The 138,153-nt window shown below is 37.6% G+C and overlaps 8 protein-coding genes across 21 annotated transcripts in view; 4 read left to right on the top strand and 4 right to left on the bottom strand.

Annotated features, from left to right (window-relative positions):
- Nucleotides 1–1,652, top strand: part of LOC139139297 (uncharacterized) — a 4,568-nt gene extending 2,916 nt beyond the window's left edge. The window contains exons 4-5 of the mRNA XM_070708172.1: nucleotides 412–507; nucleotides 1,144–1,652. Coding sequence (XP_070564273.1) covers nucleotides 412–507; nucleotides 1,144–1,432 — 385 coding nt within the window. The 3' untranslated portion in view covers nucleotides 1,433–1,652. The remainder of the gene's footprint in view (nucleotides 1–411; nucleotides 508–1,143) is intronic.
- LOC139139300 (uncharacterized) overlaps nucleotides 1–36,672 on the bottom strand; it is a 63,501-nt gene extending 26,829 nt beyond the window's left edge. The window contains exons 1-3 of one of the 2 annotated variants that reach the window (XM_070708175.1): nucleotides 34,712–36,672; nucleotides 23,612–23,751; nucleotides 12,115–12,558 (exon numbers count right to left, since the gene is read on the bottom strand). In XM_070708175.1, the coding sequence (XP_070564276.1) occupies nucleotides 12,115–12,558; nucleotides 23,612–23,681 (514 nt within the window). In that variant the 5' untranslated portion in view covers nucleotides 23,682–23,751; nucleotides 34,712–36,672. The remainder of the gene's footprint in view (nucleotides 1–12,114; nucleotides 12,559–23,611; nucleotides 23,752–34,711) is intronic. The other variant, XM_070708176.1, reaches the window with a different exon arrangement.
- LOC139139296 (P2X purinoceptor 7-like) lies at nucleotides 2,292–5,791 on the bottom strand. The gene is made up of 3 exons (XM_070708171.1): nucleotides 5,499–5,791; nucleotides 3,836–3,970; nucleotides 2,292–3,422 (listed from the first exon to the last, which is right to left on the bottom strand). Exons 1-3 carry the CDS (start codon nucleotides 5,703–5,705, stop codon nucleotides 2,916–2,918), a joined length of 849 nt encoding a protein of 282 aa, XP_070564272.1. The 5' UTR covers nucleotides 5,706–5,791; the 3' UTR covers nucleotides 2,292–2,915.
- A 915-nt stretch (nucleotides 36,673–37,587) lies between the features above and the next one.
- On the bottom strand, nucleotides 37,588–44,362 carry LOC139139295 (uncharacterized). Of its 2 annotated transcripts, none has more exons than XM_070708168.1 (5): nucleotides 43,894–44,362; nucleotides 42,640–42,718; nucleotides 41,486–41,953; nucleotides 40,191–40,535; nucleotides 37,588–38,958 (listed from the first exon to the last, which is right to left on the bottom strand). In XM_070708168.1, exons 1-5 carry the CDS (start codon nucleotides 43,933–43,935, stop codon nucleotides 38,684–38,686), a joined length of 1,209 nt encoding a protein of 402 aa, XP_070564269.1. In that variant the 5' UTR covers nucleotides 43,936–44,362; the 3' UTR covers nucleotides 37,588–38,683. The 2 variants fall into 2 exon arrangements, with proteins under 2 accessions (XP_070564269.1, XP_070564271.1); XM_070708170.1 differs by having other exon boundaries at nucleotides 43,994–44,316.
- A 4,805-nt stretch (nucleotides 44,363–49,167) lies between these two features.
- On the top strand, nucleotides 49,168–55,972 carry LOC139139299 (alpha-ketoglutarate-dependent taurine dioxygenase-like). Its single transcript, XM_070708174.1, has 4 exons — nucleotides 49,168–49,711; nucleotides 52,456–52,595; nucleotides 53,383–53,538; nucleotides 54,094–55,972. Exons 1-4 carry the CDS (start codon nucleotides 49,228–49,230, stop codon nucleotides 54,271–54,273), a joined length of 960 nt encoding a protein of 319 aa, XP_070564275.1. The 5' UTR covers nucleotides 49,168–49,227; the 3' UTR covers nucleotides 54,274–55,972.
- A 481-nt stretch (nucleotides 55,973–56,453) lies between these two features.
- On the top strand, nucleotides 56,454–92,484 carry LOC139139298 (uncharacterized). Its single transcript, XM_070708173.1, has 20 exons — nucleotides 56,454–56,702; nucleotides 58,127–58,348; nucleotides 59,117–59,220; nucleotides 60,004–60,129; nucleotides 60,596–60,730; nucleotides 61,999–62,128; nucleotides 62,373–62,488; nucleotides 63,085–63,271; nucleotides 64,925–65,011; nucleotides 65,459–65,610; nucleotides 66,661–66,846; nucleotides 70,998–71,235; nucleotides 71,810–71,991; nucleotides 72,803–72,889; nucleotides 73,569–73,790; nucleotides 75,821–75,939; nucleotides 81,481–81,618; nucleotides 82,056–82,161; nucleotides 85,711–85,830; nucleotides 91,537–92,484. Exons 1-19 carry the CDS (start codon nucleotides 56,576–56,578, stop codon nucleotides 85,828–85,830), a joined length of 2,784 nt encoding a protein of 927 aa, XP_070564274.1. The 5' UTR covers nucleotides 56,454–56,575; the 3' UTR covers nucleotides 91,537–92,484.
- A 9,241-nt stretch (nucleotides 92,485–101,725) lies between these two features.
- On the top strand, nucleotides 101,726–104,727 carry LOC139139294 (Krueppel-like factor 6). The gene is made up of 2 exons (XM_070708167.1): nucleotides 101,726–102,269; nucleotides 102,958–104,727. Exons 1-2 carry the CDS (start codon nucleotides 102,198–102,200, stop codon nucleotides 103,915–103,917), a joined length of 1,032 nt encoding a protein of 343 aa, XP_070564268.1. The 5' UTR covers nucleotides 101,726–102,197; the 3' UTR covers nucleotides 103,918–104,727.
- A 2,997-nt stretch (nucleotides 104,728–107,724) lies between these two features.
- LOC139139292 (uncharacterized) lies at nucleotides 107,725–131,784 on the bottom strand. 12 transcript variants are annotated; one of them, XM_070708158.1, is made up of 13 exons: nucleotides 131,245–131,430; nucleotides 125,163–125,239; nucleotides 123,533–123,574; nucleotides 117,817–119,078; nucleotides 115,400–115,465; nucleotides 113,381–113,461; nucleotides 112,734–112,784; nucleotides 112,169–112,237; nucleotides 111,437–111,583; nucleotides 110,284–110,444; nucleotides 109,564–109,668; nucleotides 108,462–108,572; nucleotides 107,725–108,324 (listed from the first exon to the last, which is right to left on the bottom strand). In XM_070708158.1, exons 1-13 carry the CDS (start codon nucleotides 131,256–131,258, stop codon nucleotides 108,300–108,302), a joined length of 2,211 nt encoding a protein of 736 aa, XP_070564259.1. In that variant the 5' UTR covers nucleotides 131,259–131,430; the 3' UTR covers nucleotides 107,725–108,299. The 12 variants fall into 12 exon arrangements, with proteins under 12 accessions (XP_070564259.1, XP_070564256.1, XP_070564260.1 ...); XM_070708155.1 differs by lacking the exon at nucleotides 131,245–131,430 and adding an exon at nucleotides 126,681–127,033; XM_070708159.1 differs by lacking the exons at nucleotides 109,564–109,668; nucleotides 131,245–131,430 and adding an exon at nucleotides 126,681–127,033.
- Nucleotides 131,785–138,153: the final 6,369 nt, after the last annotated feature.

Genomic DNA, 138,153 nt, shown 5'->3' with positions numbered 1-138,153 from the left:
AGTTTATCCAAGCATTTGATTGACGGTCGGTTCAAATCACTAACAGTCATTGATTCCCCACCACAAACGCTGGAATTTCCTAAAACATTGTCTTCCAGTCGCGTTAGACTTTGAATATAACCACAGAGTTCGATCGGCAGCAACTTCGCGCTGACCACTTGGCAGTCTGTTTTTGTTTTTGTGGCCAGGGAAACCTAAAAAGTGGCATTTTCTGGAGCGTGTGCCTGCGTATTGCCTGTTCGGTGTCCACTTACACAATGAACACCGCCATAGCTTCGCACCCTTTTAAAGGGAGGCTCCGCCTTTAAACATATTACAGTCATTCTGGTTAACATAATAGAAAGTGACAGCATTTCTATACCCTGGTATATTGCAAGTACAACTGATTTTTTGGTTATATTTCCTCTCTAGATATGTTGGCTACAAAGCTAGAATACTCCTAGCAGCTATTGACTTTAATCAACATGCAAGCAGAGAACAAGTCACTGGGGATGATGGAAAACCAAGGTACATGTGTACTGCATACATAGCCGCAATTCTCACAAACATCTTGTGACAATTTTCTAATGAACACTTCAACTAATGTTATGCATCTCAAATAACATTCACTGTAATAGTTGGGCAAGTGTTATTTTTATTCTCCAACATAGTTCGTACCCATTTCACATAGATGTGTTTATAAAGTTTAGCTGTTTCTGAAAAAAATTGAATGTACAATCTAGTCATTGTATTAGTTGTCTCTCAAACCAGCGAATATTGCTATTACAACATATACTTTGTGTTTCTTTATTCTGGTTTTTTTTTTTCTATTTGAAAATATCTTTTTAGCTGCAAAAATCTTCAACTGAAGTTAGGAACTGTCTAAGATTGTCTCATAACTTCAAGAAACGAAATTCCCTGCTTTAGATCACCCCCCCCCCTCTCACCCTTAACGAAAGTTCGAAAGTGCAAAATGCTGATGTCTGCCTTCGAGTACAAAGTAGCATTTTGCCATTGCTGCTAGAGAACTTGTGATCACAAAACGAAAGTGCTAAAATGATGTTCACTAATTGAATTGAGGTCAGCCCCTCTCCCTAAATGAACAAATTTCACTTTTTGAACTGATGGAACAATCTGAGACAGTATAGATTTCTTCTTTATTAGGTTCATTGCCAGATATTCAAAACTGAGCAAACAGTATTATCCAGCTGCTGTTTTGAAGCCAAAGGAGTACACATACATCACAGATTTGCAGAAGAGTGTCTTCCAAATGCGATTGGATGTTGAAGGTCATTTGTCACAACATGTATCAATGGCAGAAGATCATCCTGGCCGGAACTTCAAGAGAATCAACATGTGTCCCTCTCCAGATATAGCTAAATTAGTGAAAGCACACTTGAGTAGGTTCGAACAGTCTAAAAGTTCCCGAGAAAGTGGAAACAGCTCCACATAATTGGCCATTTTTTACCCCATTGTGACTGGATATTACTGTGCGAATCCATATTTTAAAACTTTGTAGGCTATAATGTAATGGCCCGTGTACTCTGTCGAGTATTTGATTCAAAGGGACAAAGTCATGCATTTTGACATTGTTTTGGTTATTTTAGTTTATTTTGAAGATAATTTATGTTGTTCTGCTTGTTCTGCACACTGAAATTGGCAAAATCTCTTTGTGTCACAGATAAACTAATTCTATACATGGCCATTATCAATGATCATTTCCATTACTCATGCATTGGTATATACCAAAAATTTAATAGCCATATTTTATGGCCATTTTCATGGTGTGACTTTAATTGTAACCGGCAGTTGAACATATTTAATGAGCAGAACATCATGAAAAATGTATCAAAAGAAAATAAAATGACTAAAATACTGTCAAAAGTGAGTGACTTGTTCTTTTAAAGTCCCAGTATCTGTACCTCAGGCAATTTTCCCTGCATTTAAAATGCTGCAATGTAACAAACACTGAAAAACAAGTGGGGGCAAAGTTACATGTAATAGGACTTGCTGTCCGACTCAATAAATGCATGCATAGTGGTCAACGTCTCCTAAAATGTCAGAACTTCTGCATTTTTCATGTTGGTGTGTAAATTGATGCAACATGGGTCAAGTAAATTCTTATTTTCAATGACTGCGGCTTTGTCATTAAATTAGTCTTTTAGAATTCATGTACCTTACTCTGGCAGCTGCATACTACTTTGTCAGAGCTTTATTTCACACAACATACAGTCATTCCACAATATTTCTGGGCAAGGAAAATGTTCAAATGTGATGCTTATAAACAGAGTACCAGTTCAGCTGTAAAAACTTATGATTTACTTTATTTGTGTCTGCTAAAAAACATTTGAAGTGATACTGAAGTGTCAAACACATAAATGACTGCAGTGACATGTGCGTCATGTAAATAATAAATGTAATCATCACCAAATAAATATGTGTGTTATGTGTGTTATGTTAAGGATGACCCTTTATTTTTTTTGTTTCTCATCTCCAGAGGAATACTCTGGCAGGGCGGGCAGTCTTACCAAAGTACAAAAAAAAAACTTTATTTGTTTCAGTTCAATGTTCTGTCCATGCAGTTTCTACAATTTTTAAGTACAAAAACCGTGTATTTCTTTCAGTTTAATGTTCTGTCCATTCAGTCTCTACAATTTTTAAGTACAAAAACCGTGTATTTGTTTCAGTTTAATGTTCTGTCCATTCACTATCACTGCAATTGCTTGTCTTTCAGTTCAGTGTTCAGTACTCTCTGTCCTTTCAGATTGAGTCGCTGCAATCTCACAATTTGATGATGGTGGTAATGTTGCTAGGGTGATTGCCTCAGAGGCGGTGCAAATAAAAACGTTTTTTTTTTTTTTTTTTTCATTTTCATGTCGGAGCTGAAATTTACAGTCGGTCAGGAGATTAGAAACACAAAAATAAAACATGTCGCCCTATTCCTGTATTGCACCATCTTTATAGCCGACATATATATTGTTTGGGCTTGGAAATCTGCCCCTGATAGCCCATACACAACAAGAGGGGACAACACGGCGGTTGCCAGCTCCAAGTTTCCCATGTTGCCAATAAATGTATTGCCGGTATGCATAATGTCTAAAACATGCATTGTCTCTCAACTGTTCCTCAGCATATGTATCAGCTATACACCGCATAGCTATCTCAAGAACATTTGCATCCAGGACAAGGTGAGTGAAGAGCCAGTTATCGGTGATGCATGTTTGGTTTCGACGCGTGGCACAACATTTATTTTCCTGCTGAGTTGGCATTTCACAGCAGTGCCCACATTTACACCAAGAAGGTACACTACCAGGTCCAGGTTGTGGATACGGGTTGGGAGCTGGATGTAGTTGTTGAACGTCACACCAAGCTCCTGGCTGACGCCGAAGTAGCTCTAAAGTCAAAGTCTCTAGATCTTCCCTGGTTGCCTTTTGTACAAACTCCTGTTTGATAGAAAAATATCATAGTCCAACGAGTTTAGCTTGAACTTTCAAAAACGAACCATTTATTCTGTAAACTTATTTACCATAGATGAATATGAAATTTCATTTAATTGAATTCGGCAGTGGGCAAAATGACATCGTTGCGTTCCATAATATACCATGCAAAAGTAAATTGTGTGTAAAATTAGAAGGGTTTCTCACATGATGGAGCTGACAGTCTATAACTATATTGCAGCACACGTCCTTGAAAACCCAACATGTACAAACATTTTTTAAATAACTGTATACTTGTATGGGTTTCTCTATTCAGTTTACCAATACATATTTGAGGGATATTGTATCAGTGGTTTTCTTATGCATTCTCAACAAGTTTATTCCATGATCAAGAGTGCACACAACATGATAATATATACCTTCATCTGCCTCTCATTTTCTTCCAACAATTCTGCTTGTGTTTGCTGTTCCTGGGTGTCACGTGGCCTTTTCTTCACAGATTCTGATGCAGGTGGATGGTTTTCACTTCCCTCTTCATCATCAGATGTTGAATCCTATGAAATGATTATAACAATTATATGACACCTGCATTCACATATTTACTAGGCAAAAAAGTGCTTAGACCCTTACATTTACCTGTACAAAAAGCTAAAACAAGGAGTTTGATCAATAAATCATTATAAGTGCTTTTGCCAAAAACTTCATTATTATGACCATTATCACAAACTGATGCTGCATCATGCCAGTACTATAACATGACACATAATTGAAATATTTTTGTGGTTTCAATTTTGAGATAATCTTTACTTAGAGTCAAATACTAAGGTTCTAACAATTATCCCTTTGTCTTATTTGATGTACAGTTTGACAGTACAGTTCGATGACAGTACAGTACAGTTTGATGTACAGTTTGACAGTACAGTTTGATGTACAGTTCGACAGTTCTTGGCCTAGAAATCTATACTTTCAAATTTTAGTGAAATTAATCATGATAACAGTGTTTTTTCCTTTCCCATGGTTGTTCATTTGAACAGAGTTGTGTAATATTTGTGTTCTCTGACAGACTCCTCCAGTACTCGGACGAGAAAACTAAATGGGCACATTGTACTGAAGGAACCAAGCTATCCATTGATTACTTAGACGCCTTTCCCCACTGGAGGTGTGCCCAGTCCACAGTCACACACAAATATGATTTGGCAAAATTTCTGGGAACGAGAGACAACATCGCTATTATTCGGACGGCTCCGCCAATAATCAACCACTTCGAAGTTAGAGATTAGATTTTTCTAATGTTCATCAAAGCACATTTTGTGTGTAGTAATCCAATTTTTTACAATTATTGACGTTTCAAATAAAATTGCCTAGATTTTATGTACGTATGCCTACAAGACAAAGGAAAATTGTACTACGCTGTAGATGACTTCATGGTTACCAATTGCGAGCGATCGACGGTAGTGTACGTAACCGGTACACCACCAGTGTAACACAGGGCATGTTTCACGCCGTCCGAGTTTTGGAAAATTTCATGTTTCCGGTGAACGATACGGTTAAGCTGATTGGACAAAATTTAATTCACGTTCACAACTACGAACCCCATAACTACACATGAATAGCCGTAGTGAGCGAAACGTCCGGTTCCTGAGGAATTTGTCCCACCATGGTGGAGGTATAAATTGAACGTCACAAACACCGACGATTTTTGTAGCAACCGCACCAAAGGTTTGTATGAAAATCTATAAGTACGAAATGTTTAAAAGTTAAAAAAAATCATAGCAAGTAAAAACTGTTCTGAAACATCGCAATGAATGTTGAGATGAGTAGTTGCATGGTACATCTGAGATTTGGTACGATCCGAGTATTGGCGGAGCGAGGGTAGTACATGTTTGCATTGGTGCACGATTTTCGTTTACACAAGACGTCAAGTTTGCATTAGTTTTACAGCCGAAAGGCTGAAAGTTCGTATTTGATTGTCTACAGGAGCTTGACATTGCTGATATGGGTCTCTAAAATTCGAGAAACAGACTGTTTGCAGTCCGTCACATCGACAAGCTTACAAGAGAGTGACACATAATCATACTGTACCTGTACAGCTATGTTAGAACACGGTCGTCGCTTTCCACAAGTGCATGCCGTTTTGCAGAACTCGTGGAACGCTCTGCATGGACATGCTCCTCGTCCTCTCTTACGTCCGCAAACTCCACTGCAATTGCAGGACCTAGGATCTTCAGTTGCTGTCACATCTGCGAGGGCAGCTTCAATTTCGCTTAGAGCGAAGCTGTCTTCGACCATTTTGAAACTTCTAGCACGCAAGGTTTGTGGGTAATATCTAATGTTTATCAACAAACACAGCGCGCAAGCGCAGCGCGACGACCACTGCGCTTTAAACAATTGATCGGGGCTTTTCCTAAGTACTAGCTGATCATAAAGTGACAGACTTCTCTTGATATTCTAATTTTAAGGTAAGTGATAAAATTCTGTGAAGTTAATATGTCTTTGATTGTCAGATGAAGCCACCAGATGAGCGAGAATGAAACAACGCTTTCACTGTAATGGATAAGATTTATCTATCAAACATGAAGGAAAGCAGTTTCCTTAAAAATACAATCGCTGTTGCCCTTCCTTCAAGATAGCATCAGTATTTAAATCCCATTGAAATTTTTTAGAAAGTATTCAACCGAAGGTGGGTACACTTAGAGACAATTCGATTTCTTTATCGCATACAAAGGTTGTCGGAGGGTTTCGTTCTTGCCTCCTCGGACATCGATAAGAAATATCGCACACAACACCACTTAGGAAACAACAGATGACTTTATTTTTTTGCCTTTGAAAAGTTGCTTACCTTGTTCTTGGCAGCTTCCCTCACTTTTATGAAAACCTTGTTTGCTTTTCGTTTCCCGTCTGCTTTTGCTGTTTCGTCGATGCTGTCGTTTGTATTGTGGCTTTAATAGCGTGATCAAATAATCATTTACAATCACTTTCATGAATACATGCACGTACGTATTTACACATTATAACATTTCTCTGAAATTTTTTCATAAAAAATTATCATATAATATCAATCGTCTTCATTTCGGAGTTCGGCCGGTCAGTAGTTATGAAAACTGAAAGAGCCAGCGCAGCGCTGCAGCGTACACGTACAACGTAAATGTGTGCATTGTTATGCTAATAGGATAGGAACGTGGATGTGCGAGACTGTGACGTCATCCCTTCAAACATGGCGTCCCATTCAGTGAGTAACCCGCGATCGGCACACAAAAACCTGCCGAACGGCAGTACTTTGGATAAATAGCGAGACATCCTTGAGCGGGTAGGTGCAAAATAGTATTAGAAGGTAAACCGGTAAGGAGAAGAACGCCGGATTCGCCGAATAACTTTGCAAGGCGCGCCGAACGTCCAGACGTTCGGCACCTGCACTCTCTCTGGATGGTTGGATCTGTAGCTCTGGTTTTGCCGTCCGACCCAAATACCCAGGCAAAACCTCGAGCTACTGTACTGCAGCAAGGTCTGTCCCTGTGTGTTGCGTTCTACACCTCGTATTGTACGATGTGGCTAAACTTCACCAAGTTTGTAGCGCCCGAAATAGCTTTTACAAAAAAAATCCAAAACGGGACGGCAGCGTCACCTGACTTAATATGCTGTAGCATGACTTGTAAAACGCTATCAAAACGGAGCGAAGTGAGTATAAAGAACAGCATGTCAAATAAATGTCTGAAAACTGAGGTCGTCCGAAAACTGTCTCATTGAGTGTATTGTTATGCAAATTAACCAATATGCAGAAAATCAGGGAAAGTTAGGTCCGGTTCCCACAGACTTTGAAATTCTCCCACTGTTTTTTTTTTCATGTGCGATTTTATCTCATGCCGTTCTTGAGCCAGGGTAATCCCTGCAAAAGCATTCGGCCTACTGCGCGCGCGGTGCTGTGATTGCTTATAATTTGGCAATAGAAGAGATATGGGTATCACGTCTGCAGCCAGAATTTCGCCAGAGGTTGAGGCTCAACGGCATTGCATGCAGTCTACACCCAGGAAAATGAAAAATTATTCGAGCGACTGTACTGTACTGTGCTGTGCCTAGACCGTACATAGCAATTGCAGTACCGTACATAGAGTGAGCTGAATTCTTTGACTCGCTCTTTCTTTCATCGAGCCCAGCTTTGAGAGAACCGTGACCTTGACACTGTACTCCATTTACTTGGCATGTTTGGTGTAACAGCGGTGCTTTTAAACAGAAATTTAGAGAAACCGTAGCCTGTATCTTTGATATACTTGGTATCTTGCCATAATGAATATCTAGCTAGTTCACTTCAAGTTGTGTTTTTCAAAATTTGCCGTAATTAAACCTGAATGATCAAACCACGTGCATCCAAACAGTCATCAGATTGCATATGGCATGGCGTCAGTGAAAACTGTTGACCGACTTTACAGCTATACCGCGTTTGGACCCATGCAGTGCTCGTTCTTACCTTTTCCTTCTGCAAGGTTCTGATAACTTGTTCGCTGACACCTCTTCTTCTCAAGAACATGAAGAATCCTTCATCTATCTCCGTCATTTCGCCCGGCTAGTCAGGTGTAATACTGTAGGCGTGCCTCGCCTGGAGCAGACCGCGCTTTCTGGTGTCACGTGTCATTAGAACGAGAATAAAGTTTACAATACACTCATTTGTGCTGCAGGCCTACACTGCACTCGTCAATGAACTCCGATATTCCTTCAGGAACACATTATTCCCCGACTTATAAAAGCACTGAATTATTGGAGAAAAGGCATCGATAGCAGAATGACAAACATGCATAGGGCCAACCAGAGTCAAAATCTCGTAATTACGAGATTTGAAATCTCGTAATTACGAGAATCAAAAACTCGTAATTACGAGTTTTTGATTCTCGTAATTACGAGTTTTTAATTCTCGTAATTACGAGATTTGAAATCTCGTAATTACGAGATTTAAAAACTCGTAATTACGAGAATCAAAAACTCGTAATTACGAGAATAAAAACTCGTAATTACGAGAATAAAAACTCGTAATTACGAGAATTAAAAACTCGTAATTACGAGAATAAAAACTCGTAATTACGAGAATAAAAACTCGTAATTACGAGAATTAAAAACTCGTAATTACGAGAATTAAAAACTCGTAATTACGAGAATCAAAAACTCGTAATTACGAGAATTTAATACTTGTAATCCTGAGAATTGGAAACTCATAAATATGAATATTGAAACATATTTTATAATTATCCTTTCATGAAAATGTAAAATCTGTAATTGTCGTTATGATTGAATATTTGATCAAAAGTTTTTGTCGAGTAGGCTGATTGGATTGGATATTCCTAAAATTTTAAAATTGTGTAGTTATCAAAAAGGCCAGCATGTGAGCGTAATGAACATGTCGTAATGTCACGAGTCAAGTGAAAATTTACTTTTCAATATGTTATTTCATCTGATTGTCTAATTGAAATGTCCTTTTCATTTCTATTTAAATATCAACACTTTTTTGCCTTTATTTCCCATTTTATTTGCCATTTATGTGTTTGAAAGGGATTTTACATAAATTTCAATTAGGTCATCAAATAGATAATACACATTTTCGTTATTTTATGTTGAGAGGAAACAATGCAAGGACACTCATCATACAAATACTTCTCTTTGTCTGTCTATGTACATACTTTGATTATTTTTGCGAGCAATGAAGCTTTGAAATCTTTCAAACCTCCTTGTTGAGGTCTACTGCTGTTTTAGATATGTTTTTCATATATGAAGGGGGATGTCGGACAGATACATAGAAATCATACAGTAGGATAGTTCAAATATTTCAGAAGATGTTGGTTTCTCATCATGATTTCTAGTGCAGACACAACATGAAAAGGCTGACGGTCTGTGCTAAATGTAAAAAGTTAACATCACTTTGGCAGGCACATGTAGTATCTGTGTTATCTCCTGAGAGCGGAGCTTTTCAGCTTGTCGGAGAAGACCCAAATATAGGTGTTTATAGGACTGAAGTATTGGCATAATAGCATACTTATGCATCTTTAACTCTAGCTCTGAATGTATTGCATATCCGGACAGACAAAATCTATAGGCCATGCTTGGCATGTGCTTGGCGTGGATTTTGATTTGATGGATAAGTTACTCAATATCTACAATTGCAAGCCATGTAACAACCCAAAAGTTTATTCATTCATTTATTCATTAACGAGTTTACTATACTTGCTCACTACACCTGATTAAGTCAAGATTCACGTTAACGGTTGTATTTGTTGAATTATGATCAATAGCAATATGTATAAGCAATTTATAGGTTCACACTAAAGAGCACAAACACCATAGAAAGACTACGAGTCATTATAGTTTAAGTCTCATAATATGTAGGAGAATCAAGGCTCATAATTAAGAGAGTCAGAAACTAATAATCACGAGAATTGAAATCTTGTAATTACGAGAATCAAAAACTCGTAATTACGAGAATCAAAAACTCGTAATTACGAGAATCAAAAACTCGTAATTACGAGATTTTAAAATTCGTAATAACGAGAATCAAAAACTCGTAATTACGAGAATAAAAAACTCGTAATTACGAGAATCAAAAACTCGTAATTACGAGATTTTAAAATTCGTAATAACGAGAATCAAAAACTCGTAATTACGAGAATCAAAAACTCGTAATAACGAGAATCAAAAACTCGTAATTACGAGAATCAAAACTCGTAATTACGAGATTTTTTTAATTTTTTTTTCAGACAAAAATGGCACGAATACGCTTCCGTCGTATTCGACTCAACACGCAAAATCGTGTGTAGAAATGTGTATGATGACAGCGCCCATGCATAGTGTGTCATCTTCGTTACAAGATCGCCCTCAATGTCCGCAATGCGATAACCATGCGCCGCCTGTCAAACATGGGAACGCAAAATACGATCTAACCAACTCATGCTACCTTCATAATCATCTATACTCCTTGGTGCCCACTGAACGATAGGCATTGATGATAAAGGTACATATTGTAAGGCACATAAAATGATAAATATTTGAGATAGCCTTAATTTGTTATATACATAACAAAGACGTGCTTTCAATTACTTTTCTACTCCTAACGAGAATGCGTTTAGTGGTTATGAATAGATTTAAGACCAGACCGTTCTTTCAGGTGAACACAGCCAGCATTAATTGTCAACAGGAAATATTTGATCAGTACAATTCTAAGCGTTTGGCGGTAGGCGAGTATGTTGCTCGTTACATTTTCAATAAAAAAGCCAATAAGGTTACGATGTGAGACTTCCAATGAAAGCCATGGATTTAAAACGCAAATCGATAATTCTAAATCTACACTGAATTTGGCGTAGGAAACAATCTTCCACTTTTTAAAATAACACCCTGTTATTGGCAACTGAATCCCAGTCCGGACTAGAAATCATAATTATCAACAATATTAAGATGGAAAACCGTACAAGATGTTGGCATGGCTGACACTTAGCATTTCTACATATGGGAATAAAGAACAAGAAAAACACTCGTTTTCCGTACACAACTTGAAACATGAATTTATCAAAAGTTACAGCAATTGTCGTTTAGTGTCACAACGACTGTCCTTGTAATGTCACAGTGATTGTCGTTTTAATGTCACAGTCTCCGGAAAAAGAACTCAGTGATATCCAAGGAGACAAGCTATGGATGGCTTGAAAGCTGCTATTCGAATAGTTCTTTGTGTAAATGAAATAATCGGTAAGAAATCGCCGTTACTGTTTTCTTTGGAGACTTTAGGGACCGTCTCAGATTGTCGCAGAAGTTCAAGAACGAAATTAATTCGTTTAGATCAAAACCCCCTCCCCCTCCCCCTAAACGAAACTTCAAAAATGCGAAATGTTCATGTCTGCCTGAGAGTACAATGTTGCATTTTGCTATAGCTACTAAAGACGCATTCCCAATGCCACATTACAATTAAAGTAATCGATCAGATTTGAGTACTAACAGGGCATTTTACCGCATAAAAGTTTCATTTTATTTTACTCTCCCTTTTAGAATGTGTTCTTTGTCTCTGCGAACATGCAATTTGTACCTGGTAGGGGCGATAAATAAGCGAGAAACTTTGACAAGGGGGCCCAGGCATGTTCAATCATATTAAAACGACTATGACCAGGTGCATAACAAGTGAGACATCTGGTGGTTAGAGCAGACGCTTATAAATAGCACATTTAAAAAAAAAGATACTTTTGTCTTTGTATAATTTGATGGATAAAAGGTTTAGGATACAATGTTACTATCGGTAAATTGTGTTTGGGGGACAAACGAGATGGAAATGGTTACAAATTTGTTGGCAGGAGTGTGCAGTTTTTCTTTAATTTAAAATAAACACACGAAAACTTGTGATCACAAAATAAAAGTGCGAAAGTGAAGTTCACTAATTGAATGGAGGTCAAACCCCCTCCCCCCCTAAACGAATGAATTTCGCTTTTTGAACTTCTGCGACAATCTGAGACGGTCCCTTAGTGAACATAAAAGCACGAGGATAAGAGTAACATTTGTCTCGCAATACGACAATATTTTCCAACATTTTTCCGCCAGCGGCCTTTTTGCATTCTCTGCAATTATTCCTACATGTTTGCCAAAACGACATATACGATGACAAGTGTAGCAGTTTTCTTATAGTTTCATCGTTTCCGTGTGTAAGAAAAGATGGTAATCTAGTCCGAGATGACACACTTACCTGGTGGGCAATTGACACCACCTGCCTCATATTGTTCATCACCAAACCTGCAACAATCTTTGTTGTTGTCGACGTTTCGATCAGTGTACGTCTTGTTCTCAATTGTGATACAAATATGGCTGTACAGGCCACACCCTAAGATTGGAAACACAAAGGAGAGTTCAAGGTCCACAAATTTTTTGTCGTCAATGTTTAGTTCCAGATACCGTTGGTCTTCGAACCCGGTTACAGAGACGGGGCCTGGGATTGAGACTGGATTTAAGGCAGTGTTACTTTCTGCAAAGGTGGCTACGACATCAAAGTTAACATTGCCCGGGCTAGCAGCGATGTTTTCTGGTCCGATGTTCTCGATAGACATAGTCATGGTGAGTGTCTGAGCTGTCCCGTTAGGCTCTATGATCCCCAACGTACGTTCTGACACAAATAGGTCAGTCACCACAACGTCTGGTACGAAAAGAAAAGACGAAATTTGACAAATATGATTGAGTCCAGTAAGTAGTTCAGTATTTAGTTTAAATCTTACCGAGCATTAGACTGGTACTGTTAGATAAACCGCTAATCACTATCCTACCGTTACGTATTCACCTAAAACTGTAACAATACATCGTTATTATATCTGTTATATCCCTATATGTAGAAGGTTTAATCAAGTTTCGCACAGTACTCTCAGAGTTAAATCACTTATTAAAAATGTATTTAATATGCAAATAAGCTGTTTATTAACCAGACACTGCTCAAAGCTTCACGGGACAAGTAGATATCTATCAGATCAACATTTGTAGCACGTTTCATTACATTTAAAGCTGTAATTTTAAAGTAATCACTAATTACAAAGTTCATTGAATATGCAAAAGAATCCTTAATTAACTTGACACTTTTCAATGTTTCAATTATATATTTATTAGATCTTATTAGATCAATATCAAATTTGGTGCAGTAATTTCAGCGTTATACACCTAATTACAAACTTTATTAAATATGTTAATGAACCCTCAATTAACTTTACACTACTAAATGCTTAACAAAACAGTCAGATATCTGTTGAGTCAGTATCTGCAGCAGATTTCATCACTTTTGGTGCATTCATTTCGGAATTATATGACTAATTATAAAACTTGATAAAATGTGTAAATAAGCTATTCATTAACTTGACACTGCTCAATGCTTGTCAGTAGAATGAGATATCTACCAGATCAAAATCTGTAGCAGGTTTTACTGAATCGGGTGCCGTAATTTCAGAGTAATATGCCTAATTACGGAGTTCATTAAATATGTAGATTAACCTTTAATTAATTACACACTACTAAACGCTTTACACCATAGTTAGATATCTGTCGCATCAGCATCTGCAGCAGATTTCATCAAATATGGTTCAGTTATTTCGGAGTTAAACGACTAATTACAAAACTTCATAAAATATGCAAATGAGCTATTTATTAACTTGACGCTGTCCAATGCTTCTCAGTACGGTTAGATATTTATCGGATCAATATCTGTAGCAGGTTTCACTGAATTAGGTTCCATAATTTCAGAGTTATATCCCTAATTTTTTACTTTCTGGTAATTGAAATTTGTTTTATTTCACCAGGGGGAAAGGTTACAAGACACATCGTACAGTGAAAGGATAGAAATAAATAATGGTAATAGCAAGTTACAACAGTGTTTGTCATCAAAATGTTTTAAAATCCCCGGTGAGGACCATGGAAATAGTTCTTACAAACTAGTCAAGTCCATGGCCCAAATATAAAATTAGAAAGTTCAGTAAATATGCAAATGAACGCTTAATTAACTTCACACTACTAAATGCTTTACACCATAGTTAGATATCTGTCGGATCAGTATCTGTGGCAGATTTCATCAAATTTGGTGCAGTTATTTCAGAATTATATGACTAATTACCAAACTTCATAAAATATGCAAATGAGCTATTTATTAACTTGACACTGTCGAATGCTTCTCAGTACAATTAGATAGATATCATATCAATATTTGTTGCATGTATCATCAAATTTTGTGCAGACATTTCAGAGTTATGTAACTAAATTCAAAAGTTCATTAACTATGCAAATGAGCAGATAATTGACATGAAACTCACAGTACCATCATAATGTTCTGACATTGTCATCTGTGAAAAGTTTCATGAAATTTTGTGCAGTATTTCTTGATATATGTCGACACTGTCATTACTGTCTCCATAGGGAAACCCTTATGTAAAAAAATGATATTGCATAACTTAATTAATATGCAGGCCACACTAATCAAAATCTAATCAGTTCTTCAAATAGCATATGATACCTGTCTACCAGATCAGACCTGAATCTGTTCAGGCGTTATTGAGTTATCGTGCAAACAGACAGACAGACAGACACACTCACACACACATACACACACACACGGACAGACAGACAGACATCGCTTTAACATTAGCCCACGTGTGTGAACACGTGAGCTAAAAATGGTTTAGTGAGCCGTCTCGGTTGCCGTACTGCAGCGTATCGGATGGGCGGGACTGCTGAGGGCGCACGCTAGACAGAGCAGACGACAAGTGTATGCCGGAGAACTCAAAAACTTTGATAAATCGTACAGTAAGGCATTATTATCGATGTCGTTCACAATTTATTAAGATTTATCATCTTAATGTATTGAATGGTTTACCCCATAATTTACCACCTTCTTAAATGCCCACTCCTATATTCGTTTACAATGTAGTATTGCTCACTGCAACGTATTGGGCGGGACTGCTGAGGGCCAGCTTTGAGTCCATAGCTGTGGTGTATTCAGACGGGGTTCCTGCCTTTTACTGGCTGATTTTGACGTTTACAACTTTTAACGCATTGTGGTGGAGGGTTAAAAGTCGTAACTCACCATAGCTATGGACCCACAGCTAGCTGAGTGCGAGCCAGACAGAGCAGACGGGAGGATTCAAAAAGTTTGATAAATCGTACAGTAATATAAGACATTTTTATCGATATCGTGCACCATAATTAAAGTTTATCGTTTGATATATTGAATGGTTTACCCCATAATTTGTTTCCTTTTTAAATTCCCGATTCTTCATTCGTTTACAAACAAAAACTTTGTATTGTTGCGCTCCCTGGGGCCACAATGCTGGACAATTGGACACATAATCGGTAATAATCAGGGGTATGGCGTGCGCGTCACAAAATTCACTGGTATTGACAAAGCTATATTTAAGCAATAAAGCAGACCCAGCGACGGTATGCCACGAGATTTTGAGCAGTTCACGACATACATGCACTCGATATCGCTCGTGCATATATGTCGTGAACTGGTCAAAATGTTGTGGCATACCGTCACTGGGGGTGCTTTATTGCTTAAATAACACATAAGCCATTAGGAAGACACAGCCCTGTGCCAAACATTACTTAAATATACGTATACTTTCCCATGGCTCTAGTTACTTTAACCACGGACGAATTTATCAATCAATCAATCAATCAATCAATCAAACAAAGGTAATTCGATGAGTTTTTACAAGTTCATCAATACTGATCAGAGATGTAAGATGACGGCTTTGCTGGCCAATGGCTTGTTCATTACACATGCAACACAAATGCACACATACATCATCATTGTTTGAATGAAGACTTTGCAACCACTTTGAAAATGTCAGTTCTTATTGTTACATGAGAGAAAACGAACAAAAGGTGAACTCAGCAATTTCCGTATAAAACGAAATTTATTACGAAAATAAATAAAACTAATCACTAAGTCAAGGGATAGAATATAAACTGTCAAAGTGTACAGGCTACTAATCTCAGCTGGGACGGCAAAGCTCCAGTCTCAGAGTTGTATCAGTCAGTCGGATGAATGAACAGTCCTTTGGCTTGCAGGCTTGAAGTTGCACAAAGTCCACAGTATAAATCCAGCGTGGCAGTGAAGGTCTTGAAAAGTCTTGAAATTAATACTGCTGGAGTTTCCAAAGTCTTGAAGTAACACACAAGAGACACAATCCCAAATGTCTGACTGCAAGCTGTGCCGGTCCCATATTTATGCTCAAGTGGTTATACAAGAGAATATAAGAACAATCTAGAACTTCTATTGACATGCTAATTACTGCTCTAAAATTATCTCCCTTACACGACTAATTAAATTTCCAGAACATTCCAAACATGACTAATTGAATTCAAGGTCGTGAGGTCGTGAAGGACAGTGACCTTGAGAAAGTTCTAGACTAATTAAACTCAGGTCATGAGTGAGGGGGAAAATTACCTACATAACATTATATAGGTGACAATGAACATATGTCTTTATTTTGAATGTTTTTCAACTTGGATCATGTCTATTATCAAACATATAAACGTGACAAGCTTTTCAGTAAGATTTACTGATAAATTAAATAGATAAATTAAATTTATAAATTAAAGTAAAATGGTACATTCATATTACTATAGGAAAAATTTGTGAGGCCGGAGCAAGAAAGTGATGCTCTCACGCAATCGGTGAGAATCTCTTTTTATTCTCACCGTTCTCGGTGAGAATTTTTTTATTCTCACTGTTGAGCAGTGAGAAATGCACTCCTTGGTAAGAATCCTTGGTAAGAATCAAGTATGATAACAGATTTTCACCGGTGAGACTGAGACAAGCACAGTTATTTTCACGGTGAGAATGTATATTCATACACATCATTCACTGGTGAGATCTCAACTAGACTCACGGTAGCATTGGTGAGAACCAGGTCGACTTGTTGTTCGCTTGTGGAAATCAATCTGGTTAAATGTCACCAGTGAATAATGAGTCTAGCCGATTCTCACCAATTAATGGTGAGTCTGGTTGATTCTCACCAGTAAAATTACCATTCTGACTAGGCTTCGTGAAAATTTCCAGTCTCGCCGGCGAGAAACTATTGCCATCCTTGATTCTCACCAAGGAGTGCATTTCTCATTGCTTATCCGAGAGAATTCAAAATGTCTTACTGACAGCAGTGAGAATAACAATAGATTTTCATCAATCGAGAGAAAGCGTCACTTTTTCGCTCCAATCTCGCATTTTTATTCCTACAGTGTATTGACAGGCTGTAAAGGTAACGGCATCAGTTTGTTCTTCTTCCGCTTCCTCTGGGCCCATTGGCCACCCCTATTTTGGTCAACTCAATGAGGCCAGAGGCCTAGAGAAACGGACTCTTTAGGAATCAACGGTTCCTTGTTTCTCAAATATGACCAGTCAGTGAAATAATTGCGGCATTTCTCTACTATCACACATTTCGGTCGCAAACGACAATACCACCTTTGTTTAAAAACGAATGTTTTGAGAGTTTTCTAGTAGTTCAAAACCTACGGTAATAAAAAAGCCTTACACACACAAGGTCGTCGCTGATATATCTTCTTGCCAATGTTGTGGTGACAACGCGTACCGTGGAGCTTGGTTCAATTACATTGAGATGAATTGTGCTAAAATATTGTTGAAAGATAGTAACGGTTTGTCTTAGGTCTAAGTCCCATGCACAATCGATGGCTGCCGGCAGCAAGTTAAGAAGCGGGAAAATGAGGAGAAGGATCACGTGAAAGCAAAGATTAGAATCTAATCAAAATGAGTCGATCTGCTCTTCGGAGGTTACTCTGTTCAAAAGCACTGACAAGTGGTAACTCCGCATGGCAAAAGCGAACCGATGGTTCATCGAGTATACGTAGTTGCCGTAACTTGGCTTCTGACCCTCTGCACTCCCTTTGTTCAGGAAAAGACCATAATTCAGTGTGATTTCTGGCCCTGTACTACGACGTTAAAACCTTTGAATACACCGAATATGTTGGTGCTCATGGCAGCTCAAACCCTGCAGAGTAGCCCCCGCTATCAACTGTATGGCACACGAATTCAGTAAATCTAAGACAAATACTAAACTGAAGGGAACGCAGTGCTTCTCCCCAGTATTGAAGAGATTATAATCACAGGGTACTGTAATATAAATTGACATGGTTCTCCTAAAAGCCCAAAAATATACAATGCTGAAACAAGACACTGCAAAAGGGATGACAGGCAGAAATTTTTTAATGTGTATTCAATACAATAAGAGTGAACCTGAATGTGCATGGTGGCACTTTTCATGCTTAATACTCTCGACGATAAACTTTGAATAAATACCTGTTATATGTTTAACATAAAAAACAAGTCATCGTTGATGACACAGTCCCAACTTGTTAATGGGTACTTTGATTACAGGTGCGAGGAGAGGGTAGAGTCCTCTTCATTAATTGGGTCTGTGTTTAAAAATGCTGTGATACAGGCAGAAATTTTTAAATGTGTATTCAATACAATAAGATTGACCCTGAATGTGCATGGTGGCACTTTTCATGCTTAATACTCTCAACGATAAACTTTGAATAAATACCTGTTATATGTTTAACATAAAAAACAAGTCATCGTTGATGACACAGTCCCAACTTGTTAATGGGTACTTTGATTACAGGTGCGAGGAGAGGATAGAGTCCTCTTCATTAATTGGGTCTGTTTTAAAAAATGCTGTGATACAGATGGGGCTTAATGGCAAAGAATGAGTTCCATGGTGGTGAAAACATTCAACCAATCTAGGCTGCCATCCTAATTACAAAAGGTCATTAAATGAGTCAATTACTAATCAATCGACAGATGTTGTCAATAATAACACTGACAGATTATCACCTGTACCTTGTTTCATAAAGTTTATTGCAGTGCTTCTGGACATTCACCTAAAAAAACAAAAAATTACTATGTATATACAAATCAGCAATTTATGAAAATGATACTGCTAAGTGTTATTGAATTGCATTTACAACACTGTGAGATCAACATCTGTACCATGTTTCATCAAATTTGATGCAGTACTGGTGAACATATCACTCTAATTAAGAAAGTTCATTAAATATGCAATCAAAAATTAACATGTCAATGATAAATGTCTTTATTCACTGATAAGGTTCCAAGACAAGAAATGTGACCTTTTTAATCTAACAATTCTCTAACGGTTAATAAACTCAGAACCCCCGTAAAGTATACATTTTCTGAAAGCCTACATATATGGGAACATTTTTGTAACCACAGTGTCACCATTGTTTACATAACTATCACGTGACAAGATAATTTGCATAACCTTTCAAAAGTCGGTTTTCCCTATGTTTTGTCTCAATACTTCAAAATATCTGACTCAAACTTGCTGGAATGCAAGCTGTCACAATGCTCTTTCAAAGTGTGTCTCAGATTTTCTATATCTTGCTTAGTTTTTTTGGAGCACAATTTTAAAGAAATCAACTATGGTAAAATTCACTGCTCTGGAAGTTTTTCTGGCATAAAAACTGTTTAAGAAGGTTTAAAAAAATTCTGAGACACACTTTTGAAGACCTGTAGGATAGCTTGCACTCACATGAATTTCAGCCACATATCTCAAAGCATTGAATCAAAACATAGGGAAAACCGATTTTTGAAAGGTTATGCAAATTACCTGTCACATGATAGTTATGTAAATAATGGTGACACTATGGTAACCAAAATGCTCCTCTATATCTAGGCTTTCCGAAAATATACAATTTACGGGGGTTCTGAGCTTATTAAACACTAGAGAATTGTTAGTTTAAAATGGCCAATTTCTTGTCTTGGAACCTTAAAGCAATGTGAGCTTAACACCTGTACCAAGTTTCATGAAATTTGATGAACTATTTCTTTACATATTAGCCATATAACGGAAATTCAATGATTAACATGATACTGCTACATCTCATGAAACAAATTGATGTGCATATGCATGACATACGTCAATGTCCTTGTCCCAGCTTTGAATGATATTGGTTGAAATATGTCTGAGGTATCGCTCTGGACATAAAACAAATTGTAACAAAATGGCCACCAGGCAGCCATATTGCATCAGATTTTGAAACCAATCGACGTGCATATGTATAACATAGGCAATGTCCTTGTACCAACTTTGAATAAAATCGATTTATTCATGTCTGAGTTATGGCTCTGGACATGAAAAATCGAAACAAAATGGCTGCCATAAGGCCATATTGGATTGTATCATAAAACCAATCAACGTGCATGTGTATGACATTGGTCAATGTCCTTGTACCAACTTACAATAAAATCGGTTGAGATATACCTGAGTTATGGCCCCAGAATCATAACAGAATGGCCGCCACCCAGCCATATTGGCTTGTATCATAAAACAAATCGACGTGCATATGTATGACACAGGTCCTTGTACCAACTATGAATAAAATTGGTTGCTACATGCTAGAGTTAGGGATCACACATGCAAAAAAATAACAAAATGGCCGCCACATGGCCATATTTGATTGTATCATAGAGCAAATCGACATGCATATGTATGACATACGTCAATGTCCTGGTACCAAATATTATATGAATAAAATTGGTTGCGACATGCCTGAGTTATGGCTCCAAACATGAAAAAATCATAACAAAATGGCCGCCATGCGGCTATATTCGATCGTGTCACAAAACAAATCAACGTACATATATATGACATAAGGGGTAATTCTTGTACAAAGTTTGAATAAAATCGCTCCAGGCATCTCTGAGATGTCTGGACGCACGCACGCACGCACGTACGCACAGACATGACTAAACCTATAAGTCCCCCGGATGGTGTACGTGGGGACTAATTAGGCATGATGCTAACGTCAATTTTTTTTTTATCTGTTATGTTCTTCTTGATAGCTCATGTCTTGTCTCGGGAATACTGAGCATGGACTTACTAAGTCGAGACACACCGAACTCTTCGGCAACGACACACATGAAGGCATTACTTCGTAAAAGACAAGATTACAAAACCCATCGCTCCAACATAAAGCTTCTCCAATGTTTTAAACTGTGTCTTGGTGAGAACTTACAAACAGAGACAGGTGGAAAGCCAGAGATCACGCATATGTCGGTTAATACCTTAAAGGCGTGACTTGAATCTTACCAAAGATAATTATAAAGTAATTCATCGAATCAAAAATGTCAACGCAGCTTTTGAAGTTCATGACTAGAAATGGTATACTGATATTTCATAGTTCTGTCTCAAAACATGCTCGTAAATATCAGTTAATTATTTATGAAAACAGGGTCGTTATATCATTCATGTCTTTGTAGATTCCCCTGTGTCTAATATATCCGCAAATGGACTTAGCGATTGGGATCTTGATGTTTTTTTTTATTAATATAGCATTTATAGTTCCGGCAATACGGTGTCAGTGACCGAGATTATCTCAGAGGAATGGACTTCCTCCGTAACACTTTAAAATGGAAAAGTGCGTCAACAGGTTAACATTCTAGAGACTCAGTGCGAATGTATTTTTATATTTGTAAGTAGGCGTGGAACACGCTACTCTAAGATGCTATGGGGGTCAGATTATTTGTCCAGTCATGTTTTCGTAATCTTGTAAGGATACAACATTACGTGTTTCAACACTGTTAGATCTAGATAGATATTTCATATGTATTCAGTTTGAAAAAAGGAAATGGCCGCGCATATGGTTCATACTGAAAATGCCAGTGTGTACACTAGGGTCGTTGCAGGCATCGCATGAAGGCAATTGATGTACCCGTGTTTGCCCATAATTATAATCTCGCCTACTTCTTCTGTCTTACGTGAACGAAGACAAAACAAAAATATCAATATGAAAACAACATAAAACGACGTCACTTTCGACATGCCGTTTGTACAACATGGTATTGCAAACATTTCAGAGATAACCTTGAAGATGAAAGTGTCATGCTTAATATTAGTTCATGGTTATTATTATGAACATTAATATTTGGATGATTGGATTACTGTTAATGTTATAACTGACTAAAGTTTTTTTTTTCTGTGTCATTAAAGCCCAAATAGCGGCGTCTTTTTACCATAAGGGACTGGTCAGTTTCTTCGGCCTAGGGGGTGGCGGTTGATTCATGGGGTCACCCTGTTTTTGACTTTATTGATGGGGGTCACCGTGTTTTTAAAATGCCCAATGGGGGAGGTCAGTGTGTTTTTGAATTTTGACACGGGTACATAAGTGCGTAAATTGCCTTGTGTCAGCCACAAATTTCATCATTCAGCTGCACTTTTCGGCGCGCCCTAGGGCGCGTAACTTAAATAATCAGATATATTTTTCAGCAAGCCTGACTTTAATATATCAGACATACTTATATCAGAGATATCAGTATTTTCAATATTTTTCAGCGCGCTCTTCGAGCGCATTACTTTTATATATTAGACATATATCGGAGATATCACGATGTTTCATATTTTTCGGCGCGCCCTTCTTGCGCCATCCTTCAGAGATATATGTTAGAGATATCTTGATGTTTGCTTAGTGAAAGTGTACCAATATGAAATCTGCAGCTCATATGAAAAGCATGACAAAATCCTGATACTTTTCTGTTTTCTCAATGAGAATTCAGAATGAGAAAGCAAAATTCACAAATATTTCACAATATATTTGATACAGTAACATATTTTAGAAATAGGAAATGACAAGATATTTTTCGTTCTCATTGATGCAACTTTGATGCAACCTTGTCCACTGAAAACCTAATCTAACCAAAACCTAACCTAACCTAACCTTACCTAACTTAACCTTACATAGTAGCCTAACCTAACCTAACCTAATCTAATCTAACCTAACCTAATCCAATCTAATCTAACCTGACCTAAACCTAACTTAACCAAACCTAACCTAAAACTAACCTGACCTGACCAAACCTAGCATAACCTAAACCTAACCTAACCTAACCAAACCTAACCCAACCAAACTTAACGTAACGTAACCTAATCTAGCCTAACCTAACCTAAACCTAATCTAACCTAACCTAAACCTAAGCCTAACTTAGCCTAACCTAACCAAACCTAACCTAATCTAACTTAATCTAACCTAACCAAACCTAACCAAACCTAATCTATCCCTTTTCACATTCCATACTCATTAGCTTCGAAGATTTAGTGGTAAATATCCTTGGTTAAATCGTTCTTATAATACTTCTGAATTTTTTTTGTTTCTGTTTTTAATCTATCGTTCTTTCCGTCACGTGTGTGAAAAGTTGACCGTTAATTTAGTTACATACACGAAAACATCAAATACCAAAGTAAAAATAGTTAAGATAGTTAAGTCTTCACAACCCTTGAGAAAAAGGTATCATGCAATCATTGACGCTTTCATAAGATGATTCGTTTTGAAAGTATTGTTTGTATTCATTTTGTATACTGGTATTTTTGACATTCTGGAGTCCCTGTTTATTATTTGATTTGTCCCTGTTGGATTTCCAGATTAGAAAGTAAATCCCAAATGTTTAGCACACAAGGTAGTAGCAATTTTAACACCTTAGCATATTAAAACTTGGCAATTTAACATCCAATTAGCTTAGTGTCAAAGGCTATAGTATAAATTCCATTGAAATCTTATAGTTTAAATCAAATTTTATCCAACGGGTGGAGAGAGAGAGAGAGAGAGAGAGAGAGAGAGAGAGAGAGAGAGAGAGAGAGAGAGTGAGAGAGAGAGAGAAGGGCTATGAATATACTTCTCACCTGCTTCAAGACATTTCACAGTTGTAACAATCACTGTACACGACCAAATTAATCTGAGAAGAAATATCATGGCCGATCGATGTCGTTTGTTCTCGCTACTTTCTGCAAGGACCAGCCACTGCTCGTTGTCTCCTCTTCACCTATCAACACGAAAATAACAGAGTTGTTTTGAAGAAGTGTTGTCAATTCGTTTACCCGATGCGTGCACTTACCGAGTAAAGCATTTTACTTCTCGGATGTAATCAGATATACCTGTTTGCTTCATACTTTTTAAATGTTTGTCCTGGGCGTGTTCAGGCCATCACAATCGACAGAAATGCTCCATCAATTGTCATGTCTACTTAGAGTAAAAAAGGGTTTGCATTATTTTTGTAAGTGTTCTCGAGATATTCAAATACCGCGCTGCCTTTTGGCATTTGTCTTACTTCCAGTCTTTGTTATTCAGTGTACTGATGATAGATACGCAAAGCGCAAAACATTATAGTATTTCCACCAATGACGACTCGATTAGAAGACACGAACGCTTTTCACAGATTAGTACCTTTCGCGATAATTGAAACTATTCCAACCAGTCTGTCGTTTTAGGAGCCTGTCAAGTTGTCGTGTGTTTCTCTATAATCTTCGCCGAATAGCCCTTCACTGGTCATGCACTCGGCTCTAATACAGGCGTTGGTGTATATATGTCCATGACGACCGACAACACTTCAATTTTATTTGTTCACGTGTATTGCATGAGTGCAGGGGACCATGCTGTAATGGAACCTACTTCACCGAACCCGGTCCGTTCATACCAAACCTACACGTTAATCTGATCTATAATGTTACGACGGGATTAAAGTTTGAAGTATATCAAAGGTTGAATGCTGCTTTATTTGTCGTCGTTTTACAAATGTAAAATATACTCAAAGTATGGATGGCTTGTCAAACAAATATCACGCGGGGGTTTTGACTGAGGAATATATTGGGGGACTTCACTCATCTGCTAGATCTAACTCGCTTGGATAAGACTACGCTACGAATAGTGTTGACATCCGAATAAATCGACACGAACACTGGGAATTTACGTTACAAATTGAAAGTGAAAATTTAATAAAAAAGCCAACTCGAGCACTTACGTTCTAACCACTGCTTAGATAAAAATGGCCTAGTTAACAAATAGTGCGGGGGTAGCGGGAACCAAAATGTCTGGAGGAGGGGAGTGCCGAGCAGTTGTCTGGTTTTGCGTGGTCTTCAGGACGTCAAGGGTATCTCCTCCAACGTCGATTTCTCCTTATCTGTGTCTGTCAATCATTATTACCATTATTCTCACCTATTATTGATATCCGCATGTTTATGCAGTCATTTGGCTTAATTTTGATATACTACAGCCCTTCTGCAACGACAGATTGATATCATGATTGTTACGTGCAGAGAAAACGAACAAAAGGTGAACTCAGCAGTTAACGTTTAAACAAAATTTATTACGAAAATAAAACTAATTGCTAAGTCAGGGATAGAGTACAAGCTTTAAAAGTGTACAGACTACTTATCTCAGCTGGGACGGCAAAGCTCCAGTCTCAGAGTTGTAACAGTCAGTTGGATGAATGAACAGTCCTTGCAGGCTTGAAGCTGCACAAAGTCCACAGTATAAATCCAGCGTTGGCAGTGAAGGTCTTGAAAAGTCTTGAGAATGACTACTGCTGGAGTTTAGTACACACAAGAGACACAATCCCAAAAGTCTGACTGGAAGCTGAGCACGTCCCTTTTATAAAGGCATATAAGAACAATCTAGAACTTTTATTGACATGCTAATTACTGTTCTAAAATTATCTCTCTTACACAACTAATCAACTTTCCAGAACATTCCAAACATGACTAATTGAATTCAAGGTTGTGAGGTCATTAAGGGCAGTGACCTTGAGAATGTTCTAGACTAATTGAACTCAGGTCATGATGAGTGTGGGGGGAAATGACCTACATAACACACCCCCTCTTCAAAAAAAAAAGAAAATTTTTCAAAGAAAAATCTTTCTTTTGCAAATGTAATCTTGAAAAAGATTTAAGTACTCAATTTTTTTTTCTTACTCTAAAGTAAAACTTCTTGAAAGTGAACAACAATAAACTCTAAATACGAGAGAGACAGTCTGCAATTAAATTGTCTCTGCCTTTGATATGTCTAATGTCAAGATTAAACTCCTGTAACATTAAACTCCATCTTAGCAATCTCTGATTTTTGCCTTTAAATTTCTGCAGAAAACAAGAGGGTTGTGATCAATATAAACCACTATTGGCTGATTTGAAGAAGTAACATAAACTTCAAAATGCTGTAAAGCTAATATCAAAGATAAACACTCTTTTTCAATTGTAGAGTAGTTTCTCTGGGATTTGTTAAATTTGCGTGAAAAATAGCAAACAGGATGATCTACACCATGACTATCCTCTTGCAATAAAACAGCACCAGCAGCCGTATCACTAGCATCTACAGCTAATTTAAATGGCAAAGTGAAATCTGGTGCAGACAACACTGGGGCACTTTGCAGTATGGCTTTAAGTGTATCAAATGCCTGTTGGCATTGCTCTGACCAAACAAACTTTACTTTCTTTTTAAGTAAGTTAGTCAAAGGCTCAGTAATTGTGGAGAAATTTGGACAGAATTTTCTGTAGTAACCAGCCATACCGAGGAAGCGCATCAGTTGTCGTTTGCAGTTTGGTATGGGAAACTTAAAAATGGCACTGATTTTGGCATCAACAGGTTTTACCTCACCCTGTCCTACAGTATGTCCGAGGTAAGTCACCCTCGCCCAACCAAACTCAGATTTGGCAAGGTTGACAGTCAACATTGCTTTACTCAGTCTCTCAAAGAACTTCCGCATGAGCTTGATGTGTTCCTCCCAGGTGTCAGTATACAGGACGACGTCGTCAACGTAAGCTGCACATCCGTCTAGCCCGGATATGACGTCGTTGATCATCCGTTGGAACGTTGCCGGAGAGTTCTTCATTCCGAATGGCATCACCTTGTACTGGAACAATCCGTCTGGTGTAACAAAGGCGGATATTTCACGAGCACGATCCGTCAGAGGGACTTGCCAAAATCCCTTCAGTAGGTCAAATTTCGTCACGTACTTGGCTTTTCCCACTCAGTCGACGCAGTCATCAATCCTCGGGATTGGGAAAGTGTCTGTCTTTGTTAAAGTGTTGACCTTCCTAAAGTCCGTGCACATACGATAACTGTGATCTGATTTGGGAACAAGTATGCACGGCGAACTCCAGTTACTTTTACTGGGTTCAATAAAGTCATTGTCCAGCAGGTATTTGACTTCTTCCTGGAGATATTTTGCTTTTGTTGGATTCAGTCTGTATGGATGTTGTTTTACAGGCTTACTGTCCCCAACATCAACGTCGTGATAGATGACGTTTGTCCTCGTTGGAACATCTTGAAACAGGTGTTTATATTCATGGAGCAGTTCTTTCACCTGTTGTTGTTGTTCTGGCTGGAGGTGTGCCAACTTTGTAGACTCCAGCTTCTCCAGGATTTCTGAGTTCTGAAGCTTGACCGAGCCCAGCTTTGAGTTTAGAGTATTTTCACTCAAGTCAGTTTCAGTATCACTATCTTCATAATGGTTTGAACTGACTGCACTGACAGGCTGAGTTATAGTAGGATTATCCCTATCCAAATATGGCTTAAGCATATTTATGTGACATAGCTGTTTTTGTTTTCGCCTGTCAGGTGTTATTATGATGTAATTTAAATCACTCAATTTCTTATCAATTAGGTATGGCCCAAAGTAACGAGCATGGAGTGGTTTGCCAGGAACCGGAAGTAGAACAAGAACTTTTTGACCTGGTTCAAACTTCCGTTTTGAGGTGTTTTTATCATATTTGGTTTTCATTGACTGCTGAGATGACTCAAGATTTTCTCTGGCTAATTCACATGCTTTAGAGAGTTTTGTACGAAAATCTGACACATATTGCAAAATATTCAGACAATCATCATCGTCTGATAGGAATTTCTCTTTAACGAGCTTAAGTGGGCCACGGACTGTATGTCCAAATACAAGCTCAAATGGGCTAAAACCAAGAGACTCCTGAATTGACTCTCTAACAGCAAAGAGCAAAAAATGAATTCCTTCATCCCACTGTTTCTCTGTGTCAAAACAGTAGGTCCTAATCATGTTTTTCAAAGTTTGATGAAATCGCTCAAGAGCACCCTGACTTTCTGGATGATAGGCGGATGACCTATACTGTTTAATGCCTAGCTGATCCATTACTTGTTGAAAAATACCAGACATAAAGTTGGAGCCTTGATCGGACTGGACACATTTAGGGAGGCCAAATAAAGTGAAAAATTTGACTAAAGCTTTCACTATAGTCTTTGTCTTATATTTCTCAGTGGTATGGCTTCTGGGAACCGAGTTGATGTACACATTATTGTCAGCATGTACTCATTTCCTGATCTTGTTTTTGGTAGGGGCCCAACACAGTCTATTAGTATCCTACTAAATGGTTCTTGAAATGCAGGAATTGGCTGTAAAGGGCCTTTGGAATGGTTTGATTCGGCTTTCCTACCATTTGACATGTGTGACAAGTTTTACAGAAATGTGCTACATCCTGCCTGAGATTAGGCCAATAAAAGTGACTGAGAATTTTATGATAAGTTTTCCTGACTCCTAAGTGACCAGCCCAGGGAGTTTCATGGGCCAGGCGCAATATTTCAGCACGGTAGGGCTTTGGAACCACAATTTGATGTTTTATAGCCCAATCGTCATCAACCAAAACATCTGGAGGTCTCCATTTACGCATGAGAATACCAGACTTTGTATAATAGGAAACAGAGCTATCTGAAGTTTTACCTTCATCATCTAACCTGTCAAACAAAGACAAAATATCTGGGTCTTTGTGTTGTTCTGCAATGAGATTTGATCTAGAAAATGTCTGACTTTGGTCAGCAGAAGTTTTACTGGAAGTTTCAAATCCACGAGGGATAACGGAATGATCCGTGTCAAACACCTGACTGAGAAAGGTGTCATTTAAGTCAACATCTGTGACATTATTTTTGAGAGTATTTGATTCTCGGAAGTTTTCTTTGACATGGCTCGAGTAATGGCACATGAAGGAAATAAATCGGGTATCTCTTGTTCAATTGGCTCTGGATCCTGATCTAACTAGGATTATCAGTCACAAGTGGATTAGTAATGACCTTGTCCCCAGCAAGGTCGTTTCCAAGAAGAAGGTGAATCCCTTCAAAAGGCAAAAAAGGCCTAATACCTAAAGTCACAGGTCCAGAAACAAAGTCCGAAGACAAATAGACATTATGGAGAGGAACAGGAATGTAGTCATTACAATCTACCCCCTAATAAGAATTTTAGAACCTGAAAATGACTTTTCAGAAAACGGCAGGGTATCTGCCAACAAAAGAGACTGGGAAGCCCCGGTATCTCTTAAAATTTTGACAGGGGTAGCGGAAGAAAAATCACTAGAAAGTGATATAAAACCATCATGAATAAATGGTTCGAAAATACCCATAATGCTATCTTGAGAAGAATTGACCTTGACCTCATTAATTGGGGATAAGAGGGGTTTAACCTCAGAAAATGTGTTGCACACATTATTAGACTCTAATTGAGTTGATGAAGAAATAAAGCCGGTTGGCTTAGATCCACTTTGACCACTTTGACCTTCACGTTTTCTTTTCAATTTGAAACACTCTGACATTAAATGGCCGTCTTTCTTACAATAATTACAAGAAAGTGTACCGAACTGTTTGTCAGAAGGAGTTTGAGACTTGGGATCTGATGATGTGGGAGTGTTACTTGAACTCTGTGAACTGTTGTCATTTGATTTTCTACTCTCCTTTGAAAAATTCTTGGATGAAAAGGACGAGTTAAATTTACCTGCATTGTTTCTGTATGAAAAGGACTGGGATGGTTTGCTGAGAAATGAAGATTTGTGGGTCAACGAATAATCATCGGCCAAACGTGCAGCAACCTCCAATGTATCTGCCTTTGTTCATTGATAAACGTCTTGATGTCACTCCGGATGCACCTTTTAAATTCCTCAATCAAAACAAGTTGTCGTAATTTGTCATAATTCTGACTGACCTTTTCAGAAGAACACCAGCGATCAAACAGTTGTTCTTTTGTTCGAGCAAATTCAACATAAGTTTGATCTTTCGCCTTCTCACAATCCCTAAATTTCTGACGGTACGCTTCAGGCACCAACTCATAACCCTTGAGAATTAATTCCTTCACAGAATCATAATTTGAAGCCTGCTCTACTGACAACTGAATGTAAATTTCTCTGGCTTTACCCACCAAAGCACTCTGCAAAAGCATAGACCAGGACTCCTTAGGCCAATTCAGACTCTGAGCAATTTTCTCAAAATGGAGAAAATATTTGTCAACATCCTTTTCTTGGAAAGGGGGAACTAACCTGAAATGCTTAGTGATGTCAAACTTGTCTGAAGGAAGAATTTTCCTGACTGTCCAAGCTCTAAACGTTTTATTTCTACCTGTAATCGCTGTTCTTCTAATCGCAATTCTTTTTCTCTCTGTCTTTCTTCCATTTCTAATCTTTCCTGCCTTTCTTTTTCTTTCTGTCTTTCTTCCATTTGCAATTCTTTTTCTTTCATTTCCTTTTCTAATTCCAATTTCTTAAGCTCCAAATCTGCCTGTATTTCTAATTCTAATTTTTTGAGTTCGAAGGAAGACTCAGGCTCATAATCTTTTAAGGCAGACTCCTCAAAATGGCCAGAATTAACTAAATGTTTTGCAATCTTGAACTGTATTTCCCGCTTGCGCATAGATCTTTTGACATCTACTTTAAGGAAATTTGCCAGTGCTATGAGGTTGTCTTTTCTGAGGGAATTAAATGTGTCCTGATCGAGGTCATCCATAAATTCGTCTGGCTTGAATTCCGCCATGATTGAATTTCGCTGAGTTCACAGTGTAAAGTAGTTTTGAAAAGGTAGGCAAAATGTTGTCAAACGGCTCAAAATGTTCGTCTCCCGGACGAGCCCCCAATTTGTTACGTGCAGAGAAAACGAACAAAAGGGTGAACTCAGCAGTTAACGTTTAAACAAAATTTATTACGAAAATAAAACTAATTGCTAAGTCAGGGATAGAGTACAAGCTTTAAAAGTGTACAGACTACTTATCTCAGCTGGGACGGCAAAGCTCCAGTCTCAGAGTTGTAACAGTCAGTTGGATGAATGAACAGTCCTTGCAGGCTTGAAGCTGCACAAAGTCCACAGTATAAATCCAGCGTTGGCAGTGAAGGTCTTGAAAAGTCTTGAGAATGACTACTGCTGGAGTTTAGTAACACACAAGAGACACAATCCCAAAAGTCTGACTGGAAGCTGAGCTCGTCCCTTTTATAAAGGCATATAAGAACAATCTAGAACTTTTATTGACATGCTAATTACTGTTCTAAAATTATCTCTCTTACACAACTAATCAACTTTCCAGAACATTCCAAACATGACTAATTGAATTCAAGGTTGTGAGGTCATTAAGGGCAGTGACCTTGAGAATGTTCTAGACTAATTGAACTCAGGTCATGATGAGTGTGGGGGGAAATGACCTACATAACATGACACAAATGCTTCTGTCAACACACGAAATATCCACACTCTAAATACTGCACAGTTGCAGCCCTTCAAACGTCGATCGGGATATTGCAATTTTCAGACAATCAACATGAGGTGGCAATTAATATATAAGCAGAATTCAGAAAGTCATATTGACGCATGTATTAAAACTGTTTCAACGTTCGTCCATATACCGTGCGTTGTTTTGCCAAAGTTCCTATACCAAATCATGTCACTTCAATTGAACAAGTCAGTCAGACATGCTAAAATTTTGTTTTGAGGATGACTGATATCAGTTTGGCTGAGAATTGCTCAGGTCCAGTTTTGGCGAAAAACTCGATCGACGTTTGAAGAGCTGCAACTGTGCAGTATTTAGGGTAATGTGAAAACCATACTTTGAATCATGGCATTTTTGAACGCAGATGGTAAGAAATCTTATAATTTTTGAGGGCATGCTTTATTTAAAAGGGCGGAAAATATTCCTACATAATCCTCACCGGTTAGTACCATTCTTAACGCAAGAAGTACATTTTAGCGTATTTCTGGTATTCACTACCTTTCACATTAAATCTTATTCAGTGAGTCAAATTTACTTGCAAAGAGAACTTTCTTTCTCGACCGCTAAATATTACTCTTAGGTATTTAAAGCACAAAACCTATAGTTGAACACTGAAAAAATAACAAGAAAATAGAAATCCATGTAGTCACGTTTGCTTGGATCTTTAAAGGATGTCTCACATCAGACGTTGACATTCTCTACCGACGCACGCAATAATTGCAAATCAAGACTTCAAACCCTCGTTTTTAAGTGGCGAACAACGATCCTTTTATATAGGACAGACAAACGAAACAGGCAACTCCTCCCTTCTGCTTTGGCAACCACGTCAAATACTGTAATACAGCTAATCGTATCAGAGACCGTGTAAGGTTGATCTATGGCCAATGCATTGAATTATCAATGTGATCATAAGCTGACTTTATTACACAGGGCAATTGTTGTGTAAAAGGTTTCAGCCATGAGATATTCAAATATCTCTGGCCCTATCCGTGCACTGTAAGCTCACGTTTTGTCCCACTCTGTATGGCATTTGAAATGCTTTTATGTCCATGATAAAAAGCATACAGGTTAGAAGTGTCCGGTGACAAACAGGGTTAGTTTGGGCGATTCGAGATGGTCAAAAAACATCACAGTTTCGTGTGTTCAATGATAACATAAAATACAAGTTTTTGACACATTTTGTCTTTAGGTTTCGATGACAATATTTGGCAAGAAGGTCAGTCATTCGTTGGACAATGTTTGTTCAGTGATCTCCGGTACACCATAGCAATGCTATAGACGATGGAAAAATATCAAAATGGCATGATAATTTTGACAAAAGCAGATCATGCACTATTACGTGACCGACTTGCTTCTGTCAATTTTCTCTGTTTGTTACGTGCTTCTCTCGTGGGATTTAATGACACTGTAATATTCAAACCAATCAAGCCAGAAAAGCTAGATATCAAGTTACGGTATGTAGTTGTTCATGCCATCGTGACTAAACTTCTGCTGATAGCTGGCAGTGCTTGTTAGTTAGTTGTAACCTCAGTGGTAGCCTGCTATTCTATTTCTTTAATTTAACACAGGCTAAGATGTTGAGTATCACGTAATTTGATATCTGACTCAAAGGGAGTTAGAAATACACAACATTTAGTCACATTGCCGTTAAATTGTAGTAATTTCAATGCTGAGCTAGTATAAATCGGCACATGGAATTTTGATCTGGGTTCTAAAATGCGTTTTAAATCCTTGGTTCTCATGGCCTTATATTCAGTAACCTGGAAACCTTGCGGTGACCTCCTCCACCCTCAAAGTCTTCGCAAGAACCGATCACTTCCCATTCACATCAGCGTCTCTTCAAGTCCTGTGCTTCCACTCAAGACAAATACTGTCCGAAGTCATGAAGCAGTAGTACTCCGAGCGTTTGCCAAGACTGACAATGTCACCGGGATTAACCCGAGACTGACCCCGCCCTGTAACATTGTACGATTCGTGTTTTTTTCTAACCTGGAGGGGTGGTGAACCTTGAATTAACGTTTGGACGAAGTGAGTTAAGGTTGTTATATTTTTATATTCACATAGAAGATATATGTCAACATTCAGTTAAGTGACAATGATGTCAAATATTGGGAGCTTTTTCAGTGGATTTAGTGGAAGGATCACACCGAACGATGTGTACAGAACAACACGGTAACGAGTATCATTTGGGCATTGTATTTTTCAACTTGCGGTATGCTTTGCTGATGTTCATGATTTGAAGGAGACTATTTAACAACGATGCCGTTGGTAGCGACGATGAAAATTGATTTTTAAAGATTGGACGCCATTTGCTTTCGAAAACTGGCAATGCTATTCTAGTTTAAAGAACGAGATCTCCGGTGTATTTGTGCTGCTCGATTCTCAATTCAAGTCGTTGAACATCAAAGACGTTTTCATTCATCTCCGGGTTTGTCTTCCAGAGCCGTGATTGTGTTTTTTTAAATCATTCGGTCTGGCTTCTCACCGCTCAAATTGTACTAATTTTCGACAGTCTCAATTTGACATGGTTATATACCTACTATTACTAAACATAAGTCGACAGTAGTATACCCTATTCCTTCCTTCCAAACGAAGTGTACTTATAAACACCGCCCGGTTAGAGAAAGTTTGAGTCTATCGTCCGTCGAGGGTTAGGGTACCTGTGCTAAACACATGTAATAGCTGACTTTTTAATTCAATGCCACCTAAGTATCATTCACTACACGACCAATTTTCTGAAATCTTAATTTATATATTCAGTGCGAAATTTATGAAAAATATTCTACCTTACCATAGCAGACAGCAGCATTTTCCATTCAATAATCTATATCTGCTTACACTTATAGTGATTCAAGACCAGACAACATAATTGTCGTCAATTTTCAGCGTGTGGTCAGTTTTTCACAGTATTAGTCAGAGTTTTACTGCGAGACGGTCATAATGTCATTAATCTCACACCGCAATCGCTCATAAAGCTTTGACTAAATAACCAAATAGTTTAGCAATATTTCAAGTTGACAGACTCACGGCTTACCATCAGACTGCCACAAATGTAACACGTGACCCACGATATAAACTGCATAAAAATCACATGACAGCGCGACAATGACATTGAAATCTTGTCAGGTAACGACTGTAAATATGTATATGGCGTTTTTCACTGCCTTCATGTTCGAAAAGCATGGCAAAGGTTACTCAGGCAGGAGGGGGTTGGAGATGGGAACGAACGCTGCAGCGTGTGGCCACTGTATCTAGTATATAAAACAACGCCACTGAACATGGTTCGTTCGTTGATCCCTTGTTGGTCTCGCTTTGCAAAGTTATTTTTCTCACATAGGTCAAAATAATTGTCTAGTCTGATCGATATTACACTACAACTTCGGTATCAAGGTGAATGTCAAGGAGAATTGAGAGTCAGACTCAGCAACTGGTAGTTAAAAGTCACCGATATGGTCGATGTAAGATTGGAACAACTTACCTATTTTATGTAGTGGCAGTGGTATGGGTCGTCACCAAAATGCGCACGCTCCGTCAAATTATGGTTGTCATTCTTGGTTGCTATGATCTTTGCGTCTTTCCTGGGTAGTTTAGCAGATAATTCCCGTAGATACACATTATCTTATCTCCGAAACCACAACTTATTTTGAACAAAGCCCAACACAGTGAGCCTAGTAATTACGTAGAGACAGGCTGAACTGACCACTCATTCCGTATTGACTGCATTAATACGCAATACGTGATGAAATCTCAATTACTGAGTTTTTAGACTTTGCTGCATCAAGAGGTGTTTCGGTGAAATAGTGAGTACTGTAGGTATTTCGGCTCTCAACCTGTCGGTGTTTCTTCAATCGCAACCCCTGCTTTTAGCAAGCACCGGCGAATCCTTCAAGGATTAAATCCCCAACCAGCCAAAAAGAGGGCAAACGCAACTTAAAAGGTTTGGAATTATGCGTTGTGATTGTTTAATTGAAAACATTCAGGTGGGTATACGAGTGACTCCATTTAAAGTTGTATTGTCGCTCTCCTACAAAGAAATCACTTCAGAATTTTGGAGAAATTTGAGTTCGGTGAACCATGTACAATGTTCTGTACTCGTTCATATCTCGGACAGCGAGACACAATCTGACTCACAACATGGATTTTGTCCGCATAAGTGCACAGCCATAGAGTTTTTGCCTACGTAAATATTGACGCCTTTACCTACTGAAAGGAGCTTTTCTTCTTGTTGTTGTTAACCTGTTCTTGTGACGTCACCTTTCACTGTATCAGTATCCTCGTCGGTCCTTGACAACTTCATCAGCGTGATTTCCATTAATGTATTTAGAGCAGGGTAGATTATACGCATGTCGTTGAAGTTTACAGTCAGTTTTCTACGAAAACCTTGTGTTCGCCTGGGTAGAGTTCTCGATAACAGGTGATGAATTTTTTTGTGGTATAGCCAGTTACCATCAAATATGCGTTTCCCAACTCATTCTCGGCATGCGCAGTTTAATGCCTAAAATAAGCCTTATACTGACGCTACTAATCTTGTACGTGTTTCTGTCCTTGGGAATGTATCTATATAGTCACTTTAAGCAAAAATCCGTGTACGTCAACAAAGCTTAAAGTTGTTCTGCTTGCCTGTCCCGCTTGTAAATATCCGTAACACATGCCCTTTTTTCGAGCTTTCTTTACTGTAAACAGTTCTAAAATCGCCCTAGAGATTTTTACAACAAAGGACTGTTAAACGCTGGTAACCTATATTTTGCGAGGGTCGTAAATTCCGCTGAGTAAATATTTGTAGAGTAAATACAGACCGTTTGCATTTCCTCAATAACAACGGTAAGTGAGGTTAAAAGTTAAAGGACTTCAGTTTAGTGGTGACAATTTATACATATCAATAACTGGGGTTCGGTTAACCACAGTCTCTCCCTGTGAGTTTATCCTCAAAGAAATTAAGCCAACTTGAATATAAAACCTTTGCCTGGTGGTTAAATAAATATCATAGACTGACTAATAGTATCTCTAACTTAAGGTAGAACGCGCCTCGGGGACATTCGGATAGTCTCAAATTTCTACTATTCTTTTCTGATCTACCACTTATATGGCCTCTTTTAAAGCTCTTGGAGATAGAAAAATTTTCACCGTCTTAATCACAAATTTAATATTTTTTTCCATAGAGTTAACACAGGGATGGCGGCCATTTTGAATTTCAAGTATCGCAAAATGTTTAAGGTAATTTGTTTCCCTCGTTCCAAACTTTGCACGGTGCCCCCTGATTTTTATTCTTGATTTGGTAAGAGAAAGGTTGAAGGTTTCATTGAGGAAAGTTTGAGCAAAAATTTAAGTCTTTCACTTTCGAGGTGCATACTACCTTAAGTCCTAGTCGTCCGAATAACTCCTTGCAGATCGGCAAACATTGCAATGGTGTTCGTGTTGCGCCCACGACCATACATTTGTTGAGGGAAACATATGGTCATTCACTTATACCACTCACTGGAGTGCAAACAAGCGGACATGTCCTCAAATACGGAAGTGGTATCAAAGAAAGTCGTGTAAAGTAGCGTGAACAATACCAAACAAACAAAGTTGGAACTAATTTGAGAGAATAGGATCTTTTAATTACAAATTACCCATAAAAGCAAGTGAATCGTAAAATAAGGAAAGTAAAGGAGCTTAAATTTGCTGATTAAACCAACATTACTAAAAATAAAACCATATACGAGTGAAAGTGATATTCCTGGGTTTTAGTTATAAGCGCCTCGAGACAGAATGTTTGAAACTTTTTCAAACTCCCTGAAGTAATCTTAAACTATTCACTATCGCAATCTAGAATAATCTAAAAATGGGGTAATTTCAGTTTAGGAGATTCAAATTATTACATATTAACCGATATTTATCAATATTTTTTTAACTCTAAGATCAATGATTAACATTTCGATTTTCACAAAGAATAAGAACGCCAAATCTTCATTTGCTCCACAAGTTTCAACGTTAAATCTAACAAGCAGCACATCAGCAAAGTTTTGTGAAAATCTGTGTGTCTGAATGTCTGTCCCCAAGGCGCATTCCATTTTAAGACCACTCCTACAAACCTTTACAGCGTTCGGTTCCGGAAAAATCGAAAAGAAATTACCGTCTATTGACGTCTTGGTAAAGGCCATTGTGAGTGAGACTAAATTGTACTATAGAATCGTACTATGAATTTACAACAGCTCGAAGACTACTTTTTTCCGCTAAACACGCCAAAAATGCAATCGAAGTCGAGTATATCCTGTCAACCGATACCCGGAAAGAATGTATTGTGCGTGACAAGTGTTTTGAAAACCACACATCATTGTCATTGACAAGCGTGAAATTAACAACAGACAAACCCTTGTTAAATACTTCTATTTATTGTCAATTACAGGTGTACATCATCAGTATATTGAAATATTTTCAAGCATAAGACAACGACCGCAGGTCGCAGGCAGTACAACGACCGGGAGCTATTTGATCAAAACACGGTTCGTCAAGTGACAGATTAGTGGTCAATATTGACAGTTGAAAACTTGGGGTTGATGACAACAGGAACCCTATATTAGCAATTGGTTTTATCAACCTCCTCAGATCTAAAACAAATTACGGATATTACATACCACCAGACCACAAAGGTAAGGGGGGCCTCATCCTGTCACGACAAAGATTGTACACAGGATATTTTTGTCAATTTCGTTATACCATGAAATTGATTCAGACACGAAAAGGACACATTCACCCGAAATAAGTGATTTTTAGGTTTGACATCTTTGTTCATGTAGCTTTTAACGACACTTGGTGATTTGGTGATACAACACATAACGATACACAACTATTCGCTTTGCTGGCTTAAATGAAAGATTAAATGTGCCCTATATTTAAGGTAGAATGCACCCCGGGGATAACATCCAGACAATTCTAACTTTTACAATTCTTTTCTGATCTACCACTTGTGGGGGTTCATTTTAAAGCTCTTGGTGTGTGAAAACTTTTGACATCTAATTGAACCAAAGTAAGTTAATTGTTTTTGCGTTCAGTCAATATTCCGAAGGTAGGTTGGTAAGCAGTAAAAAACAACATAAAACATTAAACACATTTTTATTTGCCCTTTTTTACAGTTTTCTCATACAACATACACATTCCAGAAACTGTAGGCTTTTTAGAGGGGACCTTTTACGTCATCATATGGTTCAATGTTGTAAAAGGACTGTGACGAAGTAGTTGGTCGCATTGTAAAAGTCATGACTCGGTTTTGCTGCAGAATATCGCCATTAATGGTGAATGTTATGATAAACGTTTGTGGTTTCTTCCCAGAAAACTGAAAACCCACGCGGACGCAAAACAAAGAATTTACATACTTATAAGCCCCAATGCCTTTGTTTTACCTCCATATTCTAAATTTAAATATTTTAACATTTTTATCAAAACAACAAGTTCTCTTTCTCTTTTTGTGTCACGGAGATCGCCGAACTCGTGAATGCTTTTTGCAGTACAGTCGCCATACCAAAACGCAAACGCTGACAACTAGTAAAACGGCGCCCGCAACGGCCCCTATTATAATCCAGAGGATGTCATTTGGTGGTCTGCTCGATGACATCTCAGTCGCTGTAGTTGTTGTAGTGCTCATTGGACAAATAATCCTACCAGCTCCTGTATTTGTGACGTCATTGAAACGTAAACAGGCAGCGCTCTCACTGTTCTCATTTTCAAAAAGGACGCCGTTGTTACCTGAAAAAAAGAGAATAGTCAATTCAAGCCATTCATGTTTTTAGCAAGCTTCGAAGGCATTCCTGATGGGGGCACAGTTGCAGCTCTCCAGTCACTCGCATTTTTGGTAACTATGGCCTAGAATCACTTATTCCCAGTCCTATTGTTGAGGTAGAATGCGCCTCGGGTATAGATATTCAGACTCTCAAACTTTTATAATTCTCTTCTGATGTACCACTTGTGGGGGGTCTCTTTTTAAAGCTCTCGGAATAAGAAAATGTTTTACCGTCTTTGGTTTTCGAAAATCGACAATTTTATTTTTCTCCATGGAGTTATCACAGGGATGGCGTTCCTTTTGAATTTCAAATATTGCAGTAAATTTTAGTAATTTGTTTCTTTAGTACCAAACTTTGTATGGTGAGCCCTGATTTTTATTCTTGATTTGTTGAGAATAGTTTGAAAATTCCACTGAGGAAGGTTGGGCAAAAGTTTAAGTCTTACACTTTCGAGGCGCATACTGCCTTAAACAAAGTTTGTAAAATGTACGGGCTATTCTAATTTATTTTACTTTCTTAATTTTTTCTCCTTAGAAGAGAAGAAAGCCTGCGTTTTGTCCATGGATTGCCTCACACCAATTTGTTAAATTGTATCACACATTACCAAAATATGCTACTAGGAATTCCCATTGTTTGAAATAAGCACCTTCTCTGACGACATGAATCTTGCAATAAGAATTCATTATTACCACGATGATTCGATCGCGGTATTTTGGATTTTTGCGAAAGATTGGGAAAAATGACATTTTCCTCAAAATTCATTTTTGTAATTGTGTTGGTATCAGAGCCACTGTCAAGTCGTAACTATGAGATGTCAAGGTGTGTCCACTTAAAAAACGAAATAAAAACAAAAAAAAAAAAAAAACAAAATAAAAACACTAATCGGTGCAATATAGATACGTTAACTGCAGCTCCACAATACTTGTAAATATGACACGTGGAATCAAATTGATAATAATTTTCTACGTCTCCCGTGAATGAATACGCCAGTGTACACACTTGCTTGACAATTTCATCGTTTTGTTCACATTTTACCGACTGTCAGGTAAAATATTTTAATTTTAGTTTGGAACTGCCGTTTTTCTGGAATGAAAGAAAGTGTCTTGAAAGATGGTATAAATTGATCCACATCCGGGTATTTCAGCTATTTGAAGTGCAGGATTCAAAGAGTCAACACCTGACATCTTTGTTACCTACCAGGTTTATAGTCAATACATACATACTGGTAGACCTGGCAGTCTTCGATTGGAATGGTGATCGAAACAGAGATGTTGGAGTACACCGTTTGTTGCCATGGCAGTATGTTTTCTGACAAATCGGCTCTATTGTAGTCAACACTGTCACTGAAGTCAATAAAATTTTCGAACTGTGGTTCGTTTCTGTTACTTAGGAACACATAGAATCCGATGTTATCTGGACCGCCGGGAACCTCCTGTCCGCCATAGTTGTGTATTTCTATATCCATTACTATAGGAAGACTTTGACCAGGCTCGAATACAGGCAAGATAGGGTCGGTGATCACTATCCGCTGCACAACGGGCACTGAAAAGCAGATTGGACAAAATTTCAAAATCTCAACCAAAGACGAGATATTTTTGTCCACTGTTCAATATATTTTTAACATTAATATCTCAATCTAAACCTTTGAAACCAGTGTGGGAGTTTTTTTTCGGATGCACAGATTGTCACAATACTTTTGTCACAATATTTTTCGGATCTGATGCCCGCGTGATCTCATTTTTAAGCCTTCGGAGCGAATGAACTTTTCACCTTCTTGCTTTTTTTTTGTCAAAAAATTTACTGTTCAAAATAGACTAACAAAAGGTAAAGTGGCCATTTTAAATGTCGGTACAATTTAGATAATTTATTTCTCTAGTCCTAAAATTTGCACGATGTCTCCAGATTTTTGTTCTTGATTATACCAATGAATGGTTAATATTTAAATTTTATTCCGAAAACTTTGAGCAGCAGTTTAAAACTGTTTTGAGGCGCATCTTACTTTTAAAACATTTTTTCCTCCAAAATTATTGCATTTTATAGTTATAAAAATGGCACAACAAACCTACGGAGATTTGACCAACTTGGCCTTCAAAGGCACTTCTTCTTGTACAAGGAATGACATTAATCCTAAAATATAGTAAGATTCTTGAAAACCTTGCATCCTTGTCTGCTTTCATTCTCTTCAAACCATATGCACGTCCTGTGTCCCAGTACTTTCTGTATTGTGCCCTACCTAATGACTCGAATGGCAGCTCGGATAATCAGAACAAAAAAACATGTACGAACCTTAGAACCACACATTCAATGAGATTTTCATTTCCTTCATAATCCCGTCCTTGTTGCGACTCTACATAGCTATTTGTAAGCCCGGTCATTGCATCAAGTAATTTTGTCAATTTGATGCACCTTGGGCAAAGATTTTACTCGAAGACTGTACTTGCACTGGAGAATGAAAAAAAATATTAGCTGAAATATAGATGACATTCACGTACGTGATGGACAATTGGTGGCGCCCGCGCCGATACTGAATGCTGCCTCGATGAACGGCAGGCAAGCAAAATCGTTGGCTGAGGTGGTGTCTTCGTAAACGTTGTTTTGAAGGATCAAAGCTATGCACAGATGACTGTGTGTAGAGCATTTATCACTTGGGTAATTGACAACAGCCGTGGGAGTGCCCATTATATGTATAGAACCTTCGTCCAGTGATTGTGTTCGCTTGATTCCATTCGTACCCAGGTCAAAATCACTGACTTCTATCTTGTCAAGCATCTCTCCCTCCTCCAAATCGGCAATGTACATTTTGATATCGTAATTCAAGTTTGGTGTTGAGTCATTCAGTTGGTCAGGGCCGTTGTTCCTCACTGACAGTGATATGGAAGTGATATCTATGTCTGTATCGCTGATGAAGACGTTGGTCAGAGGATCGGGAAAATACACAACAAATGAATTGAGAACAAGATCTGTAAAGGAGAAAGCCAAACAAACTAATAAGCAAACAACAAACACAAAGTAGAAGGAAGATACTAAAAATAGAGAAATATCTTTGGAGTATTTTGCAGCTTCATGTTGATCGTTTCTTTAGAATTTGCTGTAAATGCAGAACATATTCTTGTTCGAGAACCACTGGTTTTGAATGTCGTTTCTTGGGGTTTACAACATTTCGGACAACGTTCGTAAATAATAAATGTCATTCTTAACATGAATACTATAAATTTCTCATCCGTTTTGAAGAAACATTTCAATCAACACCTCATTTTACTGCACAAAACGGAAATGAAAATTTTTACATTTGTATTAAAGTATAACTGTTACGTTTAAGGGAATATACGTCTCGAACTTTAAAGACTTAAGCTTTCCCCCACATTTTCCTCAATGAAACTTTCAACCAATATCCTAGCAAATCAAGATTTAATTTCAGAGGTCACCGTGCGAAGTTTAGTACTATAGAAACAAATTACCTTAATATTTGCCGATATTTGACATTCAAAATGGCTGCCATACCTGTGTTAACTCTATAGGGAACAATTTGTCCTACTCCAAGAGCTTTAAAATGAGCTTCACCAAGTCGTAGATCAGAGAAGAACTGTGAGAATTAAGAGTTCGAATATCTGTCGCCGAGGCCCATTGTACCTTAAAGCAGACTTACCTGTGTTCAGGGTTTGAACACCGTAGATCCAAATATATAATATATTTGTGATAATGACAACCATTTGGTATCCCGTCATCTTGAAGAAAAAAGGAGATTAAAAGTATGATGTTTCTGATTTTGTCTCGAAAGATCTTACGCTTATAACGGTACCAATAGTGTTTTCGTACGCTTCATATCCAGCGGCAAAATTGTTTTGAAAGCTGACAGATTAAAGCAATCACTTTTGCCACCCTCTGTCTGAGGTTCTAACAATGCTATAGCATTAACGTCATTCAATTCACCTTTCTAGTTTTTTTATTCACATCAATGCACACCAAATCCAACTTAACAATGCCAGGAATGGATTGATATCGAACAATGAACAGTTGCTTTGGTACCGGGAACAAGCAATCAAAGTAGCTAAATAGAACTAGACAGCCAAACAAGAGATAGTGTCCCAAACATCAGTATGGATGGATATGCTTGTACGATAACTCTCTCGGGTCACAATCAACCTCAAAATACTATAGAGTGACATCACACAAAATATTCACTAATCGTGGTCAAGTTTCACAGAAACACACAACGTAATTATTCCTACACATAAGCAAATGTCTAAAACGATTTGAAATAACTTCCTCCGTGCTAGCACTTTGTTTTCTTCACTGAGTCATCGACACTGGAAACAAACGCTTCAGTTTATTGATGGATTACCTTTTCACGTACCTTGGCATGATAAATATACGACATACAAAGCTGTAGCCACGCACCGAAATCGTTGTATCTAGAGCGAAACGGTGTACAAATATTTCACTCCATGTTTGATTTCTTCTGGCGTGAATAGTTTTCATGCCAATGTGCGTAGCCATATTCCAAGTATTGGCGTATATGAGTCATTGACACATGGGTGGACACCGATGTAGTGTGCCATTCATACGTCTCTTGGACATAGTTTATGAACACATTGCTTTTCCATTTTATGTAGTTCAGTTTTGCCCTTTTCATAAAAAACACTGCCTGTTGAAGGTCAGCGCCATCAAAAGTACATAATTGCTACTACTCTCTATTTCTTCAAATCCCATCCGATTTAATAAATTGCATTTGCTGTTACAAATTTCCAAGGTGCTTCTGTGTGGTTCTCAGTCAATAGTTAACAAATCACTTTATCAATGTAGAACAAAAAGGCATTGGTCTTTTATTGCCTTATGTCGCCATTTCCACTGTAAGTATAAGTGTAGAATTTGTGTCATAAGTTTCCTTATACACCCCTACCTTTTGAGATGGTTGATCCAACGCAGATCGAGAGAGGCGCATGGAGCCTGACTAAAACATCGTAATATGCCAGAAGAAATGTGTGACTTGCAGGGCTTACCGTGTCGTCTCTGACGCCAGTTTGATTAAGTGCATCGATACCGATGTGTTTACTGGCAATCAATAACAGTCATGGTTTGTGGTCGACTCTGTGGTGTTGGTCTCACGAAGACGAACGTTGTTTTGTTGCTTGTCGCTGTGAACAATACCACTGGTAACACAGTTGAATACACAGTCATCTGTCATAGATTAATGGTCCTAATCATTTGTCAAGTACAAATAATTAAGTGTATCCAAAGAACATTCGGCATGAAGACCAGTCTTCCGCATTAGATCATTCATCATACCTATTGTACCATGTCTATTTTAACACAAATTTGGACTGGCTTCTAGCGCTATTCACACCTACTATTCTACAAGGTCAGAGTTTAATGATGTGATCTAGCGACCCTAACCTCATGTGTCTTCCATTGGATTCCACTTCAATAGAGTTGTATTGGCGACTATTGTCGAATGGGAAGTCTTCAGTTGAAGTCTGAATGTATACTTTCATATGACAGATTGTGGCCGTGGGCTTTTACGTTGGACGTAACATTCTTGATCTTTGTTTTATCTTTGTTTTACATACATACATACATACATACATACATACATACATACATACATACATACATACATACATACATACATACATACATACATACATACATACATACATACATACATATATATATATACATACATACATACATATATTTACACATATAGATGTGTGTGTGTGTGTGTGTGTGTGTGTGTGTGTGTACATGTATGTGTGTGTGTTGTTTGGGGGTGACATGTGTAAACTGATGTCAATTTGATTTCGTCTCTGACAGGTGCGGGGTGTGATGACAGTGGAAAACAGTTTTCTATTTTCTTTGTCAAACTTTCTCAAATGCTTCTTTGCTTTCTTTGGGGATTTCATTGCATGACATTGTGACTTTATTTTTACTGACGTCTCACTTCACTGACAGAACAAACCTCTAACTTTTATTTCTTTGATTTAACGACTGTACCATAGTCTCTTTGATAGCCATAAAGGTCCTAGAAAAGTTCATAGACTCTTACCACACAGCTTACCTTGTCTGGGATCTCTCTTTTTTTAATATTCCCAAATTCTATAATGACTACTTTGGACTATATGTATATTTGTTTCACCAATTCCTTTTGAAGATATCCAGTCGTAAATTTTAGAATGGCCTCAACATTTGCATGACACGCAGTAGCATCATATTGTCATCGAAGGCTGGAGAATCACCTCAGGCAAAACAAATAATGCTGAGTCAGACGTTGTGGTAGTCTGTCTCAGAAAGTAACACGGTATAGGGCTTCGCATTAACTTTTTCATGTCATTTTTTCTATTCGCCGTCACCTAACTCCTTAAGAAAGGGACGTAATTTGTTTAATAGACGCATTTGTTGATGAAAATGTGAAAGTAGGAAGACGGACGTCAGGTTAAAAAGGGTAAATTAGGGTCACAGGACACATGGTTTTATTGAACGGAAATGCTACTGACGATTTGCAAACACAAAGTGTGTATCAACATACGGATAAAAATCAAAATTAATTTTATGTCATCCAGGAAAGAAAGTCACTCGAAATGGCTACACTGCTGTTGAGAAATTGAACGCTTTGCATTCAAATTGCGCTAGACAATAGATATCATTATTTTAATAATATGCTTTTATCTATACTTATATAACGTATACGAGTCGCGGTATTGCATCAACAACGTCTTTTCACATCGACCGGCTAAATGGTACTATTGACACTATGATCTGCACGTTTTGAGTTAAACCATCGAAGGTATTTCTTCTACTGCTACTGTGGGCCCTATGATTAATACTACAGGTAAAGCACTCAAGATTAAAATCTTAGTGTACAGTTACGGCGGTTTCTCTTAGTAATATGCACTTTTTGACATAGGGTTTTTCGACATGAGATTACAGATTTTTATTACTACCGAAGTCAAAATCGATTCAAAATTTTAACAAAGTATAAACCTGTATTGACTAGTAACAGTAAATGGATCTAAATGCAGTCATAACTGTGTGAGGGTAAAGCGTGAATGGGCCAGATTTTTGCTGCTCTATCATGACAGTCGCGAAAGATTATCCAGATTTAAGCTTTGGGTTGGTTCCCTCAATTTAAATTTGCAAACTTAGGCCAAAAAATAAATAAATTGTGCTGTTCCGATAACATGGTTTTCAAAAATAGGGTACTGTAGGTAGGTCGGCAGGAATTTTTTTTCAAAACATTTTTTATTTTAAATGCATTTTTCAGGGGTTCAGGGCGGTCAAATAACTTCCAATAATGTTATATCATAGTATCTTCAATGTACATAGCATGTTTCGTCAACTTTGGTAAAGTCAATTCAGATAAATATCCCTAATTAGGAGAGTTCATTCAATATGCAAATTGGGAATTGTCTGAAGTAAAAAGGCTTCATAACTTCCAATAATGTTATATTATCGTATCTTCAATGTACAGCAAGTTTCGTCAACTTTGGTCGAGTCAATTCAGATAAATATCCCTAATTAGGAGACTTCATTAAATATGCATATTAGGAATTATATTTAATGTCATCCCTTATGCATATTTAATGAAAACATCGGCATCATGATGTTTGTCAGCTTGTGATGTGCTCGGCTGCACTCTATCTTCTGTCGATTTGTCACCCACAAGTTTCCGCGACTCAGGATTTGACATATTATATTGTTCCCTTGGACACAATTCGGTCCGAATTTAGGGGTTCAAATCCATGAAATCCGTGCGCGATCAAACGATTGTGTTGCATTGCTCTACGCTTGCCTTCACAATGCTAAAGCCTTTATTTTTTTCCAAATTCCGTCAATGATACACACAGTTCGCTACAATATGCGCTTGGGTCAGTAAGTGGACGTCTTTGCTTGCTGTGTATGTGCGGGATTTCTGCACTGTCAGTAACTTTTTCAGAGCAGAAAATGCGCAATTTGCCCAATCACGCAGTTGAGAGAAAACTCTGACACAGTTCAGTTTTCTGTAGAAGTAAGCTTAACAATCAGATTTGATGGCATTCTGGCACGTACATGTACTTTTGTTGTTATACTGTGACGCAGTAACCAAACTGAAAACACGTCACGATCATGAAGGAACCATTCACCGATTGATCGTTTTGAACATCTGCAAAGGAATGCGAAATAAAAAATCTATTTATCTACCTTATTTGAAAAGCATGTATCGGTACCACACAGATTCTTATTCACTTTGGACAAACACAGCTATAACTGGCTGTGGCAGAATTTTTTATCGACGATCACAGGCACCGCCATAATTAATAGCGCTTTTAGTGCAGTCAACACTGAAGAAGCGCTGTCAACTACAGCGGTGCCTGTGCTGACGATCGCCTAGAAGTGGACGACTACCCAGTCAATCTTCTTTGTTATTAACCGATGGTCTCTCATCGATCACTTTGTTGCATTCAGCTGTGACACACATGGAAAGGTTTAACTCCCAATAACTATTACAACTGACGATTAATGCTTGGCACGACGACGGACGACGGACTGGAAGATAGTAGACACTCCTGCCCTTTTTGCAGGTCTGTCCTTCCTCGGATTCACAGTAGTAAAAACAATTATCAGCCGCATAAAAAATATCGATTTTATGGTCAATTTTAATTTCCCACGTCATAAACGTTGCCAAAACTTTTATTCTATGGTTTAAAAGTGAGCACAATCTCGTGATATCTTGGGAGGGCGCTCTTCATATGATACCTATGCGGTCCAATATAGATCGAGCTCAAGTTTACTCTCAGAGGAGCCCAACGTCTGGTTTTATTAGCGAAGTTAATCACCAAAATATTTTCAATTTCGTCAAATGACTGGCTGTTTTGCTAGTCGTTTCGCCATAATTTTGTTTCTCGAATCTTGCTCTACACTGCAGACACAATCGTCTCTCATTGACACTTAGGTTGGTTTCACAAATAACGGTGGGGGGGGGGGGGCTGGAGGAATCGCGATCGAAATCTATTTTTTTCTCGATTCTCCCTCCCCCCCAACTCGATACCCTCAGAAATTTTCGATTACTGTTGTGATATTTTAAGATGAGAATGTGAAAATTTAGAGAATGGTGATCCCCCCATCTTTTTATTTGAATATTTGATTATTCTCATATGCCAGAATTCAAAACTCCCTGATAACTTTCAAGTCTTCTGGTCTTCTATGTGTTGCTTTCTGGCCTGATCTTTTGTACAAGAATGTGTCACTGTCATGAGCGTCACATGAACCGAACTCTTGGTCAGCTATCTCTGTCACTGCTGATATGCAGTGACAGTGACGATGCCCGTAGGACAGTAGGAGGGTAGTAGCTAGCTGTATTGACTTTGGTAATTTTGACAATAATTTTGTTCAGTTTATACAACTGCATTCTTGCTCTACTTCCTACAACGTGTTGAACTGTCAAGTATTCAGCTTGCCAACACAGCCTGTGAATATGTACCCCGCATTTGTATCATTGACAAATGACTTACAGTCTGAACACTAATTGAATTATCACCCAATATTCATATATGCAGGCTTTTGTCGACAATCTGAATATTGTGTGTTTCAGCATGCTGTAGGGAGACAGTAAGAAACTGTATTTGATATACTGCACAAAAATACTGAAAAAATTATCAACAGTTGCAGCTTCTGCCCCGATACTTAGCCTATTTCTTTGTTGTTTTACAAAAATTCATACACTGTCAGACTTTGTCAAGACAAAAGTAACGAAATGCGACAAAATGGTTCCTGATCTTGTTTAATTCTTACTATTATTAGAACAATTGGATGACATTAAAATGTTATTAAATTTTCATTGAGTTACCCGCCAAAGCTTGCAAACGTAAAATAAGGGAACAAAAAAGTTTTAGGCCCCCCCCCTTAAGCCAGAGCAAAATTTCAAGTCCCCCTCCCCTCTACTACTCTCAAAATTTTCAACCTCCTGAATTCCTCCACCCCCCCCCATTAGAGTGTTTTTTTTGTGTGTGTGAACGCAGCCTTACCTGAGCACTCAATTATCAATAATGATTGTTGTTTTTAATTAATAGCTTACCTATCGTTTTCACTAATTGATTCAGGGTCGGCCGCATCTGTCAGTGATAGTACACTATAACAGGCCAGGCTAACGTTTAACATGATCAAGCGAAGTTGCGAAAAGCACTATGGGACGGAGTCTATTGCAGTTGCCGCGCGGGTTGCGTCATGACACACTTTACGTGACAGAGCGCACGTTCGTATGGCTCGAATCTTACTTCCGGGCTGGATAAGACAACTGTCTTGGCGACTGACTGTGGTAAATTTCATCACATTGTCAAGGTCAGTCATCATGTCTACCGCTCACGACTTCTACCAGCTTAAGCCAATCAAGCTAGGGTGTGAAGTTCGTGGAATCGACCTCACCAAACCCGTCTCTGACGAAGTTGTCGCCCAGATCAAGAGAGATGTTACAGAGCATCGTATTCTTGTTTTCAAGGATCAACACAACCTAGCACCTGTAAGACACATCCAAATCAGTAAATGGTTTGGGGAGTTAGAATCTTCATCGTTCTACAAACATCCAAAATCACCGTCTACGGATATCTTCCGAGTTTCCAATGACGAAAGTGAAGGGTGCACCAATGTGGGTCGAACTGGTTGGCACATTGATGGCACTTTCTTTGCGAAGCCATACAGCTATTCTGTCTATCATATGGTCCACGTTCCCGCCAAGGGTGATACAGGTAATCCCAGTTTCATTACTGTAACAACTGTCCCTCCACGTTTCTTGACCGTTTTGTGGAGGGACCGTGCTGTAACAACTGTTTACTCATAGCACGGTCCCTCCACATTTTGTGGAGGGACCGTGTCTCAATTCAAGTGTAGTCAGTGTCCATGACGAGTGTTTGAAACAAACGAGCAGGTCATGGAAGGTCATCAGTCACTAGCAGTGACCTTTATGTTCAGGTCATCCAGTTCACTCGGACCATGGATGTAAATTTTTTACATCCATGCTCGGACTGACTTACTGACTGACAGGTTGTTGTGTTCTGAAGTCAATTGAGACATAACGTACAGTATTCTCAATTCTCAGGACTGATCCTTGTTGCAGTGGAAGGCATGTGTTAGTGAGATGACTTTCAAATATCACATTTTAGCCATTTGTCCAATCTATCAAATTTGCATACACAATGGTAGCTGTGGAAACGCAGCTATCTGTTGGCGGGGTAGCGGGGATCGCTATGCGGGTCAAAGGTCAATTCGTGGCGGGGTTGACCTTTGACCTGCATAGCGATCCCCGCTACCCCGCCAACAGATAGCTGCGTTTTCACAGCCAACACAATGGAAATAGTCAACCATGAGTTGACACTTTCTTTACGTGTTGTCTACTCAATGTTGTAAGTTTGAAGATTGTGGAGAATTCGCTATCGCAATCTTTGTCTGAAGATAAAAAGAATACAGACAAAACAAAAAAGTCATTCACATACTGACAAAGAAAAAAACAAGTATAATTTTCTTTAGTTACCTGGAGTTGCTTAACATTACCTTCAGTTTCAGTGAGAAAACAAGATTTTAATCTGCTGCTGTAGTAATAGTAGTTTTTGTGGTGCAGACAATACAATAATATTCTCAAAGGCTAAATAACAGTTGTTGGGGTCACATATGGATAAGCATTAAGTTACACTGAACTTTCTGTTGTGAATGTAAGGAAGGTTAATATCTAATATTTATAGTGAGTTTAATCTTAACAGTTATGGACGCATCAATGCCAGCGTTTTATGTATCAATATGCATACTGTAGACTGGAAGGAGACTTTGATTTGATATTGGAGATATGTCGTCGGTTGATTGAAGTAGTTTTTTTGGTGGACATATGTTTGATTGTAAGATCTTGATGTATAGTTACATATATGGTGGACATATGTTTAAACTCAAATCATACCTGTCCACACATTAGCTTGGAATATGTGTACAGTATACAGTTTACATGATTGTTCTGGCTGTAAATTGCCACCCAGCTGGTGCCTCTCATTGGTCTATTCCTTTATCGTCACACCAATCTGTGAATTTGATCGCTAGGTGTGTAAATTCTACACAGCCAATGACATTATATCTTTCTGATTGGCTGTACGTCAGTCCTACAAGTAGAGTTTACCGAGTGTTCAATTAACATATAATAATTCACTTTAATGTTAAAAATTTAAGTTTTTCAGCTCATATTTGGTTTTATATATAAATACCAAAAAGAGCTTATATGATGAGTCTAAGTGGCGTCTGTATGTCTGTATATTTGTGGGTATGTATGTGCGGATGTATGTCCGTCACACACAAAGGCTCCTATACCACCAAAGCTACCGTCTCAGTATTTGGTGTACAGGTAGATGTAGGGGTTGAGATGTGAATTTGTTCAAATGAACACATCAGTGTCAAAAATGTGCAAATGAGGAAAGAAAAAGGAAATACTGCAAGTGTGCAGGAGTGGTGGCAGTGATCTGAATCAGCCCACACATCTGAATAAGAGGATTTTGACCTTAACCTATTTGTATGCCGGGTACCTATTATGTTTGGGAGTGGTAGCAGTAACTGAAACAGCTAATTGGTCATTTCCTATCATTGTTTATGAACTGTGACATATTAACAGATCTGCTGAAACCATGGATGTCTATTTTTGTACATCCATGGTTGAAAGATTCTCTGCTATGCATGTTGCTAAAGTTGACCTTCAGTACCTAAAGTTTCAGACCTTATTTACTTTTGTCATTCTTAATTTTCTGGTTTAAATATTTCTTGTTGTTTTTCTGGTTGTACTGTACAGAAATTGTCATAACATCAACGTGTAATTTTCCTGCACGGAACAGATAGAAATAACACTTATTGTTGATCTTTGGTATGTACCAATGCTGATCAAATTTGAGCGACACCGTATAATTGTGGTATTTTTATAGAAAAAAACATGTTTGAAAAGAAGCAAGGTTCCTCACAAGAGGATGTATTTGGTGATAGTGGACATGAAAGTAGACATTCTGCATTTCTTTATACCATATACTTCACATTTTTCTGATGTTCTCATACCCCCCGGTGAAAAAGTTAACACATTAACTTACTATTCACACTGTAGTAAAGTTTTAAACTTATCGGGTTTTAAACTTATATGCACCACATATAGGATAATATACCTACAAGGGTAACGCGTAAAGTTTGTGAGTTTTTCCCCTTGTTAAATCATTTTTTTACCCTTTTAGTGCTGTAGTTTTTTCTGCCAAAATTTTATTACATTTTGTTAATATGAATATGAATTTTTCTATAGTTTTTTGATAACTTTTGACCAAATTGACATCACCTTTCATTAGCTTTGCTTTTTTATCAAAATTTTGGCAAAAATCTGAAAAAATTGACTGGGGTATATTTTACAAAAGGCAACAATAATTGACCTTGGCGCTCAAAGGGATAATTACTATGGTTACATTTGTGTTTTGATTCATCGCAGTATTTGCGCCACTGAATGAAATCATCATGGGACTGCCAGAATCTCAAAGAAATCGCTGGGACAGACTGTGGATGGTTAGTGACAGACGAGGCGGTGTCATTCACCCACTTATTTACTCTCATCCTGAAAGTGGTGAAAAGGTAAGTTCTAATTTATAGATATATGTCTCTCTTTGTCAGTGTTTAGAATTATATTACCTGCAGTACAAAAGTAGAGTGTGATAAATAGCTTCTCTGTGGATTAAAGGTATACTGCAGTCACCTGTAATCTAAATATGCCCATATATAGTCAAAGGGGTGTTCCTTGGTATTCAAAATGCCCATGTGAGGGTGCTAGCTGTTTTTAAAAAGTAGCCACTTGCTTCTTTCTATGGTAACTTTGGCAAAATTGGAACATTGGAACAGATGACAGTATACCTTTAAGAAAACTATACATTAAATAATCTAATAGCTGTGGTAAACGCTGTCAATCATAAGTTAAATCTTACTTCTTCAGGCGGCTCATCTTACATCAACAATCATTCTTTTCATCTACTGTATCTATTTCTGTAGACATGTATGACTTAAAGTTCTTATCCTAAAGGCATTTGTGTCTGTCCTTCAATTTGTATGTTTATTGAGCATTTCTAAACGTATCAGATGAAGATTCATGCAAGAATATAGATAACATGAACAAGCCCAAGCTTGAAATTTTTTTTGAAAACTATGAGTCCTATCAAATTGATGTCATTTGTTTGGGTTTATTTTTACATAGGACGTAGGGACCTCAAATATGACAAAGCCACTGGTACACTGTAGACTGAAAGTTTAGCCATGTTTGGGTGCTCTGGAGCTTCACAACCTCTAACCCTACACTGTTATGCAAAATTGTAAGATATGTATACAGAACTGTGCGAAAACTGTGTTGTGTGTGCGACTTTTCTTGCAGACACTGTGTATACACATGGGTATGACAGATTCATTCACTTGGGACAAAGGAACACCACAAGAAAGAATGACAGACTGGAAAGAAACGTCTCAACTTCTTCAAGAAATAAACCATGAATTTATCAAGAATGATAAAGCAATACAGTATTCACATCAGGTAAACAGAACAATTTTAGAAATCGACAGTAGCATGACAGCTATGGTTGGCCATCGCGTTCACCGGGGCAAGTCTAATAAAATTTAACAAAGTCAAGTTGACAAAGTCAAGGAACTCACCAAATTGTTATTTGGTCAAGACTTCAAGACTTATAAAATTCTGTAAACTTCACAATCAGATTCCATCTGAAAACCTTAAGTACTATACTCACCTGATAAAGAAGTCAGCAAGCAAACCACTCGGCTACATCTCCGCTCTCAATAATAACAAAATTAATTTGTTGTAATTTTGACGCTGACCCCTCAATATAGCTAGAGTACCATGAGGTGGACACATATACATACATGTACATGCTAGCAATAGGCAGCAGTAAATGTATAAGCTCAATGACAGGAAGTGGCATGACTAGGGTGTTCTCCAATCACAGGAATAAACACCATCAGAGATTTGACAAGTGGGGCATAACTTGCTAAGTTGTGTGAATTTCACAAACCCACAGCCTAGATGAACCACTGTTTAGGATGTGCAAATGTCAAATTTTTTCATTGATTTCAGTGGCAAGTTGGAGATTTCATTATATCAGATAATCTAGCCGTGGGTCATGAAGCGTCTCCTGATAGCCAAACATCAAGAGCTGAAGTTGGATTGCGAGTCTTACATCGCATCACAGTGGCTGGCAAAGAAGCACCTACCAAGAAATATGCATTACCCGATCCTCAGAAAGACGAACTTTGACATTCTTGTCTCACAACCTCTTCAAGGAAAATATTTTGACCTAAGAGAACAGGTGATGAAGGTGACAATCGTTGTCAGACCTATCTGAACAAAAATTGCTGCCAACTCTAAAGTGCTTGCATGATTTTAATTGCTGCTATCTTACACAGTTAGTGCAAGGATTATACAGATGTGGTTCAAAGTTTATATCTAAAACTTATGTAGTTTTATCTTTCTATTTTTGCAGTTTCAGGAGCATTGTAAATAATGTGAAGTGAATGTTATCAGAATTTCCATAATGGTAACAGTAAAGTAATGTGTGTAACAGATCATAAATGTATCATGGTGACAATAAAAAGCAAACACGTTGACAGTGTGATTTACCTAAGAAACTTGAGGTGACGAGTCAATAATAAGAATAAAGGTCAGAAACCTTTCTGTGCAAGGCAACAAAGTGAAAATATTGGCTTTAATAGGATTGTCAACAAATTATTTCATTCTGTTGATTTTCATAGTTATTAATATATCAGATTGATGATTTTGTCCTGCTTTATGACAATGGAGTAAAAGAAGACAAACCTAGTCACTTGTTAGTGAAAGGCTCTCTACTGCACAGACTCTGTGTGATTGCTGATTGTGTATTCAAATTTGCCAGTAATAAGGACAGGAGAGAATGAGAATTTAGGAGAACATGTGCATTTGTTTTAGCATGGCAGTAATATTGCAAATTTTAATGAATGGGTCATGTGATCTTTGATAAATGGATGGAGAGTGAAGATGGCAAACTCTATTTTGTGAAATTGTCGTTATTGTCTTTCTATCAGGGAGTAAAAAAGTGTTGAGTCCTGGTGTCATGCTCCATACAATCTGCTAAAAATTATGTTGAATTCAGGACGGTTAATAATTGGTCTGTATTTTGACCATCTACCAAGGTTTAATGGTGTATCACCAACCTGAAAGTAAATAGACATAAATGGTGAATGGAATTTACCATTAAAAGCAAACAATGCGGAATGATGGTTGTCTTTGATGTAATATTTGATATTAGAAAGTCAAATACTGCAACTTCACATTGCTACTGGTCTACAATACAGAGAAGTAAAAACTCACCTGATCACTGGTTGCTGCAATGCATTGTGGATGATTAGCACCACTGACCATACAAACATAAGAACTTGTAGTGAAAGCAAAGAATTTCAGATACAACTTGCTGTAGTCTGCTGGGATCATTAAATTTTAAGATTATTCTGTTTTCAATTTTTGCTAATTGAAGTCTGTCTTGCAAAGTTAAATATATTTTTCAGTTAGACTTCTCTGTCTATGTATGTGTATGATACTTGGACACACTGCAAGACTGCATTAAAAAATGCCGGTAACACTGTGCTGTTTTTTATACAAATACCACATTACTGATCATCATACAGATGTAAAATTTCAATTATTGTGCAATAATGTAAAAATAATACTTTTTTACCATTTAAAAAAGTCTGATCCATGCAGTATTTAGCCAAGGGACTTGCTCCCAGTCTGGTGGCTCTTACATATGAAATGACAGACCACTGCTTTCAGAGTTTTTATTAAAGTTTCTCCAGTATTGTTTGTTTTAAGTTTCAGTGCATTTGTGATTGACACGTATCATATAAGTTTGTCAGACTTCTCTCCATCAGGTGACAATTCTTTTAACATGAATAAAGATTCAAGTGGGAAATTGATAAAATCTTTCAGAAAGCATTCATCATTGTAAGACACTTTATTAGCGAATACTGTTCAATGTCAAATCATTCCTTTCATACTCAAGTCAAAAGTGAGCAAAATACATTTAATGCCGTTTGGCGATACTTATCACATGACGATTTTAGGCCCCAAGTTAAAAGTGAACAAAATACATGTAATGCCGTTTGGCGGTACTTATCACATGACGATTTTAGGCGTTTTAGGGTTTTTTGCTGTTCCCTCATTACTGTTCATTAGTTTTGAGTGACCTAATTGCCGTTCCTCCAACCGTCACAGGTCGTAAAAAATGAGCACTCCCATATTAAATTTCCGTGTTCTTCTCACCACCCTAGGCCGCATACTACACCCCCTTACCCCCCCCCCCCCCATTCCCAGTTCTCTCCAACGAAGAGGCAATGCACTGAGTTCAGCGAGTGCATGGTGGTGAACAGCGCCACCCGCGTTCAGGTAGTTGTAACGTTTGACCCAAGTTTGACCTTGTATTAGCATACCTCAAGAAATGTTTGTGGAGTCGCATTCAGCTGGTGCCTGCCAAAACAAGGAAAAACTGTGATTTAGCGCCTGATGACCACATCATCATGCCCTTTGAATGATAATAGTTGAGGAGATCACAGTGTTACAATGCGAAACGTCAAGAATGGCAAAATGTGAAGGATTTACGTGGACGCTAGTGACGCTGTTGCTATTCAACAGCCTGTTGCTTGTGACTGTAACTGGTAAGTCGCAAGTTGCAATGCAGATCACTAGACCACTGCACTCCATTCGGTCGCTTGGTATTTGTCTATAACTATGCCAGCGTGTACCCGTGCTACCCACTACCCGACAGTCTGTCGGAGTTCACTGCTTCAATGTATCTGTTATGACACCGAGACTCACAGGCGCTCGTTAGCTGGGTAGTGCTGAGTGAATTGATTGTGGGCTCGATCTGCCCGCCTGACTGCAACTGCTAACTGTCCGTTGCTGTAAATACATTCATCCTGTGAATAGTGATACTTTTGTCATCAGTCTCAGAAAGCTGTTTCCCTTCCACCCTAGGGATTTCAAAAGTATATAGTACAATTTTTAGAGATAACCGATGAGATATTGCTTATTTATTTTATTGATTGATTGATTTATTTCTCTATTAGTTGTGTAAATAAATGAGTAAATAATGTTTACATATATATATAAGGGACTCACAGTAGTCTACTCATAAAGGGTATTTTGAATGAGTTGTGGACACACATGAGTGCTGTACTCCTCAAGGCAAAGAAGAGAGTTTTATTTCATATATGGAATTGTATTAGAAACTTAAAATATCATTTATTGACTATACTTGTAAACAAACAAAAAACACTGCACTTCTTTGTTGACAAACATGAACATAAATATATATATATAATCTTCTTTATTTTATATGGAAATGCAGAAATGAATAACCAAACAAACAAACAACAGGCAAGAGTTCCCTGTAAGCTAACAGTAAAAGAGGGTTCCTACAATCACAGAATAATGTTATGGGAGGCTGTAGACCAATGTAATGGTCAGATACAGCGTGTGCGTGTGTGAATGCATGTGGAAAACTAGAAAAGTTTAGTCCATATGCCACCATTACATCTACTGGTTAAGCTAGCATTAATTACTCCTTTCACACAGTATAAAAGCAGGTTTTTCACTTTTAGATAAATGACTGATACATGTATGTACCTACTGGGGTGCATATTGTGGTAAGAACACACTGGATCAAGTCTGAAGTGTGGTGTCAGACTGGATATAACTGTTTTGAAGATTACTGACATTTGCTATGAGTAATATTTCTGTACCTATCAACCTAAACTTGACCTTAACCTAAACCCCAACTTTAAATGAACCCTTTAGACAGTAATCCTGACTTTCTATCTGTGAGTTAACCCTTTACCTGCCAGACATCACTTCCAAATCTGCCAGTAATCACTTCCCAATCTGCCTGTAAAAAGCAGTATTGAGCCAAAACCATATATTTTCATCCGCTTGGCCCATGTGGGACATGTTTTGCTTCACTAGTTTTAACCAACTTGACCTCATGGTGAAATATGAACTTGGCAGGAAAAGGGTTAATGAAATCAGTAAGGTCCACTGTTTTTAACATTTGCGCGTACTTTTTAAATTTTTATATGCACAGCATCCAATGATGAAGACAATCATAACACAGATTCAGTGCTTCAACCTAAAACATCTGAAGACCTTCCAGTGAAAGATGAAAGTGTTGACACTGAGATTTGGAATACTAGCAAAGAAAGCAATGGCAGCAGATTACAGCTTCCAAGATTTCAACAAGTAGAGTTGGAATATTATGTGAAACATGCCTCACAGTCTCCGTTTTGTGTTCTTTTCAAAGACAATGGTAAGTTTGTTTCCATAGAGTATAACCCTTACCCTAGTACGTGTATGTGTAACCATAAGAAACGCTGGTAGTTGTAACATATTTTGTGAACTTTTGTCGAACTTGAACACTTTTTCTTGTCACAAAATAAAGTACCTTAGTGTGCAAAGGAAAACATGCAGTATGTACACATGGATCGCAATGTCAGCTTTGATATACATGTATGTTTTGTATAGTGTAACAAATTGTATACACAGTGCAACTGCATGCAGCTCCAATCACGTCATATAGGCTGAATCACAGTCCCTCTACTCAGTACTGTGACTGAATATACAAATGATACTTCATCTCTGAGTTTCATGTGATGTACTGAATGATGCTACACTTAATGCTACACTATGAGTTATTTAACGCAAAATAAATTGTTGAGCCTAGAGAAAAAGGCAGGTCCTTTCGTCTATGGTCAAAACAATCTTTCAAAACTCCCCAATGTGTGGTCAAAATGTTGGTAATAAAAGATATCGCTTGGATAAAGTGACTTTCATTTTTTTCAACACAACCATCAACTTTGTTTGGAGTCCATGTCTCAGTGATATTCCATGATTCAGATATATTTTAATATCTTCTGCTAATACCAGTATAAATAAATGAAAACTCCCTATTCATAGGAATAGCAGTATGTATGTAATAATGGTATAATATATTATTGTTTCAAGAGAATGAAACCATTTCAGCAGACAGTGTCTCCTCATAGATTAAAACAAGTAATCCTGACTTTCTTTATCACAGACACATCAACTTTAGAAGTGGTTCTTCAAGAAATGCAACATTCTGATCGTTTTCTTCACATTTCAAAGTTCCAAATCCAAGTTGGACTGTACTCAGTGAATAAGGTAAAAATGTTGACATTGATGGTGATTTATGCAATCAATGTAATTACACTATTTCATCTTCTTCAGTATCATTCCTGCTAGGGTATGACTATAGCCTCTTTACCAATGTACAATCATTCCCAATGATTGACAATTCATTGCAATGTTATAGAGTCCAGTACACTGTTATATTTCTTTGTACTGGTAGTGATAGAATTCCAGGATGAGTAAAGTGGTCCTGCAGCTTGTTTGGGTACATGTATATATAGTAAGTGCCTGTTTCATTCCAATTCTATTGCAACAGATCAGTAGAAATACAGATTCAGGGGTCAATTGAAAACTTAAAAGGCCTATGACCATGAACAACAACTACATATAGATTTGCTCATCCTTTATGTTCTTGCCTTGAAAATTTGGCTCACTCCACTTCCTCCTGCACCTCCAATAATCTATAGATGTCTATAATAATGATAGAACTACAGCAGTGTTATGAGATAGTAAGTTTGGTGTTAGGAAAAAGAAAGGATAATGGACACCAATGACTATACTGTACATAATTGGCTTTTAACAAGACTTCTCAAGTTCTAATTAATAAACCTCCACAATATTACAAAATACAAACGTAAGAATAATGTAAGCAAGTTTATAGCCTCTTTTGTGGGTCACACTTGACATCAACAACTATTACTGTACAAAAATTCCCATTGAAAGCAAAGTAAGTTTGGACAGTGAAGGTATTTTTCCACAAATAATTGAATCATGTGACCACTAGCTGAAATTAATTCTGTTTTGTTGATTCTTCAGAAACTCCATGGTAGTAGCATTGAGGTCATTTCTCCAACACTGCGATGTTATCTGAGTAGTGCTTCATTTTATGACTACGATGGATCAGCAGTGACCAGCGCCATCACAGACTGGTTGAAAATGACAGTAGGTAGAGTCCATGTTAAATCAAGCCAATGCCAGTGTAGTCTCCCATTCAAAACAATTCATAGACAGTTTTCTGCCAATTTTGGTGGTATTTTCCTTGTTGAGATAAAATGTGCAGTTCGCCAAATGCTGTTCTTGCAAGGCAAACTTCAGTTGTTGATAGTTATATCCAGCCAACTCAGTTTCACATGAAAAGTGCAAAATGTTATGATACACATTTCAATGAAATACAATAACCATTGAGGAGAATGTTAATGCTTTGTTTACTGATCTGTGATTTAAGTTGGCTTTCGGTCACCGAGAAAGCTGATGTACTATGCAATAGAGGAGATCTGTGACAAATTAACGTGTGAAAGTTGATAGTGATTTCTTGAAAAGTTTGCCAAAGAGTTTTCTGCTATTCTTAATATCAGTATCTTCGATTTTAGCGGTGACGGATATACATCTTGTTTGTCTAACTTTACAGTTTTCAAAGAGGGATACCATGATAAGTGAAGCCTGTCATTCTAATATTGATGAAATGATCAGCTCTTCTAGGATAACAGTATTAGCATATCCTGGTCATGACTCTTACAAAGATGTTGAATATATTCTACAGCAGGTAAGTTTTGAATTGAAAAGAATATCATCCTATATCCAGACTACTGCAACTTTTAGTACTCAGTTTCCAAGTTTTCAATATGCCAAGTTTACTGCTACATAACAATGACTTATTCCAGCACGGTTCAGGGCTTGAACTTAACTTTTTCACCTACTTGCCCTACAGGCAAACACCGAGAAATTTTACTTGCCAAATGAGTAAACCTGCTTGTCCCAATTTTTTTGTCTGTTTACATTTTTTTGTTTGTTTGTGTTGATGTTCATGTCAATTGTCACTATCCATAAGTGTTGGTCTTTGTGATCTCTGCCCACTTGTCCACCAATATTCCAGTGCAGGGTTGGGGTCATAGAGGTGAAGGGTTAGGGTCATAGAGGTGAAGGGTTAGGGTCATAGAGGTGAAAGGGAGGCCTATTAATAGATATTCGTACAAGCATATCAAGTGTCTTTGGAGTCAGTTGTGACAAGTGTAAGTTTTACATTAATGAGATTAGATTTCCAGTTGGAGGGAACAACAGCTGGATATCACTGTGAATCGCTGAATGTTGGCGTCTCACAGATTAGTTGTCGGTTTGTTGCTATAATCCCCACTTCAGTGACTTGAAACTTAATAACAGCAAGCATTGTTCAACAAAATTTCTTGAGTCTTTTATTTCCAAGACATGTAAATTTGATCAAAGTCTGTCACTTGCCCAAAGAGCAAGTGCAATTTATTTTCACTTGCCCGATGTCAGGTTTTACTTGCCCCAGGCAAGCAGGCAACTGTTAAGTTTGAGCTCTAAAGGTTGTCTTATTCACTGGACAAGATAAGACATTCTTACATAAAGCACAACTTGTTCATGTGATTGATACTTGGTGCTTCATTAATTCTCTAAAAATGAAAAAAAAGGTCATGATTTATTGCTTTTCACTCATTTGTAAAAAGTCAATCAATTTTCAAACTGCTGACTGTAGAATGTGTCATTTTCACATCAATGTACATAAATAGTACTCTGATTCCAGGCCTTTACGCCGGTTTTACATGATTTAAGTTGTGCCAGTGGTTTGAAAAAACAAAACCATTTATACTTACAATGTTTTTTTCTTAAGAATTTTATTTTATCATACAAAAGAAAATTTACACTTTGCCTCTTTTTTCATGGTAACAGAGAAATTAAGATTTCATATGACTTTATTATTAATGAAACAGTTCACCAATTGATGTGTGTTACTTGTAATTAAGGAATATGCTGTCTTTCTAAATATGCATTCTGGCCTTATTCTTTTCCCAGCTGAAATCTAATGGCAAGAATGAAGATGTACAGTTTTTAATTGTTCCTACAAATTCTGCGCATGAAAAACCACTGGTGTCAAGATTTAAGATTGAGAAATACCCAACTGTATTGATGCTTGATGGCACAGGTATGTATTTAAATCTATGTTTATTGATGACAATATCTGTAAGCTTTTTAATCAAGTAAGTACAGGAAAGTTGTAGTGTGAGGGCGCTCTTCATACTTCCTTGAAGGTTACCAAAAACAGAGCTTCCTCCAACCACATTCACATCACTAGGGGTGATGGTTCTAGACTTTATTGTCTTGTGTGATGCACACATCTGGCTCAAAGCTTCGAGAAATTAAAAGTTGAATATTGTTTTTATCAACAGACTGGAAGAAAGGCTCTATAAGGGTGTACAAGAGACTTCAGAAATCAGAAGTCAGGAAAGAAATCATTGAATTGCACATCACAACCATGAAAACATCACTGCAAAAAGTGTCTTTGGTAAGTTACATCATATTGAACATTTTAAAATTTCTCAAGAGTGCTGATGAAAGCTTATCCTGCTCTGTTTCAATTGGAAAGTCCCATTAGATTAATTAAGGTAGTCTGCGCCTCGAAAGTGAAAGACTTAAACCTTTGCTCAAACTTTCCTCAATGAAACTTTCGATCATTCTCTCATAAAATAAAAAATAAAAATCAGGGGCCACCATACAAAATTTGGTATTAGAGAAACAAATTACCTGAGATTTCCTGATATTTGAAATTCAAAATGGCTGCCATCTGTGTGTTAACTCTATGGAGAAAAATAAAATTCTTTATTTTTGAAAAACTAAGACAGTAAAAAGTTTTCTTACACCAAGAGCTTTAAAATGAGCCCACACAAGTGGTAGAACAGAATAGAAGTGGAAAAATTTTAGAGTCCAAATATCTGTCCTAGAGCCATGTTCTACCTTAACACAGATTGGATACTCAGTCCATCAGGTCATTGTTGAGCAAAATCTGTATCTGTCTTCCTGTGTACATTTAATGTTACATAAAGAATGTTGACGTTACAATATAAATAGCAACTGTCTGTGAGTATATGTTTGTTTTTTCAGGTGAATTTTCAGAAGGAAGTGATGGAAGGCAAAACACAGCGTTCTCCAATTATTCTGTGTTTCTTTGCTGCCTGGGGTAAAAACGTCAATGGTTACATGTCAGTGTTTGACAGAACAGCATCAACATTCAGCAGTACTGGAGCACATATAAGATTTGGTATTGTAGATATCAAAGAAGAAAGTAAAAGTGAGTGAAATATAAGTAATACTGTACAGCAGTCTGTAGTGTCATGTAGAAATGCATGAGAATATGCATTACAAATCATGCATATCAAGTGCTGTGATCACACAAAGGATACTTCGTGGTCTTTAAAGGGAAGTTCACCAAGGATGATTTTTACATATGTGGTAGCTCTGTGGTCATTTACCCCAGAAAAGCTATTTTCACATTTATAACTCGCCCGATTTTCTATGAAAATGATAAAAATAGTACAGGAAGTTGCCCATGTAATTTGAATCATGGGAAAAAAGCCCCAAGCTTGGAGCTTGCATCATGTGATATGGAAGGGACCATCTTCGGATGGGTATGGCCCCCACATTGTCCACTCACAGTAGTACAGTAGTAAACAGCAACACAAAATCTGACAGTGGACAGTTTATTATAAGTGATTCACCGTTTATGCAAGGATACTCAGTATAAACAAAAGTTATGTTAATACGCACAGCCTGGTTTGAGCCTGGGTGAGTGGACAATGCCATACCCATGGGAAAATGGTGCCTTCCATATCACATTATGCAAGCTCCAAGCTTGGCGCTTTTTCCCATGATTCAAATTACATGGGCAACTTCCTGTACTATTTCTATCGGTTTTTGTAAAAATCGTGCAAGTTATAAATGGCGAAAATAGCTTTTCCGGGGTAAGTGACCACAAAGCTAGCACATATGTAAAAATCATCCTTGGTGAACTTCCCCTTTAAACAGTATTTTTTTATGAAAGATGACAGCTGGTAGTTCACTCTGAAAAGCTTCACCTACAAAAGCTATAATGACTTCATGTTTCGTAACTGTGTAATGTTAAGTTTTTGCTTCACAGCCAGTTGGATGTACCAGTGCAGGAGCTATAAAGTCATTATGCATTTTAATAAATGACTTTGCCAACCTGCATGGCTGATGAGTGTGCCCTCTGAGTTCAAAAAAGCAAGCAAACTGGTTTTCTGAACACGCCTTGTCTATGCATTGGGACTGTACCACATACTCACTTTACCTCTGCAGAATTGCAGCATCAGCAAATATCACTGAGGGATCACTGTATTAGGACTTTTGTCTTAGCATTGCACATCTAGAAAAAATGTACAATGTGTTACATGTATGCTACATATACATATTGCTAACATGCACCATTCCATTGTAAATTTTGATATCTACCAGCCACTCCTTTACCTTGCTACATTACATTATGCGATATGACAATAACATGTATGCCTACTAAGGATACATGTACATCTATGTGCAGTGATGTTTAGCATTTACAAGTACAGTTGTTTGGATATAGTTTCAGAGTCAGATCTATTGTTTCAATGCTAATTATACGCTTATATACACATAAATTCGATAACAATGATTGAGAGTATTGTACTCAAATAAATAGAACATTGATAAATGTCATACATTTCTTGTTGATAAAGTTCCTGACAATGCCATTGATGCTGATTGCTTATGGTGCGTTTTCTGAACAGCAACCTGAGGTCATGAAGCCGGCCACGGTCCCACTTTTGTGGAGGGACCGTGAGCCGGCATTATAATATTACCAATTTGAATATAGTGATTAAATCGCAACAATCTAATAGCTTCCAATTAGTGTGTCATTATTGTGTCTGAGATTTGTTTATTTCTTTTACAGTTATTCCTCGTTATGTAAAAGTCATATCTGCCAAGAATGTACCATTTATTGTTGTATTTTGGTGGAGCACAGGTGATGAACAGAAAGGTGAGATTTATTTCATTTTTACACGTAAATTTTTGTTAAGATTGAAATGTACATTCATTGACTTTTCTCTTAATCTATACTTGAAAATCAAAGGATGCTTCTACCATAGTTTTTTGAATGATTTGAATGACAAAACAAAGAGATGTTCTTGTAAACTTAAATAAAGAGAAGGGTTTCCATCCAAGGTAACTTGAACCTGACATCTAACTTACCGATTACCTATTGTCATAGAATATTATGTACGGTTCACAGGAATATGATATCCAACTTCATGCAACTTCAATTACTGAATGAATACTAACACCATAGTCTTCCCAGTATTCTTGCATTGCCCCTTTAAAATAAACAAAAACAATAGCCTTGTATGATTAAGAAATTATAGTAATTGTAGGATTATGATTTGATAAAAATAGTGTGAAGAATTGAACAATAATTTTTTTATTTCAGATGGGAAACTACTTCAAAAGGTGTTTAGTGAGACATTGCCAACACCGTCAAATGTGTACGAATTTCTTCAATCAAATAATATTCCGTTTGTAAACAAGGATGGTAAACAACTTCACTATACTTCCTGGTCAAGTAGCACAGATCCTGTACATGTAAGTCAACTTTAATTTACATTATTTCAAGTTTGATGCAACCTCATATTGTGTACAGAGTTCATCTATACTAATAGTAACATGGAATATAATTCTGGTATATGTCAGAAAATGTATTTGTTATCTTGGTAACTATGGAAAACAACAAATTGGACTTGCGTACCTCTGTGCATGTTAACTTTATCATACATGTACTAACTATCTGATACAATGTCACAATGTATTTCCATCATTGTTCTCCAAAGCTTGGAAAACCAAAGGGATGGCTATTTTACGTAACAATATATAAGTTGCATATTGTTTTGTTGTGATAATGCATTCCTTTATATTGTAATTAACATATGAATAGAATGCTCCAAGTAGAAGGATGGCCCACCCCTAAAGATCTCCTCATATGGAGACACACCATTTATTAATTTGTTATGGATGGACAAGCTGCTGGATCTGTAGATTTTTTCTCACAAGACTTTCACTAGGTTTACGGATTCTCTTTACTTTTGGATCATTAGTACTTGACGTTTTGGATGAAACATAAACATGGATTTCACAGATATCATTCATTCACGTTTCTGTTGTAATGTGTAAATGTATATTTTTTCTCCCAGTTGTTTTGTATCGGTATATTTATATCAATCATGTCACCTTGATTCTTTTTCAGTCAAGATTTTATTCATTGAAGAGTGTTAAGTAGAAAAATTAAGTTTGTGTTGCAGGCAAAAAACTTTGCTGTCTTCAATGAATCTATAGATTTTACTAAGGACACCTCCTGAAATCAGGAAATCTTTGAGAGAGAATTTTTCAGGAAACAAGATTTGATTTTAAAAAATCTGAAAACAGCATGTACTGGTACTGCCAATAATTGTCAAGGATTATGCTAGTCTATACATAAGTTTACTCATGGAAGTTAAAACAGATAAATTCGGTTGGCTGTGTGTGATACATGATTGAGAAGTAGCTTTATTGTAGTGATTTCCAACATTATTCTGCTTACAGTGTATCATTGAAGTGATTAATATATTCCTGAAATGGTCTGTGTTCTGCCTTCCACAGATCTCCTATGGTTACAGTAGTGTGTCTCCTGTGTGTAGTTGTCATGACAACACTACGGACATGTCCAGGGAGGAGGAGAGATTTTATTACCCATCACATGTCAAGAAAACCTTTGCAGAATCTGATCAGTGTGAAGACATCAGTATCATCAAAGATCAGCGTCGTGATAACCAAGGAGATAACCAGGTGAGTGTTTGATGAGTGGCAGAGTCTGTGTTTTAGGGCTGTAATGTGTCCATGCACTTGAACAACCTGTTTCAAGAGCCCAGACTGTAAGGTCTATCATTTCATTGGTGGTCCACAGACACTGTAAACACATTGTCAGAGATATTACACATCAAGATACAATGCTTTCTAAAATTGCATTTCACAGCCTGGATTCTGAGTTGAATTTCAATACACCCAGTCTTTGTGGTCCATGCACACTTTGTCTTATTTCTGTTGTTTAGAATCAATTTAATGTATATTTGACTTCAGCTGTACTTGTAAAATAATTTGATGAATTTTGTTCAACTTTGTAAGGGCGTAATAGCATTGGCATTGATGTTGAACTTCAAACTCTTTGTATTATAGGCTTGTTAAGACTTTTCAGTCATTTAAATGCAACAATAAAGAGAGTCACCACTGATTTCAAGTAATTTTTCACAATCCATTTGAGTAAAATAATTGAGAGTAATGTTGAACTGTGCATCACTCAACAAGACATTGAGTAGCATACCGAAATCACTGTGACACAGTACAATAAATTACCCACAATTCTCTTTAATTTGTATCATTGAAGGTTACTTTATAACTTTTTCAGTTCTGCATACCGTATAGGCAATAATGTGCAGCATCACAATAATTGTTAAATAATTTCTAGTAAAAGGACGTCTAGATATATGTATTTCAGTAAAAAGTTTCCAAATAACCAGTAAACAACCATAAAAGTCACATTCTGTAGGTACTACAAATACCATACCTTTAGGCAGCAAGTTATGACAAACTGAAGGGGTCATTCTTTGAGAAAAATAGTAGCATGTAAATTTCTTTGGTCATTTGCATTGGAGAAAAATTCCTCTTGTTTCATTTATATAAACAGGTGCAACTACTCTCCCTACTTTCCATTACATTATTCTGTATAGCCAAGACCACAATCAGTGGAAATTTTTTTTTAAAAACTGCTTCTCCTCTATCAATCTTGCATAATTATTCAAACCATTTAAAATGAGAATTGAGAAGAATGGTTTTCTTAAACGTATGGTTTCAGAATATTTACAACTAGTCTATTTTTGTCTACACATGGGAGATATGGTAGACTTCAATGAGGAATCTCCAAGGATACAAATCATAGTGAATTATGAGAAATCTACAGTACTGTGCGTGATACATGGAGGACTGTTCCAAGACTTAGCCTAGACTTAGCCTGGACTTAGCCTAGACTTGACATCATAGGATGGCAAGTTTGCCACATACCAGTAGTGATCGTTCTGCTTTGAAAGATTTTTTTCCACAAATCGTATAGTATCTTTCAAGACAACCAATTCCAGGAAACTTTTGTTTATTTATAAAAAAAATATGCGGCCAATTAATTCTATTCATTTCCAACATGCACATTAGACACATTGGTTCAATCTTTGTATGTACACTGTGCTCACATTCATATGCATAGTGTAGCATGCTTCTAGGTGCCTTAAAAGCTGGGTACTTTCCAATGTCAGTATACCAGTGTACATATGTCACTAAAAGTAACTGCTACAGTAGAACAATGTGTCAATTGAAAATAAGACTTAATTTTCTTGTAGCTAAATACTTTGTACTGCACGGGAGAATTATTTCTCTATCCAGAGCTTTCGACAACTATCCAGCCGTCTTTATCAATGGTGTTGATTAGCACCACTGCGCATGCGTGATCTTAAAATATTATCCCAGATTCGGGGAAGTTGATACCGTTTTGTGATATTATCAAAACATGTCATCTTGGACCGGATGAAGAAATGCGATCGTACGATGTTAGTGCGCTATTTACTAGTGTACCGGTGGACGGGGCCTTGCAGATTATAAGTCAACGCCTGGAAAGTGATACAACTTTGCATCAACGTACATCCATGACTCCGGCCGAAATTATCATATTACTGGGACTGTGTGTGAAATGTACATATTTTACGTTTAAGGGATCTTTCTATCAGCAAATTCATGGGGCAGCTACCCGGGGGGGTACCTGGTCTGAGAAGTGGTAGGGGTGTGCGGCCGCACGTAAAAAACCCGGGGCCCATTTTAGACCTAAAATCTCGTTATTTTAGGACCCCCATTTTAGACCGTATGACCTTTGACCTAGGTCAAAAGTCATAGTGTCAAAATTTGCAAAAATGTAATCGGGTAAAAAGCAAGCATTTGCGTGACCGAGCTACCGGCAGAGCTTACCACTACACTGCATTTACGGTTTTGTTGTTGCTGGCCAAGCCATGATTTCCCAAACACATTTTTGGAAATACTAAAAAAATTGAGTGAAAGAAACTGTCTTTCACCCTCACCAAAGTTTTGTCCAGCTTCTGAAATTATCACTTATCTGCAGTTACAGTCTAACTGGTGGTTTTTAAATTCCAAACTACAAGCAGCCTCGCTGTACTTCAATAAGGCACTGCTAGTTTTCCCATGGTCGACCTGTTATGAGAGTAGTAGTAGAGCCACTTTGTTTCGATATTTTCTATTGGGCAAAATTCTTCCATATATGGAATCTGACCAATTAGTGACAGTGTTTTAAAACAAAGTCTACATTTATTTTGGCTAAAGCCAGGGGGTCTCTTTAATGGTTCCCCTGCCACACAAAAAGATATCGATGCTTATTGAGTGCAGCTCAAAACCCTGTGCTAGGAAGACGGGAACTGACAGTTGGAATTTGTTTTTGTGTGGCACTCAAAAATCGACCCCATTTTAGACCCTGGTTTACTGTGAATTGATACCCCCATTTTAGACCAAGTTGCTGAAATACCCACCCCATTGGGCGGCACGTATACATATTGGCAAGTAATGGAAGTACCCCCCCCCGGGCAGCTATGGGATCTCCAGTGTCTCCGATAGTATGCAATCTATACATGGAACACTTTGAATCTATCGCTCTGACAACAGCTCCCAATCCACCGTCGTGGTGGTACCGATATGTTGATGACACTCACACAAAGTTAGAGCGGAAATTTGCTGATGAATTTACGCATCATATCAACAACTTGGACCAACACATAAAGTTCACAACGGAGGAGGAGCATGATAACGCATTGGCGTTCTTGGATGTTGAGACAATCAGGCGCCCAGATGGCCAGATAAAAACCAAGGTATTTAGGAAATCAACACACACTGACCAATACTTACATTTCACCTCAAATCACCCCCCTGGTTCATAAAATGGGGGTAGTCAGAACCCTCCATCACCGAGCAGATCTCATCTGTAGCGATCCCAATGATAGGTTGGAGGAGAAAACCCACATCAATAATGCCTTTCATCGCTGTGGTTATCCATCCTGGGCAATTAAGTAGGCAACCCATACCAGAAAGAAGGCCCACACTAACTCAGTACAGAGGAATGGAAATCAAAAGCAAATGCATGTAACCGCTCCATATATCAAAAACTTCACAGAAATATTGCAGCACACTTTCAGAACATATGGTGTGCAGTTACACGCTAAGCCCTTTAACACCATCAGACAACTACTGGTATGCCCGAAGGATCCCACACCATCGAAAGACGTATGTGGTCCTATTTATCACATCCGATGTGAGGGTTGTGGAGATAATGAATGCAAAATGGACTATATCGGAGAAACAGAACGATCCTTGCAAGCCCGAGTGAAAGAACATCGGCGTCCAAGTTGCGTCACTTCAGAGGTTTCTAAACATATTCACAATGATTCCCAGGGTCATAATTTCATGGTAGAAAATGTGAAAATCTTGGATCGGGAGCCAGATTGGTTCAAGAGAGGTATTAAGGAAGCGATATACATAAGAACACATAAACCAACGCTGAATCGGGATGGCGGACGGTATCAACTTCCCCGAATCTGGGATAATATTTTAAGATCACGCATGCGCAGTGGTGCTAATCAACACCATTGATAAAGACGGCTGGATAGTTGTCGAAAGCTCTGGATAGAGAAATAATTCTCCCGTGCAGTACAAAGTATTTAGCTACAAGAATATAGTATGTCTGCACAGATGAGTCTGCATCATTGTATTAAGACTTAATTTGTATATTTTTGAAGTTCATTGCCTTTCATTCTTCTGATATTTTTATGAGATAACAAAGTTTGGTCAGCCTGTAGAAGTGGTTCTCCTCATAGTGTGATTATCTGATTCCATCGCAGGTATTGACTCCCAGAGAGATGTTGCCAGGAAAACCTCAAGAAAGTTTAAAAGTTTTAACAGATCTCACATGGCGGCAAGTCATGGAAAGTTCCAGTAAGAACCCTATGGGTACACCACAGTCTATGAAGACATCAGTTACGAGAGCAGTACTTGTCATATTTATACAGTCTGGATGTGGTACTTGTGAGAGACGCATAGAGACTTTCCAAAATATTGCACTGTCTGTCTCCTATCTAGGTGAGTTTTCAGTGTTTGTCTATGGGGCTTATCTCTTTTTGCAATCCAGCCATCTGATTGGCTGAAACCAAGGTTTATGTGCATTTGAAGTGGAAGACTTGGTCCTGAAGGGTATATGCACATCTGCAGTGTATGCATATCTGTAAATTCCTTTTATAATTCACGTGTTTTTTCACTTGTTACACATGAGAGACAGGAACTTTCAATTGACATGTACTTTAGCCCCATTTTACATGACTGCAACTTTTTGAAATGGCGCCACCATGTGGTCAAAAGGGGTATTTCTTTCTCTAGCCCTTTCCCTCACCATTTGAACTCTTAAACAAATAGAATGTTGATGTGTTTCAAGAAAATACGTTATCTGACGTTTCTTTTTGATAGTGAAAGAGAGCTGTGTAAAATTTTCATGAGTAACTTGAACAAAGTGTGAGTTAATATCAAAATCTGATTTTTAAATTGTGGAGTATAATTATAACCAAGAATTTGTAGAGATTCCCATAATTTCAGTGACATGATGACATTCACTATCATAGAATATCCAGATGATCAACTTGATCCATCTACTTTTTTTTAGATGGAGGTTCCGTTTATCTTGTCAACTGTACAAACAGTCCAATCATCTGTGAAGAGCAAAGTATCGTTGGATTTCCAACATTGATAGCGTATCGTAAACTAGGCTGGCTTGAAAGTGAAAAGTGTGTCTCACCAAGATTACGAAGTCATTACTCTAGGTTGGATTACCATGGTTCATTGGTGGTAAGTTTTTAATCCATCTGTTTCCAGTCACAGGACATCAAACATGGATGTCTAGATAGATTGATACCATGGTGCATATTATGATGAGAATCAAACATAATGTCGATGAGGAGTCAACTGGTCCTCAGGCTTTTAAGGGAATCTGTCACAATGATTTTAACTTCTTTTTCCTTTCATTACAGCTATATATTTTAGCATTTTGATTTGGTCAGCTACAGTGAAACAATAATATATAAATCAGAAAAAATTAGAAGGACTAAATTGTAATCTAAGTAATCTAGTGGTAAATATATCTGGGGTAAAATGTCTTCAACAAGAGATTATTTCCAGATTATTAGGAAAATTTTTCACAATGTAGCCTCCATGTCTTCACAAGATTGCCTGTTTACATGAAGTTGTTGTAAAATACAATATTATGAACAGTTGTCCTCATTGTTTACCAATTATTCTTTTGCTTTAAGGAAATAATGTAATTGACTGAAGTATTTGTCAAAATGGTGTCAAGTTTAATGATAAATACATCTATTGAATTATTGTGTAAACATACTGTAAACGTTTATCATAATGTAAAACTGCTGTATGCTGTCTATTTTAAACAATAATGTAACATAACTTGTTAAACAGGTGCTGTTTTACTCAATATCTACAGAATTTATCTTGTGTCATGGAGTAGTCTACACATACCGGTACTCTGCAAGTGTTGGTTTTTACAGTTTTAATTAATTTGCTTTATTACCACAACATTTGTGATATTGCCATTAGATCGGACATTGATGAGTATTTTCTGTCTACATGCATTGACACCTAACAGGTAGATGAAATCATGGAATGGTTTTCACAAGCTGCCGTACCATCTGTCAATCATGCTGATCATAGTGACTTACACAACACAACAATGGTGAGTCTTTACTCTGCTCTTCATTGTAATGAGTTGAAATAAATGCCTTCACCAACACTGAGTTAGTTTTATCTCACAGAATCAAAAGAAACAGATGATTAAGAAAAATTTGACCTTTCCTGCAAAAGATTTCGTTAATAATGAAATGCTCAGGGCAACAACTGAATGTTAAATGAAGTCAAATTGAAAGACCTTGGATGTTTAAAATATTGAAGACATCAAGTTCAAGCAGGTTAATTTTGTTTTCACAAAAGGCAGTGTCTGGCAAAGATTTCGGTCATATGTTGTCCATTAAATTGTCATTGCCGTTGATAGTGATTTTCAAGTTTGTTGGTACAAGAACTACACACATAGCTATCACAGATGGTGTTTTGAATCAACTTGATATCATTACCACACTCAAAGCTTAATGGCATTGTAAGCAGCTAATAATGATCATATATGTGTAACGTTTTGCAGATCAAAGTGTGTGGCTGGACTGTTTGTTGTTAACTCGGCCCCTTTAGCATCTACTGTCAAAACTCACTCTTTTCAGATATCAATCATAGTGCACAAATTATGCAAATAGTTTCTCAAACAACAAGATTTTTGATTGATGGTATCTTAACTGCATCACTAGATTGTATGTCACTCGCCAAGTTCATTATTTGCCGATTGTTTTTAAAATTCATCATTTCAGATCGAAGATATCAGAATAATTGGCACTGTGTATCCCAAATCTGTCGCTGGTAAATATCTACCACGCATTGCTGGTGTTGATAGCTGGTATCCAATGCAGTGTTTTCAATTGCTGTGTGAAAGACTGTACGGCAAAGCTGTCTGTTATGCTGAGAAAACCCAGGATATACCGAGTCGAGAGTTCCACAGCGATGAAGAAGATGAAGAAATGGTTGTCACCCAGGTAACTCAACATATCCTCCTCATGAATAATATTGGTATGCTAAATGTCTTTAATACGATTGGTTGCCATGATCACACATTCATGAAAATATTGATAGGAGGATACTATCAATTTACTACAGTCAAGAATGAGCAAATATGGCAAAAGTTTTGTTTTGAACTGAACGCACATGATTTTTTCTGATTTTTCTATAGAAGCTTAGCTGTACTTAAACCTGATGCATTACTCTGTCAAAATTGACACTCACATCAAAGTCTTACTCTTAGAATGTCTTTTCTGAAAGATATCGATGGCTGCTTTCAAAACATTTTACATGTTGTGTTATATACTTCAAATTTTAATTTAGTTGAGTTTACATTTAATATTTCATGAAAGACTCTACTGTACATTACGGTAACGTCTTCAAAGTTCTCTGTTCCTGTTTGTTGTCCAATGATAGTTTATATTCATTTCTTGATACTATGAAATTAATCACAAACAGTTCATTGCACAGTATCAGATGATATTTGAAATCAGTTCTCATTTCATGGCCATCTGTGTCTTGTAACTTTGTCCGTAAGCATTTGTAAAATGTGCCCTCTTAGTGACAAATCTGATGAAGTGAATAATTGTACAGTAAAAGAATTTTTATACAAAGACAATAATATTAACACTGTGTTTTAAATGATAATGAAACTGATGAAACGCCACTGAGCAGGTGATGTATGGACTGTATTTGCAATATATCACTGTACAGTCCAAAGTTTTATCACTGTGATAAGTGTAATGCTAGGGTGAAAGTAAATTGATGAAAATAGAGGAGAGGTATCGAAACTTTTGATTGACAGCCTTAACCATATCAGTAATTATTGACATTGATCTAGCAAATTATGTGAATACTTCAGATACCAGTATCAATGGCCTTGATCCGTCAAATGTACTGCAGTGTAGTCTGTGCTATTAATTGTACTGCAGTAAAGCCCACGCCTTGATTCATCAACTGTAATGTAGTCAGCTCAGTGCTTTGACTTGTCAATTTCATCTCACGTATCACCGCGGTTACATTCTGTCACAGCATGGAGCTATAAGGGTCCACTGCATATACTGAAATTTAAAACGACATGTATACAAGTGTTCCTTAGGTGAGCGTCAATTGACACAGTATTTTATCCCCTTCCAAGGCATCTTTTTCAGTAATATCCTCTGATATTTCAAAAATCCTCTCAGGAAATCACAGAGTATGTTTTACCTCACAAGATTCCAAATATATGTTTAACATCTAGTATAATACAGTAAAATAAATCTTCATCGATCTTCTAGATAGATTTCAGTCTAGAGGCTGTATCGCTGAAATGGTGATATCATTTGTGAAATATTTCTTTCTCACTTTACTTGACACAATATCTTAGAAGTGAAATGAAACATTGTAACAAAGATTGAGATTAACCATATGACGATTCATTTCCTTGTGTCGTGATGTACACTGTCTTTAAAGTCAGAAAGTTTTAGGCATCTGTTTTTATGCATTTTGTTATAAAATGTGGTGACATTGCAGATGATCATAAGAAACAGAGGAATTTTAATAAAAAGTGCTGAGTCAGCATTTGCAAAACATATTGTACAGGCCACTGTACTCTGTTACTTCATGTACATGCAATCCAATCACACTATGGCAAATTATTTGTTCATCTGCTCACCTGGGCTTTATACAAACATCCCCATCATTATCAAACATCATGAGTGTCCTCCACATACTGGGACATTGGGATGAGTAGGTGAAACAGTTTAAATTGGTAAGGGAACGTGTATTTTAAAACCAAATAAAATATCAGGATATGAAATGTTAGTCATGTAATATAGTCTATAAAAAGACCATAATGAGTCATTATAAATTTAATATCAAGTCAGTGCAAGAATAGTTGTCACTCTGCCAAAAAGTCTTCAGTTTCTTTGTAATCAGTTGTCATTTATAAATGTAGTAAAAGACGCAGTCTTTGCCTCAATAGTGTATTTAATGTATTTCTAATTTTCTGTTCTGAATTGCACTGAAGGTGAAGATGTTACGTCGGGATGGTATTGAAGTGTTGCTGTTTAAACTTGGTGTTCCATTGATATCAACACTGGAAGACGAAACCAACAATCAGATTCATGAATTTCATACACCTCACAAGTAAGCGATTAAATGAACTTTTTGTTATTTATGTGTTATGTAATGGTTTCATTAATAAAGCCTTGTTACACATTTCTCTCTAAAACGGCACATTCAAGTCATTCAACTTTACAATTATATGAGTCAAGGATCTACTCACAACTCAATAGTGTTCTTCAAACTCCTGGGTGAAGCATTGAACGTGTGTTGTTAATCACCCACATACATTGGTTGGTGCATTTTGTAACTGTGCTAAATACCTTCATCCATTATGTCATGGCCTTGAACTTGATAAGTATTAGCAATTGTGAGTATCTACAATGAAACTGCAAACTGAATGTCACTTTAAGTAAAATGTGAATTGTCACTACCTCTTGTAACTTTTAAGTCTCTTCCACATTTTGAGCAGCTAGTGTCCTTACCGGGAAAGATGGGATATTAATTTTGCTAAAGTTGAATTTTGATTTTTCAAAACTTTACAGTCAGCTATATGGGTCAGTCTGATAGGAATGACCTTCCATGACCTCTTTGAAATGAAACAGTATCTGTATAAGGTATTTCTGTATAGTGTATGTTTGTAGATCATGCTGTGTGAGGCAGGACTATCAACAGTGAGGTTGACTGAGTGTCTTGGTTCAGTCTGATATAACTTTCAATTGTATGCAAACAGTTCACTGTCATACCAATTGTAGGAATTTCTTACATACCAGATTACCAAAGTTATGTTAGTTATATAACGGCAGTCTTTACAAAACATCCTATGATCAGGTTGTATTGTGTTTGATGTATTTATGTGATCAGGTGAAGCGTAGGCACACTGAAAAACAGCGAGTCTGTAAGTGAAGTAGTTTTATTACTTGGTCAAAGAGAGTGAAGAGGTTAAGGCTACCTGAAAGCTGAAACTTCAGAGAGTTTCACAACATTTATGTCAGTGCAGATGTACATCTGTGTTTGGTGTGTTTTAGAAGTGGAGGTACAATTGGTCTTTAAACTAGATGAAACAAGTTGCTGTGAAAAATCTTGAAGATTGTCGTATGCAATATTTGCAGTTTTATTCAATATTTGCAACATCATATATGGCATACACAGTGGCTGATTGGTCAATCTCTGACTTTCTACATCTCATACACAGTGGCTGATTGGTCAATCTTTGACTTTCTACATCACATATACAGTGGCTGATTGGTCAATCTCTGACTTTCCGCATCTCATACACAGTGGCTGATTGGTCAATCTCTGACTTTCTACATCTCATACACAGTGGCTGATTGGTCAATCTCTGACTTTCTACATCTCATACAAAGCAGCTGATTGGTCAATCTCTGACTTTCCGCATCTCATACACAGTGGCTGATTGGTCAATCTCTGACTTTCTACATCTCATACACAGTGGCTGATTGGTCAATCTCTGACTTTCTACATCTCATACACAGTGGCTGATTGGTCAAAACAGACTTTCTGCATCACACACAGTGGCTGATTGGTCAATTTATACTTTCCACTGAGCAGATAATGCTGATGGAACAGCTATTTGTAATACAAAACTAGTACTGGTACTCCCAAGTAACTGATTCTGATGTAGATAGTTTATTCCTCATAAGAATTTTGATGTGGAAAAATTTTAAAATGTGTGTTACCATATTCATCCATGCGTAAAAGTAAAACTGCACACTTTAAAACTGCATATTGTATAATCATAACAAAAAATAATGATTGCTACTAACATTGGCTAATTGAAGTGTTTGTTAACGTTGGAGATATCAGTGAATTTTCAAGTAGTTAATGTTTTAATATTAATTGATACAGTATGGAATTTACAGTCAAAAGACTAGTGTTCAGTACAGCGGTAGTAAAGACTTGGGAAGTACAGTAAGTTGTGACTTAACCACTTTCCAATTCTGTGATATTTGTATTGAAATACAATAATAGGTAGAAATCACATGTAGACGAGTATTATGGTGAAGAGATCTTGTGCTTTTCTGTGACAGATGGCTAACTGACCCACAAACTGGTACAACATGTTTGCTGTCAGTATTCATTGCTCAAAGCTGTGATAACTAATGCATTACGGCTCCCAGCCATGGTAGGTTAATGTACAGTTCAGGGAATCAGAACAAAAATCAGTCATACTATCTGAATCACACCTGTTCACTAGCCAATGGCATGGATCACATACAATGAAACACAATGATATCAGTTTCAGTTTGGTTTTCTGGGCGTAAAGAAATACATGTAGTTTGCCTCCCAATCTGTGATGCAGTGTAGCACTTTGAAGTTATGCTACTGGTAATAATGTAGCTACTTCTTGTTAATGCATCTGACTTCCAAGGTACAATCAAATAACAATACAATTTACAATTTTCTACCTATCTCTGTCAGTATTAGTCACCTAATTCAAAATTTAGAAATGCAAATCATAAAAAAGAAAGAAAAAGTTACTCAGCTCAATGTAACTATACTCACAAGTGTTTTTTTAGAGCTACGTAAACATGGATTTAAAAAAAAGAAAGAAAAAATCCGTAAAATCATGCGGTCATAACTTGGCATTTGATTTTTGCTTGAACAAGGATGTCTTTTATGTTTTTTTTAGTTTATTTGTATGATACATTTTTCTGGAAATGTTGTGGCCAGTGTTTGACCGCCCTGAACCCCTGAAAAATGCATATTTAAAAAAAAATATTTTGGGAAAAAAATTCATGCCGACCTACCTACTCTGTTTTTGAAAACCATCGAACAACACAATTTATTTTTTGGCCTTATCACTTGTACTTCTTCAAGTGTTTTAAGGGAGATATATGTTGTGTAGATTGAAAAGGCAGGACAAATAAGGTTTTGTGTTACAACTTTTCCTTTTGACTGTGTAGGACAAGTTTGTAGCTTTATGTTCTACAGCTAGATAAGATAGATGCATAGATCAGCTACACACACTGTGTTTAGATATATTGCTGGGACAGTATCTATGGTAATATCAAAGTGAATGATGATTAATATATGGTTTGACAACTCTGAAGGTTGGAAGCTAACTCAGTACAGACAGTAAAGTTCATATCCCCTGTTACTAAAGATGACCATCATTGTCATGGACAAATGCTGTTTAGCATAACAGGTTTTTTTGATCATGAGTTTGAAGGTTATGGCTCAGGGTCAACTGTGATGTCAGCTTGTTGCTGAATCTGGTCAAGGCTTTTATCCCTAGGATAGCCATAGTACACTACAGCCTTACAATGTGACTGAAAGCAGGTCAGCTGTGCATTCTTACTATTGTCTGTTGAATAAGCTTTGTTGAACCAGTCAATAGCATCACCTTATACAACACCAAACTTGAATAATAGTAAATAGTTTGCTCTGAACTCTGAGCATTGTTGACACTGAAAAAGCAAAATTCCTCATAGGGTTTAATTAGGTTTTATACAAATAGAGATGTTTAAGATTCCCCAATCAATTCTTTATCAATGTTAGGAGTGAAATTGATGTGCCATGTGAAGATAACAAGGTGAACTGACAAAGAACTGAAATATAAGTTGTTTGCAAAGTGATGCAGTGTCCTGATGCTGGACTCTTACATGTATATGACCATGAACCATTAATATACAGAGTCATGGAATATGTTTTTGAGTTGAAAGTTTCTGTCAAGGATGTCACTGTGAGGGATAGTTCACAGTCTTCTCTTGATGCCATTACTGTCCATATTCTAATCTCTTGTGCAGGTTTACAAACAGCTAGCTTTAATCCTTAGGTACATTTACAGAGGTAGCCTGTGAAATGGTCGTGTTTCCTCAGTAAAGGCAGATATAATCAGTCTGGATTTGACAAAATACTATTTTGTTTGGGAAAAAAATAATAGTTAATTTATTTTAAGGCTTGTATCATCAAAACCAGTGTTTTTATACATGTTATTTGCAACAATACTTACTGTATGTTGTATGATTTCTGACATGTTCAAACATGTGATCATGTCATGGCTTGTGTGGAAGTGGTATGTTGTATTTGTTGTATTTGCCAAATGTATGAAGAAAAGAATTGTTGTGGAAAACTTTATTTTTAAGGCAATGTAAAATGACACCAAACTTTCATTTTAAAGAGTATGGCTGCATGTCTTCATATTGTAAGCATTTCCAGTTTTGAACACACTCACTGAAAGTGAAATATCAACTTTGTTCAGTTATCTTGTATCAAAACTGATTATCTGACTGCAATAATTGCAGCTACAAATATTTGGGCTGTGCTACGCATTGTGAATTTTGTAGGTCAGTTTCATTTGAATTGTCCCCAAGGAGACCATTATCCCTTTCACCACCATGGTTTGACCCAAGCGTATTGTTATCAGTGGTGAGTGTGGACCTGTTCACAAAGAATTGGGGGTGAACAGGCCATAAATGAGTGCATGTATATTTAAAGACGAGCAGTGAAAACTGGCTGATTGCCTCTCACTATTAGTTTGGAGGGGGGGGGGACTCATACCTACTTTGTAAATTCAAAATAGGTTTCAGAGATTTTATTTTGTCCATGTGTAGTGATATTTGAAAACATGTCCTTTAGAACTAATTGGTCCGTTGTTGTCATTATTGAGCTATGTTAGATTCAATATCTTTTACTTTGTTGTAATATTTGCTAAAACACACTGTGTTGCTATGTCTATTTACAGTTATTTCAAACATTGTCTAATTCAGTAGTCTTATTCCAATCACCTGACATCATAATGCTTAACAAGAGTAAACAGTCACTTTCCTCAATTTTATGTCGACAGAGCTACATGTATAATATCAATAATAATTTGTCAGTTCAATTTGATTAGGGTAATATCACACTTTATGTCACATGTGTGAATGAAGTTGATAGGTGTTAAAAATCTAAAAAAATTGCCCTGTTTCAAAATTGGTAAATTCAGAAGGGGATCAGTACAGTTCTGTTTGTCTGGGGATCGAAGTATTTTTAATTGAGTGGCTGGGACTTTGCCAAGCATCTGGCATCATGATTACAGTTTTCCACTCCAGAGCATTCTTTTTAATTTGTTTACATATCACACAGAGCGGCTTTCATTGACCTGTATAAAGCATATTGTTATGGGTCGTTATTTTGTTATTAAAGCATGTCAGATTTTATAGTGCAACAAAGATGTATATAGTCAGTCTAAAGCATCATAGATGTAGCTGTTTGCTAGAGTAAAGTATTGAGTTATTTGACTGACCGTGTAATCTCACTCTGTGATATACATTTGCCAGGGAGTGCAAGTCCTTTCACTTATCTAATTAGCATTGATTGTACAGTACCAGTGATGTAAACAAATGTCATCAACTGTGACCAATATTTGTCTCTTGCACTACAACCTGAATACAAAAATCAATTAGTGGAGTGTGTTTCAAAGACGTGAAGTGAGTGTAAATATTGGCAACTCTTCTAATGGAGTGCCAATTACACTTGATGTAATGTTTTATGTAAATGAATAGCCAGGTATATTTTGAGAATAGATTGTATTGATGCATCCATAACAGGTATAAAAACAAATGCAACAATCTGTTCATTTCTTTTTTTTTGACAACTTTGATGATGATTTTCACACAGATATGATTTAAAAGCCGGTCAGCGTTGTGAGGATGACCATGCTGCATGCAGCGATGTCTTGGCTGACTTTGTCGAAGATCACAGACGTCTTCCAGTATCTCATCTGACTCTCAGGTCATTCCACACTTCATCAAAATGGTCAGTTATCAGCTGATGCTTTAGAGTGTTTTTGGATCTCTTCAATTATGTTCAGTAAACTATTGTTATGATTCATGAATCTGTCATTCATTAAATCATGGAATAGTTACAGTGACTACGGAATTCTGGAAAGGTGAAATTTATCCCAGCTACCATGGATGGCTGGCTTTTTCGTCAGTGACATAGCTGTGACTGCTATTGCTGTTATTGTGGACATAAATTTGCATAGCTCATGGAATCAGGAAACCCGACAAAACCAAGGACACTAGACTGTGTGACTTTTAGAGTGTATAAGGTCATGGCCAAGCTTGACGTTCATGCCATGGCCAAGTTCATTTCATGTCAAGGCTAGACTGAGGTTGAGTTTTAAGTCAGTAGTTAAGTGAAAGCTGTGTTGGTAACACCAGTTACATTGGTTGTGATATCTCTGCTTTTAGGATGAATAGAGGAACCAGACCAACAGACTTGTTCAAAGGATCTCTGCCAATTATCATTGCATTGGTTCACAAAGAGAACGTCACTGAAGAGTCAGAGTTTAGAAAGGTAAGTTGATAACGTGACTGAGTTTATTGAAATTTAGTCTGTGCAACAGTTGACAGAACATTGACAATTGTAATAGTTTTAGGTATACCGTGTCTTCATAGGCTCAACTTACATTTGTTGTGTAAGTTATTCTGTCTTGTAATCGTTGTGAAATTTACACTTGTGTAATTGTTGTGAAATTTACACTAGTGTAATTGTTGTGAAATTTACACTTGTGTAATTGTTGTGAAATTTACACAAGTACTTGTTGTGAAATTTACACTTGTGTAACTGTTGTGAAATTTACAGTTGTGTAACTGTAATTGTTGTGAAATTTACACATTCAAGTAATTGTTGTGAAATTCACAGTTGTGTAATTTATGCTGACTTAGTTGCAGTGATTATGTGTCTACAGTAGACAAGTAATTTGCAGAAAATCTTAATCACACTGTGTAAAGAAAATTAATTTTTGTATAAATTTGTATTTTTGTAGAGTCAGCAGATATAATTATGCCATCTCACATTAATATACTTGTCAGTATTTTGTTGCTGTGGCTGTACAATTTATTTTAAAACTGAACATAAAGTGGTCAGAGAGTGTCTTTATACAAGATCACGTGTTGCCATCTATTGGAAGACACAGTCAACGCAAAATGTTATAAAATTCACTTTTATAGCTGTGACTTGGACGATGCTGAGTTATGCATTTATATTCATTTCCATATTGAAAGTAGTCATTATTTGTAGCCCGGGTTTCTGCCCCAGAACAAATACATTGTAGATAGTTAAGTGTTGCTATGATAATATAAGGTTTTCACAAAATACCGGGATTTATGTCCGAGTACATCGTGCAGCGGAGGTATTGTCCGAGACGCGTAGCGTTGAGGACAATACCGTAGCGTACGATGTACGAGGACATAAATCCTGGTATTTTGTCAATAACCTTATTATTATACACCTTTTTAGTCCAACTTTACTTGAAAAAAGTCGAAATTTAGGCATTTTTGGATGCTTCTGCACTGAGCAATCGCGAGCAGACTTGGAACGCGTTCAACGCGTCCGCTAAGTACAGTGCACAGAATGAAATTTCAACTCGCGCTGCGCAGTGCGCGTGGTAGAAATTTTACGTCAGCAGCATAATTTCACTCAAATTCACCGGTTTTGGACTGACCCTGATTTACTTTGTGAAGTACTGAATGTTAAGAAGTATTAATTGTTGTAAAAATGTAAAATATTCTCTTCTTTTTCCTCGCATTGACGTAAAGGTGTTTTGAGGTCAAAGGTCAAATAGCGTCCAATAACGCCTAAAGTTATTGTACTCCGCGTCAAAGTTATTGGACTCCGCGTCCTCTGATACCGAAAGTTACTGTACGACGAAACTCCATAGGTTACAGACGTAGGTGTATAATAATGGATTGTACTTTCCAACTCATTTAATTAGTTTTAAGGTGGTTGGAAAGGCTATTTTTGCACCAATTCTTTTCTCAGAGTTAATGTCTAGTTTCAAGTGTTAGAATCAAGATATTTAGTTCAAATTTTTAGGATAACTCCCTTAGTTAATATTTTCTCCAAAGAATATAAAAATTGTATATTTGCAGCCATGGTTTTGAAATATGACACCAGTAAATATTAAAATTTAATTTTTCATTTTTTTTTACATATTTGAATTTAATAATAATTGGATAGTATTAATATTACCAAATTAGTTATAAATATGTTGACACTATTTATTGTAAGATTTGTACGGCAGGATTTGTAAATAAAATTTGTTTTTATGATTTTACATGGGTTTATATATCAAAAAATTATTAAAAATTCTTTCAAATTTCAAAATGTGATATTTCAAAAAGTACTTCAAATACAGGAAAATTGTGCCGTACAAATCTTATCTGTAACCTTGTTAATAGGCTGTAAAAATTCCATGTCCATATCTCATTTCAAAGTTGGATTAAATTGGTATACAATTATGTAGGAAAACTGTTATTCTGTCAAAAATGTTGAAAACAAGCCATATTTGCACCCCTCTTTTGATGTCATAGAGCAGTTTTTTTGGTTAATCTCACTTTTGACACCTCTTTGACACTCAAAGAATCTAAAAATGCATTTACAATAGCAGTCACTCACTCTGAATGCCAGCACCGCCTTGTCAAACTTTCCTGAAAAACAGCAAATAATGACTTTCCCTTGTCAAACATTTTATGAAAAGCTAGGGGACCTCTACCATAGTTAATACACTAAGGACTCCCCAACTTCTTCTTATTTGGTCAGTTTTTCAGAAGTTTTAACAGACTATAACTCTGCAATGCCTTTGTGCCCAAATGTCTAGTTTTTTTTATTCCACAGAGAATGTTGACTACTTTTATATTTTAATAGTTTTGTTGAAATTTATAACTGACGCTCTAGCCTTTCCAACCACCTTAAGTTTGTGAATAATTGATCTTCTTGTAGCATTTCAATGGAAAATAGTTTTGTTCATATAAATGTATTGCAGGATATTTTCACTCTTTTGATGTGAGTCAATGCCAACATACAATCATAAATTTATCAGAACTTTTTTTTTGTAATATTTTGTGATATTGATCTATAAAAAAGTAATAATCAAACAATTCAGTCATTGTAACATTACAATGAATGGTGAAATTATTTGTATCATGGACAAGAATCTCATTTGCTCTAAGTGATTCAATTGGAAAATGAATACAAAAATTAATAAGAATTTGAATGCTAGAAATAATTATTACCTTTGATGTACTATAGTAATTGTTATTCTGATTGTAAAATACATCAGTATTACTATTTTCTCCCTAAGTCATTTACAGAAGCTAAGTGTTTGACTCTTCAAGATAGCCTGCATATCAGTGTAATTTCCAATGTAATTGTTGATAACTGAATTTCAGTCTGGACAAGAATTCTCTTGTCAACAATAACACTGCATTTTGGACAATTTATGTTGTGTTTGCAAGGCTAATACCCTGTTTATCAGCATACTTTTGGGAGAAGAAGTAAAGAAATGCACTCAATCAATGAGAATGAAAACATAGCAAATATCAAAAGTTACATATTATTGTCTGCATAATGTATTTTGATATAATGCACTCTCTGTTCTGTCTGTGAGGCAGTGTTCATATGTTCAGCTCATTGCCACACAGTCCAATGCTACACAGTACAGCACAATGCATCACACACTGAAGTGTCGCCATATATAGATGTGCATATCAGCACACTGCAGTACAGCTACATGCAGTACATAATGTCATGAATATTGCAAAAATAAGACCATACCCAACTTATGATTGGAATCAGTGCTAGTCCTGGGGTACCTTTCATGTTGAGTAATTGCAAACTTATCCCCTAGAATAATATTAAATTGCACAGCTTCAAGTTGGCAGGGGCCCAGTAATTGTCAGTTTTGGCATGGCAACCAAGATATGTTGCAGTCATGAAGAAAGATAGTAAGAGAGCCATGAAGCGATGAAAAAATCATAACCATGGTTTAGAATTTACTGTTTTGAAAATCATTTAAAGATTCAGATGTTTTAGTAATGAACTGACTATGATGTTTATTTGCAGGTATTAACATCAGTTGCCTATGCGCTCTATAATAAAGTGATTGTTGCAACACTAGATGTTGATGAATTCCGGCGTGGGCAGCTCAGTTTGTACCTGTGGAATACAGAAGATGGGTCATAGGTGAGTAAGAGAAATCCTTCTATCAATACACCTGTAGATTCAGAGTCTTGGCAATACAATGGTTGTGTGAATTGATAATGGATAATGCAAAGATGATTGAGAAAGCTGACAATATTGTTGATTGTGTGCACATCTCAGCATGAGGTGGAATGTGATCTGTGAAATAAACATTTGTTTGTGGAATAAATCTTTCATCTTGCCCCATCGTGCTCTGTCATGTTGGCTGCATAATGATCAGGTCAAGTATTGCTTCTTGTTATTCTGGCATTTTACCAACTCTTTCAATGAAGCTTGGGAATTCCTGTGTAGTTTTGTGGTTTACGTGTTCTCAGTGTTGGAAATGAAGAAGTCACGATTTGGTCAACTTTTACCTACATTCATAACTTGTTGAATGAATTGAGTATTCCATTGTGTCATCACAGGAAAACAGGTTGAAGTGAAGTTGGTTGTACTTTTTCCTGAGTGAAAACAAAATCCAAAGTATTTTGAAAATTTTATTGTCAATACTTCAGGCAGCCGGGATACCTAGTAGGTGATTGATAAACTTTGAAATAACTTGAAACAAGATGTAGTGAGCCAAAAAGGGCAGTATGGGTCTTAATGGCTTGTTTTAATTTGCCATCATCACTAGTGATGGATTATCACAATTTAATGCCAGTCGACCAATCAGCAGTGAGTTAGCATGGTACTGTGTAATGTAGATAACAGTGTCATTGGACTGCCAACCAATCAGCAGTGAGTTAAGATGACACTTTGTTGTTAATGACTGTTTCTATTTCACTAAAGTGACCCCTAAAAGAGGAAGTATGAGAAGTAAATTTCAGGCATCCCATCATTTTATGGGGAATAACATCTTCATAGGGATCTGTATATCAAGTATTGCTAGCATAATTGTGCTTTGGTGGACTTCATACAACTCCTTCAATTTTATGTTTGTAAAGCTTTAATGGTTGATGATATGATTATATAGCAACAAAACATTTCAAGAAATTCTACTTGAAATTCCTGTATTGTCAAACTTCTATTCATCATCTGTTATACAGTGGTATCAGAAGATTTGAAAAGTGGGAACATGGCAGATCAGATGAAATTTTTTGCATTTCATGGTAAACAAGTCTTCTCCATGTTTTAATGACAACAAATTTTTCCTGACGTTTCTTTTTTGCTCTGATAGAGTTTGCGAAAAGAATCTTAGCAAACTGACATTTTTGTTCAAGCAAATCTGGTAACATTACCTGTCAAACTGACAGAAAATAGAGTTTTGGAGTTTTGTTTACTTTGTCAGTAATCTGTGACTTCTGATATATCCACTGTTTATGTTCTTTTTGAATAAGTGCATTTCTTTTTTACTTTGTTCGGGATACTGTAGTACTTTGAACCCAACACAGTGAATAATCTATATCTGCAATCACAGTCCCTTATCATCATAGCGGTGAATAATGACATCAGTGTTTTATAGGATTAACCCGTTATCAAGATTGACATTGATTGGCAGGGCTCGATATACTTACTGGTGTGTGTAAAGTTTGAAAAAATTCATTAACATTCTGCAGCAATTTTAAAAATATCAAGAAAATGTGTTCTCAGTTGAGCAAAAATATGTACAATATAGAAATTTTGATAGTTCCATGGTATTTTTATGTTATAGATTATAATACAACTTTATATTGGTGCTACTGTGTAATGACATTGATATGGCAGAAATGACTGTGCGATAGCTCTATAAAGTGTACATCTAATTTTTTTAGTGTAATATCATTAGAAATTAAAAGCTGTACAGAAGTTTGTGATGGTGTTTGGCAGTGAAACGGAATTATAAAATACAAAACACTAGTCAAAATTTGACTGGGGTTTGTCAGTCAATTGAGGACAGGTAGTCCTGAATTGGAATGTGATACAAATGAGTTTACTGTTGTCAATGAAAGAGATGGGATTATATGATAACTGTCAGGTGTATCAAGAGGTCATGACCCTTGTGCACACTGAACTCAAGTAGATACAGGTAGTGTATGACGCAGTTATGTAGCAATACTGGCTGATATCTTATTATGGATTATGGGTATGATCAACTTTACTGCAGGCATGTTTCAACCTGTTGTACGCCAGGGTTTTTTGTACTGTTTAATCTTTGATGAAATCTGCTGTGTGTACAAGCTGTCACATGGATCTGTGCAGAAATCGTAGTTTATATCAAATGTTCTATTCATTCATGAAAAGTCTGCGATCCCTTGCAAGATATGTGAACTCAGGGTTATAAAGGATTGACCATGTTAAACACTTGTATGTGGCCTTGAGTAAAGTTTGGCATGGTCAGTGAAAATTCTTCAAGTTTGAATACCTGGCAATTGTGTCTTGATAAGACAAAATACCAGGTATTCTGCATGATAGTATTGATATGTGAATTGATACATACAAGGTCAGTTAGGATGTACATGTCATTGAGTAGAAATAAATCTTTCTTGGAAATTCACTGTGCATAGCTGATTGTTTCTCCAAGATATCTCACCAAACATCACATTTCTGTCTAACATCACATTTCTGTCTAACCTTTTCGTGTTGGAGGCAATTTATGCTGCCATCTGTGTGACATTTGAGTTAGTTCAAAAATAGCAAGCAAATCAAATGTTTTTACAAATATATTCACTATTCTTTAAGTATGAAAGTTGTCTTTGCATGTTCCAAAGATGCTGTTGAGATTGCCTGATGATTGTGTATATGGAAAAAAACAAAAATCTTGACCTTGAATTCCAAATTACTATGATGTAGAGAGTCTGATACAACCATAGGTTTGCATGTCATCATGTAAAATTGTTTTGTCTTTATTCAAAATAATGCCACATTCCATTATTAATATACAAAAGAAAATATTCGTCACTCTGAAATTTTTTGAGATATAAATTGTATGCACAGAACAGCCTCAGCTAAATTGATATTGTGTTACCAATCATGTATGGTTGAAACTACAGAAATCACTTCACAATGGAATTGACTGCAAGTTGCTGTAATAAAGACATCTTCAAAAAGACTAAAGAGATTGCCAAAATTTCTGTCGGTAACAGTCAAAGTTGAATGCAAAATTATGTTAAGTAGCAGACTTGTACTCTGATTAAGGCCATTGTTAGAGAAGTATGAGCAAGACAATGGTATGACCTACTGCTACATGTATTATAATAGACCTACTGCTACATGTATTATAATAGACCTACTGCTACATGTATTATAATAATACTTTGTATTTGGCACTTGTATGCAGCAAAATCAGGAGAAGTTGAAAATAGTATGAATAACAATTGTTACAATTGATTAAGAATGACAAAAATGAATGTTACTTTCAAAATAAATACTAGTACCATATATCACACAGAGCAGTAAAAGTTCACACAGTTAGTGAACAAATAGACATGCTTGATTTCACAAAGAAACTGACCTGGATGACATTTAATGCTAGTACAGATACACGTGACTGAACTTGAACAAAACTTAAACAGATACATTCACAAAATCAAGGAGTTCAAATGAATACTTGTCAGTTTAAAAGTTTGTTATCAGTTTATAAATCTTGATCCTGGCCACATTGAATTAGTGTTAATCAGAAAACTGGGAAAAAGATATCAGTGACATTATTTTCATTTGCTTGATTTCAATGAAGTGAGTGTTGATTGACAATTAAGAAACAAAATATATCCAAGACGAAAATAAAACAAAACAAAACATGTACACATTTAGGACATTGCAACAACCTAATTCCATACTAAAACTGAATGAACTTTGACCCAGTAAATTTTTGTGTTTGAGTATCATAACGTCCTACTAATAATTTATTATTCATAGATACTTTAAATTTGAATGACTATCAACTCCCATGGTTTGTTTTGTAATGCCTACTCATGTATACGGCAGTCTTTAGTAAAACTGTACAGACATTTCACTTGTCAGATAATCTGATTCAAATATTTCTCGTGAAACCTACACTCAGACATCCCATGGCATTTTAATTACGGTATTTCTAAATATTAACATTTTAAAATTGTGTACTTTAAAAATATTCCACAGAAAGTTGCCATTGGACCGGTGTTATTTATTTCCTTCTCCATGTCAAGGTTTTGAGTAAAACATCCTTCACAGGCATGGGCTCTAGACCTCATCAGTTTTTAGATAGGACTGTTTTATCTGTAGGAACTCTCATGAATATTTAGTGATACAATGTACCAGGTACCAGCAATCTTTGCTATCCATTGCTATGATCACACATCTGATATGGCAAAGATAGAAATTTGTGTGTACATAACTCTTGTGACGTTGTTTTAGCTCATTTATATGAAAGATGAATATTGGCATTTTGCAAGAACTTGCTGTGCATGCAGTCATTGCAGCAACACATCCGATAAACAGAAAACTTTTTCAGTATTCTTACATTTTTATTCCTTGTAAAATGGACTTGGGGTAAATGTGAAATCGTTGTAGGGTAAATCATGTGATTTCAGAGATTTCACAGTGCATTGTTTTTGAATTGCAAGTATTTTCAAAAAAATATTGAGGAATTACATCTACAGATTTCAGAGAATACTTGTCCATGAAATCTTACCACAACTGTTGTCTTTGCTCATCAGTGCTGTTAAAGTTGGTGTCAAATGAAGACATTTTTGTAGAATAAGGAGACAAGGTGTTCCAGTTATTAGAATATCTGTGTATTATTCCAGTGTTTGATTTTATGGTTCAAAGTTTTTGTGGACTGCTCAGTGTTGTGGATCTCACTCACAAGACCCCTACCCCCAGATTTCTGCAGTTTTATACTGTCTCTCACGTATGTTTGTCTTTTGGCCGCCGTGGCACAGAAGTCCAGGAATCATGAAAACAGAGGGAATGTCATTCTTTGATAATAGGCAAACTACCACATTGAATTTGTTTATGTGCTTTAATTGTTTTGAAATATCTAAAACCAGAAATATTATATTTTTACTACAATTTGATCATTTAAGAGAACAAAATCTTTGCAATCTGCATTTGAAGTTCAACAAATTTAGAGAAAAAACTATTCAGCAACAATGATGTATTTAAAAATGAAACCATGTATATACCCTTCCACTATTGACCTCAAGTTAAGTCCATAAAAGCAGCCCATAACTCCATTTCTCAGTGAGTACTCTGCATGTTTTAGCTACTCTTCAACAATTCCCATTGACATTCAGACTTGCTAATGCAAGCATAGCTTCAAAATGGAAGGAGAGAATTTTAGAAAATATGGCTGTGTTTATATGATATTTGACTTTCAACAGTGTTTGTGTCAGTGTCTCTTTGTGTATAGCTGTAGTCTTTGTTACCACGGCAATGCATGAATTACACCTTTACAAAGTATAGGAATTGTTTACACTTTTACTTCAGAATTTTCAAGATTTTTATCAAAAAATCAACATGCAGAGTGAGATATTTAATGCTTTCTCTTTCTTCACAATACTGTCAGTAACATAATAACCATGAATGTTTGGTCATGTTTCTTAGAATCTAAGGTCAGTGTTTTACCAGGAAACACTGCTGTTATTACTGGAAATCAGATAAAGACAGGTCAAAGTACCGCCAACGGAAATGAAAGCTGATGAAAAATGTTTTTAATAAATTTTTTTTTTTCAAATAGCATAAATGCCTGACTCCAAATATATGCATAATGTATGAACTGTAATTTAACCCAAGGATATCTTCTGTTTCCAGAGAACACATCTGATATATCTGAAGACACTGTACCATCTCTGTATGTATATCCACGGTTGTGTATGGTGAACTGGTCTGACCACCGGAGAGCAGCTTTCTATCCGCCTGTCAGCGAGTTCAAACTTGTTTCCAAGACAGATACAGCTGTGTCTTTCAATAAAGATGACATTTTGAGGTTTGCTAAAAGAGTGCTTGAGAGTAATGACGTCATGCTTAAAACAGAACATTTCTAGATTTCTTTGATTCTCTTGAGACTGACACTAGAAGTAAATAATGTCTGTTACAAGCATTGATAACAGTCTATCACAGTCTGGACTGCCTATGAAGCATTAATGTGCATTTTCCTTGCAATACATGGGTACTCAGACTATACTTCCTTGTTTGTTTATTTATTTACTTTACCAGGAAACGTTCACTCAATTTTCATTTGTAAAATTTAATTTGCAATCGTAAAGTGCAATGACACACCAAGACTCATCTTTACACTTGACATTGCATCTACTTTCAGTACTGTTGTGATTCAGAGAAGTCTGTAAGTCGGCCATTTTTGCTTTCACTGGGTCTGTCAATTCACATATAGCTGTATTTCCATCAGATCTTTGTATTTCCTGAGAGAGTTTGATTTCCTTTAAGTTTTTATGGTTCCCTTGTTGACTTGTATGAATATTTATTTTATTCAAGACATTTTTCAGTTTTTGCAATATATTGCTTTCCATTACCATGGCAAAACACAAAGGATGCATTTGTCATTGTTTTTCTACTGAGTATAGATAGATATTTACTGTTGTTCTACAAAAAAACAACAAACATTGATATATTTTGAAATTATAGAACCTGTCAACAATGACACAGGTGCTGGTAATGAAAACGATTCAGTAATTGGTAATTTTTTGATAAAATTATCCTGAAAAATGCACCTTTGCAAGATTAAAATATTTTTTATTTAAACTATTGTCAGACTCATGTGTCTGTATAAATTCTTTGATATGTTTGGTGACTATCTAATAGTGATACCGAGTTGTCAGCATCAATGTCTTAGAGTTTAATGATTTGAAGGAAAGTATGGTTCAGTTAAAGATATTGTCCATGACATCAGTTCATCAAATTGTATCCTGGACGTGGCCGTGAAAGTGATACTCTATTGCATAAGCAGATGGGGAAGTTGGCCTTCACTGGTGCGCCCTCAAACAGTCCTTTGGGGCAAATCAGGAAGTTGATTGATATGTCCCGTCGACAACAGTTCCTCATATACCAAAACTTGTGTCACCGAAAGTAGGGCCATATAAAAGGCAGCTTATCACCTGAGCAGCTATGTAATCACGTTTTGAGTTCCTGAAAAAGTACTGTACACCAGAAAGCGCTAAACTTCACTTTGATCTCAATGTTACTGCAGTGACTAGTGTACTTGTGTGCTATGTACCGAGCTCGAAAGCTCTAACGTTTGTTGAGACACAAGGTTTACAGCGATCAGGAAACTTGTCCTGAAAATTCACAAACCTGTAATACTTTCTAAAACTCAAAGTGCCGTGGTAATTACGGGAGCCAAAGAAAATACTGTTGGTGGGAAGAAATACCGGGAGACGGTTAGAGCATAGGGGTAGCGGCACAGACTGTGTCACATCAGGGTGCTACCTGCATTGTCAGAGGCACGACAGAACAAGCGACAGGCATAGTCTGACAGGTGATCATTCGCACGGCTTTGAATTTTGAACACAAGACATACATCACTTTCAAAAGGATCCAGAAACTTCGATATTTAAACACATTCACGTAATGTTAAACGCTGTCAATTGTAATTCCGAATGGATGAAATAAAGTAGTTTTGTCGGGATTCATACCCTTTGAATTACGCACACGCTTACCAACAAGTCCCAATGGTACTACAGACAGAGAGGGTTCAACTGTCTGTGGTTTAACTGTTGAATACTATGACAAGAATTATTTCTTTTCTCTGCTAACATGTCTGACACTGTCGTTGGAATTTATGCTTTTGCGTCAGATTACACACAGGTGTGAATCAAACTAGATATTTTAATCCTTTGTTCAATTAACTGTACGAAATGTAGCAAGACAACAATTTAAAGTATCCGCAATTCCATTAAACCACCCACAACTCCTAAGTTTGACGCAATTCACCGGGAGAGGCGCCGGAATCTTGTTCGTTCCTGTATAGAGAAAGAGAAAGGGATAAGTGTTTATAAGCGAAGCGCGCTTAAGCGGTCGACGACCTTGCCCTGAACCGAGGACAGCACAAGGAGTTTTAAGACGTCGGATGGTGCGGTGACGTCTCGGTACAAAGGCGGACAGGGGAAGTGCGTATTCTGTGGTTGCACATCATACTTTGATGTAACGCTTACAACAAGACTACCTGCCTCATAATGCAACTTGCATGTCTGCACGTCGTAAAGGTGCGGAGTCAAACCTGTAACGGCTTTTCCGGAATGTTGTTTATATTTAGGTTTCCATGGGGCGAGAGTAAATATTGTCCAGACAGTTTAATACCTGAAATACGAATGGGGGAGGTCTGGTTGCCTACGTGTTCTTACTATGTGGCCAATTTACGGTCGATCTTGTTTACGTTTTGACTACTTATTTGGGGGTTTCCATTTTATTTTCTGAAGTTCAGCTGAATGAAACCATAAGCTCAACGCATTTTAGGTTTCGAACCAGAGTGATAAAACTGATAAGTTCAAGGTAAATATACTCAGTGAAACCTTCGATACTGCCCGCAAACGTGCATTTTATTGCATTGACTCGGCCTAACAAAGATATAACCCTGTAAAATTACCCAGTGTCGGTACATGGGATATCATTCGATTCACCTCTACTGGGACTGTAACCTTGAAATGGCATAGAAAAGCCACCTTCTTGCCGCTCTTCGTAACTTTAAGGAGGCCATTCGTCTGAGCTTAAAGGCACTGTTCGCGATCCCTGGGATTGTCTTTGTTCTAGTCTGTGGGAAGATTATGGAGGTGTGATGGCCTTTTGTTTTCCATTGAAATTATCAGATGGGTAAATTTTCTGATGCCAACACATGCCTTTAAGCATCTTTTCTCTAAATGATGACATGACCCAAACTTTCTCATCGAAATATCTTGATAAATAAGACAAAACAACATGTCCTAGCATTGATCGCGTTTATTGAGACAGATGTTACAAACAACGTTCAGTTTCGACTCGGTCCGGCTCTCTTTGATGGTAGGTGCCCAAAATATAAATGCCCGCCTGAGTCGGCAGACGGAAAGAGAACAACGGGCATTAGAGTAGTTTAGACATAAATAATTACGACCAAAAGCTGTCGGCTTCTTTAACATCAAACTCTATATCTATCTTTTACAGCCCACAACATATTGCAATAGTCTATCTACGACCTTGAAACAATTTCAAATTTGATTAAATAGACAAGAGAACGTGAAAACAAAAAGTGACTGACCGCATGCAACATGTGTCCCACTTCTTTAATGACTAGTCTGACAAGTTTCACCAGCATGCGGCGATGTGGCAGATGTCTGAAACAAACCTTCTCTGAACATAGACAGACAGATAGATAGATAGATAGATAGATAGATAGATAGATAGATAGATAGATAGATAGGGATCTTATACATACATACAGACATACACATCTGATACATACATACATACATACATACATACATACATACATACATACATACATACATACATACATACATACATGTGCATACATACATACATACATACATACATACATACATACATACATACATACATACATACATACATACGTACATATGCAATGGCGATAGAGTATAGACACTTAATAAGCCATACATGTAATTATTATATATATATATATATTTATCATTATTTACAGAGTCATAGAAACTATAGCCACCGTCATCAAATCACGTGTGTATTTGAATCATGATATGTACCATTTTAAACACTGACATATCCATTACATTATCAGAATGGTATGCCCTAATTCGAATTCGTTTCAGTTTTTTATATCACACAACGGCCTCCAATGCTGAAGTTGCGATTACCCGCAACCACAGGCACCGCCGTAGTTGACAGCGAGACACCGCGGTACTTGACAGCGAGACACCGCGTACTGGCAGCGAGACACCGCGGTACTTGGCAGCGAGACACCGCGGTACTTGGCAGCGAGGCACCGTTGTGGTTGACAGCGCTTTTAGTTTTGTTGTAGCACTGTCAACTGTACGGGGGTACCTGTGCCCGAAACCGCACAATGCTGAACTGCATCATGAACTGCTGAAAGTGAGATTCACTGAGTTGTGATGGGTCAATGCCAAGTAATACACTTTCATTTCAAATTAAAATAGAAAACGGTGAAAGCGTTTCCACTCCTCGGTCACTAGAAGTCAGGTCATGTGTATTTCGGTAAAACCCGGTGATTATGAATTTCGATATGTTTTTGCACTGTCTAAGTTGACTAAGGAATATCATTTAGAATTTTTGGATTCAAATTTTCAGCGTTTTAACATGTGGATATTAATATATCCATTCAGCGCTTGGGTTACCCTTTTTTTGTTTCCCTATCGTTATAGGAACTATATGCACACATGCGTAGAGACAACACTGGCTGGTACAGCCGATTACATTTTAATATTGTATCTTCATAATAATTAGGTTGTAATGCGCATGTCCGCATATCAGTAACGCTATTTCATCTCTGTTGTCTGTTGACGATAGCTTTGAGTAACCTTGGTGTCCATTCCACTATCAACGCATAACAGTTGTCGGATTGCCGCGGGCGTCTCGGCTGCAAAGTATTAGGTTCATTTTGCACTCCATGATGGTTTTGCCATCGATATCATTATCGCCAACTCGACCGGATTACTCGTTACTATATAACTTACCCTTCATCTTTCATTCAGTTTTTCCGGTGGTGGATAGTGGAACTTATGCATAGCCGAACTGTGTGACAGATCACATAACTTTTAAGGCCCAACATCTCGTTAATAGAATCAGGGACATCCAATTGCAACAAATTCGTTCATAGCGATTTCTTTACGGACGGAAACGAATTTTTTTCTTCATATAGGGGGAGTTTTTCTCATACCAGGCAGGTTAAGTTCATTCCTTTGTTCACCAAGCTAATCGCAAACAAAAATCCAGTGGGTGGACAGGCAGCGTTATTCGACTTTTATCTTGAGTTTGCGAATAGGGAGAGGTTTTAGTGTAAAATTGTGTCTAAAACATTGAGCAGTGGGGAGTTCTGCTAGTGAAGAGGGGGTGGGCAAGGGGATAGATTTGTTGAATGGGAGAGCACGGGAAAACTAGTGGGCGGATGAAAATGATCAAAGTCATGACGGGGGGGGGGGGTGGCGAACGACTCCCACGTCCTCCTCCAAATTTTGATTTCTTTAATGTGTAAGTATAGCATTGACATTTACAGACACCTTTTTTATTATAATATCTCAAAACCAGTAAATTGACTGCCCCTGTAAACTTTCGGAATGCATTATTTCATGGTTGCTTGTATCACAAATATACTGAACCCAGATATTGCTTTTGTATGTACACTGTACACAAGTTTTGTACTTGATTGTAAACGTATTTAAAAAGCAATTCTCAACAAATGGTCGCTTGCATTCAAAACAATATTAAGCTTATTATTTGTATTCAGGGATTATACGCTTACATGTCAGACAACTAAGTAGATCAGGTATCCAATGTCCAATAAAATTTAACGTCCTTACAGAGTGCATAGTTTATGAGAGGGTAGAACAGCGTTAATTATTTTCGGAAGGGTTTATTCAGTTTCAAACTTTCAAAGATGGTGACCGACTTACCAAAAGTATCCGACTCGAATATATCAGTTAGAAATTCACAGTACATATTGACTTTTAGCAAATCTTTCGGAGTTCTGCAAACAAATCCCACTTTTCATGTCATTCGTTAACAACGACCTCAGTGCAGTGCTTTGTCCAGTCGTCCATCCTTTCAACCATGTGACCTGACTGCCGTGTGGGGAAGGTCAACGTTCAATTACAAACTGCAGGTCGGACAATGAATGGACGACATACTAATGACACTGAAGAAGAAGCTGTTGGTTGCAATAGACAGTTTTATTTGCTAATTCGTCCAAAATATACGATGAATCGAACAATTTCTGAGTTGGAAGCATTTAGCAGAAGTTGCAAGATTTTACATTCGAAAGTCTCAATGGAACTCACACCGACATATACCATGGCGATAAGTAACCCTCATATAAGTGCAGACTTAACATGATTTACTAACCTTGACCCGTTTCTTCTGGTCTAGAGTATATATTTCACGATTGACCGTCAATCGGTATTCATACTGACTAAGTCAGTGTACTTTGCATAGACACAAGTCGTCAAATCAGCGGCAGCGGCGATTCTTGAGAAATTGTAACCGTAGATGTAAATATTGTCATACGCCATGCCAACACATTTTGAACCAAACTGAAGTTGTAGGGGAAAATAATGCCAATTCGTAGCTGCCCTCCTTCTACGATTTGAACAATTTCCCTTCTAGCCAATATTGTTTTCTCACCCCTCTCCCTGTCAGGAAATCTCCCCGCTTCCTTATCCTGCACCAAAAAACTCTCTCCACTACAAAAGTTCCAACAGAATGAATACATTTCTTCATTACGAAATTTGCCGCATGCTATTCCTTTGCCCATCGGCAAACTCTCGAAACGACAGAATCATACTCCCTATTCGTCCAAAATTTGCCTTTTTTCAAATTGCTTGCTTATCAGCAGAATGACATTTCCCCACCCGCGAAATAATAAAGATTGAAGATTGAAGGAGAAACTACCAGCCCGCCCACAGAAATGGAAAAAATTGCCCGTCCGTTCGCGTTCCCCGCCCGCTGGTACAGATCATACAGTTTTCACCGGCCTGCCAAGAAATCTCTTATCGGTCGCCTTGTCGACTGTCCCTGACTAAAGTTAACGTTTGTGATACAAGTGTTGTTATGAACTTTGGCTCACCCATGCTTACACTTTCGTAGTCCCAGTGGTTTGAATACCATGTGATAAATGGCAAACCAAAATATCGATAGACCTTGATCAATATAAAAATATTACATCGGATACCTGAGTTTAACTACAGATACTGAACACAGAGATACATGTTGCGGTTTTCGGGTCACCGTGATAGAAATTGATGACCCATCAATGATCCGTGGTAATTTTGAAAAATGCAAGTTGTAAAATGTAAGAGAATTAGAGAACAGAACGAATACATTACGAAAGTCAAATATTTAACCAAACAAAAACCTGCCAGATTGATCAATATTTATCCTTATCGTTTTCGTGAAATTGTTTTAACGTCTGCAGCTTGAGTGTAAATGTTACCACTCACATTCCGTACGTAAGTTGACCATCATATTAGGGCATGTAACAAGCACGTTCGAAGTATTGAAAACTTTCCTTGCTTATATTCGGAGCATGAATATTTTCCTGTGATAATTGTACATGTAAAATGGTTTTAATCCGAGAAGAACGAGCTGTCACAAACCGAAGTCTTCTTTTATGCATGTTTTTATAAGTTTGTTAAGACTCTCCCCTGTCTCAGTCTATCCCACATGCACTAGTACTGTACTATACTCTAGCAATATTGTTCTTTTACTTAAGATTATTGAGAATGCCCATTTGAATTCTTGCAAGTTACAAATACTCTGTAAATTTCCTCAATAGTCTGCAGTCTTGTAAAAATTAGTTATAGTGCTATGGGTTCAGCTGTTTATGAAAACTTCACAGAATGCGTCCGTAATAATATTTCGGTTTTCAGGTCTTCACCCTTAATCCTTCGATATAACCTGTGGACAGGTGAATTGTATGGCCTAACATTGTTACTTTGCTTCCAAGATCCATTCCAGATACTTAAAAAGGTAAAACCTTCTCCCATCAATGCAGGAAAGACTGGACAGCGATATGATTTTAGTGTAATGAGAGTGTTTTGCTTGTCACCGAAAAAAGGGGGAAAACTTTGCGGGTTTGTCAAAGCGATCACATCCACTCCTGTGTCTCATACTGACTCAAGATACTGAAATATACACGGGTTAGTTTTTGAATCTTGTATCAAAAGTAATCTATATAATTGATTCTCTGAGAACAAAGTTACACGTCGTGCTAAAAAGTAGGGAAAAGGGATGTTTTTCTTTTACTCAGGCCTTTGGAAGACTTCTTTTCCGATCGGGTGGAATGTTATCAAGGTTACACGGACGATATGAAGTGTAGCTCTGTGATTCTCGAAGAGAAATGACGGTACGTGTCCTACCACTGTCAGTACCGCTGATATCATAACGTCATGGTGACATGACAAATATCATGGAAACATGTTTCAAAAGTTGTTTCTTCAGTTTGTGATGTCATCGATTCAAAGTAAATTTCAAAAGGTTAAAAAGGTGCGTTTTTATCCACCTTCACGGAAGTGAATATCCGGTGGTTCTAACACCATTGTTCTTTTACATTACCTCCGCGTCTGTAACCTTCAAAACGCTTATGTCCTGGGTTCCACAGTCATCAAATTTTACGATTTAGGCCGCAAAAACTCATCGTTTCGACCCCTAAGCCTGCACTATCGTTACGAGGTGTCCAGTAGACCTTCGATTGAAACAAATTTTGTAAGACACAGAAAGTTTCAAACTGAAAAGGTTTCACGATCTTGTGACGTGACTAGTCGGCGAATTTTGTTCATATTGGCGTATTCGATTACTGACTGCTGTAGTCGGTGGTCACGGCGGTAAGATCGTGTCGTAAATTTTGTAAAGGACTGTATTTCTATCAAAGTGGCCGCCGGGCCGGCCGATTCGCTGACATAGTAGCGCCATGACCACCCCACACTGACCAGTGGTGACCTATTTGGACTGGCAGAATTGTAAAATCAACTGGGAAATGTTTGGTGCATGAAGTGTATTTTTTGTTAGTTCTGTTTGAGTTTCGAAATTTACTGAACTTTTGGTTTTCATCATAGTTTGCTGAAAGTTTGCTAACATCAGAATGAGTATCCATACTGTAAGTCGACCCAGATCCAGCCAATCTTTCCCGAGTAATTTATAGTGAAGGGGTGATCTGTTCAACTAAGCTCTGTATCACAGACACGTATTGTATTGTGCAGAAAATAGCTTACTTAAATCCAGGGCAGTCATTTATCGCTCATGACTACCCGCTAGAAATATTCCCCCTGGATTCTGAAAGTTGAAAATACTCGTCCAAAAATAAGGTCTCGAGTGTGCGATGGTTCGGAAGAGCACGATTTCAGGCAATGATAAGTTTTAAAATGCAGACTTTTTAGCTTTGGTTTGAAGGTCAGTATTACAAAACATGAATTATTACTCACTGCTCAAACTCAAAACGCTCCTTTCAGACACGGTCCCTCCACCGTGGGACCGTGTTTCAGAATAAACTGTATATTGCACAAAATTTGCATTTTAAATCTGACTGTGCCAATTTTAATGAAGTTTACGGCTCATCTTATGGCCTAAGTCCAATAATAGTGAGTGAATTTCAGCTTACGCGCGTGTAATTATATTTGAAGCCTCAGTTTTTGTTAATTGCGTCATCGTTACAAAAGTTGGATAGAAACTCACGTGTTACTCACTGTCTTTAGTTTCGTGTATGGTGATTCAACCAAATATTAAAAATACGCGGGATGTATTGAGTTTCATGAATACAGTTGACTGTTGTTACTGCAATATTTTGCAAGCAAAGAGATAGGGCGAAATGATGTTCTTGTTGTTTAACACTCCCGACACGGGGCCATACGCTGATGCGTACAGGGGAAAATGTTGTGAAAGCAATGAACATGAAAAATAAACTCTGCCGATTCTGGGTAAAGAAACTACAAATAAGTTGACGTAAAATTGCAGAGAAAGCGGGCTAAAAGTTTTCACTTTTGTTGCTGAATACTGTGCCCGGGGTATCTTTATTATGCTATAAAGGCAAGGTCACTCACACGAATGATTCGTTACTGGTACTGCCAGGTCCTGCAACATATCGTGACACACCGGCATGTGTCACCCATCTTTTACTATAGGCTTTTCAATACTCATGGTTCTAGCGGCGACTGGACTCACGAGTCTTTCCCCGTCACTGTGAGTTTCGCGGGACCGACTGAGTCATCATAAGGAACCCACCGCAGCTTATATACCCCGTCTAAATATAGAACTAAAGCCCCGGAAAAGTGCGATTCCGATGATTAACTGTATTCGTACTCAGGTACTCAGACACAGTCGTTCTCCCACGCTTATCGGATTCTGTTTGAACTCTGAACCTTTGTAACTCCATATATGGAGCAAGAGCGGAATCCTGCTTCTCGCACGTCGCCGTATTGTCATTTGCATTGACGTCAACGAGCTAATTGAATATTCATGTCATGCATTATTAATCGTATTTATTTACTGTATCCGTGACGACGGCGATGTGAACTTCTCGCTCGGACCCGGTGAACTGAGCGCTGGCAAGGGCTTTCAGCAGCGTTTATATAGGGAGCTAAAAATAGAACGGCAGCTGATTGGTCGAGCGGGCTCATAGGAATGAAGCGGTAAAAGATGTTTTCTCTACTCGGCATGGAATTTGTATTCTGGATAAAAGGCAATCGGGTCAGTTCTCAGCAAAGTATCGTCTTGTAAGCATCGTATTTGACAGTCGTCGCATACATTGCTATATTTTGTCAATAATGTCAACAACATTCGGAATGGAGAGTCCGCCATTCAGCAGCGCTCTCGGAGATTCAGCCGATATTATCAACGTAAGTTAATAACGATTTAATATTTTCTGCTTTTGCACTGTGCATGAGAGTTGTCTATATAGTTGTCGCTTATGACGTGATGACACATGAATCTTGTAGCCGTGTAAAAATTATATTTCAATGGAATATATCACAAGTTTGCAAACATTGCCGTTAACATTAACAGAAGTAGGCTGGCAGGCCGATATTTTGATACGCGCACATTTTATATCGGCGTGCCGTTATTTCGATTTGACGATGCAACATGTGTGTATCGGATGATTGCCAATTATGAGACTTTGACAGGATGAGGAAGTTCCATCCACTGTAAATAAAGTTTCATCAAATGAGCATCCGGGTAATGCTTTCTAACTCGCTTCATAGTTAAATTTTCTGCAAAACTAGATGATACACACTGAAAAGTTGGCATTTTCATGCAAGTTTCGCAAAAGGTCTGCGTCTATGTAATGTGATATGAGCTAGGTTCCGGAACTTTGTTTAGTTTATGGCTCTATGCAAATCACTTTCTTTAATTGGAAGAGCAAATGTGACGTAATCTAATTGACTTTGGTGATATGTGAAAGTAAAACAATTGACCTAACACTGCAAACGTTACAATAGCCACTGCCTCAAAATCAACTTTTTTTGCTGTATGGACGAAAGTTGTCATCATACTTTAATATCTGTTTTCATTTGCCCATCATTGCAGGTCTGGCAAGATGTTGAGAGTTTTCTGTATGGAGATTTCAACTTGCAATCCCAGGCTGATCACTCCAGATATGAAGCTAGAAGTCCCGGTGCGTCGAGCACGTCGACCACCACCAGTGGATCAGGGTCGGGAATCGATACGACCGAAATATGCTACAAAGATCTCCTAGATCTCGACTTCATTCTCAATAACAGCGTTGTTGAAGAGAGATCTCTTTATCCAGACGTCAAAGTGAAACAGGAACAGCTGGATGATCTATGCATTCCAGACTTCAGTTCAGCTTTCACAGATATCCCGGACATTTCAATGGAAAATTTCGCAATGTCATCTTCCAAGCCCATATTCGCACAGAAAGAATATACAGAGTTGCAAGCACCAAATCAAAAGCACGTTTACACCGCAAGCAACGGCTGCTTCCCAGTACACATGCCAGCCGGCCATCTCTCACCGCCAGCATCGCCAGAGAGTGGACTCATGGAACCACCACTCAAATATTTCAAACAGGAACCACTGTCGCTTCAAATGCCACCAGCCCAACATCAAGCAGCAACACGCCATCCGATGACGCCCCCATCGTCACCACTGTTGGACTTGCTCATGAATTCAACGGCAGCGACGAACGACAGACTCGCTCTTCAACCAACCACACCGACAACCACAAAAAGGAAAGGCAGGCGTAGCTGGGGTCGCAAACGCACAGCCAGTCACACATGCACGTATGAAGGTTGCAGCAAAACGTACACCAAAAGTTCTCATCTTAAAGCCCACCTGAGGACTCACACCGGCGAGAAGCCTTATCATTGCACATGGAAGGGCTGCGGTTGGAAGTTCGCGAGATCTGACGAACTCACGCGTCATTATCGCAAGCACACGGGAGATCGCCCATTCCAGTGCCGTCTCTGCGAACGTGCTTTCTCGCGGTCCGACCATCTGTCGCTCCATATGAAGAGACACATGTAAAAAATCTCAGCTTCTATGAACAGTAAGAGACTATAGCTCGATCACTGCCACAAGTAGGGCAGACCTCGTGGTCTCCACTGCTATGCTACATCCACTGCTGGCTGGTGGAAGATGGCACAACGTGGACCATTCTAGTATGATTCCAGATAATCACTATCGGAGGGGGTTTGTCGAACAGTACTCGGCTGTTTCTGAAAGAACATTACAATCCGCAGCTCATGAACTTTACGAACAATGCTCTAGATAAAGAAATCAATATGTATATTTGATGATATGAAAATAGTGCCTCTTTATTACTGCATGCTTGAGAATGTAATACGGATTTGAATTATTTACCAAGGAACTTTTTTACAAAAAAAGTAGTGCAACTTTTTTATCTAGATGTAAATATCAGTCCACCTATCGCCCTTCCATCATGTGTACATACTATAGTGCAATTGCGACGAATATGTATTTGAAATATTCGCTATTTCTCTGAAAGAGATTTGGAAATTGCAATCTGTGAATTTTTCAAGTTGACAATTATCTTCTATCCCTTTCTTACTTTTCGTCTTTTGAAAACCAAGGTCTGGTTTTGTGTGCCATTCAAGGCAACCAGAAGCAAAGTATGAAAGAGATAGTTTTCAAAGTTGGTTTGGGTTTAATCAAAACAATCCGCGGCCTCTTTTATTATGAAATATTGTTCTTTTTGTTATTTCAACATCATTCAGTTGAAATACATTGTACAGATGTTTTATATTTATGTACAGTATATATCTATATTCATTTTATTACAGAAGAAATTAAAAGAAACGTCTTAAAATTCAAGAATTGGCATGTCTTGTCATGTTATGAGCGTGTGAATGTGTGTGTCAGTGAAGAGCTGTTCAAAAACCTCCAAAATGAAAGGAAAGTATCTGAAAGCATTGAAAGCAGCGGGAGGTCTCACTCAGACCTTGAACTTACAACGTCACCCCCCACCAAATGTGTAAATTAGCCCCTAGATTATGTCCTCATTACGAAGTTATGAAAGCCGTTTGTGTAAACCACCTTGTTCTCACCATGCCATTTTACTCTTCCCACGGTTTAGAAAATTGTCTTTTGTGTGCGTTTCATGTTGTGAATACACAAAACAATGCGAAATTTTCTTACAAATCCCTCATTCAGAGACTTGCTTCACCCCTAAATATACAATTGGTGAATGTTTCGGTAGAATTCGTCAAGAATAACGATGGTCATCTTCTATCAGATTAACCAAACAGCAAACTTCTTCACCCTGCATTCGACAACAGTAAGAGTAGTAGTATCTCAAATGTATCCAGGCAACTTATAACAACACCGTCAATGGGATTTCACTACAGTAAAAATGCCTTAAAAACATATGTATTTCGACTTCATTTTCCGAAAATTAACCGGCGAATCTCACGATAAGTTATAGGCCTACATTTGTTAATTAAGCTTATCTTGTCAGAATCGATCTCTTATGCCAGCACTATAATATCAATATGCTAAATCCTCTGAAATCCTTTCTGTAAAGACTGACTTCTTTTCTCAACTCTTTCGGTGTACAGTTAGGTCAACAGATTATTCCATGGTTATCGACAATCACGAGATTTTGTTGACATCCGTACAGTGGACGGTTCTTTGCTCAAATAAATTGTCCAGGAGAGTACAAAAGAGTTGTTGTAAAGTACGCTCTTTCCGTCCTTCGCATCTTTTGAAGTGTGTAGTCTCCCCAAGACTTCACTGTTTTTGAAACGTTCGGAATTTGAAACAGGCATTTTATCATCGACATTAAATATGGCCACTACTTCCCTCGCTAAAGTTAATGTATGCGACAATAATTATTTATAGCCTAACAGTTTACTTTTTGCACCTAGAGAGTCATCAAGAGCTAAACTATTTATAGCTGTGTATGTGTAGTTACGCTAAAATTGTCCATAGTCATTGCTTCAACAAGGGAGATTATCTAGCATACTTTAATTTGCCCAAATGTGATAATTGTAACCCTCACGACGGTGTAACGGAGGTTTTGGAAAAGAACAGAAGGCAGCGACATCAAAACGTAGGTGCCTTCGGCCTTCCATCGACCGTAGCGATAAGCATGTAGAGGGCGCTAGTGAATAGAACAGTCTCTAGCATTCTCGATTGTTCGCATCAAGTCTTTTACGCCCACGCATGAATCAGCAAAAATGGCTTTTCACATGTAAAGATCCTTCTTGAATTTTCTGGCGGACATTTCCAAAATTGACAACCTACGTAAGACAAACGAACAGGAAACGACTCATTTAAAAGGTCTTGGGTTATTTACGGCCAAAGTGGAACCAATTAGAACTCTTTTTATAACGCTACTATATAGTTTCCTGTTCAAATATGGCATTGAGATATTCCCAGCGAGGTCAGACCTCTTCACAGAAAGGATTAAGGAAGAGTCTGTGATAAATTTATTAACCTTGACGTACATTTGATAAGAATTTGATGGATACCGCTGCTCGTAACTAATGTCCTAATAGTTTTAAATCCCAGTATTGTATAGTGTTTATTCAGACCAAGAGGATGGTCTGAAAATGTTCTAATGTAGTTTCGACAAAAATGTGCTCTAAAGAAGTAAAAGGATTACTCTTATCTGTAATTTCGCTTGCATGAAGACAGCAATGTCGTGTTTTTACTTGTAAAGAACTACATTGCGTGTATGAGTATCAGATAACTTGGTAGTAGTTATGCAAACGTATGATGAAATGAGGTCAAATTTGTTGAATATATATATATATATATATATATATATATATATATATATATATATATATATATATATATATGCAGAGAGAGAGAGAGAGAGAGAGAGAGAGAGAGAGAGAGAGAAGAAGAGAGAGAGAGAGTCTGTGTGTGTTTGTGTGTGTTGTCGTAACTTATGTTTACATTTGCATGACACTCGGGTTTTACTAATTATAGGTTGCTAGAAATTGTATCAGAAACAAACATCATTCTTTTTAGCATCCACCACTTCGTTTAAGTCTATCTATACTAACGTTACGCTTTCCTGTAGGATGTACGTAAATGTACTGTTATTATGATTGAAGTTCGGGCTATACATTGGCAGACTGCCTGGACAAGCTGAACACAGGGTTTTTACACACAACATCCTCGACAGAGCAGAACAGGAAACTGTATCAGATATTTGAATGGAAATAATCAAAGTATGACGTCTGAGAAACCATATAGTATGTACATACATGGTATTGCTTTTCACTGTTTTGTTAAAAATCAAAACTCGACCTCAATTCACACATTTGTGCCGTTTGCTTACCCCTTAGAACACCTGTTACATATGACTCTGTTTTACTCACTCTACTTTAACTCCTCCTTCGTAATTGCAATAATTATGATTATTTAAACCCATGCCCCATTGGCGTATATCCTCTAACTTTATGGCAGAGTGCGCCACGGGAACAGATATACTCCGACTCTCAAATGTTCACATTACTTTGTGGTCTACCGCTTGTTTTGGCTCATTTTGAAACTCGTGCAAGTTTTCACCGTCCTGTTCAAAAATTTACTTTTTCCGTAGGGGTGGCAAAGGGATGGCAACCAATTTGGTTTTCAATTGTCAATAGATGTTAGGCAATTCGTTGCTTTTGTACCAAATTTTGCGAGGTGACCCATTTTTATTGATGATTTCTGAAGGGAATGGCTTGAACTTCCCTTATGAGGAAATGAAATTTTAAGTGTTTCAATGTCGAGGCGCCAACTACATTACAGCAATGGAAAGGACAAGACACTGCACACAAACACAGAAATCGCAAACAAAACGTCGGCAGTCAAGGCATATTCAACTTCGTGTTATCATTTTATTTCCTATGATTTTTATCAAAAATCGTTCTGCTATGAATCACTGATGAGTTGCTTCTAAAATAAACGTACAAATGAGTGCTATACAAAGATATTACGTCACCTCTCACAGAGGTTAGCCAGCTACAGACAACACATCTGCAGTATTTGTATGCTGTACATTGACATGCACAGACGATGTAAATGTTCATTGCAATTCCAAGTTCGCATCGCTTAAAATTCGCATTGACCTTTCATACTGTTGTCTCTTCACATTTGAATCCTATCATAGTATCTTCGGCGAGGATTTGAAAAGCAGAATAAATAAAACTAAAAAAATCGTACGATAAAAGATAACCATTGCAGATATAAAAATTAATTTAAAGAATAATAATGTTGCATCAACACTTGAGAAATATTTCAAGTAGCGTTTTCACTGTGAAATTGTTCCGTCAAACGGAGTCTTGGTTATCTTGGAAGACGCAATGATATTATGAACTTCTACGAAGTCACTCTGACTGCATCTTTTACTCAGCGCAGATTACGTAATTTACGATGGTCTTTGCCCGGAATTTTCATTTTGTGGACGCAATTTTCTTCCTGTAACAAGAAGACAAGAAAGCAATTTTAGAAACAAATGCTGGACACGACATAAAGTGACACCTAAGCCTTTGATATTTTGGATATATCTTAGACACTGCTTCTATACCGTTTGATAACTTCCATACATGACTCACCTTGCTGTGGCGGCTCTTGCAGCAGCTGCAGCCGTGAATTCTGCCACGGTGAACGTCCTATCACCTATTGTCAGCTGATTGAAATCGTTTGTCTTTTTCCTCCTTGATAATCTGCAACATTAAACAAACCGAGTCAGAAATTAAGACGGGTTGAAGTCTTCAGGAGAAGTTGGGTCAAAGAAAATATGCATGGACAGAGAGATGCGATACAGACAGAAATATTTCACAAAATACACTGATAGCGATGCAAATAAACATGAAGACAGAGACAGACAGAGAGACGTCGACAGACAGACAGACAGACAGACAGACAGACAGACAGACAGACATCATGGGAGAGAAACAGATTGACAGCCAGTCTCTCAGAAAGACCAAAAGTACAGAGAGTGAAATACTGGCTATTAGGATATAAGCTGAATACTCTATTTACATACAGATGCTAGGCTTCCATGGCTGAAATATTAACAGTAGAGACCGCCATGCTGAATACCATGTGAGACTTGGCTGCATGCATTGGATAGACATTTTCCACAGGTCCCATTTACAAATATGACACAACTTAAAGATGAGACAAGCCACACGTAAACTCATGTATTGTTCATGGCTAGTAATTATGGTATCATATGTGCACAATATGGAATTATAAAGTTTAAAGAAGTAATATGTACTATTACTTACGGAGATGTTTACAGGACTGGTATGTTAATATTATTATTGTTTTGATTAGTCGCGATCAGTTATTTTACCAAAAAGATACGAGATCTTATTTTGTTATATGACAAATATCTCATACAGAATCTTTCACACTCACAAACTCTTACTTTGCTTCGCTCATGTCCCTGAATCTGTAATGCGCTATGCAATTTATGATGAAATGGTTGACGTGAAGTATATTGAAGAAACCCGGACTTTGAGAAATACTGAGAACTACGTTGGCATTCATAATTATACAGTGAAGCGATGATAAATTTAAAATTTTACTTACACTAACAGATATGCGTTTAAATATTTCCCCAGCAAAGAAAGCATGCGACAGCATGAGTCTTTGGGAACTATTTTCCCCTATGATAGTTTTGATTCGTGCAACATTTTGTGAACTTACTTGTAGAGGGCGCTAATAGATTCCTGTGGTAACGTTGAAGCACTATAAGGCATGTATTGACAAGTGGTAGGGCAGCTTTGCCGTAGGGAATTACCACTTCTCTTCCTGTAGTTGCACATAAGAGCATAGCAGCTAAAATTAGACATTGCTTCAATGATAAGCGACTGGAACCTTATTTGACCCTTGACCGTTGACCCCAGCATATGCTTACTGCTTGCAAAAGACTGCTCCTATGCAGCGCAGCTGATACTACCTGTGAGCTTTGTCACACAATTTTTGTACTTGGCTTTTGCTACCGCACTTACCTGTTGTATTTTGATCGATTCTGAGCGATTGACAAAACGATTTATCATTTCATGATTGAACATTTTTTAAACGCTGTCTTCGCAATAAATAAGTACAGCATTTTGTTTTCACACACGGTTTTTAGAATGAAATTGGTAAGAAAATGCTGACCCGCAGTCTTTCCTAGGTCAATTAAGATTACCAATGCGCCAGAGAGAGGGATAGACATAGAAAACTTATTTCTTTAAAAAGTGTGTAAATTTGATTAGTATTAAAAAGTTACAGAGATAGCGATCAACGTGCAGAAAAGCAGTGATAGACACAACCTTGCAATTGCTACAAATGAACTAGAGTTTATTACTAACCATGCAAACACACTTCCATGCATTGACAAGCAAAAGTAGTGCTGGTCTGAGACATGCGCAGTATACTCACTTCAATCCAGCCGTTCTCTGATACGGTGTTGATCGATCTAAACTTTCTGTCAGTGTTTGCACGTTTGGTTCGCACATGTGAGTTTTGTGAAGGTCATAGAGATAGTGCAATGAACTCTGCCAGTGTAGATTCTTTCCATCATCAGGTTCATTATCAGATTCCTGTGTGTAGAGACAGACATTTTACCATTTAGAGGATTAGATAAACTCTGTGCTGCATAATATCTTTCAAGTGTGTAAAACGTTAGTAAGTGCTGTATAGGACATATATTTCAGTGCCATGTCAGCTGAAACGCGCACCGTTTATTCAAACATGTGACATTGAAGAGTATACATGTAGCCATTCAGGATTGACCCATGAACCCTGATTGCAACGCCAATGTCACTCAGGAAAAACCGGTCATTCGGTTAATGTAGGGATAGTACGGTATTAAAGTTGCCACCTGTAGACACGATAATTTGGTAACAGTACGTGTGTTCACGGGTGTATTAATACTGATAATAGATTAGGTTTATATTGATTGGTTTCATATATTTCTAAACGACTATTGTTTAAAACTATGAAAAAACTTGTAGTAGATTTCAAATATCTAGGTTTGGCGATACACTGGTCTCATCCAGTATCCATAATTAAGTGCATAACTTAACCAAAACATCATATTATACCCGGCCAACCATATGGAAAGGCCACTTCCATATGATAGTAACTTTTCCTTGGTACCCTAGCTAGCTGATCACAGAACACAGATCTAACTGCATTTTATATAGCGCCCTCAAACATTCGGCCTTCAACCACCTGTTGTATTGGGCGCTACGATGGTATAGATGTCAATGGATTGTCAAGTTTCAAACCTTCATTCGTCTACATGAAATGTTCGGCTTATCAAAACTCTCCAGTGGCACTATACACACAACCCGTGAGTGAAAAACAGAAAAGCAAGTAATTTCAGCTATTGTTTGTACTGTCTCCACGTCTAAATCGAACGACTTGTCCTGATCCAGACTTGTCCAATATTGATGGCGTTGATGCCATACGTTAAAGTAATCATGTAAACAATCATCTCTAATTAGATAAGCACATATGCAAATAGAAAAGTTCATCTACGGTCACTGAAATGCCCGGCCGTATATACATAGATCATTTTTCTTCCTACCTCTGTCCGTGTCGCATAGGATATACTTCCGCCATTGGCAACATTCTTGGCATTGTACTGTGTCGATATTTTCTTCTGAGTCGTGTCCATGGCTCTCCGGAGTGGATTCTTTGCTGTGTTGGCACGGAAACCCGGAGGTCCACGATGCTGTCAAGTACAATGTTTGGGGAAATTTATATTTTTAAGGGAACAGCGTCAACGATATTGCGGACAGTGCAAGTGAAGTTAAGAAACAAACTCACATTAAAAATATACTCAAAGCAATCGATGTTAAGGAACTACGGTGCACTGTTCTAAGTAGGGTAGTATGGCGCATCCGTCAATGGGATTGATATCGAATCAAGGAAGACGTGCATTATTGAGAGAGTTTGCCAGTAGCTAGTCTCGCAATTTTGCGCCCTCTATCATCCGAAAAGTCAACCCTGAGACGGTTACTTCCTGGGTGAATGATATACGTCATCACAACCAGTTACAGATGAATCAACAGGGCTTGCGTGCTACTACCCCTTGGCAACGTCCATGAAATGTCACATTCCCTCGTTCATTCAAACAGACAGTTAAAAAGCAGGCAGCATCGAAAACCACACACATACACACAAAACGCTGCGTGCGGTGCATACATCTGTAGGCCACGTAACTCTCGTTGCACGGCTCCTCGTGATCGAGTCTTTTTGTACAGCACGCGTTTTAAGAAGCTCATTTGAACTGAAAGTCTTCACACGAAATTCTTACCCTAATTTGCGTGTATTTCTTTCCGAGTACTATGCACGATATTCTCTCTTTTACTGTCATTGAACTTGGCTGTTGTAAGCCACATTGGTAGGAGTGTGTGTGTGTTTAAAGGGAAAAAGATCATCAATTAAAAGGAATGACCATACAGGCGTGTTTTCAAATTACTGTTTACAACGCACGCGCGAAACAATTCATTCCGGGAGTAATACTGCTATTCGTCTAATTATACAAAACTTGAGTTAAGGAAACTTCGGAAGGTTAAGGATTATATTTGACTGTCGTCATGATGGAATGATGTTCTATTTCTCTGAAAACTTTGAAGAGTTTTATCATGAACAACTGGCAAACAACGGTTTGCATCTGAAAGCATACGGCCTCGTCATGTAATGATCATTAGTCCAACGAGTAAAGTGACAGCAAATGTAGTGACAAGTACCTTTAATATAAGTTTATGGACTATTTTATATCCGAATTTTAAAAAGACCAAAACCCGATGATAGAAAGATTGTTGCAATCAGAAATGACAATACTTGTAAGCACACATGATGTTAATACCATACCTCACCTTATGATATCTAGCTGAACCCGTGGAAGGTCCGGACCTGGCCCGTGCCCTCTTAAAGGGGTAACAAAGTATGACATTATGAAGTATTTATTTGAATTTATTATTTTAGTATTCGTTAAATTAAATCACACATGTAGAGGATACCAATATTAGGAGAGGAATTTAAGGTTAAGAAATTCACAATGCAAGACTGTCAGAGTATTAATTATTGTTAGTTAAAGCCATCGACTAATAGAATCTATACATAATTAGCTGTGATCTATTATTTTAGTTACAAGATTACGAAATTAGAAGTATAGCGCTGGACATCAGTTAGATCAGGAAGGAGGGATATAAAGAGCTCCCATATATTAAATGCAACAAGATCAAAAGAAAAAACATAAGAAACAAAAGAAAAAAATCATAAGAAAAAACAAACAAACAAAAGAAACGCATCTCAAAAAGCCTGCCAGGGATTGAAATAGAAAAAAAATCTCAAAACAAGATAAACGAGTGAGGAAAAATACTAGAGTTGTGCAGCGGAGACTCAGCAAACGTGTGTTAACGTCAAATCGCGTTTTCTTTGCTACGTTTTACACTAAAACAACGACTGCATCCAATTTCTACTGTTTAGAGAGAGATATTAATCAAGTATTGTAAAAAGATACCTGTGAGGGAGCTGTCTTAGGTTTAGGAGGGAGGTCCAGCTTTGTATCCTTGTAACGCGCAATTGGACATCGTAAAACAGTCTGGTGTGATGTTGGAAATTAAAGATAAAACATGCATAAATGCAAAAATCAAACTATGATTTCGTTTTGATAAGCTTTAAACTTTTCTCCGACGCTTGCATGGTTTTCTGCTAGAAATGAAGATAGAACTAAGAATGTCATGGATTCATACTTGTAAGTTAGGTCTCCTACAAGGGTATTGGCCAATATCGATCAATGAAACTGACATCGTCCAGAGTCTTAATACAAATTATTACTTCAGTTGCTATGGGCAGAAAGTGAGTGCCTGGTAACAGAAATACAGACATAAAAAATTTAGATCATATTAAATGATGAATTCGTTTGGATGTAAACACTGGGTCCAAAGATCTAAATTTTGTGGCGATTTGTCGAACCATGCGAGATTTTACGAGATCGTCTAGGCGAGTAAGATATCAAGTACTTTAAGCTATATGCCACGAAACAAACATTGGCTTCATAATGAACTAAACCACATTCTCCCCAGGGCTATGATTTAATGAAGAATGCAGTGTTTTTGCGCATGTCTGTAGATCGAAGAGAAGGAATTCACCTTGTGTACACTATCACTTAAAATCTAAATAACATTAAACTTCCTGTTATATGTAATGATTTGTAAGATTGTTTATTAAATTTGCTTATTTGATATCACGACGCAGCAGAGGGTGGGGAAGAGCCGTGGGTACAGACATTAGTTACTAAAGTTTACGTTAAATTGTCAATATGCAAAGTTAAGAACAAGAGTTACCATTATAGAAGTTGAATACTCCAGGTTTACCTTCCATGAGATCATATTTGAACAAAGCAATGTTGGTAATTGCATGATCAGATGATATTCTCATAGGAGTGGAAAGAAATATTAATGATGTTTACAGTAATTACTCTAGTTTGGAATATTATAAGGGTTTTCTATTTTCCGCGTTTTAAGAATGGTCCTGTCGGGTTTAATCAGGCAAATCGGTATTGTTACTGTATAAAGTGTAATTCGACAATCGCTGACGTCATCAGTTATTGGCTAAGTCCAAGGCCAAGGACTACTTATTAGCTATCCAAAGTATGATTTTGAGTTTTTCTCGAATCAGTTATGCTAAATCGGCATCAGTGTCAAAGGATCACAGTTTTGATTCTTTAGCGGAAAAATCTTTCTGCAACGCTCTTCTCAATTTTTTTCAGTAAGTTAACAAACGCCTATATTGAACTACGTGTCCATTACTCACTGACGAGCTGCATGGCCAGGTAGCTAGTTATTGACGGGCACCACTGAGGATGGGTACGAAATGCGCATTATTTACATGTATTTTTAATACTGTTCTTACACCAGTGTGATCGTGACAATGCTTTTGATCGTGGGACTTGCGTCATGCTTGAGTAGTTGACACCATACACAATGACTCTTTGTGTCCGGTCCCTTGGCGTTTGCGATGCGTCAATGCCGGCAACCATGGACAAAGCAAAACTGCATACTGCGCGTTGAGGTGCGTTTGGTCGGATTAAAGTTACAAGGGGGACGGCAATAAATCTGCATTTGAACACAGATTTGATGGCTGCTAATTCTTGGCATGTATGCTTAGTGATGCGCTCAATCATCAAAAGCTAAAGTTGGTGAAAAAGCTTAAAACTAATCGTGCTACCTCATGCATCACCATGGCAACACGTCTACTGTCACATCACTCGCGGTGCAACCTTGCATGCTATAGGCGGTAGCAATATTGTGCGCCCTCACAGATGGCGTTTTGGAACGCCTTTCGAAACTGTCTCATGAAACACAACAAAAAGGAAAGGGAAAGGAGCTTAAGAATACCAATAATCAATGCATTGTGTATTGTATAGTCAATGTCGAGTAAAAAATTCAAAGGCCAAGTTACGGTCTGTGAGGGCGCTATACTAAGCGTGTTTGCTAGAACTGCGTGACATGCATCCTGTCAAATACACTCAGCTTACCATTAGTGCCTCTGGCGATAATATACCGTGATACTCCAAAATAGATGGTAGAAAACCTTGACATAACTCAAGAAAGTACAAAGAAAATATGATATGAGATGAAATTATGCAGTAACTAATTGTGACATTATAATGATTAGCCCATAGAAAAGAAAACTAAGAAACTAAATAGGCGGAAAATTTACCAAGCGTAGCAATTTGCTGTGTCGGATGATACAAGTGTTTTTGTGAAGGCACTGAAAGATGTATAAAGGAAATTTTTGTATCCTTAAGACCCTGGACGACATACATTAGATTGATGAAATATATCTTAGTTTATGACAATTGTTTGGTTAGTATGAATGCATGGCGTGGACAATTGCTTTGTTATGGTACCGTGTACAATGATGCAGTAACTAATAAAAAAAAATGAATTTAAGTTTCGTTTCAATGTGCAATGGGAGAAGTGTTGTGAGAATGTGAAGGTGGTGACTGAAAAAAAATTGAGTTGTTTCCATGAAAATATGAATCCTTATATCTATGGTATTGCTGCGTCAGAAATCACTTTGTATGGTATGATGACCACTATGAACGCACAGCGAATTGATGAGTTCCACACGAACAGATTATTGAAATGCAAAGCAGACAAATTGTTTATCAAGTTTTGTTTGACTTTTCTGAGAGGACATCGACTCCAATATTATCGGAGATAATGACTTCATATACGGTCGTTAACTGCTCCTCGTCATAGGCAATACATTGGGCATAGGCTGTACCATAGACAGTAAGTAGAGGGGGACGCCCTCTACTGTCTGGCTATGCGGTGTGTTCATGATGTCACATTAAGATATGGGTTAATCAATGTATGGAGGATAAAAACGACCTTGAATATGAAGTAAACACAGTGCGATTGAGCTTTCTCAATATACCTAAAATATGTTTTCCGAGCATTTCTGATACGATAAAAGCCAACGTCACAGTGCATGCATCTCTATCTCAAAATTTCAACTGCAAAACATGACATGTATTGCAATGATTAACAAGTCAGTAGCTGTAACTTCTGGTGATTTATTTTCACAATTTTTATAATGTCAGCAACCGTTTTTTGTTCAATACCCGAAGCGATGTTGAGTATACAGTATTCAGCTTGTCAACTCGGCCTCTACATGTATAGACAGCATTGTTATTGTTGACAAGTGAATTCTAGTCCGGACAACAATTCAAATGTAAACAATAACAGAACATTCTATGTGCATAGACGCTAAGTTGACAAGCTGAACACTGGGATGTCAACATGCTTTGTGTAGTAGAACAAGAACTTTCTGTTGACATACAAAACAATAGTGAAAAATATCTTCACAAGTTACATCTACTGGCCTTCTAAGGTGAAAATAAAACTAACGACGGTTTCCATGACACGCCGTGCCTATTTTCATGAACACAGTTCACACATCTCATGAGTGTCGTGAATATGGAAAGAAAACCTGCAAACACACGTATCGATATCGATTTTTTCCTGCATCGAACTGACAGCCCCCGCCAAACATTTTGAAAAACACAGATCGAAACACATGATCTGAATAAACCTCTTTGTATGGTCAATATAAATGGTGTGCCAGCAGTTTGCATTTCATCTTTCAAAGCAAATTGATAAGTATGTTGTTGCTATGTACTTAAGCGGTTCAATGTTTTTCATACTTCAGTATAAAGACTACGTGGTGAATATAAAGACATCCTCTGGCACCAACGTTTCACTCAATGTGCAGTGTCTTTGTGAAAAGCAGAGATTTGTGCAGCTTTGTGCAACACTGTCTCGTATGGCACAAAGTACGCATTCTAGACTTTACACAGCATATCGATGAGTTATAAAGATGCATTATTATCAATTGCTTTGCGTATCAATTTAGGTCTGCAAGCTCTTTGATTACAAACGAAAACAATTCATTGGAAAATACATCGCCATTGGAGGCATAATACTTTAGTTATATGAATTTGAAATGAAAATATCATCTGACAATAATATTCATTGTGTGGTATCTACACACCAATACAAAACTATTCTTGTCGCCAGACTGAATTGGAACGTAAATGATGTTCAAAACACCGACCAACAAATGCTGCATGTCGTTCAGATGACCTCAACTATGTTTCACCTAACGACCATCTGAAACAAGCCAAGTACTTCTGTACTATGACTTTGCCGATATTCTGAGTCTGTTTCTGTGTCAGGTTTTGTAACTGTCTCTGTTTTTATAAATTCACAGACATTTCAAACAACACTAAGTTACCGATAGGATGGTTGATAGACTTATAAACTGATATCGTGAAACAAACGTGGTAAAGTCAAGTATTTCGTAATGAAAAGTTCATCTGAGACAAAACAGGCTGGTATATCGTCAATTATTATTTGTGTAGATAAGTTCGAATTTGTTACTTACTTTTTCAGTTAATCTGTTGAGATCGACTCCATCCCGAATCATCACAACGGTCGACTCATCATCACCATCAATAAATTCTTCTCGAGCTCGGATACTGTCAGCGTCGGCTTCGGTCGGTCGATCCGAGTCGTGTAAGATTCCCGTTGTTGACGACATCCGGGGTAACGAGTTGTCTTTTTTATCCTGTGTTGAGTTGACAGTGGATGGAGGTCGGCTGTCCGAAGGTTGGTCGTAAACCGGGGGTAAAGAGTTCTCCGAGGTGGGCGAACGTTTCCTGTCATAACCGTACGAATGTTTGGCTCGCGTGTGTTGGTGTGGTTTGTTCATTGCTCTTTGAGGCTCTTCAAGTTGTTGTAAACATATATGTCTCTCCAGACGAGGTGTGCTATGCAGAATGTCAGCAACACTGAGATCTTGTGACTCCATGATATTGAATGCCTGGGACAAATTTTTTAGTTTTCTCTCAAGCCTGGCCTGTCCGTGTTCTAACAGACGGGCATGTCCGTTCGCCATTCCATGCGTCGCCGACAGTAAATGTTTTTCCTCACTCGAATCCGTTGTATCGGAGTGTAAAGTAATGGCACTTCCTGGTGTTTTGGACTTAGTATAAGAAAATTTGACTGCATTGGACGAATCTTGAATATCCTGTGTTGTCCCACCTTCACCGGGAAGGCTCAGGTCTGATTCAGTAATGGTTTGGAAAGACGATGCACTGTTCGGATGTTTCCTTCGTTTTTGTCTAGCAAGTGATGTCTTAACAACGGTCACACCGTTGACTGTGTACAGTTGCTCTTCTGGTTGAAGGTCATGGTGCCTGTAATCTTTCAGTGTTAGCTGAAGTCTCGACATATTCACGGCATTTTTTGACATTCGAGAATGATTTGTGACGTCAACAGAAACGCCACCACTCTTTTTAAGCAATTCGTTACCATTGGAGACAGTTGTCGTGTGCTGTCCTGATGTCGATCTGTTTTGGTTGGCTGTCGGAGGTTTGCCCGGTCGCTTCTGGTCAAATGTCTTTGTGCTTTCGTACATTCCATTGTGTTGTTTGGACTTGGAATCGTCAGGATTTCCTTCCTTAAATTCATTTCCTTTCGTTTGCCGAATTTGTGATTCAGGGGCAGAATGGGCCCTGGGTTTCAGACGAGCTATCAAACTGGCTTCCACGAACTCTTTAACATCGTCTATATTGCTGCATTTGGTCCCGGTTGTACAAAGGTAACTCTCCCATGAATTCGAAGTATAGGAATTTGGGTTTGGCACTGAAAAAGAACAAAGATGAGATACGTTATTGTGTTCCCTGCCCACACTTGATTCGGGTTTTCTTTTGCTAATAGTCGGAGATACAAAATGCACCACATGGCTGGAGAGAGAGAGAGAGAGAGAGAGAGAGAGAGAGAGAGAGAGAGAGAGAGAGAGAGAGAGAGAGAGAGAGAGAGAGAGAGAGAGAGAGAGAGAGACAAAAAACAACAACCCCCAAACATTTTCATCAAAGCATGTTGGCTCATTCACTGAATGGCATGACCTTAATGTCGGTAGCATGTATACAACACGATTGTATTGATCGCCATGACGGATGATGGTAACCACAATAAGAGCATTCCATGACCTGACAACACTGAACTTTAATCAGACGTATTTACTGACGTCTGAGATGGCCAGAGGAATGCTGACAAGTGTTAGTGTCTGACTTTACATGTGTAAGAGAAAATATCCAGTGAGAGAGAAAGACATCGAGGTATAATTGAATACGAGACACAGGCAACCCTAACACCATGGCCTGAAGGTGTGTACAGCCTTCGTGTTTGGACAGTGTCCAGCGTGGGAATTGATTTTGCAATAGAAATATCACTGTAGCTAATCCTGGTCCATGTCATAAGTATAGCATATTGACCATTTTTCTCCCAACATTGATTATATTCTGTGAAAATTTATCGAGGGTCCTGACACAGCGGCCTCATTGTTCTGATAAGCTTATGGCATTAAAACTGGTCTGGAGGCAATGCAATGGATTATGAAGGGAGTGCTATCGTCTATAAATTGTTGGGATTGCTTGTCCTTAGTAGGTACAAGTACAGATTTAATACAACGTGCCTTAAACCGAAAAGAAAGTCATGATTAAGCTCAATATTATGTCGATGTGTATATTTGAATTCGATTTAGCTTTCGGGACAAGTGGTATTCATTCCGTCAATATTGGATAGGCATAAATGGAAAACGAATGTAATTGGTTTTGGCCTGTTGGCATTTTACTTGACGGTGTAAACCGACCACGTGTCAGACAGTGACGCTAGCAATAAAATCAGTCATTTTGATTCACAAATCATTAAGTCATAGACAATGCAGGAGCGGTCAAGTCAATTGTATTAATCCTAGACTGGCTGACACTCTCGTCTAAGTACCAGATACTTTTCGGAAAAGGTTTTACGGCACTGCATGAAGGCAGCACACAATATGCACACTAAACAGTCAATTCAACAGCCAATGAACTGGAAGAAAGAAAAGTGTCGCAAGAACCTTTAGGCAAATACGACCATCATGCACCATTTCATGAAATAGGGAAGTCAGCAACGCTGAAGTGTTATTGACACTCTCCTTAAGGTAGAATACGCCTCCGAGACAGATGTTAGGATGCCTTCTTGATCTACCACTTGTATGGGTTCATTTTGAAGCTCTTTGAGTTAATAACGTTTTTACAAGCTTAGTGTTATGAAAATAAAAAATTGAATTTTCTCCCGCTAACAAAGGGATGGCGGCCATTTCGAATTTCAAGTGTCGGAGAATATTAGGTACTCTGTTTCTCCAGTACCAAATTTTGCACCATGAACCCTGATTTTCATTCTAGATTTCGAAAGGTAATGGTTTAAAATTCTGTTACGGAAACTTTGAGCAAAGTTTAAGGATTTCAGTCCCCGGGTACGTAGTACTAGAAAGCTGGTCATCACGTATTTCGATCTCTTTTCGTGGTAACCGATAGTTGGCACACTGTGAAGATTTACCAGTCCGCTGATTACCCTTCATCAAAATTTCAAACCGTCATTTATAATACAAGACCAGGAAGCCGATGGGCAAACACATAATTAATGATTGATGATGTCAAGATTAAGATTTCTGTCAGCTGATCATACACATAGTGATCTGGCAGCGTGAAGACTTCAGTGCAGTTACCAGAAACAAAGTGTGGTTACCAGTCACAGTCACAGTCACAGCTACGATTAATGTTCGGATCTCTTTCAGTCTAAGGCTAGCCTTTGCGGGTGATTTTTCAGTGTAAAGCCGAACGGAAAAAGAATTGAGATCGACTTGCCCACAACCTTGACTTGACAACAACACAATGGGAAATGTCGTAACAAATCAGATTTACTGCAGGGTCTATGGTTACAATCATCCCGTTTGGATAGCCTACACATTATGTGTGACAACATTAAGATGAATTTAATAGGTAGAAACCAAGTAAAATGTATTTTAAACAACGGTGACTATCGTTGTTTTTGTTGAAGTTTGTTGTAAGCTGTCATAAATTTTGAACTTCTGAGTGAGTTAAACCAATCAATTATGCTGTTACAACTCGACAAGGCAGTCGACCACTGGAAACGCCGACCAATAATTTTCCACAAGCTAGATTGATCGAATTAGCGAAAGCAATTTTTAATTTTATTTAATTTGTTTCTGCATATCATATTTCGAAAAAATGCAAATATTTATTATGGACTAAAACTTTGTTTCAGTTAGTTGTTGTAGACTCAGCTACGTCTAGGTCTTTTCTCTATCTACCCAGTAACTTTACTTTATTGATAGTCAGAAGGCTATTGGGCTTTTTCAGTTATTTGCCTTGGCATGAGTGTCAAATACAGGTCTTGTTGTGGAAGTCTGACTCGACAGATGCAACAAAGATTTCAAGCAAACCGTACGTCAATGTGTACCGTGAAATCATTTTAGCAAGACAACGGGGTATGATCACATTTCTACTGTTCAAGTACCTGACCACTCAGAAAGTGCGTTGCAAATTGACCTGACAGTCTTCAGGAATAAGCTCACTTTTTAAACGTCTGAGTGACAGGTCAAAGGTTAATGGTTGTCAGACGACCTGGTGATACTTTCAGCCATATTGAATTCAATAAGGACATTACATGCGATATGCATGTACGACAAAACAACTTAGTGGTTTCCCGGCCAAGATAAAGTCTTTCTCTGTGGCGTCTATCTTTGAAAAATAACACCTGGTTCCAAATATTTCGACTTGGTGATTCATGAAAGGGTATTGATTTATTGAAAGTTAAACGGTAGATATCCGCAGAAATGTGTTCGTTACTCATTTATTCAGATAAGTCAGGATAATGTCAAAGTTCAAGAAGTTGTTGTCTTTGATATAATTTTCCGTTATTTCTGTTCTGTTTGTAAAATACCATCTTTTTGATTTCAGCTCAAAACGATGTAGAAAATCCTAGTGCTCACTTTCTCATCACAGTATTCTGTGAATAACGTATGTGTATGATGAATCTTCTATAAAGAAAATCCTATGTTATTGTCCAATGCAATCACCAAGTTTCAGTCAGGAATTTGCTTGTCAACTATAATGTACCATACTCTACACAGAGCGTAATGCTCGTACAGCTGATAATTTGCATTTCAATATACTTTTATTTTAGAGAGGGAGAAAATGTTTTATTTGTTTTCTTGAACATGAATAATGAAAATATTATTAAAGCTAGTATCGCTACCAATTGACACTATGATAGTGTATCATTTGAATACTTGGGCGATTCTATCTCAGTCTTTATACAAACATCGGTTTTTTATTGAAAAACCTTGTCTGGAAAGGAATTTCGTTCCAAAGTCGACCAAGAACGTTAAAAAACATGGATATTGAGTACTCAGTTTACATGGCAAAGTATACTACTTAAGGTTTTTCGACCAACATAATGTTTGTAAAATTAATGTGTAACTATACTTCACTTAGGGATTCCTGGTTTGTATGCATTGATATGGGTGCAAAAGAGGTTGTTTAAACATTACACTTGAAAAACGATATGGATATTTATAATACACATAGTAAGTAAAGTAACGAGGTCAAAGCCCTCAAACAAGCACGTTAAGTAAACATGTATTACACTAGAGTCAGATGGAAAAGACCAGAACAAAGGCTACTCTTTGAGCAACCCAGACATATAGCCTTAGGTAAAACAGTGTGTTCATGAAATAATGAATTCTGAAATCTGGAATTTGTTATATTAACATCTCTTCCGGGAAAATAATTTATATCCTGTAGATTGTTAACATAATGAGGAAAGGAATGGCTATCAGTGTGTTATCATTGGACTTGTACCGACTCGACTGAAGGTAAATTAACCAGGCAAACATTAATAAGCTTAATGTGAGAAGAAACGACTGCAGATTGTTTGAGGAGTAGGTATGGGGTCAAAGGTAACCAGGAAGAGATATTCTTAGTCTCACAGAAATTACAAATTCACAATTCATAATTTTTACAGAATTCTTACATTCTAATAATGACACATGATAAACGACGATTTACTTATGGCAAAAACTGCTGTTTCTTGATTTTTAGACGCTATTGACAGACATCATTGTTTCCATTGTTATTCATATTGACTCAGATTTTAGATTTCTGTGATCTTTTGTCTGATATATTATCTGTTGGTGATGTCTACCAGACAATGCACTACTTGATGGAAGATAAAAGAAGATTTCACAATACCTGGTTTAGGTTTGGCACTGCGTTTATTCCATGAAACAATACCTGCAAATAAAAGATACGTCACGAAATGTTAATTTTTTTAAATTTGTCTGTATTAAGTTGAAAGTAGAATACATATCATTGAGAAACGTATAAAATAATAAATGTTGCTGAGATAGAAGGTAAGATATTTACGCTGTCGAACAACTATATACAACGTGAATTAGGTTGGGCTTTTTCTCTGTCACTCCAAGTGTTTGAACAAATATACTAGAGATTTCCTGTACCGTATGTTTGACTCCTTCAGGTCTTTCAGTAAAAAGGACACAAATTGCAACCATAAATAGTTTTGGGATCATTGCATCTTAATTTAACCCATGGCATTGAGAATTGAAATTGTTATCTAATCACCGTTTACGTCTCAAAATAAAATGATTTGTTTGATAAAAACAAGGAAAAATTAAAAGAGCTGATTCATTTCCCCTTTCTCCGATTTGCATCGGTTCCATATTAGTTCATATCTTGTTCAAATTAAGTGATATGCCGGGACGTGCAGCTTTATCATTTAGACATTAGTCTTTCTACTTAATGATAGTATGTTACGTCTTGGTACATTTACACAGGTTGGGAATACAGATAGCCTGACATGTGTGATGCAATCTGTCCTCTATTCTACGAAACAGTATCGATAAGGAAATACTATTTCAATGAACAATCTGATTCAAGTGCAGACGTGATTTGTGTCGGATCTCAATGCCTAGGTGTGAGGGTTTTTGTTGGATCATTTCTGACAAAGTTGTGGTAATTATTTTCTGGCGCATTGTAATCTTTGAATGACGTTGCAAAAAAGTTGTCCATACAGAGACCTGCCTTTGTATTGTGACAGATGTATGGATGTTAGCGTTGCATTCACTAGGAAGACGAAGCAACTAGACAACAATATGCCGCTGTTGTCACATAGTGAAAATATTTGCTACACCACCCAGTAAATTGGGAACGGTGCCACACATACAGACACGCGTGTTATGCTGGACTCCGACCTCGAAAAAATCAAGGGTTGGGTAGAGTAAACGTGAAAACACGGAACAACATTTAAATTTTGAGTACAGTCTGGTGATATGCGCCGTTAGTAATATTCCTTCATTGACATGAAAATCTATCATTAACAAATATCTAAATGAGAAGTTGTCTCGAAACATAGCATAGACATGCTAAAGGCTGTATAGAGGCTGCTATTGACTCAGTGGTCCATTATGAAATAACAACGACTTGTTTGTAAGTTACATGTATTGTTCCAAGTCAAAAGCCCTTGTCAAGTTTCAGCGTCGTTTTAGCATCTTTGAAGACCAAATTTTACAGTCACTGGCAATAGATACTCGATAAAGTTGATTCTATCACGGTGTGAGGACTGATTCTACTGCACAATAATAATGACAACTTATTTGATTTAGGATCGAGTCTCGATGAACTCACAAGACATCTTTTATGTTTGTGAATGCATTAACAAGTCAACTCATAAAGTAAATATTTTACTGGGTGATTGCGGAAAATCCGAGATAATGGTTTCGTAGCCCAATACAAATAGGATTGGCTTGCTTTAAATACCAGAACGATGAAAACAATCGACAGTTATCTCCGGAATTATACTTACTTAAACCACCTATCTCGTCAAGTTCATCATCGATGTCCCAAGCCGACAGTTGATCCCATTGATTCTTTGATTTGTTTCTAAAAGAAACACAAAAAAGTAATCAAGGTATTAACAAGACCTGTGTAAAATCTCTCAATGACTGTGAAGTACAGCGATTTATACAGTCAATTTTAGAATTTGATTTTTTCAAGTCATTCGACATTAACATTGACTTCAAGGTGAGATTATCTTTGCGTTCATTTAAAGGGACCATTAAGTACACTCTTTCATTGTCTAAGTAACGTGACTCAAGGTACAAAAAGGTCATTTTCATCTGTTCTTGTTAACTCTTGTGAACCACATAGTGACGCCATCGTTTGTTAACTCTTGTGAACCACATAGTGACGCCATCGTTTGTTGATATTTAGTCTGAATAAAACTGTCAGGAATCACACTTGAATAAAAGCTTACATATGATAGGTACACAAACGATGGAAATGACATAAACGGTCAAGTGTACGTCGGAAATGATATATTTAATTTAATACTAATGGGAAAATCGTATGGTGATTGTAGCTTACTGATACTTGGTTGTAGAAAAAATAACTCAAACGAGAGGTAAAAGTGTAATGTTTGTGATACTCGACTAGAATGCTTGAGTTCCTGTAAGCAGGGCATATATCAGACGGGAAGTTTATCGTAGTCATGGCGTCCACTCGTTCACCTGGTTTCACCGACACACACAACACATCAACACATTTACTGACGTGTCGCTACTGGTCTTACAAGTCAACAACAGTGTCACGGAATATCAAAACCTTGTTTTGGAATTGTGGTTGTCAGTTTTGTACATGAGTGGTTTGATATAGGTGTGAGCGAGTGATTACTAAGAGGGGCAGTTGGTTGTCGATGTAGTTGAGTCAGCCTGTGCTAACTATTGTCACCAGCTATTCAGTTGGGTCGCCAGGGGTCGAAGCGATCAATGGCGACCGCAGATCAGTCCCAACCAAACAACTTTATTTGACATCACCGATTGTTGGATATTCTACTCGTTATACGGGTAGTGAATCGCCCAACAGACTAAACGAATACACAGCAAAGCTCACGGCATTTTAGCCGACTATAATCACAACAGGTTATTTTATATAGGGTTTAGTGGATTTAGTCCTTTTGGTGAGAAACGTTGTAAAACATTCCACTGTAGGGTTGACAGAAGAATAGACGGCGGCAGTATAGACATAACGCCCGACTTGTGTGTGTTTTACACGCGTAAAACTGGCACAAACTCAACAACAAACTTCTTGTATGTTCCACTAATGCTCCTATGGTTCTTGTCACAGTTGGTTTGGCAATACATGACGGTCATATGTCAAAGAATCAGCGGTACATCGCGGCAGTACAATTTGTTTATCAACTTTTATTTCGTTCTTGGTTACGCTCTGTCTGACCTCTTTAAACCATCGATTTACAACTAATGTTACTCTACATAGCATGGCCGGCTTCAATGATCTTATTCTATTAGTGCTATTCTGTTCCTACCTGACCGTGTTGCTACGATCTCTCAGATTACCAGGGGATGACTGTGCTCTGTCAGGTCTGACACCGTGCTGGGTCTTCGGTTTCAACATTCCCTCGCGATCTAGTGCGCTCTTTAGCGACTTATTTCATATCTTCGTCTGGTATATCTTAATATACTCTGTCATCGGCTTGTTGTATCTACGGCATATATAAGCCACATAGCGTAACCCGGTTACTATAAACCCGTAATTCACACACTTGTTTCCGAATACGGTCCACTCTCCGATCGCTAAGTTCCCAATTTGCACCTGAAAAGGCAGAACCTTTACGCCTGTTGATGTTAAAATCGGTCCAGGCTATTGTTTACGTCTCAGCGTCCAATCAGCGTCCAGCAAGGCGAACCGATCCCATTGTATAGACTGGATCTCTACGTTGACCAACGAGTACACGTATTCTCTTAATGTGTACACTTTGCAAGTATCGATTCGCTGTATCGATTAGCGACGTTATTTATTTTTCTCTTTCTCGAAGACAAGTCGATATATTTGAAACGCATTCCGGGGAAGCGCAAAATTCTTGCTCATTCTTTCTAAAGTTTTAGTAAATAGTTTACGGGTATTAATTGAAGGACTCATAGCACGAGTAAATACGCTATCTTACAGTTGTCAACGTTTGATTGTCAACATGGAGTTCAACGCTGGCGGCAATTATTGGCCGTTGACATTCCAACAGGTGGTCGTGAACCATTTGACCTCATCTAACAATACAAGCAATAAAACAAATAGGTGTAGGAATATTGTAAAAAAGTATAGCATCTGTACTGCTAACGCTGCACTTAAAATGTCATAGTATCTGGCCATATTTCATCCGAACATCGCGGCCCCGTGTAATCTAGCAAATTATTTATTTTTGATATTTTTGTTTGTTTGTACAAAATAATGTATGATGGCTCGATTGATCAGAAAAATATATTTTCTGATTGATTGGTTGACTCATATTGTTTATTATATTTCGGAATCCGACATAAAGGAATAAAGTGCTATGAAATGACGACTTTTATTTTCAAGATGCCCCGGGGGTTTTGATCACAATTGTAATGTTTAGAGCCAGTCGTATTAATGCTTGAGTGAGAGAAAAAATAATTGTTTCTCGCGGTTTGTTGCCAAGACAACAGACGAAGCGAGGGATTTTTTTAAGAACAAATAACTTTCTTCCATAATTTTATAATATAGAATAACAAGTCACAGATGGTATACATCGTGAGACCAAAAACCAACAGATAAATATTGTTTCCAACAAAATGATTTCACTGTATAACGAAACAGGAAATGCATAAGCTCTTGTCTAGATGGTTATAATGCCGGAAGTGTTTAACGATAATTTCATGGCACTTTCAAACAGAATCAGATCAGGGAAGAGATGAAGTTGCGATTCGAAGAATATTTCTGTATTTGTTATTGCCTTCTTTTTATTTTTGCTAAATCTTGTCTTAAAGGCACTAAAGACACTTCAAATACATCTTAGGTATTGCCACCACACAGCAATGTTATTAACTGTCTCCAAATGAACAACTAGATAGAGTGTGAATGCATCAGGAGCATGGCGTGGTCTCCGATTAACGACCTCATTCACCTACATTTATAGCCGAAGGACCGTTCCATGGTCATCTTTTATGGAATCAATTGACGGTCTGGAACAACTTCCGACAAATTCGGAATTGTAATATTTTCTACTCTCTCCGAATACCAGCATATCTCGGTGGACCGATTAGCGACTAGCATTAAGGTACAGACATCTGATTCATATTATTGCGTGATAATTTTTAGACTTTCTTTACAGTCTTAGCTATATATCAACGCAATTCCACAGAAATCATCACGTTCATGCAAGTTATTATCACCAGCACGACATTGCCGACTGAAGAGTGGAGTAGGTTAGTGACTATCTTTTAATTGTCGCACAGTGGTAGCTTAAACAATATTCGGGTTAGGCCTACTCTCATTTCTTACAGATGCACACCTCTACGGTTCAAATTATGCCGATCCATAGGTTTTCCACAATTCACACAATTCCTAACCAGAAAGATAGGTTTCAAAAGAGCTCTTCTATTATAACGGCGTTACCGTTGCCCCTAGCATGTTTGATCGCGCACGTCACACATTTTAATCAACAAGTTTGCTCTTCAGGTTTAAATGTTACTCTGATTAGTCTGATATGATTGCGTTTTTAATTGAGTATGGAAACAGGGCATCGTGGCATTCACAAAGCATTCAGCCAGGCGCGTGTAAAAATCTCAGTGTAATACATGTACTGAACAAACTCCAAAATTAGAAATTAAGAGCAACACCCTAAATGTATTTTGTCGAATTGGCCAAAAACTGATAAAAAATAGTGCGACACTAAATCAAATCGAAGACAACACCCCGTGAAATCACTAATTATACAGTTACTTTCACAAAATGTGTACATTTTATGAATGATAAGAACAGCAATATTATGCTATTCCTTACACTGAATGATGTCGTCTGGAATTGCTCGTCAATTCTAACTTAACCTATCACCGATGTACAGGGAAATAAGGCGTCTTCGAGTAACCATGGAAACCAAGGAAATTTCACTTAATGACTACTGCGCCTTTAAAGTTCATGTTTGAGCTGCAAACAAGGCTATCGATAAAGCAAACTTTGTCACTTGAACTTGCGGTTCGGCCCGAACTTCACCAACACTGGAGGAAGGTGTTTGGTTGTTTGTAGGTTACAGTGATCGATACAGTGATAAATGGGGATAATTTGCACCGTTGTTGAGGGATAGTCTCCCGCTGGTTTCCTGTTGGGTTGTTGTACAATAAGAAGAATAAGGCTTCTTCAAATACGTATGTCTTGCGTCATCGTGACAGATTATCAAGTGAGAAACTTGTTCTGAATGGCGGTGCGTGGATAATAGAAAAAAAGGAACGTTTGGATGTCCATTGACGCCATTGTGAAACTAACACAATATGGACACTCAGTTAGATTTAATAGCTAAAGAGACGTAGAAAAAATCCAACCTGACTGTAGAAATCGACTTAAATTAAATAGAATAATCACGAACTGGCTATCCCTTTCAAAGAATGAAAGACGAGATTTTATTAACGTTTGTACAGAAAATGATTATCCTTTATCTGAAGCAGACAATCCGTGTGCTTGAATCCACATTGTTTATTTACGACGTACATCAGTTCTATTCATTATCATGAGTTATGTTCTCTTGTTTAATTATAGCCACACTGGTTTTATGCAAACATCTTGACGGTTCCCTCTCCTACAAAGGATCTAGCCAATATGCCTTTTAACCTGGGTCATCGTTACGTCATCATTGCTTCAAGGCAGTTGGTTTTCATGTTACTCCCACACTGTGAATAGATTTCTGCGTATTGTACAGACTACCTACCCTAGTGACGTCATAAACCAGTTTCCCTCGGGAGATTACATATTTTAAACCGCCTTCTTAGCACTTAGCTTTTCCCTAATATATTGAATATAAATAAATACCCAGGGCGTGAATTGAAGTGAGGTTATGTAAGACTACACAGTGTGTCTTTCGATAGCAACCTGGCTATTCTGGTGCTGTTCAGGTGTCAAGGCACTGCCCCAAGGTCTTCTATCAACGAATAACGATAAAAAACATGAAATAGGCAAGAGTGTATTTGTCTCTACACGTTTAAGCTATTGGTCAAAACACACAGGGAGGGTCTCTCATAGGCAAGTCGCTGAGAATATTAAATAAGTGTTGCTATATTATACTCTATTTCACTTTAAACTATTCTTTTCTTTCCTATTCATGAAGTTAATTGCGAAATATTGGATTTTGCGATCGCCACGCATTTGTTAGTTTACTCTGTTTGATATGCCGATTCGACAGTGTTAATACCATCGTTATTGCTTGAATACATTTGACAAAATTAAGATTTAATCATGAGATGACTCACTGAGTCACTGTGCTGTGTTCTCTCTGCGTCGGTAGAAACAACGTCGAGTTGGGTGTACGGAACCCCAATTGCTGTAGAATTATCAAGTATTACACTCAAAGTACTCCTACACTGCCTTTCTTGACCTGATTTTAATTTTAATTTGAATCATTACGATTATTGATTACTGATGTGATGTTGTCGAAATAAACGTAATTGTTCAAATGTTGAAAAGTAATCAATGTGTGCTTTTCATTTGTTCGAGGTGTATATCGGTGTAAACAGCTTTCCAATGTGATGTTGGCACGAACTCAAATGCAGTTTTTAACCTTCGCCATACCCCAAATAGTTGCAGTGTTTGTTCTGCTGCAAATACACGGCCACAATCTCAGTTGCCATTCAACGGGTCCTTGTTTGGACTATAGAATCAGAAAGGAGCTTTAGTCTCTATCAACAAATGAATTCAACAAATCTCCAAGCTTATGGGAAATGCATTAGCGTTCCCTGGTTGTCCCTATTTACTTGAAGTTTACCTTAAGGGGAGCATATGACGAGATACAGAGCATTGACATTAGTCAGACATTCTTTGCACAATAAGTCAGGGAGTATTAAGACTTGTAATGGAACCTTACAACACACCTTCTTTTCTTCATGTTTACCAGTCTTCTATCACCGTGGTACGGTCATCGGTACAAATTCAGTCCCGGCTGAGTACGTTGCTAGTGTTAAGAAACATGTAACAAATAAAACGGCCGGCTTCAAAGGCCATTTCCTTCAGGATCTGAATGGCACTGCTTCAAAAAAAAAGTTGAGGTCGACTTTCCGTGTATAGATTTCATTCAGGTAACGTCTTTATGTCCTCGCTGGTGATGAATTGCCACAGCCGATCGATTCCTTCATAGCCAGATGCGAGATAAACACAACAAGTGGTGCAGAATTCTGACGTTCCTCAGCGTCCCCTTTGCTGTAGCTGCCGTAGAACTTGAAATGCAAATCACTATGAAGTCATGGATGGGTTGGCACTGTGTACGTTGTGACAATGTTGATGGCTAATAAGGATGCTAATGAAAGCCACGAAACAATACTGCAACAGCGAACCACGTGACTTTGTCCCACTTGATGCTCGCCGAACGAGCTTTCATTACCAGGCTGGTCGAACACGCAATGAAAAGACCCTGTGATTGAATATCGATTTCCATGATATGAAATGCCCTTGGGTATGTGTGATCACTTCAGAAGATTGGTGCGTTGTCTAACCTTTGCCTTGAGATATAATAAATTTATTTTACCTAGTGACAAGAGCTAGTGAAAATTGCCTGGAAGCAAAGGTATGCGTGCATTAGCAAGGGAACCACACTGCTATCGAGCGGTTTACAAATAAAACACCAAACCCAGTTCAAATTATACATTTGCCAGCCACATGTGTAAAGAACCAATGCGTTTGAGGTTTACTTCAAATCTCGACTTTCCAGTAATCACGTCTGCTTTGTGTGTTTATTTGCTATAGGTGCGATATCGTTTAATTTCCTCTTCACAACTGTTGATCGTCACCCGGTTGACCTGAACCCAATCTAGAGATACACTGCAGATATATTCTCATATATTACGAACTGTCAGATTCGCACACGTACGCACACCAGGCGTTGCTAGCACGCCCCCACATATATACTTAACCACGCTGTAAAGATGTGCATTTTTTCTGCTCTCCCTGCTTCTTGACATGCGCGGTACACTCTGCAACTTACACGGCAATACAGTGCGCGTATCTTAGCAAATTTTTAATAATAAAAAAATAACGTATTAAAGAAATTTAAAAAAAATGCTGAGAAACCAACAAAGACGTAGCTCTTTATAGAGTTTCTGTTTCCTATTCTCGAAACCTGAAAGCTGTAGCATTGACAGTAGAGGGGTTTCCCTATGCTGTGAAGACAGGACGTCAGTATACAGTGAGTATTCACTACGAAACTGTACGATTGTTCATCAAAGATGTGTATATATTGTTATATAAGTGGCATGGACGTACTTAGTACTCTCATTTGTGATATGTATGATTGTGAGTAAATGAATTTGCACCTGCGACAATAAAGGCCAATCTATGATGAAAGTCTTTGACTTCTGATCACTAAAACTATCTTGATTGTACTATCGACAATAAGAGACCTTGTACAAACTAAAATTGGAAAAAGTAACGGTGGTATACATTGGTCGTCATTATCCCTTATGCCAAACAGTAAATACTTGTTCCACTGAAATCTTGATCATTGTTTTGCGCTATACGATTGCCAAGACAAGCGGATATCTTTTACTACTTATCGAAAATAATAGATAAATTCTTATCCTTTCGTCCATCTTGAAGCAAATTGAAGTGTGCGATATTTCTGCATGATAGCTTCATGTCCTGTTATATAAAATTCACAAATCCATGATAAACAAGGTGCTTTATGACTTGTGAGCTAAAATTTGTACTTGCACGAAATGATTCGAGTTCCTTCCTACCGTTCCCAAAACTCAATAAGCAATTGTGTCGTTACAGCAATAATTCCATGGGCCAACATTTGTTTTAAAATAAATATTTCAGTTTTAGACTCTGTCCGTAATCTGCAGAGCACCAGATTATGATTTCAGATGTCAAATCCTGTTTCACAAAATGGGCATGAAAGTTTCTGTCGCTCGATGATTTCAAAGAGGGCGCTGTTTGGTTTTACTCACAGGAGTTACATATCGCAGATATAACAAACTAAAAACCATACCTATAATTATCTACAGAAGAAGTTAAAGTTTATGCTTCAAGATTATAATGGAATATTCATGTGTCACCTATCTTTTGATTAGGTGGAAAGTGCTATCAATTCTCTTTACATTCTCGAAGAAAAAACGCAAAGCCAAGGATTGACCCAACATACATACATACATACATACATACATACATACATACATACATACATACATACATACATACATACATACATACATACATACATACATACATACATACATACATACATACATACATACATACATACATACATACATACATACATACATTACATATATTTTTCATTGGTTATATTCCAACCGACATGAAAAATCGCAATCCGAAGAAATGCGTCTTATAGATATAATCGTATGATGCAAAGTTCAGAGTTTGTGACTGTCGAAAGCATTCACTAGTTTTTTATGGTTTTCATTTTCGTGACCAACGGTAAAAATAAGATGCATTGCGAAAGATGTCTGATATACAATGTTGTGCGAGTTTGTCATTGGATGTTAAGTCAAATTAAATAGTGTAAACAGCCATATTGTTGTCGGTTATCAACATTTTCCCGTGCTTTGACATTTAATTTCTTAAATCTGTTTATCGCCATACTTATGTTTGTTCAAATCAAATCTCGGGTGATTTTGTGTGTTTTCGTGTAATTGTGAAAAAGTTTTTACAGTTGCAGTGTCATCTGTGCGAAGTTGCATGCAGTCTTAAATTACCCATAGTGCTCATGCATCCTCAGCTGGTGTCTCATGTCCCAGTTTCTTTGTATTGTTAATTGAAATGACAGACAACTGCATAAGACTTCCAAGGTTTCTGAAAGTTTGTTTAGTTGTTCTTATTAGAAACAAGAGAAACAAGTCGATGTTAAAGACTCTGACTGTCAAAAATTAAGTAACATATTTCAAGAAATATGTTACAAACCCTTAGAATCTAAAAAGTAAAATCACAAATACTGCGCATTGTCATATTTCTCAATTTACATAAAGTGACAGAGGTGTATCACACAAAACTGTTATTGATAACATATAATAATTGTACAAAGCAAAATTTCAGTAGATTTGTGCAATATGTTGATGAAAACTAAACTGTGTTATTGAAAATCGTCAGCGGGATACGTTGTAATTATTATCAAGGTAGTGAGACTTGTTTATTTTAGCTTTGACTGTCACGCTAAACAACCTCTCTCTCTCCCTCACAAGGCCCGATTAGTAGTCTGGATGTACATATTCCTTTTTATAAAGTCAAAGGGTGAGTTTTCACTTGAATAAACTTTACTGGCTGGTTAATTGTTGTTGCAAAATAATCAGATGCCACTAGCCAACGTTAGTTGCAGGCTGAGCACTCGTTGTGTCCCCACAGACAGGTCCAGCAAACCTGTTGAAGGATCACTATGTTAGCAATTTTCCTACAGTCCGGTGGGATAGTGAGCGTTTGAACCCAGTGTCAAACCCTGAATATGTCCTTCTATAAGTACCGTACGTACATCTTCCTCACCATCAGATCAAATAGTAATTGTTCGATTACTATCGAAACCTACTGCGCAGTCGAACAAAGCGACACACAACAACCGGAGGGGACATAATCAGTAGTTGGAATAGCCAAAACTTTGCACAATAACTGCGTTCTTTGGATCCTCGTTCGCATGTTCCTGAATCTAGTAGAGGCGCAAGCTCGCGTTTTCCACTGAAGCGCGTTCGTGCACCATAGGGAAAATCTTGACAGTGGCCGAAGAGAGCGCCGCATCGAACAGAATGTTGCAAGAATGAGGACGCAATTGTTGATGCGAACGAACGCATTCTGAGAGAGTCAGATCAAGAAGAAACACTCAAGTCAACCGTTTCTGATCTCTTTCTAGTGAGTTTTCTCAAATGTAGAATTCTCTATCCAAGTATGCTGGGACTTTTGTCTCTCACAATAATTCTGTACCACTTGACGTGGGGACAGATCCACAGGAAAAGAAGGAAACGCAATTCGTTTCGGCCAAGTCCGACTGAAAGTAAAAGCAGGTGAGTTACCGGGCCAATATTTCACAAAATAACAAAATTTTCTCACAGTCTAGCTTTCACAGACCGTCTTAGACTTTTACGATCACATACGTTCGTCAGTCACAGTAATATAATCTTTATAATAAAAACTAACTTTTCCTTCACGAAGTTGACGAATCTAAAATAAACAATGTAAGACGGAGAGTCAGTTGAAGGGTTCACATACATCATTTCAATAACACTCACACAGTCTAAGAACATCATGCTTTTAAGGCATAGAGGATGAACCACTGAAACTTTGAAAGAGTTACTTGAGTTTGTGTTTGTAAATGCAACATAAAATCGTCGGCAAAGAGTAAAATTTACTCTGGCCGTAAAATGGTTTTCAGTTTTTGATTTAAAACACAATTGTCATGGTCATGGATGTTTACTATATTACTTTAACATTAGGGGATTCAAAACTGATCCTTAGTGGAAATGCATTTTAATAATCTGTACAACTTTATCATCCATATTTCAGTCTCAGACGGCGTGTTGAGGACAGGCATGGAGCCGAGGTTCCAGAAAATATCCCTCCACACGGCCGCGTCAGGAAACATAAGGTAAATAGAATATCGAAAGACGTTAAAAAAACAACAAAATATAAACAAAGTCAGACTGATTGGGAGTAAGGTCCGTAGATATATTACCTTTTTCTCCAGGCTTCTTTGCCCCATACAAGAGTACCTGTTATCTGCACTCTTTTGAGAATAGAGAAAATATCATGCTGTGAGGGACAAACTTTTTTATTATGACACCACGTATCTTACCACACAATCATCACCAACCTCAGGTTTTTGTTACTCAAACCTGCATTATTTTATTAATGTAAATATGTTTGGGAATTAGTTTTTGATACACAAAAATTATGTTTTTTTCTTCCTAATGGTCTTATTATACGAAAGATTTATCTCTTTATTTAAAGTGACTCAGTCATGCCTGTTATGGAATAATTGGCGCTACTATACCTTTGCGAATGATCAAAGCACTCTATTTTTCATATGCCACCAAAGTCCTCTATACAGGCTGGACATTATAAATAATTATAATAAAACCTACTATGAATTTACTTTTTATAGTAATATTATTGTTTTGAACGCATTAAGAATTTAATGAGGAGATCTGGACAGTAGGGCTCAACTTGGAATTTAACTGTTAATTGAATGTCATTACACTATTTTAATGAGAGTATATTGTATCATCTTATTGACAGGTAACCTATACAACGACTTTTATATTCGCCTTATGAAAATTTCAGAAAATAAAAATATAATTTATAAAATACTTAATGGTTTTTACATCTGTATGTTCTTTATAGATGAATAATACCGTTCGACGTCGGCGGCGCCGTTCATCTGTTTCCTCGACTGACCGTAACGGTTGCAACAGGCATTCCAAACTTCATGATGACAACAATAACCATATCGACATCGATTCCATCGACATTGGCCATGCTTTGTCACTGGCCATCATTTGGGCGACCTCAGGAGTTGATGCAGAACCCGAACTTGATGACGATCACAAACGTCACACTGATCATGGCAGTGCGAAATCAGAGGATGCAGGTAAATCGGTGATGACCCCTCGGACAACTCGGAAAACTGACCCTGAATCTGTTATTGATGAACAGAAGTCAACAAACGAAGATGACATGATGCTGAATGACAGATGTTCAGTTGTCGATCCTTTGGCAACTAGCAAAGATCCAAACTCTGGACAGAGTGTTGAAGAGAATGGATCCACTGGATATGTTGAACTTGAAGTCAACGGGAATGATTCAACAATCGATAGTTCGGCGACCATCCGAAAAGACCCATCGAACTCTGGCGCGAATCATGGCAGGATCCCCTCTGACATCGGTACATCAGCAACTAGTTCAAATTCAGGTTCCAAGTTTCTCAAGGAAAAACCTCGCGTTTTCGAACAGAAGAACTCCAAATACAAACCCGAAATGATGATACCTGATAGAAGTACAGTGGTCGATCCAGATCCAGGTGTTTCCAGGTCTGGACTCAGTGTCGACGAAAACAGGTCCACTGGTAAGGTTGAAGTCAAAATCAACCGGAATGAATGGAAGATCAAAGATTCGGCTACCGTCGAAAATGACTTGTCTGACTCTGGCGCCAATTATTACCACAAGAATCCCACTGACATCATCACAACATCGACTATTGAAGGATCAAGTTCAGATTCATGTTCAAAGTTTAACGAGGAAAACTCCACCGGTACTGGTGAGGTAAAGAGGCTGACTGACAGTGAGCGAATCATTGCTTCATCAACCACTTATCAAGCTACTTTGAAGTTTGAATCTAAGTCCAAGGTTGTAGATATCGACTCTCCTGTGCCCGTTACACCATCAAGCAGTTCAACTGTCAACAGTAGATATATTTCTCAACTTGACTTCATCAGTGAAAGGCAATGGAGTGGCAAAGATGAAGTGTGCACGAACGAAGACGGCTCGTCTGTGGCTACTTCAGTACAGACCGGAAACGAGTCCAATGAAACTACTACTGACCGTATGCGTTCTGCAGGTGATGCTGAAATGGGGATCAACCACATAGACACATCATTCACCAATGACCACAAACAACCACACCGTGACAACAGACAGGGAGTGGTGAGTGAGCGTACGTCACTCGTTACTTTTGCGAAAGATGTCTCAATCCTGGAATCAACTGGTGATCAAGAGGACAAAGATTCTTCTAACAAAAGCGAAGTTGCGATGGCTTTTGAAGACGACAATGATTCATCCACAAATTC

Source organism: Ptychodera flava, chromosome 8 (assembly GCF_041260155.1).
Source record: "Ptychodera flava strain L36383 chromosome 8, AS_Pfla_20210202, whole genome shotgun sequence".
Taxonomy (NCBI): Eukaryota; Metazoa; Hemichordata; class Enteropneusta; family Ptychoderidae; genus Ptychodera; species Ptychodera flava.
This window is presented reverse-complemented; position numbering and strand designations above follow the sequence as displayed.

What these genes read in the sequence shown, in the direction of transcription:
- LOC139139294 (XM_070708167.1), top strand. Translation starts at nt 102,198, where the DNA reads ATGTCAACAACATTCGGAATGGAGAGTCCGCCATTCAGCAGCGCTCTC. An exon ending in ATTCAGCCGATATTATCAAC is followed by an intron (nt 102,270 to 102,957) that starts GTAAGTTAATAA and finishes CCATCATTGCAG; the next exon opens with GTCTGGCAAGATGTTGAGAG.
- LOC139139299 (XM_070708174.1), top strand. Translation starts at nt 49,228, where the DNA reads ATGGCTCGAATCTTACTTCCGGGCTGGATAAGACAACTGTCTTGGCGA. An exon ending in TCCCGCCAAGGGTGATACAG is followed by an intron (nt 49,712 to 52,455) that starts GTAATCCCAGTT and finishes GATTCATCGCAG; the next exon opens with TATTTGCGCCACTGAATGAA. An exon ending in CAATACAGTATTCACATCAG is followed by an intron (nt 53,539 to 54,093) that starts GTAAACAGAACA and finishes CATTGATTTCAG; the next exon opens with TGGCAAGTTGGAGATTTCAT.
- LOC139139295 (XM_070708168.1), bottom strand. Translation starts at nt 43,935, where the DNA reads ATGCGCCTCTCTCGATCTGCGTTGGATCAACCATCTCAAAAG. An exon ending in TGGATCAACCATCTCAAAAG is followed by an intron (nt 42,719 to 43,893) that starts GTAGGGGTGTAT and finishes TTTTTCTTCAAG; the next exon opens with ATGACGGGATACCAAATGGT. An exon ending in ATGTATTGACTATAAACCTG is followed by an intron (nt 38,959 to 40,190) that starts GTAGGTAACAAA and finishes TCTTTTTTTCAG; the next exon opens with GTAACAACGGCGTCCTTTTT.
- LOC139139298 (XM_070708173.1), top strand. Translation starts at nt 56,576, where the DNA reads ATGATAATAGTTGAGGAGATCACAGTGTTACAATGCGAAACGTCAAGA. An exon ending in GTTGCTTGTGACTGTAACTG is followed by an intron (nt 56,703 to 58,126) that starts GTAAGTCGCAAG and finishes TTATATGCACAG; the next exon opens with CATCCAATGATGAAGACAAT. An exon ending in CACAGGTGATGAACAGAAAG is followed by an intron (nt 65,012 to 65,458) that starts GTGAGATTTATT and finishes TTTTTATTTCAG; the next exon opens with ATGGGAAACTACTTCAAAAG.
- LOC139139292 (XM_070708155.1), bottom strand. Translation starts at nt 126,769, where the DNA reads ATGTTGAAACCGAAGACCCAGCACGGTGTCAGACCTGACAGAGCACAG. An exon ending in TGACGAGATAGGTGGTTTAA is followed by an intron (nt 123,575 to 125,162) that starts GTAAGTATAATT and finishes TTTTATTTGCAG; the next exon opens with GTATTGTTTCATGGAATAAA. An exon ending in TCTATTAGCGCCCTCTACAA is followed by an intron (nt 108,573 to 109,563) that starts GTAAGTTCACAA and finishes TTAATGTTGCAG; the next exon opens with ATTATCAAGGAGGAAAAAGA.
- LOC139139296 (XM_070708171.1), bottom strand. Translation starts at nt 5,705, where the DNA reads ATGGTCGAAGACAGCTTCGCTCTAAGCGAAATTGAAGCTGCCCTCGCA. An exon ending in GTTCTAACATAGCTGTACAG is followed by an intron (nt 3,971 to 5,498) that starts GTACAGTATGAT and finishes ATCATTTCATAG; the next exon opens with GATTCAACATCTGATGATGA. An exon ending in AAAATGAGAGGCAGATGAAG is followed by an intron (nt 3,423 to 3,835) that starts GTATATATTATC and finishes TCTATCAAACAG; the next exon opens with GAGTTTGTACAAAAGGCAAC.